Here is a 108,991-nt window from a genome sequence, read left to right on the forward strand (position 1 = left end):
TAGTAGTAGTGATGGTGATGGTAGTAGTAGTGATGGTGATAGTAGTAGTGATGGTGATAGTAGTAGTGATGGTAGTAGTAGTAGTGATGGTAGTAGTAGTTGTGATGGTGATAGTAGTAGTAGTAGTAGTAGTAGTAGTAGTAGTGATGGTGGTAGTAGTAGTGATGGTGATAGTAGTAGTGATGGTAGTAGTAGTAGTGATGGTGATAGTAGTCAGTTTCCTACTGTTTGTTGACGAATGAATAAAACCCTGGTGTTTGAAGAGAGCGACTGTAGCTCGTCTAGCTAGCAAGACTGTTGAAAGCCTTTGCTTCATGTGACCCATATTTTGTGAAATGTCTCTGAAAAAATTCCAGTCATATCTGGTGAAATGGCGGGAGTTGAAGGGGAGGGTTGGGTCATGGGTGGGTGGAAGGAGAGCTGAACTTGTGCATATTTAGGGTGTTGCCTAGTCGCTGTAGGGCAATAATGACTGTGGGCTGAAACACTATAACTTACTGTGTCATGTAGATAAAGAAGCGATTGTGAAGGAGGGACTCGGTGTATTTAAATGCCCGTCAATGGCTTACTAATGTGTTGACAACTGCTGTAGTTAGCTGTTAACTCACTGTGTTTGAGCTCAACATTCTTTTAGCTACTGTTAGTGTGTGTCTCACTCTGTTCTGTAGCTCTCTGTACTTGACTGTGTGTTGTTAGTATTTGGTGGTTGAGTGATTTTTTTTTCTTCTTCTTCCCCCCGTGGTATGTTAGCTGACACATAGGCCTTGTATTTTCACTCGTCAAACTGTTTGCAAAGCACTGACTCTCCATCCAAAACCTCACTACAAACACAAACTCACAGGCCTCAGCTGAGACTTTGCAAAGTTGCTGGGCAAAACTGAGGTAAAATGTTAAAGGAGGAGGTCCACAGAGCTGTCAACAACACACGGCTGCCATTTTAACCACCACACGTCATGTAATCATGTCTGTAGTTTCTGTATTTGACAACTACATTTAGACTAGATGTGAAAGTGTCACATTTTAATCCGTGAGGTCCAATGCAGCCATTTTTATCTTAATATCAAATTATTTCTGTGTAACAATTAAGTACCTTATTGTGATTATTTTCAATAAAAAAACTGTCAAAAATAAACAAAAAATAGCTTCTTAGCAAAGAGCCATTTCTCAAACAAGAATTTTGATAGGACTGTCTGGGAGTCGTCTGAGTGGAGAGGGGAAAAGTGAAAACTAGCTGTTATTGGCAGAGAGGTTTGGAACTCTCTTTCTTATTGGTCTATTAACTAATTTACCAAAAAGCAGGTTTTCTTTTCAAATAGCTCTTACACTAAAAGGGTATTATCATCATTTTCACAATATGACAGTATTATTCCAACCTCATAGTGTGGTAATATATATACACTGCGTGCACAATTATTAGCAAATTGTATTCCTCGGGATTAATTTTATTGTTGAATAACCACAATGCTCTCAGTCAATCCAAAATGTTATTGAACCTCAAACTGAATGTTTAACAAAGGAAAAGTGAGTTTTGTCTTTCTCAGGGAAATATATGTGTGCAGAATTATTAGGCAACTATTAGTGTGCAGAATTATTAGGCAACTAAATTACAAAAATAATTTCTCTCAACTCACTTGTTTATTCTCAATTTTCAGAGTAAGTGTAACAGATAAGTAACACAAAATGACAATTATATAACATTTTTGGCCTTTCAAAAATATTCCGTGACCAATATAGCCACCCTTATTTTCAATAACTGCCATGAGCCTTCCATCCATGGAGTCTGGCAGTTTCTTGATCTGTACACAATCAATTTTTGCTGAAGCAGCAACCACAGCCTCCCAAATGCTGTTCAAAAAGGTGTATTGTCTTCCATCACTGTAAATCTCACGTTTGAGAAGGGCCCCCAAGTTCTCAATAGGATTTAAGTCAGGTGAGGAAGGGGGCCAGGCATCTTTGAGGCCCTTGCTGGCTAGCCAAGCAGTGGAGTACTTGGATGCATGTGATGGAGCATTGTCCTGCATAAAGATCATGGCCTTCTAGAATGCTGAGAACTTCTTCCTGTACCACTGTTTGACGAAAGAATCTTCCAGAAACTGGCAGTAGGTTTGGGAGTTGAGTTTCAGTCCATCTTCAACCCGAAAAGGTCCAACTACCTCATCCTCAATGATAGCAGCCCATACCAGTACCCCTCCTTCACCTTGCTGGCACCTGACTCAAAGTGGTGCCCTGTGTCCATTACTGATCCAGCCACGGGCCCATCCATTTGGTCCATCAAGAGTCACTTTCATTTCATCTGTCCATAAAACCTTTGAAAAATCTGTCTTCAGGTATTTCTTTGCCCAATCTTGACGCTTCAACTTGTGAATCTTATTCAGTGGTGGTCTTGTTTCAGTCTTCTTGACCTTGGCCATGTCTCTGAGCTCTTGACACCTTGTACTTCTGAACACTACAGGTATGTTGCAGTTCTGGAATACGGTGGCACTGGAGGATAATGGGTTCCTGGTAGTTTGACGTTTAATTCTTCTCAAGTATTTTGCAGTTAATTTGCGCCTTTTCTTCCCCATGCGTTTTTTGCGCCCCAGTTGACTATTCGCAACAAAACGTTTGAATGTCCGGTGGTCACACCTCAATAGTTTAGCTATTTAAAGAGTGTCGCATCCGTCTGAAAGGCATTTTACATTTTTGGTTTTTCAGTGTCAGTTAAATTTCTTTTTTGGCCCATTTTACCTGAGGTAATGAGGCTGCCTAATAATTATGCACAGCTTGATATAAGGTGTTATTCACTTTCGCCACACCCTCCCTCATTACACAAAGACGTATCACCTGAAAATGATTAAATCCAATAAGCATTCAAGTTTGTATGGTTTGGAGTTGGAAAATGTGAATAGAAACAATGATAAGATCAGAATACTCACTTGCCTAATAATTGTGCACGCAGTGTATATGTATATATATATATAACACATCTCGTTTTTGACTGCACTGGGCCTTTAACAGTGTGGTAGTTGCCATCTTTCCTCAATTCCCCCTCTGGGCAGTGCCTCTTTATCCATTTCCTTCCTCTAGATCGGTCAAAAGGAGAAGTCATATCTTAATGCAGGTTGAACAATTTGGAAGGGAACAAACCAGTCCACAAAACAGACATTAGCCTATATAATTACTAATGTATTGTTACCATCAGTAGCACTGGTAGACTACAAATGTTTGCTTCACTACCAAGTTGCTGTAACTAAAACACAGTGATTGGTTGTCATGGTGAAGGTGACAGTAAATAGACTATGTAGTAGGTGGAGTTAGTGCTCCTAAAGTGAACGTGTGTGTGTGTGTGTGTGTGTGTGTGTGTGTGTGTGTGTGTGTGTGTGCTATAAGGATTAGGCAGGTTCTCTTGTGGTCTCCCTGCCGCCTGCTGTGTGCGGCTGCCACAGATGTCACTAACAGACGGATGGGACATGTGGTAGAGGACAGAGCGACAATGACACCTTTCTTCCCCGCGCCATGTTTCAGTCCATATCCACAAGCTGCTCACATTCTCCAGTCTCCTCTCAGGGCCCAAATTTATCAAAGCATCTCGGAGTAGGAGTGCTGATCTAGGATCAGTACAGTATGGTTTACTTAGGGCCAGGAGTTTTTCCTGACCCTTTGTAATGACAGGAAACCTCTGGACCTACAGCCTCCTATGTATCGTCTGCAGTATGGGAACACCGTAGCTGCTTTTCCAGAATCTGCCTTGTCAGTTTGTAGCATATCCATGTTTACAACATGGTGAGAAAAGAGAACCAGTGCAACAAAGACCATAGTTGAAAGTTAAAACTACAAATGAGTACTTAAGAAAACTACAAATGAGTAGCTACACCTCTGTGTATCTAGTTGTACTGTAATGACGTAACTGGGTAGTCGTACATAGGGTTTATTGCAGTGTGTGTGTGAGAGAGAGAACACAGCTGGGGGGGGTAAAACCCCTACCCTTTCTGTCTCCCTCCAGCAGTACCTGCGGTGCCCCCAGGGCAGGCGTCCCCCACCGCCACTGAACTCATTTTAGTGTGTGTTGGGGACGATGGAGCAAACCATTGCTGCAATATGGGGGTGTTGTGTGTGTGGGGGGGGGGATATGTTCTGAAGTCCCATTAACAGCGTCACTGGGCCCTCTAACATGGTAGGGTCCTATCTGTGAGAGGGGTATAAGACGAAGTGGGGAGAGATTGAGGAAATGGGAGAGGGATGAAGAGGGGTTGGGGGAAGGTGTTTATGTGCCTCCAAGCAGCAGTTAATAATTACATACAGCATGACCATCTGGATGAAATCCTATGCCTCGTTGGCTAGTTCAGTCAGGGGTGTGAGAGTTTTCTTTTGAGGTGGTGTGTGTTAGTGAGAGGCGTCGTGCAGTTTGGAGACAATGGTGCACTGTACAGGTCTGGTTGTGATGAATAAATGTGTTGTCAAATTGGACATGTGTGTGTGTCCATAACCGAGTGTGTGTCCATAACCAAGTGTGTGTTTGTCCATAACCGTGTGTGTGTGTGTGTGTCCATAACCGAGTGTGTCACGACTTCTGCCGAAGTCAATGCCTCTCCTTGTTCGGGCGGTGTTCGGCGGTCGACATCGCCAGTCTTCTAGCCATCGCTGATCCATTTTCCATTTGTTTTGTCTTGTTTTCCCACACACCTGGTTCTCATTTCCCTCATTATGTGTTGTGTATTTAACCCTCTGTTCCCCCCATGTCTTTGTGTGGTATTGTTTATTGTAATGTGAACATATGTTTGACTGGTGCGCGTCGGGTTATTGTACCCATATTTCGTATTTTCTTATGCCGTTGGTTTTTACTATTAAACTGCTCCGGCTATTTACCAAGTTCTGCTCTCCTGCATCTGACTTCCCTGCCACCAGTTACGCACCCCTTACAGAGTGTGTGTGTGTGTGTCCATAACCATGTGTGTGTCCATACCCGAGTGTGTGTCCATAACCATGACTGGAACGAACTGCAAAAATCGCTGAAGCTGGAGACTTATATATTTCCCTCACTAACTTTAAACATCAGCTATCTGAGCAGCTAACTGATCGCTGCAGCTGTACATAGCCCATCTGTAAATAGCCCACCCAATCTACCTACCTCATCCCCATATTGTTTTTGTTTACTTTTTGCTCTTTTGCACACCAGTATTTCTACTGGCACATCATCTGCACATCTATCACTACAGTGTTCATTTGTTAAATTGTAATTACTTCGCTACTATGGCCTATTTATTGCCTACCTCCTCACGCCATTTGCACACACTGTGTATACTTTCATTTTTTTTCTCTAATGTGTTATTGACTGTACGCTTGTTTATTCCATGTGTAACTCTGTGTTGTTTTTTGTGTCGCACTGCCTTGCTTTATCTTGGCCAGGTCGCAGTTGTAAATGAATGATGAATCGCAGTGAGAACTAAATGAGAACTTGTTCTCAACTAGCCTACCTGGTTAAATAAAGGTGAAATAAAAAAAATTACAAATAACCGAATGTGTGTGGTAGCAGTGGACCTCCTAGTAGGTGTGTGTGTGTGTGTGTGTGTGTGTGTGTGTGTGTGTGTGTGTGTGTGTGTGTGTGTGTGTGTGTGTGTGTGTGTTTACTGGAAAAAGAAGAGGGCTAAAGAAGGAGTGAGGAGGAAGTGGGGGGGTTGGTGAGTGAGTCTAGGGATTTCCTGGCGTTTGGCGGGCAGTGCTCCCCCCCCCCCCACACACACACACACACTCCCCCCCTTAAGGCGTCAGCATGCATCAGTTCCGCTGGCGCCTAGACCAAGTGTGCTACCTACAGTGGGGGGAAAAAAGTATTTGATCCCCTGCTGATTTTGTACGTTTGCCCACTGACAAAGAAATGATCAGTCTATAATTTGAATGGTAGGTTTATTTGAACAGTGAGAGACAGAATAACAACCAAAAAAATCCAGAAAAACGCATGTCAAAAATGTTATAAAATGATTTGCATTTTAATGAGGGAAATAAGAATTTGACCCTTCTGCAAAACATGACTTAGTACTTGGTGGCAAAACCCTTGTTGGCAATCACAGAGGTCAGACGTTTCTTGTAGTTGGCCACCAGGTTTGCACACATCTCAGGAGGGATTTTGTCCCACTCCTCTTTGCAGATCTTCTCCAAGACATTAAGGTTTCGAGGCTGACGTTTGGCAACTCGAACCTTCAGCTCCCTCCACAGATTTTCTATGGTATTAAGGTCTGGAGACTGGCTAGGTCACTCCAGGACCTTAATGTGCTTCTTCTTGAGCCACTTCTTTGTTGCCTTGGTCGTGTGTTTTGGGTCATTGTCATGCTGGAATACCCATCCACGACCCATTTTCAATGCCCTGGCTGAGGGAAGGATGTTCTCACCCAAGATTTGACGGTACATGGCCCCGTCCATCGTCCCTTTGATGCGGTGAAGTTGTCCTGTCCCCTTAGCAGAAAAACACCCCCAAAGCATAATGTTTCCACCTCCATGTTTGACGGTGGGGATGGTGTTACTGGGGTCATAGGCAGCATTCCTCCTCCTCCAAACACGGCGAGTTGAGTTGATGCCAAAGAGCTCCATTTTGGTCTCATCTGACCACAACACTTTCACCCAGTTGTCCTCTGAATCATTCAGAGGTTCATTGGCAAACTTCAGATGGGCATGTATATGTGCTTTCTTGAGCAGGGGGACCTTGCGGGCGCTGCAGGATTTCAGTCCTTCACGGCGTAGTGTGTTTTCTTGGTGACTATGGTCCCAGCTGCCTTGAGATCATTTACAAGATCCGCCCGTGTAGTTCTGGGCTGATTCCTCACCGTTCTCATGATCATTGCAACTCCACGAGGTGAGATCTTGCATGGAGCCCCAGGCCGAGGGAGATTGACAGTTCTTTTGTGTTTCTTCCATTTGCGAATAATCACACCAACTGTTGTCACCTTCTCACCAAGCTGCTTGGCGATGGTCTTGTAGCCCATTTCAGCCTTGTGTAGGTCTACAATCTTGTCCCTAACATCCTTGGAGAGCTCTTTGGTCTTGGCCATGGTGGAGAGTTTGGAATCTGATTTATTGACTGCTTCTGTGGACAGGTGTCTTTTATACAGGTAACAAGCTGAGATTAGGAGCACCTAATCTCAGCTCGTTATCTGTATAAAAGACACCTGGGAACCAGAAATCCTTCTGATTGAGAGGGGGTCAAATACTTATTTCCCTCATTAAAATGCAAATCAATTTATACAATTTTTGACATGTGTTTTTCTGGATTTTTTTGTTATTTTGTCTCTCACTGTTCAAATAAACCTATCATTAAAATTATAGACTGATCATTTCTTTGTCAGTGGGCAAACGTACAAAATCAGCAGGGGATCAAATACTTTTTTCCCTCACTGTACTGTCTTAAAAGAACTTCGCTTGAAAAATGAGGGGGAAAAAGTAGCAATAGTACTTTTTGTACATTTTGAGACGCCGTAGCCAGTATACACTTCCTTAAAAAAGCTACTTCAAGAAATCTGTCATTAACTTTGACATTTTTGCAGAGGAGATCTTAGTCAGGTAATTTTGCATCTGACTAGGATGTTTGGTGCAGTATTTCTCAAGTGACAAAATGTGCATGAGGACGAGTCGTCTGTCATTGAATGACAACAGGCATTTACATCATTGAAAAATCCCTACTGTTGACCAATCTCAGACGAGGGGGCATAGACCTCGGCTGCCGACTTCGGTTTCCCTCTAGAAAATGTTTTGTTTGCCCGAACAGCCCCAAAACAAACGAAAAGTTGTCATAATATATGCACAAACTGTTCCGAACTGTTTTGGATGGGAAGCATGTGGACGCATTTAGAAGTCTGATAATGTGGACGCATTTAGAAGTCTGATAATGTGAGGGCATTTAGAAGTCTGATAATGTGAGGGCATTTAGAAGTCTGACAATGTGAGGGCATTTAGAAGTCTGATAGATAATGTGAGGGCATTTAGAAGTCTGACAATGTGAGGGCATTTAGAAGTCTGATAATGTGAGGGCATTTAGAAGCCTGATAATGTGAGGGCATTTAGAAGTCTGACAATGTGAGGGCATTTAGAAGTCTGATAATGTGAGGGCATTTAGAAGTCTTTGACAATGTGAGGGCATTTAAAAGTCTTTGACAATGTGAGGGCATTTAAAAGTCTTTGACAATGTGAGGGTCTTTAAAAGTCTTTGACAATGTGAGTGTCTTTAAAAGTCTTTGACAATGTGAGGGCATTTAAAAGTCTTTGACAATGTGAGGGTCTTTAAAAGTCTTTGACAATGTGAGGGTCTTTGTCCCTGCTCTTGTTCACTTTTCTTTGAAAGGAAATGATTGCTTTAAGAAAACTCTCTAGCCTATGCCTGCGTCATCCAAGGATTTGAAATGTGTGGGAAGTAGTGAACGAGTGTACACTGCAGGAGAAAGGAGATATTATTGGGACACATACTCTGTCTCAAGCTGTCTTTAACCCCTTTGTCCCTCTTCTTTATCCCCCCCATAGGCCAAGAGAAAGCTGGACCTGGAGGACCCCCTCTATCTCCCTGACTTCAGGACCCCTAAAGGAAAGGGGAGCACGGCCACAGCCAGTCATCCAAGTCCCAAAAGTGAGCATCTGCATCAATGAGAAAAAGCAATGCCCCCTTCTTTAACGTTTCTTCATAAGCACTGGCCCCTACTTTAACGTTTCTTCATAAGCACTGGCCCATACTTTAACGTTTCTTCATAAGCACTGGCCCCTACTTTAACGTTTCTTCATAAGCACTGGCCCCTACTTTAATGTTTCTTCATAAGCACTGCCCCCTACTTTAACGTTTCTTCATAAGCACTGGCCCCTACTTTAACGTTTCTTCATAAGCACTGCCCCCTAACTTAAGGTTTCTTCATTCTCAAATAAGGGATGGTTTGCATAAAGCAACACAACATCAATTCATCCATCCGCCCATCCATCCATCCATCCATCCATCCGCCCATCAATCCATCCATCCGCCCATCCATCCATCAATCCATCCATCCATCCATCCGCCCATCAATCCATCCATCCATCCGCCCATCCATCAATCCATCCATCCATCCATCCATCCATCAATCCATCCGCCCATCCATCCATCCGCCCATCAATCCATCCATCCATCAATCCATCCGCCCATCCATCCATCCATCCATCCATCCGCCCATCAATCCATCCGCCCATCAATCCATCCGCCCATCCATCCATCAATCCATCCATCCATCCGCCCATCCATCCATCAATCCATCCATCCATCCATCCGCCCATCCATCCATCCATCCATCAATCTTTCTCAGTCAACATCCCCATATACAGATATGATCGTACATGTATATATTACAGTACCAGTTTGGACACATCTACTCATTCCAGGGGTTTTCTTTATTTGTACTATTTTCTATATTGTAGAATAATAGTAAAGACATCAACACTATGAAATAACACATATGGAATCATGTAGTAACCAAAAACGTTACCGTCAAGGCAAAGGTTGGCTACTTTGAAGAATCTCAAATATAAAAGATATTTTGATTTGTTTAACACTTTTTTGGTTACTACATGATTCCATTTGTGTAATTTCATAGTTTTGATGTCTTCACTATTATTCTACAATGTGGAAAATAGTAAAACTAAAAAACTATTTGAATGAGTAGGTGTGTCCAAACGTTTGACTGATACTGTATCTAGATTTAAAATATAGGCATATCATAATTGCCCTGCTCCTGCATTCTCCAACACGTCTCACTTGTATGACCTATGATCCTCAGCGCCCAAGTCTCCTGGTGAGCGGACGCGCTACGACACCTCGCTTGGTTTGCTGACCAAGAAGTTTGTTGGCCTGCTGAGCGAGTCACCTGACGGCGTGCTGGACCTCAACTGGGCCACCGAGGTCCTCGAGGTGCAGAAGAGACGCATCTATGACATCACCAACGTGCTGGAGGGCGTACAGCTGATCCGCAAGAAGTCCAAGAACAACATACAGTGGTTGTGAGTAGCACACTAAGGAGAAGTGGACAAGTACACTTAGGAAAGTATCCCTAGACAAGTAGCTTCTCATCGCTGGGTCCAATTCCAAAATCACGCCCTACTCCTAGGCGTTTTTTTGGGTTATCAATATGGTAATAGGTTCAAACCATACCTGACCATAACCTGTACCATGACGTACAGGTCCTATTCAGCGTGTATTAAAGTCCATCAGTAGTTTGAGCAAAGCATGGCACAGAATCAATTTAGGCCATCTCAAACACGTACATTGTCTAGCAACTCCAGGTGGCTGATAGTGTAAAATATGTGTCCGTTGCCTCCCAGGGTGGGTGGTGTGTTCGAGGGCTCGGCCAGCAGCGGGGAGAAGTCACGTGCCCTGCGGCGGGAGCTGGGTGAGCTGGAGAGGGCTGAGAAGGCCTTGGATGACCTGATCACGTCCAGTAGTGCCCAGATCAAGGAGCTGACCGAACAGGGAGACAACCAGCGGCTAGGCTACGTTACCTACCAGGACATCAGGTCGATAGCCCGTCTGCAGGACCAGACGGTCATCGCCGTCAAGGCCCCGTCAGAAACCAAGCTGGAGGTCCCAGAGTCCTCAGGGGTGAGTGGTCAACGGTCATAGATACACGGAGCTGCTGTTAGCGTGTCGTTAACACCAGAGCGAATCGGCTAGCCTTTTTCTGCTTTCGTTTAATAAATAAAAAAAGACAAGTAAAGTATTACAAATCAGACTGATGTAGTTCCTGATACAGTATACTGGATTGATATATAGTTCCAGGTCGTTATTGTAAGAAGATCATTTGTTCTCAGTGATTTACTGGGTTAAATAAAGGCAGTATTGTTTAGGTCAGCGTTTCCCAGACTTGGTCCTCGGGACCCCAAGGGGTACATGTTTTGGTTTTTGCCCTGACAGTACACAGCTGATTCAAATCATCAAAGCTTGATGATGAGTTGGATATTTGAATCAGCTGTGTCATCCTGGGAGGGGGAGCCCTGGTGTAGGAGGACGTGTCTAACATTCTTACCAAACCGTTTCATGTGGTTTCCTCTCGTACAACTACTTACATTACGGCCCACGTCTTGAGGAAGGACCCGTTTTTGCAATTACTGCATTACTAAACTATTTATTGCACGTCTACAGCTGCATTTGTGAATTCAATCTGTGAATGTACTAGCCTTTGTGTAATGATGTTTTTATGATAACTTTAACAAAATGTATTTTCACACGTTGCATTGGCCTCACTGTATATAATGCAGTTGCAGGCAACACTTTACATTACGTTGCTTTTCTACTGTGATTAAATGAGTAACAACATTGTATTAACATGAGCTTCCCGTTGTCCCGTACCCTCAGGGTTCTCAACAGATCTACCTGAAGAGTAAGAACGGCCCCATCGAGGTGTACCTCTGTCCCGAGGAGGGCCTGGAGGATGCCAGCCCCGTCAAGAGCACCACCACCCCCAGGAAAGAGTACTCTCATCACCCCCTGGGTCACACTGCCACTATCTCCCCGGCCATGGCACCACCTCAGTACACCACCATCAAACAGGAGGTCAAGCAGGAGCCCATGGAGGGTAAGCTGAACTGGGGGGCTTGTGATTGATACAGCTGAGGTCCACATTATGTGGTTTACTGACCTAATCTCTGTCTCTGTCTCTTTCTCTCTCTCTTTTCCTCTCTCTGTTCCTCTCTCTCTCTCTGTTCCTCTCTCTGTTCCTCCCTCTCTATCTCCCTCTCTATCTCTCTCTCTCTCTCTGTTCCTCTCTCTCCCTCTCCTGTTCCTCTCTCTCTCTCTCTCTCTCTCTCTCTCTCTCTCTCTGTTCCTCTCTCTCCCTCTCCTGTTCCTCTCTCTCTCTCTCTCTCTCTCTCTCTCTCTCTCTCCTAGCTGAACTCTCCAGACCAACACCGGTGGTCCCCAACTCCTCCACCAGCAGCAGCACTACCCTCCTGGACGTAGAAGGTCTCCTGGGCCTTCCCCCCAGCATGCTCCAGATGACAGAGGACCAGCTCCCGGGACCCGGGTTCACCCCTGACCCCAACGCCCCCTTCGTCAGCTTCTCACCGCCCCTCGACCACGACGACTACCTCTGGGGGCTGGAGGACAGCGAGGGCGTGTCCGACTTCTTCGACACCTACGACCTGGGAGACCTGCTGCGAAGCTGAGAGACGTACATAGACTTTGAATCCTAAATCAAGCCCTACATTCTAATCACTTGAGTAGATCTGAGAGGGTTGGATAGGTGTAAAGTGGCACTGGCAACCCTGTCAGGGTGCTTATGGTTCAGGGTCTAGCAGTTGATTTGGGATTCAGGAAGAGAGGAGGGGGTAGACTATCTGCACGAATAGGGCCAGGAGTTCTTCCCACATCGCGTGACCTGGAGAAACTTGTACATCTAGTTATAGCTTAGTTGTGACCATACAAACAGAATCGCTAAATAGAATGAATACAAATAGTAATTGACCTGACCAGGAAAACCTCCAGGCCCCAGTTATAATAGGATATAAGTGGTCAGGGAAAACTCCAGGCCCTATTCATGAAGGAGTAGTGTCCTCTAGGGGTATGGGGTCGGGAGGAAATGTTACACTATGATACCATCAACTCTTTGCTTTAGCCATGTCTATTCCACGTTAATGATTTATCAGAAAAAATGGGTCCTTTTGTGTCATTTGTACATATATTTTTATACCTTTGTGGTTTGGAATTCAGAGTAGGGCCTGACACTGGTGTTTGTGTGTGTCCAGCTTATAAAGCTCTCAACGTTTTTGTTTTGTGTATTTGTATAGCGGACAGTTCGTATCTGTCACATTTCAATTGTAATGTGTAAAAATATAGACACAGCACATTTTGTATGCATATCTGATGAGAAAAACCCACCCGCAAAAAAACAACTTGGGCATTTTGGGTAGGGGGTGTTATATTAACTCTCAGGAATGTTGTCTTTTCCAGTCAAAATGTTTATAGTACCACTCTTTGGCCATTAGAGGGCAACATTGTATTATGTCAGCTTAAACTCGCCAGCTTTACAGGGTTGAATCATTGTATGTGAAGCTAAACCAGGGTCATGTTCATAAGGAAGAAAATGTATAGAACTCGGAGTAAAACAGGGAGGCACTACCTGAATGTGTCCAATAAGAACATAGATTTTCTTTGTCCGTTGTAAAACGTTTCAACACATTGTGCCGTGTTGAACACGACCCAGGTACCAAACATGGAGTCTCTGGTGCTAACATAATATGACGTTTCATCAAGGTGTAGGAGTATGGGTAATGTAGTTGTTGGGTATACCCAAGACATCTGTTTATATTGGGGACCTGGTCACTGCCTCTAGCCTCAAGCTTTATGGACGGTCAGGTAGTGTAATCTTCTCTGTCCCGTGACAGGATGTGTCCACATCACATAGTAGAGGTTAGTTAGAAGCTGTTCTGGAACCATAGCCAAACACACAGGGGTCGCGTCCCAAATGGTTTTGACCAGAGGCCATAGGGAATAAGATGCTATTTGGGATGCTTTCTGGGTCTTTTTAGTGACAGATATTATCTACCCAATCCCTATTCTATATGTCCCTATTCTATTCTATATGTGACCGACTACAGTATCGTGCTTTGCTTGCGAATCGGCAGCTAGGTTTCACATCTTGAAGCTTCTCTATCAAGATGCATTTGATAGTGTTTTTAAAAAATAAAAATAAATTTTAAGAGACTTTGTAGTATTGAATGACTATATATTTCAAAGGAAATTATCCAGTAAGGTTAATAATATACGACAACATCTGGCTTTTAATGTGTGTTTTGATTTAGTCAGTCATTAAGATTAAATAGAGGGCAATCGTCATATCCCCCCTTCTTCTGAAACTAGATGAAGTCTTTGATTCAATGGTGGTTTGTGTGTTGTCAAACCCACTCTAGGGAACAAAGAGGACATTATATCTTTTCTCTGTTTTCTTTAGTTAATGAAGGCTTAGCCCCACGTGTGTGGTAGTTTAAACCTCGGAGAATAGAGACAGAATGGTACCCCAAGGTCAAAGTTGGGTCTCTTTAGACTGAGTTATGTTCATTAGGCACCAAACGGAACAAAACGTACTGAAACGCAGAGGAACTATCACTGATTGTTGTTTCCCATTGCAAAGTGTTTTAAAACGTTTTCCATTGTGTGCTCTAATGAAGAACTAGTCTAGGAGCTTAAAGGATTTGGACACATCTGAGGACTCTTTTTTTTTGTGAATTTTATTTTGGTGCATTTTCTGCCTCTTCCCACAATGTGGGTTTAAGTCAATTGTCCTGTCCTAACAAACTTGAAAATGTTGTGTGTGTGTGTGTTTTCTGTGTGTTTGTGTGTGGGAAAGGTGTAGATTTTTAGACAATTTGAATACAACAATCTAGTTTTTTAAAAATGGAGTATTATTTTTTGTAACTGTACAGAATTGATTTTGTATTTATAATCTTTTTCCTGAAGTCATTTGGAAAGTTTAATACTGACCATTGTTAAAGAGCGACTGTCCCTGAATGACATGCGGCACTTAATATTTTGTAATATTGGGGTCTGTTTGAATAAATAAAGTATTGAAGCCATGGTGTAAACTTTCCGATTCTGTCCATTTCCTATGACATCATTCATCGATTTGCTATGGCAGGCCGCGCCAGTAGTCTTGGCAGACATCACATGTAGGTCAATGATAGATATCTCATTGTTCTTTTCTGTCTTCAAAGCAGTAAACTCCCTTCCGTAGGGGGGTTTGCCTAGTTCAATACTAAACCAGTTTGATCAGAGAATCTTAAAGAACTAATAACTAATCCTGTTTAGACTTGTTTCAAATGATTCCTCAAAGCAGAGAATTCTGGTTAATATGTCATGGTAACAGATTCAAACACAAACCTCAGTATCATCATAGACTTGAATACAAATGTAGTTCCATGACCCAGCAGCATCTCCAGTGTGGGTGTCTTAGCTCCACAACACCGACACCAATTGATTTTGAGCTAACATGCCACTACTTGGAAAGCACTTGCCTATCTCTCTGTGTTTGAATTTTGCACAAGGACTGAGGACTTTCAGGGTAACATAACATTGATGAAATGAATTGTGACATTCCCACACGCTGACTGAATAGGGAAACATGAGCAGTAGTAACAACACTGACACAGCTATTAACTTACTCTGACAGGTGGACAAAAAAAAACAACATTAAAAAGCCACAGTCATTCTTTGGACTTTGAAAGTTGCCAGGGGAAACCTGCAAACAATAGATAGCGGATGAAGCTAAGGTCAAGGGGTTAGGGGTTACGATGGAACTGGACTCAATGGAATTTCCCCCCCATGGTAGCCAAGTAACCTCGGGCCAAGTAACCTTTCTTTTACAGCTAAGACAGCTCTAAAACTAAATGTGTATTGGATTGGTGTTGATCTGTGTGTTTCTGTGTTGGGCAGAGACCTAACTGCTGTCATTCTCTCTCCAAAGACAATGAAAAAACATCCGAGCTTTAAAGGTCCAATGCAGACGTTTTCATCTCAATATCAAATCATTTCTGGTTTTAACAATGATGTACCTTACCTGTGATAGTTTTCAATTAAAATGGTCAAAAATAAACAAAAATGGCTTCTTAGCAAAGAGACATTTCTCAAGCAATAATTTTGATAGGACTGTCTGGGAAGAGGAAACTGAAAACTAGCTGTTGGCAGAGATGTTTGGAACTCTCTTATTGGTTTATTAACTAATTTACTGTCTGGTGTGTCACCAGGCAGGCCAAAAGTCCATCCCACCACAAAGGGCTGAAATGTACACTAAAAGGGCATTGTCATAATTTTCACAATTTCACAGTATTATTCCAACCTCATATTGTGTAAATACAGTGGTGGAAAAAGTAACCAACTGTCCTAAGTAAAAGTAAAAGTAAAGATACCTTAATGGAAAATGACTCAAGTAAAAGTGAAAGTCACCCAGTAAAATTCTACTTGAGTAAAAGTCTAAAAGTATTTGGTTTAAAATATATCAAAAGTAAAAGTATCATTTACAATTCCTTATATTAAGCAAACCAAAAGGCACCATTTTCTAGTTTTTTTTATTTACGGAGAGTCAGGGGCACACTGCAACTCTCAGGCATCATTTACAAACAAAGCATATCGGTTTAGTGAGTCCCCCAGAACAGAGGCAGTAATGATGACCAGGGATGTTCGGTTGATATGCGCATGAATTTAACTATTATCCTGTCCTGCTAAGCATTCAAAATGTAACGGGGTACTTTTGGGTGTCAAGGAAAATGTATGGAGTAAAAAGTACAATATTTTCTAAAGGAATGTGGTGAAGTAAAAGTAAAAGTAGTCAAAAATATAAATAGTAAAGTACAGATACCCCAAAAAACTCCTTAAGTAGTACTTCAAAGTATTTTTACTTACGTACTTTACACCACTGTGTAAATATACACTGAGTTTACAAAACATTAGGAACACCTTCCTAATATTGAGTTGCACCCCCTTTTGCCCTCAGAACAGCCTTAATTCATCATGGGGAATGGACTCAACAAGGTGTCTAAAGCATTCCACAGCGATGCCGGCCCATGTTGACTCTAATGCTTCCCACAGTTGTGTCAAGTTGGCTGGATGTCCTTCGGGTGGTGGACCATTCTTGATACACACAGGAATCTGTTGAGCGTGGAAAATCCAGCTGCATTGCAGTTGTTGACACAATCAAACCGGTGTGCCTGGCACCTACTACCATACCCTGTTCAAAGGACCTTAAATCTTTTGTCTTGCTCATTCACCTACTGAATGGCACACATACACACAATCCATGTCTCAATTGTCTCACGGCTTAAAAATCCTTCCTTAACTGGTCTCCTCCCCTTCGTCTAAACTGGTTGAAATGGATTTAACAAGTGACATCAATAAGGGATCATAGCTTTCACCTGGTCAGCCTATGTCATGGAAAGAGCAGGTGTTCCTAATGTTTTGTACACTCCGTGTATATAAAACACAAGAAAATCACATTTCTGACTGCACTGGGCCTTTAATACTTTGTTTATCTTGTGTTTCTAATGTAAGTGAAGGACAATCTAGCCTGAGCCACCTGCCTATCTTTAAATGGCTGACATGCAGTCAATCTCCAAGTCCTGGTGTGTTCCTCTCATTAGTGTGTTGCCAGGGGAAACCTGCGGACAATAGATAGCAGATTAAGCTAATGTCAAGGGGTTAGGGGTTAGGGGTCAGGATGGAACTGGCCACAATTGAATTTTCCCGCCATGGTAGCCAAGCAACCTCGGGCCAAGTAACCTTTCTTTTACTGCTAAGAAAGCGCTAAAACGAAATGTGTATTTGATTGGTGTTGATCCCTGTGTTTCCCTGTGTTTCTGTGTTGGGCAGAGACCTAACTGCTGTCATTCTCTCTCCAAAGACAATGAAAAAACATGTGTTTCTAATGTAAGTGAAGAACAATCTAGCCTGGGCCACCTGGCTATCTTTAAATGGCTGACATGGAGTCAATCTGCAAGTCCTGGTGTGTTCTTCTTTTATTTTATTTCACCTTTATTTAACCAGGTAGGCCAGTTGAGAACAAGTTCTCATTTACAACTGCGACCTGGCCAAGATAAAGCAAAGCAGAGGAGAGGATGAAGGAGAAATAAATATGAAGAAAAACCACGGAAATAAACTGCCATTCTGGAAAAGGGAATGCATTCTGGTGGTTTCATTCACCAGTCACGTGTCTTTTAGGCTTTTGTATGAGAGACTTACAGGACAGGCTAGAAGGCTGGAGTATGAGAGACTTACAGGACAGGCTAGAAGGCTGGAGTATGAGAGACTTACAGGACAGGCTAGAAGGCTGGAGTATGAGAGACTTACAGGACAGGCTAGAAGGCTGGAGTATGAGAGACTTACAGGACAGGCTAGAAGGCTGGAGTATGAGAGACTTACAGGACAGGCTAGAAGGCTGGAGTATGAGAGACTTACTGGACAGGCTAGAAGGCTGGAGTATGAGTCCACACAACTATTGAAAGGGCCTATCAAGTGCGTGTAGATTTCATTTAGGATTTGGCTCTATTTTGAAAATAGCAAGTATCCGAGTAACCGAGTTTAATCTGGAAGAATGGAATATCACACATTTTCCCATAAGCATATCATTAATAGTTGAATCCTATCCAAACTGTTATTCGCCCCCGGCCTACGTGTCCATTAGGTTGTGTGGCTGGTGAATGCTGAACGCAACTCTTTACGTGTTTATGACAAGCAGTCATAAACAGTTTCAGACACCTCACCCAGCCAGCATAGTCTGAAATTCAGCTCGCCTCTATGCTCCCTAATGCCCCCTGGCAACCTCTAGCATCCTGCTTTATAAACTGTCAACATAACAATCAATCAAATGTATTGCTTAAAGCTCTTTTCACATCAACAGTTGTCACAAAGTGCTTTACAGATGTCTAACCTAAAGCCCCAGACTCAACCAGACCTGTCATAGGTCACACCTTAAAGGCGGAGTCTGATATTTATAGTCGTAAACTAAGGAATGGGTCTTTCATTTTGTTACATGCTCTGAAAGACTGTGGTCTCCACACTTTTCCAAACTTTGTAGAATTATGACCATAATGAAAGCGTTGAATTTTCATGTACTCACCAAGTAAACAAAACCATGCTTCTAGTTACAAGCCAGACTTCAGCCGCAACCCAAAAGGAACTGGCTTCAGACCGTTTCTATGGAACATCTAGATGTAAATTCCTTTGTAAACATGAACAACTTAAAATTGTTATCCATATAGTAAAAGTTACAATATTATGGATAAACTATTTTCTTTTGACTATATTACTATTTTGTAATGAAACGGTGATGCTCTACTAAAGCACAACACAGAGGAGACGTTTTAAAAACCATTGGCAGCCACAGCTGAACATGTCAGGTGGGTGTCAGGATGGAGAGAGGGACTCAGGTTCCGTCTTCATTCCCTAGAGGTGTAGACTGACAGTAAACGCTCCGATGGCAAAGGCAATTTAATGGAACATTTTACAGACACACATTTCTATTTATTTGACTTTATTAGCACCTTCATTCATAATAAACAAGTTGAACTCCCAAGCACCATTCATAACACGAAGGTGTTGCCATGACGACATCAGCGACAGATGAGTCATTAAACGTCCTGTTTGTCACTGAGATCTATTCTTGTGTTCCAAAAGTAGTGCACTATATAGGCAATAGGGTTCCATTTGGGATGTAACCCTACAGTATAGGGGAGTGGAGAGACCAAAAGAATCAAGACTGACACTGCCACCTGAGAGCAATACAGCACAATGAGTCATACTCATACATGCTTAACGTGTTTTAGCCAAAACAGTGGTAGAAGCTGTCTTCAATAACATTATGACTTCACCTAGGGGCTTTAAAAAAATGTATTCCTTTCAAAAAATAGTCCATATGAACTCACTCACTCTCTCTCTGTGTCTCTCTCTCTGTCTCTGTCTCTCTCTCCTCTCCTCTCCTCACTCTCTCTCTCTCTCTCTCTCTGTGTGTCTCTCTGTCTCTCTCTCCTCTCTCTCACTCTCCCCCTCCCTCCCTCTGAGAAAATAAAGAAGAAGAGGGGTTTAACAGTAAACCTGACTCCCCCTGTAAATTGATAGGCCGTCTCATGTGCAGGGGAGGATGGGCGCACTGCGCTACCTCTGCTGGGAATTGGGGGAAGTCTGTCCTGGAGGTAACCTTTCCTGGAAGCCATGGCTAAGACCTCCAGGCTCCAGCCTCATACGAGAGCTGAAACATGAGACACTCTGCCACTCTGCAGAAGGAAGGATTCTGATTGGACAGAGGGAGGAGAGGAGAAATTGAGAAAGAGAAAGTGTGCTTTTGAGAGAGAAAAAAAGACAGCAAGAGAAGAGAGATTGTGAGAGGCAGAGTGTAATGGTGCAGGAGATTGAAAGAGTGTGTTGAGGATAATAAGGAAGAGAGGGAGGGAGGTAGAAAAGGAAAGGGCAGAGAGAGAGAGGGAGTGAGTCACTGCAAGTTTGGATATAAACACAAAAAGACAATGAACTTCTGTAAAAGTTTTCTAAATGGCCTCCTTTCTCCCTCCTCTTTTCTCTCTCTTCTTTTCTCCCTCCTTTCTCTCTCTCTCTGTCACACACACAATTTTCTCTCTCTCTCTTTCTTTCTCACCCTATCCTCCCCCTCTCTCTCTGTTTTCTCTTATATTCCTAATATCATATGAATAAAAGTTACATCAAAGTTTTGATATCAATAATGTAATTCTTCTCTAGTTAAGATTGGAATAATTCTGCCTGTATCAAACCATCGTTTTATGAGCACTGTTCTTAATCTTTGTGTGTCTGCGTGTGTGTGTGTGTCTGTCTGTCTGTGTGTACGTGTACACGTGTGTGTGTCAGTGTGTGTGGCTTGCGCCGTCTCAGTCTCACAATAGGAACCCAGAGAACGCAGCAGCCACAGAAAGGCCCTGCTTCATCTCCTCTGGTGGTAACTGCATGGTAACTGAAGCAGGCTGCTTCATCTCCTCTCCCTGCATGGTAACTGAAGCAGGGTACTTCATCCCCTCTCCCTGCATGGTAACTGAAGCAGGGTACTTCATCCCCTCTCCCTGCATGGTAACTGAAGCAGGCTGCTTCATCTCCTCTCCCTGCATGGTAACTGAAGCAGGGTACTTCATCCCCTCTCCCTGCATGGTAACTGAAGCAGGGTACTTCAACCCCTCTCCCTGCATGGTAACTGAAGCAGGGTACTTCATCCCCTCTCCCTGCAGGGTAACTGAAGCAGGCTGCTTCATCTCCTCTCCCTGCATGGTAACTGAAGCAGGGTACTTCATCCCCTCTCCCTGCATGGTAACTGAAGCAGGCTGCTTCATCTCCTCTCCCTGCATGGTAACTGAAGCAGGGTACTTCAACCCCTCTCCCTGCATGGTAACTGAAGCAGGGTGCTTCATCTCCTCTCCCTGCATGGTAACTGAAGCAGGGTACTTCAACCCCTCTCCCTGCATGGTAACTGAAGCAGGGTACTTCATCCCCTCTCCCTGCATGGTAACTGAAGCAGGGTGCTTCAACCCCTCTCCCTGCATGGTAACTGAAGCAGGGTACTTCAACCCCTCTCCCTGCATGGTAACTGAAGCAGGCTGCTTCATCTCCTCTCCCTGCAGGGTAACTGAAGCAGGCTGCTTCATCTCCTCTCCTTGCATGGTAACTGAAGCAGGCTGCTTCATCTCCTCTCCCTGCAGGGTAACTGAAGCAGGCTGCTTCATCTCCTCTCCTTGCATGGTAACTGCTTCGATTTTGTGAATTCGGAATAAGTGGGACACTTTTTGCATTTACGTTTTCTGTAGCCTCTTTCCAACAGGTCTTTCCAACACATCTCCAACACATGAAACAATTCTAAAATCGTCAATATGTTTCCTAATCACACAAAAAGGAAAAATGTTGATATCATATTCACAGGAGGCATGACAAACCGATGTATGTACGCAGAGCCAAAACCATATTTTCAGTTTGCATTTGTTCAACAGCGACAGCAGGTTAGATAAACTGGTACAGTCCTGATTGTACCCCAATGACAACTCAATTCCATTTTTTGCGTTTAGGAAACATTTGGGAATTTCAGAAAATGATCATGTGTTGGGCTAATATGTTGGATCGATGCTGAAAGAGGTTACAGAAGACGGAAATGTAAAAAGTGTCCCACTTTTTCTGAATTCCCCCTACTATAGTTCTGCTTTGTGCAAGATATAAGTACTACAAGAACCAGAACTAATCTAATTACAGGGTCCCTAATGTAAACGGGATCTCTTTCCTACATTGGAAAAGACTTTATGACTGTCCAACTTTAGCTACTCCATGCTGTCTTACTTTAACTAGCTATGGTTGCAGGACAACAACAAAAATTGACTGAATTACAAAATGTACTAGTACATATTATGCACATTTACATCCCAATTTTGCACAGTTCATCATTATTTATGACCGTTTTATAACCTTTATATCAAAACAGAAAACAAATCTATGTCACTGATCTTACAGCAAGCTTCCTGTTAGAAGCCCCTTCTATGACGTCACACCAATGAAGTGACGTGATTTTGATCATGTGGTTTCTCTGCAAGGGATGAGCAACAATAGTTTTGATTTTCAATTGTCAGACCAAGAAATAAACAAGGTCAGGATTAAGCTGTCCCAGTTTATATGATGTCACACTTTTTCTGAATTCACCCTACATGAAAGAGTTATCACGTGTTAGGCTCCCGAGTGGCGTAGAAGTCGAAGGCACTGCAACTCAGTGCTAGAGGCGTCACTACAGACCCTGGCTCGATTCTGGGCTGTATCCCAACCGGCCGTGATTGGGAGTCCCATTGGGTGGCGCACAATTGGCCCAGTGTCGTCCCGGTGAGGGTTTGGCCGGGGTAGGCCGTCATTGTAAATAAAAATTAGTTCTTAACTGACTTGCCTAGTTAAATAAATGTTAAATATTTGTTTTTACAAAAATAAAGTAAGGGTTGGAGTTAGAAATCGAGGCTGCTATTACAATAACACAGCACTACTACTGCAAAACGTCTGGCAGTGAATGTGCTATTCCTTCAGGACTGTTCAGGAAATAACCTTGAGTTTGTTTGAGTTTACTGTCACAATGACGCATGTAAAAGTTTCCCAAGTTGACCCTTTGCTAAGTCCCGCCCCCCTTGGTTACTGTTGCAACTTCTGAAGCCCATTTCCTTATATATACACCACTGGCAAAATTCCCCTCAAAATGACCTCAAACTGTGTTTTTTAATACACAATGAAATTGAACACAGACTACCCCTTGCTAATCAGGAGACCCTTCAGTATGTTGTGGTGGACTGTCATTACAATTGCTTCACGGGAACCTGGTAAAATGAAGGCTGTAGTGCGACTAGCCACGATGGCTCTGAATGTTCTGTCAGCATGCAGCCATAGTTACTAACCATTTTCTGGAGCTAACTAGTGCTCTCAAATCGTGTCCTTATGTCGACAGTAGATGATAGTTGTATTCATAACATGGCTAACTTAGCTTGCTAACATTTTGAAGAAAAAAAACACAATTTATATTAACTGGCTAACTAGCGTTAGCAACGTTGGGTGGTCAATAAGACTGAGCTCTAGCTAACCAGCTGAGCTAGAAAACTATGATATCTAAAGTATAATTTCAGATTCGAAAAAAAATACGCCATCAACAGGCTTTGCATCTGAGGAATCATAGTAACAAGTGCCCCTGGTGCACTGTACAATGATTTAGGCATTGAAAAATGTGTTTTTGGATGAAAACTCAAGTTTTTTTCTGTGCCCTCAATGGCTTCCATGCGTTTAATACGTGAACATGTCCAAGGTGTTGGACGAATGGGGCCAGGTTTCAACTGCTCCTCCAATTTTGCTTCGGTACCGCAGTTTAACTGACGCCCGGCCCAGAAAGACAATTCCCATATACGGCCACCCAAAGAAGTCAGATTCGAATATTCCTATTATTATTTAGTCATCACCTTCATGCACAAAACATTTATTATTCAAATAATTCTCTCTGAGGCCGATTTGTTTTCCATTACTCACAACCAAAGCAATGAATATTTTATATTTATCCAATGTCTCCCATATTTTTGGATGATGTGATGGCGTTGTCGCTGCTCCCTGTGCGCTCTGAGTGCTAGTGAGCATTTAATGTTGATCAACATCAACTGGATGCACCCCAGATATATCGGAGTATGTGAACGTGAGTAGATTACCTTGAGAACAACCGGCGGACATCTTGGATGCAGTCTCCAGTTCTTATTACACATCAGTATGTCAGACTTGACAACAGTTGTTATGCATTGGAACACTGCCATAGGTTGCACCAAATTCTGTGCTGAAGGGAAGGGTCAATTGGTTATATCCTTTCAACAGGTAAATATGTGGTTTGGTGGTCATATCAAGTAGTCCCACCCCATACTCAATATGGTTGCAGTGGGCTTGGAAAACACAGTCAAACCTGGACTACATTGCACCCAAAGCTTTTGAAGTCTAAAACTTAACTTCCCTCAGGCAAAGTACTTTGATATCCTTCCTTTCATGTGTTGGCAGATTGTATAGTAGCAGGAATGAGGAGTCGGGTATCTCAAGTACACCTGTAAGGTGAAAGCGTAATGTCAAGGGCAGGTTTGTTACCTGCACTGGGGCCCAACTGAGTCATACTATATTTACCCTGCAGGGTATTAGAGGCTGGAATAAAGGTTTTTCAAGTGTAGAGGTGAGGTTTGCCATAAAATGACAGCTATATAATTTGGCTAAACTGGTGAAATGCGCCAATGGAAGGCATTGAAAGTAGAATGTTTTGGTTTAGTTTAGCCTTGATTAAAATGTAGAATATTGCAGTGCTTTCACATGGTGGCTCCTGCTCCATTTCCTCATAGTACCCTGAACCTTTTAATTTCTTTCTAAAGGGACTTTATGGTGTGTGACACCCTATTCATCTGTGTAGTAGTCCACTGTTTTCACTACACGCTAGGGTTTGCATGGAGGGGAAATGAGACGGCAAAAGACTGCGGGTCCATTCTTCACGCGCCCAATTCAGAATGCCAGAAAGCAGAAACATTCCACGTGATGATGGAATTACTCCCTCCCTAACCGCACGCACAGAGCCAGCATTGGCTCTGTAGCGCTCGCAGTGGTGCTCACTCATGAACCGCACCGCACTGAGACATTTTACCTTTTGCTGTAGCCTTTTCCACAACGGAGAACAAGTGCATTTTCCATGGAAACATGCGTTTTTGACACTTTTACAAACTTTTGTATATCTTCAGTTGGACCCCTTTACTTTGAGAGAAATATGCCGGAGCGTATCAACATTTCGGAGTTTGTTGCTCTGACAAACGAGGACTTGGCTTCACCGGCTACCTCGAGTTTTCAGTCCAAAATGAGTGAATGTCGGAACACGGTTTCGGCAGTCGAAGAGGTAAGTCAGGCTCGTGCAGCGCAGCGAGAGAGAGGTGAACGCGCAGTGCGTACTAATATTGTATACCTGTCTGCATTAGGTAGCCTAACTTGTTATTGACAGTTGTGGGAGGTGAACCGATAGGTAAACTCCTAAAAGAAGTTGGCCAAGTTCATGTTGATGTAATTTATAAACGTAGGCTATTTAGAAATATTTCCATGATATTTCACAAGTGTTTTATGTCGTCGTGGGACAGTGGATAGTGCAATGCAGAGGGTTGGGGCTGTTGATAGATAGGTGAGGTGTTTATTTAAATAAGATTTACAAATAAGCATGTCCAAATATGTAATTTTCCTGTATGAGGGTTAAGCTAAATGACTGTGACACTGAATACTTTCCAGGATGACCTTAGCTACAGTACAGTTATGACCTTTGTCTTGCAGTAACTTGCTATAGCCAAGTTTCACCTGAATACCGTTTCTCCCATAACAGAGAAAGTGCCCATGGGTTCACTCAACATGAACTGCACTGACACACATGACTGATGATTGGTTCAAAGAAATTGACAGTAAGAAGACTGTGGGAGCTGTACTGTTATATTTCAGTGCAGCCTTTGATATTATTGACCATAACCTGTTGTTGAGAACTTATGTGTTATGGCTTTTCAACCTCTGCCATATCGTGGTTTCAGAGCTGTCTATCTAATTTAACTCAGGGGGTATTTTTTGATGGAAGCTTCTCTTATGTCAATGTGTGGTGTACCGCAGGGCAGTTCTCTAGGTCCTCTACTTTTTTCTATTTTTACCAATAACATGCCACTGGCATTAAACAAAGCCTGTGTGTCCATGTATGCTGATGATTCAACCATATACGTATGTATCAGCAACCACAGCTAATGAAGTCACTGAAACCCCAAAAAACAAGGAGTTGCAGTCAGTTTTGGAATGGGTGGCCAGTAATTGGGGCGGCAGGGTAGCCTAGTGGTTAGAGTGTTGGGCTAGTAACAGAAAGGTTGCAAGTTCGGATCCCTGAGCTGACAAGGTACAAATCTGTCGTTCTGCCCCTGAACAAGGCAGTTAACCCACTGTAGGCCGTCATTGAAAATAAGAATTTCTTCTTAACTGACTTGCCTAGTTAAATAAAGGTAAATAAAAAATGATGAACTGGTCCTGAACATTTCTAAAACTAAGAGCATTGTATTTGGTACAAATCATTCCCTAAGCAAAAGACCTCGGCTAAATCTGGTCATGAATGGTGTTGAACAAGTTGAGGAGACAAAATGTTACCTTAGATTGTAAAATATTCAAAATGTAAAAGAGTTGAGGACTGACTGCATCACTTCTTTTTCTAAGAAACAATGTGTTGATAATTCCAAATTGTTTGCATAGGCAACTTACGCACAGCTCTGACACACACACTTACACCACCAGACATGCCACCACAGTCACCAATATTGCATGGAACTCCCTTCCATCTCATATAGCAGAAGTGAACTGCAAACCTAGTTTAAAAAAACAGATAAAGCAACACCTCACCCCTATTTGACCTAGATATTTTGTGTGTATCTATTGATATGTAGGCTAAGTGTGCCATTTTTAAATTGATGTAGTTCTGTTCTTGTCTATTAATATTCTGTATTATGTCATGTTTCATGATCTGCGTGGACCCCAGGAAGAGTAGCTGCTGCTTCAGAAACAGCTAATGGGGATCCTAATAAAATACCAAATACCATACCCACTGAGACATTGACTGCTGAGGAATAGTCTCTCATGGTCTCTGTTGTGAACTGTTTGAGAGACCATTGTGCAACAGATGTTCAGATGGGCAATAATCATCTGAGCCTTCGTCAAAATCTTGAGCTATGAATGGCCACAGCTTTGATCTCTATTGGTGGGTCTTGATGAACGCATTTTACTGAACTTCGATGTCAACGGGAGATTAGGAGTAAGTAGAATCTCCTCAAGGTAGTTGTTAGAGCGATCTTATCTCTTATAAGAGAAGGGAGTGATTATGATGGTGAAGATCAGCTAGCAATGCATGGAACTGTAAAAAATGACACAGGTAAACAGTGTTGACTCGCTATTGGAGAAAGCTGTAGCGCAGAGCACCACGCAGCTCCTTGATTTGTTGTTATCGTCGTTGTTGTTGTTATCGGGAACTTGTCAGCTAGAAGAGTCGATGACCTCTAATTGTTGAGACTGAACTGAAGGCTGGGAGGATGAAATAAAATGTCTGTTCCTAATCAGAGGCCTTCATTTGTTCTACCAACACACTTAAGTATTTCCTACCTCTTTTTACACAACATAAATGCTGAGGCTGGATAAAATGCCTGGCAATAGAAGCACGGTGCAATCCTGGCTGGAACACATTTGACTAATGCTCTTCAGACTTGGCATGGCAGACCTGCCAGACTGAGTGAATCCAAAAGCCCAACATTACCACAACTTTCTCGTAACCTTCTCCAAACGTTGACTCCCATGCCTTGATTTTGTCACAGCAAGGCTAGGAGAATTATGTTTTCCATAAACTGAATCCCAACCCCAAATCAACCTTTCCACAGCCTTCCTCAAATGTTGACTCAGCATAATCCCATGTCTGGTTTCCTCACAGCAGGGCTAGGCTAAAAGAGCCAATCAGCCCCACTAGAAGCCCATGGCTGCACAGCACATCTCTGGCAGAGCTTCCTGAAGGGATTATGGCAGAGCCTCTTTAATTAGCTCAGTTCCTGAGGGCTGTGACTGGGGCTCTATGGGGTTCTGGGTTGGGATGACCTGGCTGAGCTAGTAGCAGGACCACCGGAAACAAACACAGCAGGCCAGCCAGACGGCACTCGTTTGGAGTGTGGACGGCTAGGAAGGATTAGTTTGTGTTGGGGTTGGGTTGGGGGGGGGGGGGGTGAAGGACAGTGGGTTTGGTGGGCGGAACTCCAGCCTCAAGGCCTGTTGGGGATTATGTATGTGTTAATGTTTGTTTGAATCCATTTATCATCGGACTGTGTTTTCAAGGCTTCTCAACATTGTAGGTGAATCAGAGAGAGAAGCTGGCTTCTGACTGTGACATCACACACACACACACTAAGCTTTATTCATGAATATATAGCTGTATGATCCAAGTCAACCTCAGTGGTCCAAAGAAAGAAGACATAGTAAAAAAAAACACTTTACCCAACTAAATATATAGCCTTACACAAAGTTCAGTTGTGTAATAATGATATGACACAATTTAAATTACCAATCTGCAGTTTAAACTGTAACAATGCAGTCACCCTGTCTCTTTTTCATAAAAAAAAAGCTTAGGGAAGGGCCTGGGGAAATGTAACCAGTCTCAAATTCATAGTGAGAGCTATGGATGCCAGGACTGACCATCCATGATATCAACATTATAGTTTTAACCATGTTTTGAGGTATACATTGTTTACAAACATTGTAGTAAAACAATCTTATATTTTGGGTTCTGATGGTGTACATGAGGCATTAAGTAAAATTCTTCAAGAATCTATGGGTATATTATTCAGATTGCTCCTTTAAGAGGATTTGATACATCACTGGGTTCCTGGCCAGCTCTCCTAACTGAACAGTACCGCTGGATGCTAGAGTCTGTTTGTGTATCTCTGTCAGTATGTTTAGGTGAAGGTTTTGGATGGGCATACACGCACACTGTGTATGGCATTTCTCCTGATAACCATCACAAAAGAGAGGTAAGCAACAGAGATACTCTGGGGTTGGACGTGCCAGTCCAACAGAGATACCCTGATGTGCCAGTCCAACCATTTCTCTATATGACTAATATAACTATTTATAGTTACGACAGTCTGGAAACATAGCTGGGATAGTTCCTGCTGGGGAGAGGCCATTTTGGAATCTGATTCCCAGACCTGGGTTTAAATACTATTTGAAATCATTTCAAATACTTTAGCTGAGCTTGATTGAGCTTGCCTGGTGCAATGGAACCAATAGGAAAATCCCAAAAGTGCCTGCCACTCTATGCAGGCTAAAGCCAATTAATATTAGGATTTGAACCCAGATATGCAGGGCAGCTATGGAGAGAATCCATTTTAATGCAATGTGATCAGGGCCATTTCCAAATGCTGGCTGGGTATCAGAGTGATCAGAGGGCAGAGTGATCCCATTACTAGGTGGTGATGTTGTGGGGGGAGGCTGTGTGTTATGGCTATAGTGGTTGTGTTGGGCTGGCTGTGGCCTCCTACTGCTGTTTGTTACTCTTGATTGTAGTTGAGTGCTGATAAGGTTATTTGAATGGAGAGAGAGAGATTAAAGGAGAGAGAGCAAGGGAAAGCCAGATTCCAAGGGCTAGTCGTTCTTGTGGTTATTCAACAAATCTGTCCTCTTGCCAGCAGCAGGTTCATAGGATCAGATATCCCTGAAGCCAGGAATTCCTGTTGCGCTGCCTGACCATGGGTTGACAGTGACACACACACACACACACACACACACACACACACACACACACACACACACACACACACACACACAACCAGGGACACATGCATACCAAAATTCCCTATACCCTTGAGAGAAGAGCAAAACAGTTACACCCATAAATACATGTGTTACCATTGAGACAGACTGGGTGTTTTCTCCACAGACAATGCAATCTTCCCTCTATTCTACTGTCTGTTTCAAACCTTGGACACTGCTCTATTATTACAGCAGCTCTGTGTATGTGTAAGCCAGAGTATCAGCAGATGCTGCAGACAGGACACAGGACCTTAGGTTTTATGCTAAATGCATGCTGGGGGGTTTTAAAGTCTCTGTTAGGAAGCGTAACATACCTTTTGATTTGCCGTAACAGGGTGTGTTGTAACTGTTCTACCATCTACTGCACCATTGTGGTGTGGCCTGTACTTGGATTCTGTGTACAAGGAGAGGTTTTAAAAAGCTTATCTCTTTGTTAAATGGCGACATTACCTAATTTGTTCATAGGGAACATCATATTGGACACATCACCGTCACCCGGACTGTCTCATAGACTTAAGTAAACACATTTATAACATTGAAGCGTAACAGTTTCAGACATGACATTTTCACTTTGACCGCTATGTCTTGACTGTACGTGACCTTGCTCAGCAGTTGACTGTGAAAGTGGAAAATAAGGCAGAAGTGAGTCTTTCCATATATTTCTATACAGTTTAAAGTCCCATGCTCTTTTGAATTTGACAAATAAGACATGTGGAAGTCCCCCACAATGGCAAGGGCTGTTATGTCACATGAACACTAACCACTACTGGTCGAGTTACTGTAACTTTAATTATCCTTGTAAAAACTGTAACTAGCAAATCAGGACCTCGAATCCAGTTCCACTGCTTGTTTTTTTATCTCTTCTCATTCTTCCCTGTAATCAGGGACTGATTTAGACCTGGCACACCAGGTGGTTGCAATTAATGATCAGGTAGAAGAGAAAACCAGCAGACCTCGCGGCTAAGATTTGAATACCACTGTTCTAATGCAAACAGTGCAGAGGGAAGTTTCAACATGTCAAATGCACGGTGAACCTGAAAGAGTCGGTGAACCTGAAAAAAAAACATCAGGCGAGGTCAGTGGTTAGTGCATGAGTGACATCAGCCCAATGTTGGCAAATGTGACGTTGCTAGACGGACTAAGTGCTGATTCACCTGTTCACTTAACATTAGTCATGGCGTGGGAACTTTACAGTCGTCATGAACGCTGCTAGAAAGTCAAAGAAAGTGTGTTTTCCCTAGAGACAGTTTGGACAGGTTAAATGTTTTTCACCATGGCTGGTTCTCATTACTACTGGGTGAAATCCTAACTTGGAGTCTGTGGTGTAATATACATTTTTTGGTTCATGTCTCCAATTGACATCATCAATACATGATTTACGTCAAAGTCAGAGTTGCATGGACTGACCGATCTGAAGTTAGGATTTACCTCAGGGAAAGATTTGCCTTCCTGAAACCCTATACTGCTCAATACATGTCAAGTATATGTTTCCTTAAGTTTCTTCTCCTCTCTTTATGTGTTGCAGTCCTTAGAGATGGACCAGAGCACCTTACAGAGGATGAAGAAGATGATCAAGGCCATCCACAGCTCGGGACTAAGTAAATGCCCACACACACACACACACACACACACACACACACACACACACACACACACACACACACACACACACACACACACACACACACACACACGGCATTATAAACCTTATTATAATACATTATAAAGGCTCATACATGTGTTCAACAAGTTATAAAGCATTATACCGACAGGCTTTAGGTGGGGCTTCCGAGTGGCACAACGGCCAAAGGCACTGCATCTCAGTGCTAGAGGCGTCACTACAGACCCTGGTTCGATTCCAGGCTGTATCACAACCTGCCTTGTTTGGGAGTCCCATGCGGCGGCGCACAATTGGCCCAGCGTTGTCCAGGTTAGGGTTTGGCTGGTGTAGGCCATCATTGTAAATACAAATTTGTTCTTAACTGACTTGCTTACCGTAATTTCCGGACTATTAAGCGCACCTGAATATAAGCCGCACCCACTGAATTTAAAAATATATATTATTTTGAACATAAATAAGCCGCACATGTCTATAAGCCGTAGCTGCCTACCGGTACATTGAAACAAATTAACTTTACACAGGCTTTAACGAAACACGGCTTGTAACAAAAATAAATAGGCTTTAACGAAACACGGCTTGTAACAAAAATAAATAGGCTTTAACGAAACACGGCTTGTAACAAAAAATAAAACATTTGCAGTAAGCTTTAGTTGTCTTTTTGCACTGAGTCAATTCCTCACGCTGCTGTTTCCAACATCTTATCATCGACTCATTAAGACCAAGCTCCCGTGCAGCAGCTCTATTTCCTTTTCCAACAGCCAGATCAATCGCCATCAACTTGAAAGCTGCATCATATGCATTTCTCTGTGTCTTTGCCATGATGAGGGTGACAAAATGACTACCGTAATCAGAATGATGGGAAGTTTGAGAGCGCTCGATTTAATCTAAACAGTAAACAAAAAAGTTGTTTGACCTTAACCCGTTCGGCAATTTCATTGGTCTAATGAAAGCTTCATGCCGCCAAAAAACTGAGCACGTCACAGAATGTGTTTTTTTGGAGAAAAAAAATTGAAAGCGGGAAAAATCCATATATTAGCCGCGTCATTGTTTAAGCCGCGAGGTTCAAAGCTGGGAAAAAAGTTGCGGTTATAGTCCGGAATTTACGGTAGTTAAATTATAAAAAAAATTCAAAAAGTGTTGATCAGCAGCATTTTCAAAATGGCTGCCAATTCCCTTATAAATGACATCAAGTGGCTTGTTGTGTGGGCATTGTTTGTTAGGCTTCTTTGTTAGTGACGTGATTAGGGTGTGGGATGAGGGATAATGTGTGTTTTGTGGATGGTGTCGTTGTATGGGTTCTATATGACGCGTTGGCTAAGCCACTCCACCCTGTCTGTCTGTTAGGGGTGTAACAGTTCATCAAACCCACGGTTCGGTATGTATTGCGGTTTTGGGTTCACGTTTCGGTAGAGTAGGAAAATACATTGCCAACAGTTACTGTAGTTAATTTTAGTGTATTTAAGAAAATCCAGTGTTGGTATTCCTAATTTTCTTAAATGAAAACCCACGATTACTCAACAACAACGCAACAGCACCTCTTCAACCTCAGGAGGCTGAAGAAATTTGCCTTAGCCACTAAGATCCTCAGAACATTTTACAGATGCACAATTGAGAGCATCCTGTCGGGCTGTATCACTGCCTGGTACGGCAACTGCACCGCCCACAACCACAGGGCTCTCCAAAGGCTGGTACGGTCTGCCAAACGCATCACTGGGGGCACACTGCCTGCCCTCCAGGACACCTACAGCACCCAATATCACAGGAAGGCCAAAAAGATAATCAAAGACACAGCCTGTTCACCCCGCTATCATCCAGAAAGCGAGGTCAGTACAGGTGCATCAAAGCTGGGACCGAGAGACTGGAAAAACAGCTTCTATCTCAGGGCCATCAGACTGTTAAATAGCCATCACTAGCCTGCTACCACCCAGTTACTCAACCCTGCACCTTAGAGGCTGCTGCTCCATATACATAGACATGGAATCACAGGTCACTTAAATAATGGAACACTAGTCATTTTAATAATGTTTACATACTGCTTTACTCAGTTCATATGTATATACTGTATTCTATTCTACTGTATTTTAGTCAATGCCACTCCGACATTGATCGTCCTAATATTTATATATTTATAAAAAAAATATTTGAACCTTTATTTAACTAGGCAAGCCAGGTAAGAACAAATGTTTATTTACAATGACGGTCTACCCCGGCCAAACTCTAACCCGGACGACACTGGGCCAATTGTGCCCCGCCCTATGGGACTCCCAATCACGGCCGGTTGTAATACAGCCTATAATCGAACCAGGGTCTGTAGACCCCTGCGCCACTTGGGAGCCATTCTTTTACTTTTAGATTTGTGTGTATTGTTGTGTATTGTTAGATATTACTGCTCTGTTGGAGCTAGGAACGCAAGCATTTCGCAACACCCGCAATAACATCTGCTAAATATGTGTATGTGACCAATAAATTGGATTCGATTTTTGAACAACACAAAAATAAAGTGCAATATACATGTGAAATCAATATGTAAACATGGGTCAGACACTATAGAGGTCTATGCTATAATGTTTTCCTACAGAGTGACTCTCATAAAGGGGGCGTGTCTGTAGCACGGTACTTTTCATTTCCCGCTCCGGGGTAACGTGATGGCTGTCACTCTTAATAAAGCTGTCTGTAGCCCTAGAGGTCCATCCATCTGTAGTAAGCCCAACACATTGGCCAATTCATTGACAACTTCGACTTTAGCTTGCTTATATAGTACTACCTGTTTGCTGAAATGGGCGCCGGTGAACAAAGTTCGTAACGTGGCTCGAACATTTTCACGAGGTGCTGAATACTGGGGTGATGTCGACGTAAACGTGTCAACATGTTTGAGGTGTTGGCAGCTGCATAAGCTATTCTGGTTGTGCAGTGGAGACATATACTCTCTCTGTCCATCCCCATTGTAATCTACTGGGAAGCCAAAATGTTCCCAAAGTGGAGATTTAAACGATGGAGAATCTTCCTGGTTTGTCGACCCCACCACTCGCCATAGTACAGAACTAGTTCCCGGCTGCGCCTCACAAAATGACCGTTTGAAATGCACCAATTAAAGAGTTGAATTTTGATAACAAAGTTGTTTGTTTTTACAACTATTTGTTTTAATGGGAATAGCCTGAACTGTGTTTTGTTTTCAGTTCAGTTTTACTCGAGGCATAGCGTCGACATAACCTATAGGTGTAGTGTTTTTATTCGATAGAATACATTTAAAATATATATATATATATATTTCGGGTTCACAGTGCTGACGGAACCGAGGTCCCCATATTAACCTGAGAGTGGTTCCATTTGTCCAGGCCCATCGCCCAGTTTTGTTTTTAACCCAAAACGGGGGGCAGGGTGCCGTTTTGTTATTGTTTCATCTGTGGATTTGCCCTTTAAACAGCTGCATATTATCAAGATGTCAGTGTCACCAACTAAAAGGCAAACAATAGGCCTATAGCAAATGCAGCTTATGGCATTCATTTTTCACATGTACATAGCACTTTTCAGTAGTGCACAAAGCACGCCATTTCATGAGCGCCGCATTTATTTTTCAACTTGAATCAATGAGCCCAATCGGTCCTCCATTATAACAAAATCATAAACAACAGAGTAGGGCTGGCTAATAAGTCCTTCGTTTTGGGGTTATGCTCAGGTAAAACAATTAGGCAAATCTATACCATATACCTTCCATATTTCCAAGTCCTATTCTTGAAAATCAAGGCGTATAACATTTATTGGAATGACTGGAATTCTGATAGACTTTGGTTTTTAATGTAAAGATATAACGTAATCGTATTATTATATGTAGTAGAAAGCGATGGGTTAGAAGAAGCCTACATAACCAACCCATAAAGTAAAATGTAACATCCACATATGGCCAGCTATGTAAACTTTAACGTTGATTTATCCTGCAATAGACATTTTTGTCTTCTTCTAATGCCTCTTAAGGGGAAAGTAATCAAAAAAGTAACTGAATGTAATCAGATTACGTTACTGAGTTTGGGTAATCCAAAAGTTATGTTACTGATTTACAATTTTGGATGGCTAACTTGTAATTGTAATGGATTACATTTATAAAGTAACCTACCCAACCCTGACAACTACTATTCACTATTTCATACTGATGTGACGAAGCAACTACTCACCAGGTTCATAATGCTAACAACATACAGGAAAAATGGATGAACACATTAAAAAAACAAGTTGTTTTTCTTCTTACTGAACTGTGAAATAGTCTGTTTCCTATTTGGGGGGGTTTAACTGTCAGATGTAAGTCAGAGAGAGACAGAGTTAGGAAATTATGTTTGGTCAGTCAGTACAGAGAGACTCCACTTCTATCCACACATCCACCATCCCCCCTTTAAACCCCTACTTTCTTTCTCCCTCTTAACTGGAATCATATGGGGCCGTTCCATTCCAGTAAGGCTAAGGGGGGCCCCTCTTTTCCTGTTTGTTGCTAGTGGCTGGCTGATTCAGAACCCCTCAATCAGCCATGAGTGATACAGTATGTGGTTGGTTGGTTGACTCACCATCCCCCTCTTCTCTCTCTCTCTCTCTCTCTCCTTCTCTCTCTCTCTCTCTCTCTCTACCTCTCTCTCTCTACCTACCTCTCTCTCTACCTCTCTCTCTCTACCTCTCTCTCTCTACCTCTCTCTCTCTCTCTCTCTCTCCTTCTCTCTCTCTCTCTCTCTCTCTACCTCTCTCTCTCTACCTACCTCTCTCTCTCTACCTACCTCTCTCTCTTTACCTCTCTCTCTCTACCTCTCTCTCTCTCTCTACCTCTCTCTCTCTACCCCTCTCTCTCTACCCTCTCTCTCTCTCTCTCTCTCTCTCTCCTCTCTCTCTACCCCCTCTCTCTCTCTCTCTCTCTCTCTACCTCTCTCTCTCTCTCTCTCTCTCTCTCTCTACCTCTCTCTCTTTCTCTCTCTCTCTCTCTCTCTACCCCTCTCTCTCTCTCTCTCTCTCTCTACCTCTCTCTCTCTCTCTCTCTCTCTACCTCTCTCTCTCTCTCTCTCTCTACCTCTCTCTCTGTCTCTCTCTCTCGCTACCTCTACAGGGGGCCATTATTGATCTTCCTCAATATGTTAGTCAATGCTGTGCTGCTCGTCAGATTTTTGTTGTCAACAAACCCGCAGTTAGCATGCAGCCGCAGACCTTGGCTCTGACACACAAACAAGCATGCACACACAACATTAAAGACTGAAAGAGACCATTTTGAACGTAAGCAGACTGTTATCTGAGGTAAGCCATCAGGATGGCATAGATGTACATTTTGTAATAGTTACTGGAAAAACTGTAGCCTGGGTGCCAGGCTGTTACTGCTCCCACTGTCATTGCCATGCCAGACCTTTGACAAAGGACCTGGCTAAAGCACAAACAGATTGGAATCCACATACTGGCACCCATGCTAGAAAACTGGAGATGGTTACTCAAAAAAGACTTGTTTACATGACCAATTTCACACTATTGTGCAAACGACAGTATGCTGGCTCTGATCCAGCTGGGCTCCAGCAACTATTACATCTAGTACAGCGGCACCGCTGGGTTAGACACTACACTGGGAGAGGGAGAGAGGGAGCGAGGGGAAGAGAGAGGGGAGGGAGCGAGGGGGATAGGGGGAGAAAGAGGGGAGAGAGAGTGTGGGGGGGAGGGCGGGAGAGAGAGAGAGAGAGAGGGAGAAACAACAATGAAGTGTGTTTGTGGTTCTAGGTCATGCGGAGAACAAGGAGCAGTACATCGAGGTGCTGGAGAACCTGGGGAACAGTCACCTGACCCAGGACAACAACGAGGTGTCCACAGGATTCCTCAACATGGCCGTCTTCACCAGGGAGGTCACCTCTCTCTTCAAGAACCTGGTGAGAGGAGGGGGAGACTTTGGAGGGGGAGGAGGTTGGGAGTCGGGTGAAGAAGAGAGAGGAGAGGTAATAGAGAAAAGAGGGAAGGTCCGCACAATATTTATTCCATTTTACAGGACAAGCGTTTCACTCCTCTGGGCTTCATCAATGTCATAGGGGTAGGAGAGGTAAGACACATTTGGAGGGGGAGGGAGGGATGACTTTCAGGGGTTGTGGGAAGGGGGTAAGACTTCGTAGGGATGGGTGGAGGAAGAGCTTTGGGAAGTGAGGGAGAGGACAAGAGGCAATGGGTGCAAGACTTGGGGGAAGATTTGTGAGTGAGAGGTGTTGAGATGGTGTTTATGTACTGTAGTGACTGTGATGATGGTGTTGATGTACTGTAGTGACGGTGATGATGGTGTTGATGTACTGTAGTGACTGATGATGGTGTTGATGTACTGTAGTGACTGATGATGGTGTTGATGTACTGCAGTGACGGTGATGATGGTGTTGATGTACTGTAGTGACTGATGATGGTGTTGATGTACTGCAGTGACGGTGATGATGGTGTTGATGTACTGCAGTGACGGTGATGATGGTGTTGATGTACTGTAGTGACGGTGATGATGGTGTTGATGTACTGCAGTGACAGTGATGAGGAGGGTTGATGTACTGCAGTGATGGTGATGAGGAGTGTTGATGTACTGCAGTGACTGTGATGATGGTGTTGATGTACTGCCGTGATAATGGTGTTGATGTACTGCAGTGACGGTGAGGAGTGTTGATGTACTGCAGTGACGGTGATGATGGTGTTGATGTACTGCAGTGACGGTGATGATGGTGTTGATGTACTGCAGTGACGGTGAGGAGTGTTGATGTACTGCAGTGACGGTGAGGAGTGTTGATGTACTGCAGTGACGGTGATGATGGTGTTGATGTACTGCAGTGACTGTGATGATGGTGTTGATGTACTGCAGTGACGGTGATGGGTGTTGATGTACTGCAGTGACGGTGATGATGAGTGTTGATGTACTGCAGTGACGGTGATGATGGTGTTGATGTACTGCAGTGACGGTGATGATGGTGTTGATGTACTGTAGTGACTGATGATGGTGTTGATGTACTGCAGTGACGGTGATGATGGTGTTGATGTACTGCAGTGACGGTGATGATGGTGTTGATGTACTGCAGTGACGCTGATGAGAGGTTTTGATGTACTGCAGTGACGGTGATGATGGTGTTGATGTACTGCAGTGACGGTGATGGGTGTTGATGTACTGCAGTGACGGTGATGATGGTGTTGATGTACTGCAGTGACGGTGATGATGGTGTTGATGTACTGCAGTGACGCTGATGAGAGGTTTTGATGTACTGCAGTGACGGTGATGATGGTGTTGATGTACTGCAGTGACGGTGATGATGGTGTTGATGTACTGCAGTGACGGTGATGATGGTGTTGATGTACTGCAGTGACGGTGATGATGGTGTTGATGTACTGTAGTGACGGTGATGATGGTGTTGATGTACTGCAGTGACGGTGAGGAGTGTTGATGTACTGCAGTGACGGTGAGGAGTGTTGATGTACTGCAGTGACGGTGATGATGGTGTTGATGTACTGCAGTGACGGTGATGATGGTGTTGATGTACTGCAGTGACGGTGATGATGGTGTTGATGTACTGCAGTGACGGTGATGATGGTGTTGATGTACTGCAGTGACGGTGATGATGGTGTTGATGTACTGCAGTGACGGTGATGAGAGGTGTTGATGTACTGTAGTGACGGTGATGATGGTGTTGATGTACTGCAGTGACGGTGATGATGGTGTTGATGTACTGCAGTGACGGTGATGATGGTGTTGATGTACTGCAGTGACGAGGAAGAGGAAAGGGTACGGTTCAGAGGGAAACGTGATCTGATTGTTATTGTGTTGGTGGTGACAGAACAGAATGCTGGCTGGTGTGACTAATAGGGGAGCTGGTAGATAATCAAATCAAATCAAATGGTATTGGTCACATGCTTCATAAACAACAGGTGTAGACTATCAATGAAATGCTTACTTACGAACCCTTCCCAACAATGCAGAGAGAAATATTTTAAAAATAATAACACATTAAATAAATACACAATTTTTTATTTTATTTCACCTTTATTTAACCAGGTAGGCAAGTTGAGAACAAGTTCTCATTTACAATTGCGACCTGGCCAAGATAAAGCAAAGCAGTTCGACAACATACAACAACACAGAATTACACATGGAGTAAACAACATACAGTCAATAATACAGTAGAAAAAAATAAGACTATATACAATGTGAGCAAATGATGTGAGATAAGGGAGGTAAAGGCAAAAAAATGCCATGGTGGCAAAGTAAATAAAGTATAGCAAGAAAAACACTGGAATGGTAGATTTGTAGTTTGAAGAAAGTTCAAAGTTCAAATCTAAATAATATGGTGCAAAGGAGCAAAATAAATAAAATAAATAAATACAGTAGGGGAAGAGGTAGTAGTTTGGGCTAAATTATAGATGGGCTATGTACAGGTGCAGTGATCTGTGAGCTGCTCTGACAGCTGGTGCTTAAAGCTAGTGAGGGAGATAAGTGTTTCCAGTTTCAGAGATTTTTGTAGTTCGTTCCAGTCATTGGCAGCAGAGAACTGGAAGGAGAGACGACCAAAGGAGGAGTTGGCTTTAGGGGTGACCAGAGAGATATACCTGCTGGAGCGCGTACTACAGGTGGGTGCTGCTATGGTGACCAGTGAGCGGAGATAAGGGGGGACTTTACCTAGCAGGGTCTTGTAGACGACCTGGAGCCAATGTGTTTGGCGACGATTATGAAGTGAAGACCAGCCAACGAGAGCACACAGGTCGCAGTGGTGGGTTGTATATGGGGCTTTGGTGACAAAACGGATGGCACTGTGATAGACTGCATCCAGCTTGTTGAGTAGGGTAATGGAGGCTATTTTGTAAATGACATCGCCGAAGTCGAGGATTGGTAGGATGGTCAGTTTTACGAGGGTATGTTTGGCAGCATGAGTGAAGGATGCTTTGTTGCGAAATAGGAAGCCAATTCTAGATTTCACTTTGGATTGTAGATGATTGATGTGAGTCTGGAAGGAGAGTTTACAGTCTAACCAGACACCTAGGTATTTGTAGTTGTCCACAAATTCTAAGTTTGAACCGTCCAGAGAAGTTATGCTGGATGGGCGGGCAGGTGCAGGCAGCGATCGGTTGAAGAGCATGCATTTAGTTTTACTTGTGTTTAGGAGCAGTTGGAGACCACGGAAGGAGAGTTGAATGGCATTGAAGCTCGTCTGGAGGGTTGTTAACACAGTGTTCAAAGAAGGGCCAGAAGTATACAGAATGGTGTCGTCTGCGTAGAGGTGGATCAGAGATTCACCAGCAGCAAGAGCGACATCATTTATGTATACAGAGAAAAGAGTTGGCCCAAGAATTGAACCCTGTGGTACCCCCATAGAGACTGCCAGAGGTCCAGACAGTAGGCCCTCCGATTTGACACACTGAACTCTGTCAGAGAAGTAGTTGGTGAACCAGGCGACGCAATCGTTTGAGAAACCAAGGCTACTAAGTCTGCCGATGAGGATGTGGTGATTAACAGAGTCAAAAGCTTTGGCCAGGTCAATGAATACGGCAGCACAGTATTGTTTCTTATCGATGGCGGTTAGGATGTCGTTTAGGACCTTGAGCGTGGCTGAGGTGCACCCATGACCAGCTCTGAAACCAGATTGCATAGCGGAGAGGGTGCGGTGGGATTCTAAATAGTCGGTAATCTGTTTGTTGACTTGGCTTTTGAAGACCTTAGAAAGGCAGGGTAGGATGGATATAGGTCTGTAGCAATTTGGGTCAAGAGTGTCACCTCCTTTGAAGAGGGGGATGACAGCAGCTGCTTTCCAATCTATGGGAATCTCAGACAACACGAAAGAGAGGTTGAACAGGCTAGTAATAGGGGTTGCAATAATTTCGGCAGATAATTTTAGAAAGAAAGGGTCCAGATTGTCAAGCCCAGCTGATTTGTAGGGGTCCAGATTTTGCAGCTCTTTCAGAACATCAGCTGAATGGATTTTGGAGAAGGAGAAATGGGGGAGGCTTGGGCGAGTAGCTGTGGGGGGTGCAGTGCTGTTGAATGCAGTAGGGGTAGTTAGGTGGAAAGCATGGCCAGCCGTAGAAAAATGCTTATTGAAATTCTCAATTATAGTGGGCTTATCGGTGGTGACAGAGTTTCCTATCCTCAGTGCAGTGGGCAGTTGGGAGGAGGTGTTCTTATTCTCCATGGACTTTACAATGTCCCAGAACTTTTTAGAGTTGGAGTTGCACGAAGCAAATTTCTGTTTGAAAAAGCTAGCCTTGGCGTTTCTAACTGCCTGTGTGTATTGGTTTCTAACTTCCCTAAAAAGTTGCATATCGCGGGGGCAGTTCGATGCTAATGCAGAACGCCACAGGATATTTTTGTGTTGGTTAAGGGCAGTCAGGTCTGGGGAGAACCAAGGGCTATATCTGTTCCTGGTTCTAAATTTCTTGAAAGGGGCATGCTTATTTAAGATGGAGAGGAAGGCATTTTAAAAAAATAACCAGGCATCCTCTACTGACGGGATGAGGTCAATATCCTTCCAGGATACCAGGGCCAGGTCGATTAGAAAGGCTTGCTCGTTGAAATGTTTCAGGGAGCGTTTGACAGTGATGAGTGGAGGTCGTTTGACCGCTGACCCATTACGGGTGCAGGCAATGAGGCAGTGATCGCTGAGATCTTGGTTGAAAACAGCAGAGGTGTAATTAGAGGGCACATTGGTTAGGATGATATCTATGAGGGTGCCAGTGTTTGCGGCTTTGGGGTTGTACCTGGTGGGTTCATTAATAATTTGTGTGAGATTGAGGGCATCAAGCTTGGATTGTAGAATGGCTGGGGTGTTAAGCATGTCCCAGTTTAGGTCGCCTAGTAGCACGAGCTCTGAAGATAGATGGGGGGCAATCAGTTCACATATGGTGTCCAGAGCACAGCTAGGGGCCGAGGGGGGTCTATAGCAGGCGGCAACGGTGAGAGACTTGTTTTTGGAGAGGTGGATTTTTAAAAGTAGAAGTTCAAATTGTTTGGGTACAGACCTGGATAGCAGGACAGAACACTGCAGGCTATCTCTGCAGTAGATTGCAACACCGCCCCCTTTGGTCGTTCTATCTTGTCTGAAAACGTTGTAGTTAGGGATGAAGATTTCACAGTTTTTGGTGGACTTCCTAAGCCAAGATTCAGACACAGCTAGGACATCCGGGTTGGCAGAGTGTGCTAAAGCAGTGAATAAAACAAACTTAGGGAGGAGGCTTCTAATGTTAACATGCATGAAACCAAGGCTATTACGGTTACAGAAGTCATCAAAAGAGAGCGCCTGGGGAGTAGGAGTGGAGCCAGGCACTGCAGGGCCTGGATTCACCTCTACATCCCCAGAGGAGCAGAGAAGAATAAGTATGAGGGTACGGCTAAAAGCTATAAGAATTGGTCGTCTGTGACGTCCAGAATAGAGAGAAAAAGGAGCAGGTTTCTGGGGGCGATAAAATAGCTTCAAGGTATAATGTACAGACAAAGGTATGGTGGGATGTGAGTACAGAGGAGGTAAACCTAGGCATTTAGTGATTATGAGAGAGATATTGTCTCTAGAAACATCATTGAAACCAGAAGATGTCATAGCATGTGTGGGTGGAGGAACTGAGAGGTTGGATAAGGTATAATAAGCAGGGCTAGAGGCTCTACAGTGAAATATGCCAATAAACACTAACCAGAACAGCAATGGACAAGGCATATTGACATTAAGGAGAGGCATGCTTAGCCGAGTGATCAGAGGGTCCAGTGAGATTCAGACAGCTAGCCGGGCCATAGGTAGCAAGCTGGTGGAAGATGGGAGGGAGGTCTGTTTTTAGCCACCTCGTGCGTTTCCGTCTGTGGGTTAGTGGGGTTCCGTGTGGAAGGGGGGACCTGTCCAAGTTGGCAAAATAGTTAGTTATAGTGGCCCAAGAAAAGTGTCCGATAGACCTATTCAGATCGCAGCCGAAAAGACAGCTAACGATTAGCCGGCCGCAGATGGGCGATCAGGTTACGTCGCGACGGAGGGGCCAGTTGGACAACTCCCTCGGGCAGATAACGTCGGTGGTCCAGTCGTGAAGACCCGATGGGGCTCCGCATCGGCAGTAAAACGGGTCAGGATAGGTGAGTTGTAGCCCAGGAGACACTTCAGCTGGCTAGCTCAGGAATAGCCCACGAGTGGCTGACGGAACTCTTCAGCTGGCTAGCTGGTTAGCTCCGTAATAATGTGTGTTAATTCCGTGACCGACGTTGCCAATAGTCACTCAGGTAGCAGCTAGTTAGCTGCAAGATCCAGGTGTAAATGTCCAGAGCCTGCGGTAGAAATCGGGGAAAGGAGAGAGAATAGGTCCGATATGCTCTGGTCTGAGTCGCGCTGTACAAAAACTGGCGATAGCTTTTCGAGCTAATGGACAGCTGAGGACGGCTAACCGTGGCTAGCTGAACTTCAACGTTAGCCACTGAATTCCACCTTCTGTTGTGGAATTCAGATGAGGTAAATAATACTTTCTTTTTTAAATTGGTGAGGCGGGTTGCAGGAGAGGCTTTGAGGTTGAGTATTTGAATAAAAAAATGTAAAAAGATAAGTGAAGAAAAAATATGTGAATATATATATACACGGGACACGACAGGACGTCTGAACTGCTACGCCATCTTGGAATGGAAGATGACGTTACAATGAGTAACGATAACTTGAACGATAACTTGAACGATAACTTAAACGGAGTACCAGAACCTAGTCGATGTGCAGGTGTACGATGTCATTGAGATAGATATGCACATATAGATTGGGTAATGGACAGTTTGAAATTTACTGGGGGGTGGGGGAAGTTTTTAGTTTTCTTTTGCTTTGGGGATGGTAGTGTCTTTTCTCCCTGGTTTAAATTGGCTCTTTTGCAGGTTTGACTATATAATGTCTTCCATCAGAGCCACGTCCTCATCTGCTTGCATGCGCCTCCTCGATTTCAAGGTGTTTTAGTACTTCCCTTATGCATTACAGTTTTACTATACCACAAGTCAATATAGTATACCACTCTGTCTGTCCTGCCCTCTATCCACCATTCATAGTGACAATAGTGGTAGGTGGATCGTTTTTCCAGATCTGCAATAGGCTAACTAGCGATCATACCACACATAAAAGCATTCAAAATAGTAAAAATATAGTAAAAATAAAGAAAAACCCTTGATTGAGTAGGTGTGTCCAAACTTTTTACCGGTAGTGTATATACAGTACAAGTCAAAAGTTTGGATACACCTACTCATTCAAGGTTTTTTATTTGTACTTTTGTCTACATTTTGTCCTGTGGTCACTGTTTCAGTCAATTTCTTCTATTTGTAGCCTAATTTGTAGCCTTATAATCCATAAACCTGTGGAGTTGAGCTCCATCAATGAAATTATTATCTGGTTATGTTACATGATTAAAGTATGGTCCTAGAAGCATTACTCAACTCTCTCCACAACGTCAACGTTAAGATGCAAGTTAACCAAAGCCATGATCTCAATAACCCCATGTGTGTGTGTGTGCTGTCAGAGGGGTTATTTATGAATGAGTTGCAGTTTGGTCACAACTCGAGGGTCAAAGGGCCCCAGTTTTTAGGGAGGGGAAGGGTGAGGGGAGACCCCAAACTTGTCTCAGGTATGTGTGTGTGCATATATGCATGCAGGAGTGCGTGTGTGTATTTGTGTTGGGGGGATACAACAGCTGCAGGAGAGCAATTAGAGCCATTCAGAAAACTGGAGCAAGCCGAAACCCTCCCACTTATAGTCTCCATGGCAATGATAATTCCTCTCAGACCTCTGTGTGTTGTGAGTGGACACGGTCCCTCCCCCCTTCTCCCCCCATCTGTCAATCAAAGTTTCCCACGCAGGCTCTAGAGGAAGTGTTTGAGGGAACTGTGGAAACCAATCCAACTCACTACCGCTGTTTGATTTAGGGGCTTTTAAGTAAACTGTGTGTGTGGTTTCACTGTTAGACCTACACAAGGCCTTTTTCCATTCGCTAAGTTATTGGAAGCCAATCAAAACAAACAAAGCTTTGGATCAATTTCTCAAGGTTAACTTGTGTATGAACTCAGAAGAGGGAAGTGGTTGACTTGTATTTACCTACAAAGCTGCTTCAGTACAGGACATGTTTTTGCACTGAACAGTCAGTCAGTGTATTGTTAATCAATTGGATCTACATAAGACCTTCAGATATTTTCCCAGTGAGCACAAGCTCTTGAAAATAGTTATTTTCGATGTTGTTTGCTCATAGGTTTGATTATCTAAGAATTATATTTGAGAATGGTTGTTTCCATTGAGTGATATCACTTCATCCATCATATGAGGTAAATGAAACTGTGGGCAGAACAAGGAGATTTGTATTTGTTTCACATCCAACATATATTTTATTGATGTATGTATAGTTGAAATTGGAAGTGTACATACACTTAGGTTGGAGTCATTAACTCGCTTTTCAACCACTCCACAAATTTCTTGTTAACAAACTATAGTTTTGGCAAGTCGGTAAGGACATCTACTTTGACCATGACACAAGTAATTTTTCCAACAATTGTTTACAGACAGATTATTTCACTTATAATTCACTGTATCACAATTCCAGTGGGTCAGAAGTTTACATACACTAAGTTGACTATGCCTTTAAACAGCTTGGAAAATTCCAGAAAATGATGTTGTGGCTTTAGAAGCCTCTGATAGGCTAATTCACATCATTTGAGTCAATTGGAGGTGTACCTGTGGATGTTTTTCAAGGCCTACCTTCAAGCTCAGTGCCTCTTTGCTTGACATCATGGGAAAATCAAAAGAAATCAGCCAAAACCTCAGAAAAACAATTGTAGACCTCCACAAGTCTGGTTCATACTTGGGAGCAATTTCCAAACGCCTGAAGGTACCACGTTCATCTGTACAAGCAATAGTATGCAAGTATAAACACCATGGAACCATGCAGCCGTCATACCGCTCGGAAAGGAGATGCGTTCTGTCTCCTAGAGATGAACGTACTTTGGTGCGAAAACTGCAAATCAATCCCAGAACAACAGCAAAGGACCTTGTGAAGATGCTGGAGGAAACAGGTACAAAAGTATCTATATCCACAGTAAAACGAGTCCTATATCGACATAACCTGAAAGGCTGCTCAGCAAGGAAGAAGCCACTGCTCCAAAACCGCCATAAAAAAGCCAGACTACGGTTTGCAACTGCACATAGGGACAGAGATCGTACTTTTTGGAGAAATGTCCTCTGGCCTGATGAAAGAAAAATATAACTGTTTGGCCATAATGACCATCGTTATGTTTGGAGGAAAAAGGGGGAGGCTTGCAAGCCGAAGAACACCATCCCAACTGTGAAGCACGGGGTGGCAGCATCATCATCAGCGTCATCTATAAGTCGTTGCTAGGTAAAGCCCCGCCTTAGTTCACTGGTCACCATTGCAGCACCCACCCGCAGCACGCGATCCAGCAGGTATATCTCACTGGTCACCCCCAAAGCCTATTCCTCCTTCGGCCGCCTTCCAGTTCTCTGCTGCCAATGACTGGAACAAACTGCAAAAATCACTGAAGCTGGAGACTCTTATCTCCCTCACTAGCTTTAAGCATCAGCTGTCAGACCAGCTCACAGATCATTGCACCTGTACATAGCCAATCTGTAAATAGCCCATCCAACTACCTCATCACCATATTGTTATTTATTTAATTTATTTTGCTCTTTTGCACCCCAGTACCGCTACTTGCACACTCATCTTCTGCACATCTGTCACCCCAACGTTTAATTTGCCATACTGTAATAATTTTCTCACCATGGCCTATTTATTGCCTCACCTCCCTTATCCTACCTCATTTGCACACACTGTATATAGACTTTCTCTATTGTATTATTGACTGTATGTTTATTTATTCCATGTGTAACTCTGTGTTGTTGTTTATGTCGCACTGCTTTGCTTTATCTTGGCCAGGTCGCAGTTGTAAATGAGAACTTGTTCTCAACTAGCCTACCTGGTTAAATAAAGGTGAAATAAAAATAAATAAAAATCATGTTGTGGGGGTGCTTTGCTGCAGGAGGGACTGGTGCACTTCGCAAAATAGATGGCATCATGAGGGAGGAAAATTATGTGGATATATTGAAGCAACATCTCAAGACATCAGTCAGGAAGTTAAAGCTTGGTCGCAAATGGGACTTCCAAATGGACAATGACCCCAAGCATACTTCCAAAGTTTTGGCAAAATGGCTTAAGGACAACAAGGTCAAGGTATTGGAGTGGCCATCACAAAGCCCTGACCTCAATCCTATAGAAACTTTGTGGCCAGAACTGAAAATGCGTGTGCGAGCAAGGAGGCCTACAAACCTGACTCAGTTACACCAGCTCCGTCAGGAGGAATGGGCCAAAATTCACCCAACTTATTGTGGGAAGCTTGTGGAAGCCTACACAAAACGTTTGACCCAAGTTAAACAATTTAAAGGCAATGCTACCAAATACTATTTGAGGGTATGTAAACTTCTGACCCACTGGTTATGTGATGAAAGAAATAAAAGCTGAAATAAATCACTCTGTACTATTATTCTGACATTTCACATTCTTAAAATAAAGTGGTGATCCTAACTGACCTAAGACAGGGAATTTTTACTAGGATTAAATGTTAGGAATTGTGAAAAACTGAGTTTAAATGTAGTTGGCTAAGGTGTATGTAAACTTCCGACTTCAACTGTATATGTGAACGACCGCCTCGATTCGGTCTCATGTAGCAAAATGTGTTTTTTTACATGTTTTGGTACACCTACTGGAGAGCTCTTCTTTGTCTACACCCATTCAGCATCATTCACACCCTCTGAAGCATTAGCCCCACCCATATCTTTAAGGTTTCACATGTGAGGCCATGTGGTAAACACACCATATATCAAATAAAATCAAAGTTTATTTGTCACGTGCAGAGGATACAGAAGGTGTAAATGGTACAGTGAAGTGGTTACTTGCATAGCAGCAATATAAAACAGGAAGTGTCTAGATAAATATTTCATAATTGTTAGATGACTCTTACCCAGATACACTTGTTTAAATTGATGGGTCATGTGAAGGAAATGCTATAACCAACCCCAGATACATCCAGATAAGTGGATGGGCCACTGCTGTCTAGACATGTACACATGTTCATGAAATACTATAGATGGCTGTAACCACCCCCAGACACACCTGGTTATTTATTATTCTGTCTAGACATGTACACATGTTCATGAAATACTATAGATGGTCGTAACCACCCCCAGACACACCTGGTTATTTATTATTCTGTCTAGACATGTACACATGTTCATGAAATACTATAGATGGTCGTAATCACCCCCAGACACACCTGGTTATTTATTATTCTGTCTAGACATGTACACATGTTCATGAAATACTATAGATGGTCGTAATCACCCCCAGACACACCTGGTTATTTGATGGGCCACTGCTGTCTAGACATGTACACATGTTCATGAAATACAATAGATGGTCGTAACCACCCCCAGACACACCTGGTTATTTGATGGGCCACTGCTGTCTAGACATGTACACATGTTCATGAAATACTATAGATGGTCGTAATCACCCCCAGACACACCTGGTTATTTGATGGGTCACTACTGTCTAGACATGTACACATGTTCATGAAATACAATAGATGGTCGTAACCACCCCCAGACACACCTGGTTATTTGATGGGTCACTACTGTCTAGACATGTACACATGTTCATGAAATACAATAGATGGTCGTAACCACCCCCAGACACACCTGGTTATTTGATGGGCCACTACTGTCTAGACATGTACACATGTTCATGAAATACTATAGATGGTCGTAACCACCCCCAGACACACCTGGTTATTTGATGGGCCACTACTGTCTAGACATGTACACATGTTCATGAAATACTATAGATGGTCGTAACCACCCCCAGACACACCTGGTTATTTGATGGGCCACTACTGTCTAGACATGTACACATGTTCATGAAATACAATAGATGGCTGTAACCACCCCCAGACACACCTGGTTATTTGATGGGTCACTACTGTCTAGACATGTACACATGTTCATGAAATACAATAGATGGTCGTAACCACCCCCAGACACACCTGGTTATTTGATGGGCCACTACTGTCTAGACATGTACACATGTTCATGAAATACTATAGATGGTCGTAACCACCCCCAGACACACCTGGTTATTTGATGGGTCACTACTGTCTAGACATGTACACATGTTCATGAAATACAATAGATGGTCGTAACCACCCCCAGACACACCTGGTTATTTGATGGGTCACTACTGTCTAGACATGTACACATGTTCATGAAATACTATAGATGGTCGTAACCACCCCCAGACACACCTGGTTATTTGATGGGTCACTACTGTCTAGACATGTACACATGTTCATGAAATACTATAGATGGTCGTAACCACCCCCAGACACACCTGGCTAATTCGATGGGTCATGTAATAATCTGGGCGAAGTGTAGTCTTCTGTTTAGACATGTGACAAGCTACCTAAACAATGAACTGGAATAATCCCAACTCATACTACTACCAATACAAACATTGTCTTAGCTGTAGTATGAATCTGCATGTAGCTAAAGCTAACAAACTAGGTTTAATGTTAGCTAGCTAACATTAGGCTATAACTAGCAATGCAAATGGGTTTCTGATTTGAATAACATTACTACACAGATCACACACGTAACGTTAGCTAGCGAACCAGCAAGCTAATGTTTGCTAGCTAACTAACAGTACGCTTTAACTTGCAATAAAAACGACTTTCTGACAAAATTAGAAACGTATTTCTAAAAATGTAGCTTGACTGTTACCCGTGAATACTTCACGGCTGACTGGAACCGTTTTAACTCTGTTTTGTTTGTAGCTACATCTTGTTTGGCCAGCGTTGTGTCAAGTCACTCCGGTTCACACTGACCGTGGCGTGTGCAGAACGTAGCCCATCACTTTTTTCAACTGATCTGCCGATAGCGCCTGCTAAATTCAGGGCATCAACGTTGTTGAGAAAAGCAGCAAAACTTTTGTAGTTCTCGGTGGCTAATGTTATATCTTTCACAAACGATGCGGTAGAAAGGACTGTCAACACATACTGAACAGCTCACGTTATAGACAGACGCATGCTACATGGCAGACCAATCTAAACTCATGACCCGGCATGTCCAGCCCATCTTTATCTTAGCCAATCATGGCTAGCGGGAAGGTTCCTGTCTTTTTCCATGGTTAAACCAACTATGCTCGTAATTTAACAATTTTATTTGTATTTATGGATGGAATACAAGTTTGTTTTTAAGGCACATAAAAGTTTACATGTTCCAGAAGGCATTTCTGCCAAAAAACACATTTTGGTAAATAAATGTTTCAGTTCAAATGGCTCTCCTGTGAGGTAGTGACGTGCGACATACGCCTAGTTTCCTGAAACGAGTCACATATTCACGCCTGTCTACATAATTTCCCCTTGTGGGATAAATTAAGTATTCTGAATTGAATTCAAAGAACAGGCTTAAACCAATGTAGATTATCCCCATGTGACATGCTGTTATCCAAAACAGAGGAAAATGGCAGACATCAATCAGTCAAATGTATTTATAAAGCACTTTTTACATCAGCCGATGTTACAAAGGGCTATACAGAAGCCCAGCCTAAAACCCCAACATGTTGACGTACTGTATATGAATGAGAATAAACCTACATAGACACTACCCAACACGTGGAGCTAATCATTCAGTAGTTCCCCTCCCTGCCTTGAGATAAGAGAGAGGGAGGAGATGGCAGGTTGCCATGTTCTTGGGTGGTAGGGTTTATATGATGCACTAGCCTTGTAAGAGCAGAACTGGAGGAGGACTTAACTGCACCAAGCTTTCATGTGTATGGTGTATATTGTCCTTTTTGTATGGTGTATACATGTCCTTTTTCACTGGGTGGTAGGGTTTATATGATCTATTAGCCCTGTAAGATCTGAGGTGGAGGAGGACTTGACTGACTTTACTGCTCCAAGCTTTCATTTTAATGGACATGTCTTGTGGATGTCCTAAAATGGGCACCGTACATCTGTAGTCCAACTGACTGCATAACAGGATGTATCTCAGCATGAGTAACTAGAATACAGTCATTCCATCTGAATTGCATTTTGATTTGGTAATGCACACATTCTGAGCCCACAAATAAAGTCATACAAATTGTGGTGCACTGGGACGTATGGATTGAATCACAAGTCGATCATAGCCATCCCATGGAATGTGACTCACTGGGAAACTGGAACAACATTATAGGGTCCCTAGGAACCAATACAGGTTTTTGTTGTTTCATCATTTTAAATCGTGAGTCATGTGACTCATTGCCTCCCTCCCTCCCTCCCTCTCTCCCTCTTCCTCTTTCTCCCTCTCTCCCTTCCTGTCTTCCAGGTCCAGAATCTGAACAATATAATCTCCTTTCCCTTGGATAATGTCTTGAAGAGTGAGCTTAGAGACAGCAGACTGGTGAGTAACCCTACTGTAGTGTACACTACATAGTGGAACACTTCTGTCTCCTCTACTGTGTCTGTAAAGTCATCTAGACAGTAAGAGATACATCTAGGGCCTCCCGAGGGGCACAGCAGTCTAAGGCACTACATCGCAGTGTTGCGGCGCCACTACAGCCTGGGGTTTGATTCCAGGCTGTGTCACAACTGGCTGTGACTGGGAGTTCCATAGGGCGGCGCACAATTGGCCCAGTGTCGTCCGGGTTAGGGGAGGGTTTGGCCAGGGGAGGCTTTACTTGGCTCATCGCGCTCTAGCAACTCCTTGTCGCGGGCCAGGCACCTCCAGGTTGACTTCGGTCGTCAGTTGAACGGTGTTTCCTCCGACACATTGGTGCAGCTGGCTTCCGGGTTAAGCGAGCGGGTGTTCTGAAGCGCAGCTTGGCGGGTCATGCCTCTCCCGAGCCAAAGGCTACAGGTACTAGGGCCTGGAGTTTTACCAGGCCAGGCTTCCTTATCTTACTTAATGAGAGGTCATTCACCAGCAATAGGTTTTGTTATTGTACAGTAAACCCCATTGTTGAAGTGTCATATAAGGTGTATGAAGGGGCCAGAGCTTACTATTCACAGTCAAATGTAATCTAAGTTTGGGGCCCCTGTGCAGTGTGCTGTGACTGTGCAGTGTCCTGTGACTGTCCACACTTCAGATTTACATTTTACATTTTAGTCATTTAGCAGACGCTCTTATCCAGAGCGACTTACAGTAGTGAATGCATACATTTCATACATTTTTTTTTTTTTTTCTGTGCTGGCCCCCCGTGGGAATCGAACCCACAACCCTGGTGTTGCAAACACCATGCTCTTCCAACTGAGCTACAGGGAAGACAATAAAGACCCGGTGTTTATTTTGACTTGTTCGGAGCGCAGCCCAACTGAACTGATCTATTGTTCTTCCGTCTCCTCTTCTTTAGGAGTTGAAGAAACAGTTGGAGAAGAGCTGGAAGGACTATGACATCAAAGTGTGAGTTGATGTCGTTCTACCAAAGTGATTATGAGGGAAGTAGTCTTCCCTATGGTTTGTCTCTCAGAAAGATGGAAAGAGAGTGTTACTGTACACCAGCATCCAGTCATGTTCTGGTTTTAAGTCAATGTAATATAAGAATGGGGTTTCACTCTTCCACTCTCCCTTATCCTTTCTCCTGCTTCCTCAGGTGAAATAGTTGGAAGGAGGGAGTGTGTTACAGGAATAGGATGTTTAAAAGGGCCAAGATTAGGACAGTAAATACCTGTAAATCAACCCGTATCTCTTTCTATCATTTACACACAGACATGCACACACTCACACCTCATCCCAAGACAATTCTACAGATATCTAATGCACTGTCCTTTCACTCTTCAGCATCTGTGTCCACAAATGTTGACGTTTAGTTCGTCTCCATTGAACAATGCTCTTTTCTTTCATTGAACGCTATCAATAAAGATGCTTTACAGTCTAAAGTCCTCTACCTCTCTCTCCTCTCTCTCTCCCTGTCTCTCTCTCTCTCTGTCTCTCTCTCTCTCTACCGTTCTCTCTGTCTCTCTATACCTGTCTCTCTACCCCTCTCTCTCTACCTCTCTTTCTCTCTACCTCTCTCTCTCTCTACCTCTCTTTCTCTCTCTCTCTCTCTCTCTCTACCTCTCTCTCTCTCTCTCTACCTCTCTCTCTCTACCTCTCTCTCTCTCTACCTCTCTCTCTCTCTCTCTACCTCTCTCTACCTCTCTCTCTCTCTACCTCTCTCTCTCTATCTCAGTGGGAAGCTGGAGAAGGAGAGGAGGGAGAAGAGCCGTCAGCCGGGCCTGATCAGGATGGAGGGATACGACATGACGGAGGACATGGAGCGAGAGAGGAGGACCTTCCAGCTGCAGATGTGTGAGGTGAGGACACAGAGCTAGGATGGACACACACGTAGTAGGATAAAGTTGCCCATAGACACTGATCTAAAGTCTTGGTAACCCTAACCCTAACCACTACTACTAACACAGCTAATACCACTACTAACACTACTAACACAACACCACTACTACCACTAACACTGCTAATGCCGCTAACACCACTGCTACCGCTAACACCACTGCTACCGCTAACACCACTGCTACCCTTAACACCACTGCTACCCTTAACACCACTGCTACCGCTAACACCACTGCTACCGCTAACACCACTGCTACCCTTAACACCACTGCTACCCTTAACACCACTGCTACCGCTAACACCACTGCTACCGCTAACACCACTGCTACCGCTAACACCACTGCTACCGCTAATGCAGCTAACATCACTACTACCGCTAACGCCGCTAACACCACTACCACCGCTGCTAACACCACTACTACCGCTGCTAACACCAGTACCGGTAATGCCGCTAACACCACTACTACTGCTAACGCCGCTACTGCCGCTTACACTGTTAAGAAGCGCAGCTTGGCGGGTCATGCCTCTCCCGAGCCAAAGGCTAACACTGCTAACACCACTACTGCCACTAACACTGCTAATACCGCTAACGCTGCTAACACCACTTCTACCACTAACTCTGCTAATGCTGCTAACACCACTTCTAACACTGCTAATACCGCTAGCGCCGCTAATGTAACAGTATAGCTTCCGTCCCTCTCCTCGCCTCAACCTGGGCTTGAACGAGGGACCCTCTGCACACATCAACAACTGACACCCACGAAGCATCGTTACCTATCACGTCACAAAAGCCGCGGCCCTTGCAGAGCAAAGGGAACAACTACTTCAGGTCTCAGAGCGAGTGACATCACCCGTTTGAAATGCTATTAGCGCGCACCACCGCTAACTAACTAGCCATTTCACATCGGTTACACTAACACCACTACTAACACAACTACCACTAACACTGCTAACACCACTAACACTGCTAACACCACTAATGCCGCTAACACCACTACTACTACCGCAAACGGCGCTAATGCCACTTATTCCACTAATGACACTAATACTTCCGGGTAGGTTTGGGGGATGGGAATCTGATCCTAGATCAGTGCATATGTACAATTTCTCCCCTGAACGGCACAGATCGTGTCAAGGTGGGGGAGGAAGCCAGATCCAGACTAGACTGTGAAATGTAAAATGTGCAGCACAGATTGGAAATGGCACTGAAACCAATGCTAAGCTCAGTTAAAGTCCACAGTTACACTTTACGAGCGTAGGGGAATTTACTCTTTAGTTGGACTCTCTCTGTGAGGCCAGCTGCTGAGATGGGTGGAGGAGTAGAGGAGGAGAATTCCCCCCATTCTCCAAGGCCCTTGTCTTGATCATGTTCGTTATGGCACACAACAGAAAACATCTCCAAGGCCCTTGTCAGGTTGTACATCCCTTACACTGGGCACAAACGTTTGTTCAACGTCTAGTTTTGATTTACATTTTGGTTGAGTTGTCAACTCATGTGAATTCAATGTGAAATCAACAAAAAAATTCACCATGTCATTGGATTTAGCTTAAAAGTTGAGTAAAAAACATACAAAATGTCTGTACGTTGATTACTTTTTGCAAGTCCAATCTGTTTTCAATGTTGATTCAACATCATCACACTGATTTTGTTTTGGTTGAAATGATGTGGAAACAACGTTGATTCTACCAGTTTTTGCCCAGTGGGCTGTTTCAGTCCATTTTGCCCCATTTGGTGCATAATAAACATGACCCAGCACTGCCGCAGACAGCTTTAAACAAGGCTTTATGGAGCAGAGACACAGCAGACTGCAGTCATTCCTTCCAAAAGCAGCAGAGAGCTCCTACAGCTGGCTCGCACAAAGGCATTTTCCTTTTAAAGCAACGTTTAAAACAGTTCAAACAGTTCAAAAATGGATCAGGGGAAAAAACACACCCTGAAACTGTTCTATGCTATGTCATGTTTAGGCTATGTCCTGAGAAGCATATTGTCTGTGGCAGAAGAGACTTGTTCATATGAAAGTCCAGCATTTTTCCTGCCCATGTGTCCTGCCCAGGAAAAACTCTGGGCCCAAGTTACAGGCTACAACTAAGACCAGGAGTTTTTCCTGAACAGACAGTACATTTCTCCTACCATGATTTAATGAGTGGACTGGTTGAATCAGTAAAATGATACCCAACGGTTTATAACCAGTGTAACCGTTTCTGAACCTGAAACCAGCTCTGTAACCATGGTTACTAATCCAGTACTACGTCCTCTGGTTTGTCCAGTATCTACTGAAGATCCAGGAGCTGAGGGTACGTCAGGGTCCTGACCTGCTCCAGAGTCTCATCAAGTATTTCCAGGCCCAGCTCAAGTAAGTTCTCCTTCTATGCTTTAATGCCCCATTTTCACGCTACTGAGCCAAGCCGAGCTGTACAACAGTGGCCTGGTTATAGTCTAAAAGAAAACATTTTAAGAAAATGTAATATCCAAGACAGTACGGTTCTGGTTGGTCCTATAGTGTGAATCGTCTACTACTCATAGTAACAGCACCAAGATCTTACCTCAGGAATGTTACTGTGGTTTCTGGTGTCAAATGTTGTGGCTGTTTGGTTTTGGCTTCCTTTTACTAGGTATTGCCACGCTACTTAACAATTTTGTTGTGTTCTACGTGTGTTTGTGGTGCTTGTGTGTGTGTGTGTGTGTGTGTGTGTGTGTGTGTGTGTGTGTGTGTGTGTGTGTGTGTGTGTGTGTGTGTGTGTGTGTGTGTGTGTGTGTGTGTGTGTGTGTGTGTGTGTGTGTGTGTGTGTGTGTGTTTGGGCTTGTGTACCTGAGTGTTATGGCCGACATCCACCAATGACTCAGTGTTGTTGTATCATCTCAGTTTTTTCCAGGACGGCTTGAAAGCTGCCGAGAACCTTAGTCCCTTTGTGGAGAAGCTGGCTACATCGGTGCACATGGTAGTAACAACCGATTTGTTTTGTTTTGTCTGTCTACCTACCTACCTGTCTGTCTGTCTGTCTGTCTGACACACATACACATACACACATACACATACACACACACACACACACACACACACACACACACACACACACACACACACACACACACACTAACTACCAACTACAACTGGCCCTTAGTCATCAGATCCTACTGAAGTCCTGTACGGACACTAACAGATTATGCATCGCAGCAGACAAACCTCCTAAACCTCAACCTCATCTCTCCTCCCAGACTTTCCCAACCCACGGTCTGTCCACTATTTCATGCAATTCCTATAACTGCTCCTTCATTCCCGAAAGTGAAATTATTCCCCAATTTCACTGGAAGTACGGGCCCTTACGCTATAATCACCTAGACAGGTTTTCCAAACCAGTGAAAGCTTACATTTTCCTTCCCATATCCCCCAACTGCCAAACCAGGAGGCTATCCCTCGGTACTGGTTATGGTTGTCAAGGTTACATGGCAGTGGTGTGGAAGTATTTAATGGCATGGTATGGTGGTTAAATTGAGCCTGGTCCACCTTAAATGGCATGGTGTGGTGGTTATACTGAGCCTGGTCCACCTTAAATGACATGGTGTGGTGGTTATGCTGAGCCTTTTCCACCTTAAATGGCATGGTGTGGTGGTTATGCTGAGCCTGGTCCACCTTAAATGGCATGGTGTGGTGGTTATGCTGAGCCTGGTCCACCTTAAATTACATGGTGTGGTGGTTATGCTGAGCCTTTTCCACCTTAAATGGCATGGTGTGGTGGTTATGCTGAGCCTGGTCCACCTTAAATGGCATGGTGTGGTGGTTATGCTGAGCCTGGTCCACCTTAAATGGCATGGTGTGGTGGTTATGCTGAGCCTTTTCCACCTAGTGGTTTACTGACCTAGTGTCGGGTTTCTCACTCACTCACTCACTCACTCACTCACTCACTCACTCACTCACTCTCACTCACACTATCAATTTCTCTCTCTCTGGCATCAAGCACAGTGTTAGTAACGGACACTTGAGTTTAATGAGAGTGTCGGTGGTTCTTGTTGTTCTACATGGTCGGAAAAAGGGCAAGCTCGGGCACGCTGTTTCTCAGGATCAAGGAAGAATTATGGAAAAGAAACCTGTTGGGACTTTTTCACGGTTCACCTAAACGTTTTTGTGTTGTTATCCTGTTTGATTTGGCAAGACAGCACAAATTGACATGGGACCAGGCTAAGATGGGGACCCAGAAACCAAAGACTGTTCTAGTATGCTCTGTTACACTTTATTATGCAACATTATGCAATGCTTGGTTTAATAGCTGTCCACACCCATTCATTGAGGACATATCAGCAAAGCTATCCATCCCAAATCCATTATTTTTGAGAGACAGTTGGTGTTGTCAAGAGCTAGTGCACACCACGTACACCAGCAACTCCCTCCAAATGCTCCCATTTTATTAGCCAAATCAGTGTCTGTTTATATATTAGCTATAGTAGATTGCATTCAGCTAGCAAGCTGATCTGTTGTGTATGTGTGTGTGTGTATACGGTAGGTGCGTCAGGACCAGGATGAAGAGGTGAGACAGCTCTCTCAGCTACGAGACTCCCTGAGACTGCTGCTACAGATGGAGGGAAAAGAGGTACTGTTCATTAGGCACCAAACGGAAGGAAACTGACCGAAACAGAGGGGGACTACCTGGGCTTGTCCAATAAGAAGTGTTCATTTTCCTTTAGAAAATGCTTTAAATGTTTTCCATTACTTGCCCTAATGAATACAACCCTGGTGGGTGGTAAAAGAAAAGAAAACAGGTATCTTTTCAAACTAATCATAGTCAATCTATATTGTAATAAAGTATTTTTCTCCCGTTTTGTCCCAGGAATACCTGACCAGAAAGAACTCTGGTAACGGCTACAGCATCCACCAGCCTCAAGGCAACAAGAAGTACGGTACGGAGAAATCAGGCTTCCTACAGAAGAGGAGTGACGGGTGAGTCTGTCTGGAGATTGTGGAAAATACTGATAAATATATTGACTGTGTACTGAAAACACACAAGGCTCCACTTCCAGCATTAACCCCAATAGGAGGATTCTGTTAGCCTGTGTAACGGAGATTAGAACGTGCTGTGAGCTCACTTTACAGCCAGCTTGAAATGTTGCCAATGGTGCTATCGAATTGGATCCTTTTCTATAGCTGAACTGGTTTTTCTGTTGTCAAGTGGGCGGTCACGTGTTGGTGAGGCAGTGGACTGTGGTTCAAGCCCAGTCAGAGGCAAGTTTAAGGGAGGCAACGCTATATGATAAGCTAGCACACATTGGATTTGGCAAGACGGCACAAACCGACCCGGAACTAGGCTAGGATTCCACAGGCTGTTTTATGGTTGTGACTAGTACAGGTACGGACGAGATTAACCATTGAACTACCACGGAAGTTTGGACTTGATGATGAGTCGGAGTCCGATATCTCAGAGTTCTCTAAGTAAAAATCAATAGTTTCACTGGCGATTTTTTTTATTTCTGATTTAAATATCTGTGTACTGTTGCTTGTATCCATAGACACTTCTTCACAATTCTAGCTAGCTAAATCGATATCTAGATAAACAAACGGTAGTGCACAATGTATTTAATCATATTTATCCTATCATGTAATCACTCGCGCATGCCAAATTCTGGTGGAGGTGGGAAATAAACATCAAAATTAATCTCCAGTGAACAGATACAATAGAACCAAGCCAATTTGTCCTGCTAAATGCCAATGCTGCCTAAATATGGTATGTTCAAATTAAAACTCTCTCCCTACTGACAACCAGTTCCAGTCCTACCGCTAGAGACTAGCTAGCTATCGCCTTAGCAACGAAAGTGCCCTCGCCGTCTCATCGACTGGCTTAAAAACTTCAAGTTCAGTGGTAAATCTTGTCTGTAGCTGTACTCCATCTAGTCACAACCCTGTTTTTCTGGCTATCATATTATCCACTTTATATGGCTCAAGTTCAGGGTTCCTGACCTATAGATTGTTCAGGCAATGATCCAGTGATGTATACATATGGTATATGATATTAAGATATCTATGGGGCTAACATGGGAGCAGACCCGAGCAGGGTTAGGGTTAAGGTTAGGCCTGAGCAGGGTTAGGGTTAAGGTTAGGCCCGAGCAGGTTTAGGGTTAAGGTTAGGCCTGAGCAGGGTTAGGGTTAAGGTTAGGCCCGAGCAGGGTTAGGGTTAAGGTTAGGCCTGAGCAGGGTTAGGGTTAAGGTTAGGCCTGAGCAAGGTTAAGGTTAGGCCTGAGCAGGGTTAGGGTTAAGGTTAGGCCTGAGCAGGGTTAGGGTTAAGGTTAGGCCCGAGCAGGGTTAGGGTTAAGGTTAGGCCCGAGCAGGGTTAGGGTTAGACCCGAGCAGGGTTAGGGTTAAGGTTAGGCCTGAGCAGGGTTAGGGTTAAGGTTAGGCCCGAGCAGGGTTAGGGTTAAGGTTAGGCCCGAGCAGGGTTAGGGTTAAGGTTAGGCCCGAGCAGGGTTAGGGTTAAGGTTAGGCCCGAGCAGTGTTAGGGTTAAGGTTAGGCCCGAGCAGGGTTAGGGTTAAGGTTAGGCCCGAGCAGGTTTAGGGTTAAGGTTAGGCCTGAGCAGGGTTAGGGTTAAGGTTAGGCCCGAGCAGGGTTAGGGTTAAGGTTAGGCCTGAGCAGGGTTAGGGTTAAGGTTAGGCCTGAGCAAGGTTAAGGTTAGGCCTGAGCAGGGTTAGGGTTAAGGTTAGGCCTGAGCAGGGTTAGGGTTAAGGTTAGGCCCGAGCAGGGTTAGGGTTAAGGTTAGGCCCGAGCAGGGTTAGGGTTAGACCCGAGCAGGGTTAGGGTTAAGGTTAGGCCTGAGCAGGGTTAGGGTTAAGGTTAGGCCCGAGCAGGGTTAGGGTTAAGGTTAGGCCCGAGCAGGGTTAGGGTTAAGGTTAGGCCCGAGCAGGGTTAGGGTTAAGGTTAGGCCCGAGCAGGGTTAGGGTTAAGGTTAGGCCCGAGCAGGGTTAGGGTTAAGGTTAGGCCCGAGCAGGGTTAAGGTTAAGGTTAGGCCCGAGCAGGGTTAGGGTTAAGGTTAGGCCCGAGCAGGGTTAGGGTTAAGGTTAGGCCCGAGCAGTGTTAGGGTTAAGGTTAGGCCCGAGCAGGGTTAGGGTTAAGGTTAGGCCCGAGCAGGGTTAGGGTTAAGGTTAGGCCCGAGCAGGGTTAGGGTTAAGGTTAGGCCCGAGCAGGGTTAGGGTTAAGGTTAGGCCCGAGCAGGGTTAAGGTTAGACCCGAGCAGGGTTAGGGTTAAGGTTAGGCCAGAGCAGGGTTAGGGTTAAGGTTAGACCCGAGCAGGGTTAGGGTTAAGGTTAGGCCCGAGCAGGGTTAGGGTTAAGGTTAGGCCCGAGCAGGGTTAGGGTTAAGGTTAGGCCCGAGCAGGGTTAGGGTTAAGGTTAGGCCCGAGCAGGGTTAGGGTTAAGGTTAGGCCCGAGCAGGGTTAGGGTTAAGGTTAGGCCCGAGCAGGGTTAGGGTTAAGGTTAGGCCCGAGCAGGGTTAGGGTTAAGGTTAGGCCCGAGCAGGGTTAGGGTTAAGGTTAGGCCTGAGCAGGGTTAGGGTTAGGCCCGAGCAGTGTTAGGGTTAAGGTTAGGCCTGAGCAGGGTTAAGGTTAGGCCTGAGCAGTGTTAGGGTTAAGGTTAGACCCGAGCAGGGTTAAGGTTAGGCCCGAGCAGGGTTAGGGTTAAGGTTAGGCCCGAGCAGTGTTAGGGTTAAGGTTAGGCCCGAGCAGGGTTAGGGTTAAGGTTAGGCCCGAGCAGGGTTAGGGTTAAGGTTAGGCCTGAGCAGGGTTAGGGTTAAGGTTAGACCCGAGCAGGGTTAAGGTTAGGCCCGAGCAGGGTTAGGGTTAAGGTTAGGCCCGAGCAGTGTTAGGGTTAAGGTTAGGCCCGAGCAGGGTTAGGGTTAAGGTTAGGCCCGAGCAGTGTTAGGGTTAAGGTTAGGCCCGAGCAGGGTTAGGGTTAAGGTTAGGCCCGAGCAGGGTTAGGGTTAAGGTTAGGCCCGAGCAGTGTTAGGGTTAAGGTTAGGCATGAGCAGGGTTAGGGTTAAGGTTAGGCCTGAGCAGGGTTAGGGTTAAGGTTAGGCCCGAGCAGGGTTAGGGTTAAGGTTAGGCCCGAGCAGGGTTAGGGTTAAGGTTAGGCCCGAGCAGGGTTAGGGTTAAGGTTAAGCCCGAGCAGGGTTAGGGTTAAGGTTAGGCCCGAGAAGGGTTAGGGTTAGGCCTCAGCAGGGTTAAGGTTAGTCCCCGAGCAGGCTTAAGGTTAGGCCCGAGCAGGGTTAGGGTTAGGCCTCAGCAGGGTTAGGGTCTGTAGCAGAGTGGAGCGTGACATTATGGAGAGGCTGGGTGGGAGGGAGGGGTGGGGGCACAGTGCTATGTCAGCCCCAGCTGGTCTTCATTATTCTGAGGTTTGGATCCTGGCGAAGAGGCCTGGCTGGATGAGTGGATCCAGCTACTCCAGCTAACCCATGATATGCAGAGAGAAAGAGAGGAGAGAGAGAAAGAAAAGGGAGAGGGATAGGAGAGAGAGAAAGGGAAAGAGAGTAAAGAGAGAGGAGAAAGAAGAGAGAAAGAGAGGGGTAGCCTGGAAGTCTACAACAGGCCTATGTCTCCATTCCAGCCCCTCTCTCCCCTGTTCTCTCCTCGTTCTCAGAGCGTTAGATTACAGTGTGATAACATAGGGGGGATGTGAGTAAGTTGGGGAAACGAAGTTGTATTCCTAGATATGATGAGTAAGCTTGATGGTACTGTAGATATACAGTAAGTTATACCTGACTTAGAATGTGGTCTGAGTCTCTTCTGCTCTCTCGCGCGCTCTGTCTCCTCCCTCCCTCCCTCCCTCCCTCCCTCCCTCCAGGATTAGGAAGGTGTGGCAGAAGAGGAAGTGTGGTGTCAAGTACGGCTGTCTGACCATCTCCCACAGCACGGTGAGACTCTTTTAGTTGACATCTCATTCACCTCTCATATCCTGTACCCAATACAGTATATAAACCATACAGTAAAGCTCAGTGCCAAAAGTAATCCTCAAACTAGTGTATACCTGACTACCTGTAAACTTTAAATCAGTCGCCAACAGGGCTGACCCCATTTAGTCGACGGGTCGATTGTTTGGTCGATAGGCTGTTAGTCAAATGAGATTTCTTTAGTCGAGCAGTAGCAAAAAATATGAAAAAAATAAATTAATGGTGTACAAGACTGATTGGTGCCTGTCTGAGTGGACTGATCCACTGAGTGGACTGATCCACTGAGTGGACTGATCCACTGAGTGGACTTGAGTGGACTGATCCACTGAGTGGACTGATCCACTGAGTGGACTGATCCACTGAGTGGACTGATCCACTGAGTGGACTGATCCGTGGGGATGGAACAGTCCATCACTCTAAGACATGTGCTACTAAAATTGTATATGGTTATAATATGTGCATATGTGGGAACTCCTTCAAGACTGTTGGAAAAGCATTCCAGGTGAAGCTGGTTGAGAGAATGTCAAGAGTGTGCAAAGCTGTCATCAAGGCAAAGGGTGGCTACTTAGAAGAATCTCAAATATAAAATATATTTTGATTTGTTTAACACTTTTTTGGTTACTACATAATTCCATACGTGTTATTTCATAGTTTTGATTTCTTCACTATTTTTCAACAATGTAGAAAATAGTAAAAATAAAGAAAAACACTTGAATGATTAGGTGTGTCCAAACTTTTGACTGGTACTGTATATCTACAGAAATAAGACAGATCCTGCTTCTGTTGCCTGCTTGACTGTTTGTGTAATAGCCTACTGATTCCATAAGCACCAAGCCTCACGCAACAATTTCACAAATGCGGTTGTTTTTAATCTTTGCTGTGCTGTAATAAAGGCTTGACACTTCTTTTCGTTAGACCAGCCTCTCTGGTATTATTTATCATTTATTTAGCGTTGTTTACATTGTTTCAAATTGTCTGTTTTTTAAATGTATTTATAATAATAATAACCCTCCTTTTTCCTTGATCTCCTTATTGCTATTTATTATTATGATCATCATTATAATAATAAGCAATGTCACTGTCATTAGTAGCCTTTGTATAGCAGCCTTGTATAACCACCATCAAGCTGTAGGCCTGAGAGCACTTCCTGTTTTGTGTTAATACTGTTACTTACTTAGGCCTATATTTCAATCAATCGATTGGTCGAAAGAACAGACGACTCTTGGTCGACCAAGGTTTTTGTTGTTGTTGGGGACAGCCTTAGTTGCCAGGTTGCTGATGCTCTTGAAATGTACTATAGTTAAGCCAAGCTGTACTGGGCTGGCCTAGTAATGCATACTCTGAAAGTATTCAGACCCCTTCACTAATTCCACATTTTGTTACGTTACAGCCTTGTTCTAAAATGTATTAAAAAAAAAAATTCTTTATCAATCTACACACTACCCCATAATGACGAAGCAAAAACAGATTTTTAGAAATTGTAGCAAATTTTATTTAAAAAAATACCTTATTTACATAAGTATTCAGACCCTTTGCTAGGAGACTCGAAATTGAGTTCAGGTGCATCCTGTTTCCATTGATCATCCTTGAGATGTTTCTACAACTTGTTTTGTCTGTAGAGCTCCGAGACAGGATTGTGTCTAGGCACAGATCTGGGGAAGGTTACCAAAACATTTCTGCAGGATTGTAGGTCCCCAAGAACACTGTGGCCTCCACAATTCTTAAACGGAAGAAATTTGGAACCACTAAGACTCTTCCCAGAGCTGGTCACCCGGCCAGCAATCGGGGGAGAAGCACGGTGACCAAGAACCCGATGGTCACTCTGACAGAGCTCCAGAGTACCTCTGTGGAGATGGGAGAAACTTCCAGAAGGACAACCATCTCTGCAGCACTCAACCAATCCAGCCTTTATGGGAGAGTGGCCAGACGGAAGCCACTCCTCAGTAAAAGGCACATGACAGCCCGCTTTGGAGTTTGCCAAAAGGCACCTAAAGGACTCTCAGACCATGAGAAACAAAATTCTCTGGTCTGATGAAACCAAGATTGAACTCTTTGGCCTGAATTTGGCCTGCATTTCTGGAGGAAACCAGGCACTGCTAATCACCTGGCCAATACCATCCCTACATTGAAGCATGGTGGTGGCAGCATCATGCTGTGGGTATGTTTTTCAGCGGCAGGAACTGGGAGACTAGTCAGGATCGAGGGAAAGATGAACGGAGAGATCCTTGATGAAATCCTGCTCCAGGTTCACCTTCCAACAGGACAATGACCCTAATCACAAAGAGAAGACAACGCAGGAGTGGCTTTGGGACAAGTCTCTGAATGTCCTTGAGTGGTCCAGCCAGAGCCCGGATTTGACCCCGATCTAACATCTCTGGAGAGACCTGAAAAGAGACCTGAGAATACCTCCAACCTGAGGAGCTTGAGAGGATCTGCGGAGAAGAATGGGAGAAACTCCCCAAATATTGGTGTGCCAAGCTTGTTGTGTTATACCCAAGAAGACTTGAGGCTGTGCTTTAACAAAGTAGTCAGTAAAGTGTCTGAATACTTATGTAAATGTGAAATTTCAGTTTTTATATTATTTTATACATTTGCAAAAATTTCTGAACCTGTTTTTGCTTTGTAATTATGGAATATTGTGTGTAGATTGATGAGGGAAAAAAGATATTTAATCAATTTTAGAATAAGGCTGTAACGTAACAAAATGTGGAAAAAGTGAAGGGGTCTGAACACTTTCTGAACGCACTGTATTCCATTGTTGTTGGGACCATTCTGGAAAAAACGATGTGAAAAGCTTGCATCTGAGCAAGCATAGTAAAGTTTGGGTCAGCCCTAGGGTGGGAATTGACCCCAGTGTCGTTGGTTCCACAGATCAACCGACCACCGGCGAAGCTCAACCTCCTGACCTGTCAGGTGCGCCCCAACCCCGAGGAGAGGAGGACCTTTGACCTGGTCACACGTAGGTTCACCCCTCCCTGACCTCTCACCCCTGACCTCTCTCCACATAACTATGGTCTGAGCTGTGTGCAAGTGCAAGTACATTTGCGTGTGTGTGTGTGTGTGTGTGTGTGTGTGTGTGTGTGTGTGTGTGTGTGTGTGTGTGTGTGTGTGTGTGTGTGTGTGTGTGTGTGTGTGTGTGTGTGTTTGTCTGAGCCTGTGTATGTAATGGAAAGAAGGTGCAGAGAGGCGAGTCTCCTCCAACCGATCCTCTCTCTGTGTCTGTGGATCAGGTTTTCCCCTTGTATGTATCCCTTGGAAAGTAGCCTACTGCACTCTCTCTGTCATCCTCCTCTCTCTCTCTTCTCCTGTCCCTCTAAATTCACACCTATCTTTCCTCTCTCCAGATAATCGGACGTACCATTTCCAAGCCGAGGACGAGCAGGAATGCATGATGTAAGCAGAGCACTGGAATCCTTCCTCGTTTATATACAAGCATTGTTCTAAATACACTGAAATCCCTCCTTGTTTCTATACAAGCATTGTCCTAAATACACTGGAATCCCTCCTTGTTTCTATACAAGCATCATTCTAAATACACTGGAAAACCTCCTTGTTTCTATACAAGCATTGTTCACATAGAAATGTAATGAATAGAACGGGCATCCCCATTCAAGTCAATGGTGGCATAATGGGTGGACTGGCTGCCATTGAGAGTGTACCCATAGGAGCAAAGCAGGAAGTAAAAGCAAGTGTACCCATCAATCTGTACGGCTCAACTGACTACACGAAAATACTTTCCATTGCATGAGCCACATCAATTAACATAATTTGGATGAACATTCTACATTACCATGGAAATTGTTGCATCACAATACCAGGCAGCTACTGCGAGTGTACCCATGAGTTTACCAGTGAAATTGCCAGGGTTAAAGGTTCCAAGCCCATTCTATTCCTTCAATTTCTATGATTATCCCAAATGCACTGACATCCCTCCTAGATTCTATACAAGCATTGTTCCAGATCCACTGAGGTGTAGATAAGGACAGTGACTGTGTCATTCAGAAAGAGATACAATATGTTTCTTTCAGAAAGAGAAATAGAAAAAGATACCGAGATAGAGATACGTAGAAAGAAAGCATACGAACAACACGTGTGCTGTTAAAATTGGCGCCGTGGGGTGAGACAGGGATGCAGTTTGAGCCCCACCCTCTTCAACATTTTTTAAATGTATTTATTTTTATTTCACCTTTATTTAACCAGGTAGGCTAGTTGAGAACAAGTTCTCATTTACAACTGCGACCTGGCCAAGATAAAGCACAACAGTTCGACACATACAACAACACACAGTTACACATGGAATAAACAAACATACAGTCAATAATACAGTAGAAAAAGAAAAGTATTTTTCTACTGTATTATAGTGCAATTGAGGTAAGATAAGGGAGGTAAGGCAATAAATAGGCCATAGTGGCGAAGTAATTACAATATAGCAATTAAACACTGGAATGGTAGATGTGCAGAAGATGAATGTGCAAGTAGAGATACTGGTGTGCAAAGGAGCAAGATAATAAATAAATAAATACAGTATGGGGATGAGGTAGTTGGATGGGCTGTTTACAGATGGGCTATGTACAGGTGCAGCCTTCCCTGTAGCTCAGTTGGTAGAGCATGGTGTTTGCAACACCAGGGTTGTGGGTTCGATTCCCATGGGGGGCCAGCACAGAAAAAAAAAAAAAAAAAATTGTATGAAATGTATGCATTCACTACTGTAAGTTGCTCTGGATAAGAGCGTCTGCTAAATGACGTAAATGAATGAAATGAATATGTGAGCTGTTCTGACAGCTGGTGCTTGAAGTTAGTGAGGGAGATATGAGTCTCCAGCTTCAGTAATTTTTGCAGTTCGTTCCAGGCATTGGCAGCAGAGAACATACAGTGCCTATAGAAAGTATACACCCCTGTGAAAAATGTTCTCCTTTTTTTGTCAAGGGGGGGGTGAAATACTGTATTAAAAATACTGTATTGAAACATCACAATGGGATAAGTCTCCACCCACCTAAGTTAATACTTGGTGGAAGCACCTTTGGCAGCAATTACAGCTGTTATTGCTGTTGGGATAGCTCTCTACCAACTTTGCGCACCTAGATTAGGAAATATTTGACCATTCTTCTTTACAAAACTGTACTTTCAAGTTCCTTGGACAGCAATCTTCAAATTGTGCCACACATTTTTGATTGGATTTAGGTCAGAGCTCTGACTGGGCCACTCAAGGACATTTACCTTTTTATTCCTTAGCCACTCCACTGTAGCTTTGGCTGTGTGCTTCAGGTTGTTGTCATGCTGAAAGGTGAACTTCTTTTCCAGTTTCAGCTTTCTTGCAGAGGGCAGTAGGTTTGCTTCAAGGACTTTTATATACATTTCTCCATTGATCTTCTCTTCTATCCTGATAAGTGCCCCAGTCCCTGACGATGAGAAACATCCCCATAACATGATGCTGCCACCACTCTGCTTCAGAGTAGGGATGTGTTCTTTGGGTGATGAGCCGTGTTGGGTTTGCACCAAACGTAATGATTTGCACTTAGGCCAAAAACTTACATTTTAGTTTAGTCAGACCATAAAACGTTTTGCCACATGGCTACAGAATCTCCAGAGTTTTTTTTTCGTACTTTGAACAGGATTCAAGGTGGGCTTTGTTGAGTAATGGCTTGCTTCTGGCCACTCTACAATACATGGCATATTTGTGGAGTGTTTGGGATATCGTTGTCTCATGCACACTTTGACCAGTCTTGTCCATAAAAGCCTGTATATTTTTTGTTCACTTCGAAGTTGTGGGGTAGGACATTTAGATCAATGGGGGGAAAACTATTTTAATGCATTTTAATATCAGGCTATTTTAACATTTTGAACGGGGGGTAAGACTTTTCTATAGGCACTGTATATATCAATGAATTGGTGAGGGCACTAGAACAGTCTGAGGCACCGGGCCTCACCCTACTGGACTCTGAAGTCACATGTTTACAGATGATCTGGTGCTTCTGTCCTCAACAAGGAGGGCCTACAGCAGCACCTATATCTTCTGAACAGATTGTCAGACTTGGGGCCTGACTAAATCTCAGTTAGACAAAAATAATGGTTGTCCAGTTGCCTGGACAACAAATACAAATTATATCTAGACACTGTTGCCCTAGAGCACAGAAGAACTATACCTATCTCGGCCTAAACATCAACACCACAGGTTATTTCCAGAAGTTACAACAATCCAGGAGACAATGCACGAAGGGCTTTCTATGCCATCAAAAGGAACATAAAACTTGATCTGGCAAAAAAACTAAAATCAGTTATAGAACCCAATGTTCTCTATGGTTGTGAAGTCTGGGGTCCACAGATTCCAACACAAAGCCCTCACCTACAGAGAGATGAACCTAGAGAAGAGTCCCCTCAGCCAGCTGGTTCTGGGGCTCTGTTCACAAACACCAACAGAGCCCCACGACAGCAACACAATTAGATCCAACCAAATTATGAGAAAACAATTTGACACACTGGAAAGAATCATCAACCAATAAAAAGAGCAAACTGGAATGTGATCTGGCCCTAAACAGAGAGTACACAGTAGCAGAATACCTGACCACTGTGAATGACCCAAAATTAAGGAAAGCTTTGACTTGCATAGCCTTGCTATTGAGAGAGGCCACCGTAGGCAGACCTGGCTCTCGAGGCTATGTGCTTACTGGCCACAAAATTAGGTGGAAACTCAGCTGCACAAGAGCGGGTAGCTAGTTTGGGTTGGGACCTCTCTCTGGAGCGTACAGAGCTGAGTAGGGGGTTTCTCTCCTCTTTGTATTTATTTGTATTTTATTTAACCAGGCAAGTCAGTTAAGAAAAAAAGTATTATTTACAATGACGGCGTACACCGGCCAAACCCTAACGACACTAGGCCAATTGTGCGCCGCCCTATGGGACTCCCAATCACGGCCGGTTGTGATACAGCCTGGAATCGAACCAGGGTCTGTACATTTACATTTTACATTTTAGTCATTTATCAGATGCTCTTATCCAGAGCGACTTACAGTAGTGAATGCATACATTTCATACATTACATTTCATTTCATGCATTTTTTCGAACCCACAACCCTGGCGTTGCACACACCATGCTGGCGTAGTGACGTCTCTAGCACTGAGATGCAGTGCCTTAGAACGCTGCGCCACTCGGGAGCCCCTCTTCCTCTTCTCTTCTCCTCTCTGTGTGGGCCTCCGGATCAAGCCTTCGGATGTCATCTGTGTCTGTGGGGAGGAGAAGAAGAAGGAGGGAGGGTCAGCTGAAACAAAAACAACAAAAAGAAAGAAAAATTGAGAAGGAGGGGGATGAGAAAGAGAAAGGAGGTTTACTGCAGTGTGAATGTGCCAAGCTCTCAGTGGTACAATTATATACTTGGGTTAAAGACACACAGCTGCACACAGGACTATCATGTGGGCTGTCCGTGCTTTTGAAGCGCAGAATGTAGACCACCATAGTAGTTTCATAAAAAAATAAAAAAATGTACCGGTTGTCGTAGATCCATAAAAAAATCAGGAAGACATTTCCAGAAAGAATGACTTGTACTACAATACATAACTGTATAAACACTATATTGCATTGTTTAATCTCTCTCTCCTCCCTCCAGTTGGGTGTCGGTGCTGCAGAACAGTAAGGAGGAAGCCCTGAACACCGTGTTGGGAGGGGACCAGCCGCAGTTCCAGGACTCCGGGCTGCAGGAGCTGGCCAGGGCAGTCATCACCGAGCTCAGACACATGCCCGGCAACGAGGCCTGCGCCGACTGTGGAGCCCACGGTGAGACTGGTGGACAGGAGATAGTCAGTGGGAGGAATCATCGAGAGACTTTAGGATGTGCTCTTGTCCTGTCTCCACACTTAAAGAGAAGGGTGGAGAATCAGGACACAGCCAGTGTGGTTCGGTGGTTCGAGCCCTGAATGCTGATTTGGCTGACAGCCGTGGTATATGTAAGCAATAAGGCATGAGGGGGTGTGGTATATGGCCAATATACAACGGCTAAGGGCTGTTCTTAAGCACGACACATCGCGAGTACCTGGACAAAGCCCTTAGCCGTGGTATATTGGCCATATATCACAAACCGCAGAGGTACCTTATTGCTATTATAAACTGGTTACCAACATAATTAGAGCAGTAAAAATACATGTTTTATCATACATGTGGTATACGGTCTAGTATACAATGGCTGTCAGCCAATCAGCATCCAGTTTATAATAGACCATATACCATGTGTATGACAAAACATTTATTTTCACTGCTCTAATTCCGTTGCGTCGTGCCTAAGAACAGCCGTTAGCCCAGGTGTATTGGCCATATACCAAACCCCCTCGGGCCTTATTGCTTCAGTGTAAATCCAGTGTTAACTGTACTCCTCATGTTCTGTCCCTGTGTTGTCAACAGACCCCACGTGGCTCTCCACTAACCTGGGCATCCTGACGTGTATAGAGTGTTCTGGGATCCACAGGGAGTTGGGAGTCCACTACTCCAGGATCCAGTCTCTCACGCTGGATGTCCTCAGCACCTCTGAACTACTAGTAATGTTGACCCCGTCTTAGTCCCAATACACACACACACACACACACACACCTCCATTTCTAAACAAGCGTTTGTTTTCTGAGCTCTGCTTTGGCTTTAGCTCAGCGTGCTAACTTGGTTTTTAGTTGTGATAATGCCATGGGTTAGATATGTGTTATCTGATGCATTGAGAGTTTAGTCCCTATACAGCTGTACTCACATATCTTGTATCCTAACGCCTCCACTCTCCGTCTGTCCACAGCTGGCAGTCAGTATAGGCAACACCCGCTTCAATGACATCATGGAGGCCAATCTTCCCAATGATTCCATCAAACCCCTCCCCCAGAGTGACATGTAAGTCCATTATACGCTTCATACTTCAATCATGTTCTCATTGGTGGGGCAATCTTGGTTTGAAACAACACATTTTGACAGAAGCCATATTGGCACCAAAAAATCCAAAACAATGACATTCAAGTGTTGAAATGAGAATGTTGTAACAGAATGTTTGGTATCAATCAGGGTTGGGGTCAATTCAGTTCTTGAATCAACTGAATTTAAATGACATTGAACACAACCCTGGTGCCAACATGGAGGATATAGTTAACCAGTTGATGGTGCCAACATGGAGGATATAGTTAACCAGTTGATGGTGCCAACATGGAGGATATAGTTAACCAGTTGATGGTGCCAACATGGAGGATATAGTTAACCAGTTGATGGTGCCAACATGGAGGATATAGTTAATCAGTTGATGGTGCCAACATGGAGGATATAGTTAACCAGTTGATGGTGCCAACATGGAGGATATAGTTAACCAGTTGATGGTGCCAACATGGAGGATATAGTTAACCAGTTGCTGGTGCCAACATGGAGGATATAGTTAACCAGTTGATGGTGCCAACATGGAGGATATAGTTAACCAGTTGCTGGTGCCAACATGGAGGATATAGTTAACCAGTTGCTGGTGCCAACATGGAGGATATAGTTAACCAGTTGATGGTGCCAACATGGAGGATATAGTTAACCAGTTGATGGTGCCAACATGGAGGATATAGTTAACCAGTTGATGGTGCCAACATGGAGGATATAGTTAACCAGTTGCTGCAAACCTATGGCTCTGTCCCGTTGTGCAACCAGGAATGCCAGGAAGGAGTATATCGTGGCCAAGTACGTGGAGCGGCGCTACGTGCTGCACAGGGACCGGGACAGGGAGGACGGTGAGCCGTGGCGTGTGTACGATGCCGTGAGGAGCCGGGACCTGACCGCTCTGCTGCAGCTGTACGCCCAGGGAGAGGACCTGGCCAAGCCGCTAGCACTGCCTGAGGGACAGGTACTAGACATAAGGTTGTGATGGTCATGGAAATTTGGATGACGGTTGTGGTCAGCCAAATGACCATGGTCACCGTTATAATCATTCGATTTTGTAAAGAGTCCATGTTACCGCAGAAACGGACTGAACCGCACAAATGCCCGGCTGTCCCGTCTTCAGTCAGCTGTTCGTTCCACAAAAAAATGAATTAAAATAAGACATTTGACAGTTATTTTATTTTCACGACGATCTTCATCCATAATCGTCGGTTACACGATTATACAGTAACTGTGCCAGCCCTAGTACTAGATAGCAGAGAGATATACACACACACACACTACTGGCCAACCCATTAGAATTGCCTGAGGGACAGGTACTGGATAGGACATGCACAAGTATACATACATACACACACACACACACACCCCAACACAAGCACACAGCATAAACATGAACATGGTCATATTACATGTAGGATTGCTTATGAAATCCCCAAGATAACTTCCCAGTGGAAGGTTTGAATTGTGTGCTCTGCAGGATATTGTTAGGATGCCTTTTTTAATGTAAAGAGCTGTGAAATTATTAAAACAAAAGGCAGCGGGTCGTCCCCATATGATTTAATTAGCTAGCTAATGGCGGAAGGCTCCATTAAAACTACATTCTGGGATTTGAAGAACAACAAAAAATGAAAATGATCATTGAACAGATTGCCAGATCTCAGACTGCGACTTTAACATGCCTCAATGGGCTTGATTCATCTGGCTGTGGCTGGCCTCTTCTTTCAGAAGACTACTGTGGGTTATTATCTCAAAATAGACCGCTACAATTCTTCTACATTGTAATGTTGTAAATGTCGCTGTTGTGTATGTGTTTGTGTGCGTCTGCAATGAAATGTGTGTGAGTGTGATTGTGTAGTAAGTTAGAAGTCCCAGAACTGTAGTTAGTAACCACACCCTTCTCTCTCTGTAATCACACTCAATATATCCCTCTCATTTTACTCCCTTCTCTCTCTGTAATCACACTCAATATATCCCTCTCATTTTACTCCCTTCTCTCTCTGTAATCACACTCAATATATCCCTCTCATTTTACTCCCTTCTCTCTCTGTAATCACACTCAATATATCCCTCTCATTTTCCTCCCTTCTCTCTCTGTAATCACACTCAATATATCCCTCTCATTTTACTCCCTTCTCTCTCTGTAATCACACTCAATATATCCCTCTCATTTTACTCCCTTCTCTCTCTGTAATCACACTCAATATATCCCTCTCATTTTACTCCCTTCTCTCTCTGTAATCACACTCAATATATCCCTCTCATTTTACTCCCTTCTCTCTCTGTAATCACACTCAATATATCCCTCTCATTTTACTCCCTTCTCTCTCTGTAATCACACTCAATATATCCCTCTCATTTTACTCCCTTCTCTCTCTGTAATCACACTCAATATATCCCTCTCATTTTACTCCCTTCTCTCTCTGTAATCACACTCAATATACCCCTCTCATTTTACTCCCTTCTCTCTCTGTAATCACACTCAATATATCCCTCTCATTTTACTCCCTTCTCTCTCTGTAATCACACTCAATATATCCCTCTCATTTTACTCCCTTCTCTCTCTGTAATGACACTCAATATATCCCTCTCATTTTACTCCCTTCTCTCTCTGTAATCACACTCAATATATCCCTCTCATTTTACTCCCTTCTTTCTCTGTAATCACACTCACTATATCCCTCTCATTTTACTCCCTTCTCTCTCTGTAATCACACTCAATATATCCCTCTAATTTTACACCCTTCTCTCTCCTCTCCTCTCTTGTTAAAAAGGTTATGTTTCCTCTCTCTCTCTCCTTCTCTTTTCATTTCTTTAATCAAATTCACCGTCTGTTGCTTCCTAAGGGTATGTAATGGTACTGTTTTGCACACATTTTGATCTGTGTGTGGTGTGTGGTGGGGTGTGTGTGGGGTGTGTGGTGGGGTGGGGTGTTGTGTGTGTGTGTGTATGTATGTATGATTGTATGTGTGTATTTGTGTGTGTGTGCGTGTGTGGTGCGTGTGCATTTGTGTGTATGTGGTGTATGTATGTATGTATGTATGTGTGTGTGTGTATGTGTGTGTGTGTGTGTGTGTGTGTGTGTGTGTGTGTGTATGTGTGTGTGTGTGTGTGTGTGTGTTGGCAGGGTATGGTTTATTATTTCAGCTTGTTGGGTCAGAGCTCATGTCTCCAGAGAGCTAAGGGGAACACTTCATAGTCGTACTCATTCATCTCACACACACACACACACACACACACACACACACACACACACACACACACACACACACACACATATACACCACATACACACAAATGCACACGCACCACACACGCACACACACACAAATACACACATACAATCATACATACATACACACACACAAATACACATGCACACGCACACACACACTCAGTGGGTGTACCTAATTAGTTTCTTCTGTCTTCTAGCATCTGAGAGAGACAGCTCTTCACTTGGCTGTGAGACTGGAGGAGAGGAGCTCTCTATCCCTGGTGGACTTCCTCATACAGAACAGGTGTGAGCGCCCCCTAACGTCTGACCTCTCAATACCACCAGACCTCTCAATACCACCAGACCCCTCAATACCATCAGACCCCTCAATACCATCAGACCCCTCAATACCATCAGACCCCTCAATACCACCACCAGACCCCTCAATACCACCACCAGACCCCTCAATACCACCACCAGACCCCTCAATACCACCAGACCCCTCAATACCACCACCAGACCCCTCAATACCACCACCAGACCCCTCAATACCACCACCAGACCCCTCAATACCACCACCAGACCCCTCAATACCACCAGACCCCTCAATACCACCACCAGACCCCTCAATACCACCACCAGACCCCTCAATACCACCACCAGATCTCTCAATACCACCAGATCTCTCAATACCACCAGATCTCTCAATACCACCAGACCCCTCAATACCACCAGACCCCTCAATACCACCAGACCCCTCAATACCACCACCAGACCCCTCAATACCACCACCAGACCCCTCAATACCACCAGACCCCTCAATACCACCAGACCTCTCAATACCACCAGACCCCTCAATACCACCAGACCCCTCAATACCACCAGACCCCTCAATACCACCAGACCCCTCAATACCACCAGACCCCTCAATAACACCAGACCCCTCAATACCACCACCAGACCCCTCAATACCACCAGACCTCTCAATACCACCAGACCCCTCAATACCACCAGACCCCTCAATAACACCAGACCCCTCAATACCACCAGACCCCTCAATACCACCAGACACCTCAATACCACCAGACCCCTCAATACCACCAAGGTGATAACATAAAGGCTGTATCAGAAAACGTTACTCACCGTATAATCCGTGCTTCCTCCGTTTTCTCGTCTTAGTGGGCCCTATGCAGACCTGAGATAAGTAGACTTAACATGTTGTTAAATCAACTTATCCCCAGTCTGAATCGGGCCCAAAGTGCATTGGAGGAGAGGATCCAAGGTCCCTCACTCCGACCTCCTCCAACCAATGGCTTTGAAAGGAGTTTAGGGAACAAGGAAAGGAGGAGGCAAGTATTTGACGGCTAGTAACATCTTCAGACACGGCCCAGGGGGTGTTCTCGGTGAGGCAAAAACGTTTAGAACGGTACAGATAGAAATACGTGATCACGTTTCACACTCCTGAACACACCCCAGCCTTCCCTACTCCTGAACACATCCCAGAACTCCTGCCTCTAGCCTTACACTGTCTGCGTCCCAAATGGCTCCCTATTCCCTATATAGTGTGCTACTCTTGACCAGGGCCTATAGTAGTGTACTATGTACAGTCGTGGCCAAAAGTTTTGAATGTCACAAATATTAATTTTCACAAAGTCTGCTGCCTCAGTTTGTATGATGGCAATTTGCATATACAGTCGTGGCCAAAAGTTTGAGAATGACACAAATATTAATTTCCACAAAGTTTTCTCCTTCAGTGTCTTTAGATATTTTTGTCAGATGTTACTATGGAATACTGAAGTATAATTACAAGCATTTCATAAGTGTCAAAGGCTTTTATTGACAATTACATGAAGTTGATGCAAAGAGTCAATATTTGCACTGTTGCCCCTTCTCTTTCAAGATCTCTGCAATCCGCCCTGGCATGCTGTCAATTAACTTCTGGGCCACATCCTGACTGATGGCAGCCCATTCTTGCATAATCAATGCTTGGAGTTTGTCAGAATTTGTGGGTTTTTGTTTCTCCACCCGCCTCTTGAGGATTGACCACAAGTTCTTAATGGGTTTAAGGTCTGGGGAGTTTCCTGGCCATGGACCCAAAATATCGATGTTTTGTTCCCCGAGCCACTTAGTTATCACTTTTGCCTTATAGCAAGGGCCTCCGTCATGCTGGAAAAGGCATTGTTCGTCACCAAACTGTTCCTGGATGGTTGGGAGAAGTTGCTCTCGGAGGATGTGTTGGTACCATTCTTTATTCATGGGTGTGTTCTTAGGCAAAATTGTGAGTGAGCCCACTCCCTTGGCTGAGAAGCAACCCCACACATGAATGGTCTCAGGATGCTTTACTGTTGGCATGACACAGGACTGATGGTAGCGCTCACCTTGTCTTCTCCGGACAAGCTTTTTTCCGGAAGCCCCAAACAATCGGATAGGGGATTCATCAGAGAAAATGACTTTACCCCAGTCCTCAGCAGTCCAATCCCTGTACCTTTTGCAGAATATCAGTCTGTCCCTGATGTTTTTCCTGGAGAGAAGTGGCTTCTTTGCTGCCCTTCTTGACACCAGGCAGCAGGCAGCTAAACTGAGGCAGCAGACTTTGTGAAAATTAATATTTGTGTCATTCTCAAAACTTTTGGCCACGACTGTACAACGTAGGGAATAGGGTGCCATTTTGGGACACATTCTCTGTCACCAGCATTGACCTTTAGTACTGTCTTAGCTACACCAGCCCCCAGAGACATACATGTACATCACATTGACTCTAACTGTCTGTCGCCACTTAACAGTGTCTGTCTGGAGAAGAGGACTCTAGAGGGGAACACTGCTCTACATTACAGCGCCCAGCACCACAAAACAGAGTGCCTCAAACTGCTGCTCAAAGGAAAGGCTGTCCTCCACACAGGTACATGGTACACACCTACACACACACCTACAATATATACACACCTACAGTATATACACCTACAGTATATACACACCTATACACACACACACCTACAGTATATACACACCTACAATATATACACCTACAGTATATACACACCTACAGTATATATACACACCTACAGTATATACACACCTACAGTATATATACACAGCTATACACACACACCTACAGTATATACACACCTACAGTATATACACACCTACAGTATATATACACACCTACAGTATATACACACCTACAGTATATACACACCTATATACACACACACCTACAGTATATACACACCTACAGTATATACACACACACACCTACAGTGTATACACATCTACAGTATATACACACACACCTACAGTATATATACACCTACAGTATATACACACCTATACACACACACCTACAGTATATACACACCTACACACACGCACCTACAGTATATACACACCTATACACACACACCTACAGTATATACACACCTATACACACACACCTACAGTATATACACACCTACAGTATATACACACCTCTACACACACACACACCTACAGTGTATACACACCTCTACACACACACACACCTACGGTATATATACACCTACAGTATATATACACACCTACACACACACCTACAGTATATATACACACCTACAGTATATACACACCTACAGTATATATACACACCTACAGTATATACACACCTACAGTATATATACACACCTATACACACACACCTACAGTTTATATACACACCTATACACACACACCTACAGCATATACACACCTACAGTATATACACCTACAGTATATACACACCTACAGTATATATACACACCTATAGTATATACACACCTACAGTATATATATACACAGCTATACACACACACCTACAGTATATACACACCTACAGTATATACACACCTACAGTATATATACACACCTACAGTATATACACACCTACAGTATATACACACCTATATACACACACACCTACAGTATATACACACCTACAGTATATACACACACACACCTACAGTATATACACATCTACAGTATATACACACACACCTACAGTATATATACACCTACAGTATATACACACCTATACACACACACCTACAGTATATACACACCTACACACACACACCTACAGTATATACACACCTATACACACACACCTACAGTATATACACAACTATACACACACCTACAGTATATACACACCTACAGTATATACACACCTCTACACACACACCTACAGTGTATACACACCTCTACACACACACACACCTACGGTATATATACACCTACAGTATATATACACACCTACACACACACCTACAGTATATATACACACCTACAGTATATATACACACCTACACACACACCTACAGTATATACACACCTACAGTATATATACACACCTACAGTATATACACACCTATACACACACACCTACGGTATATATACACCTACAGTATATATAAACCTACAGTATGTTCACACCTACAGTATATGCGGTATGTACACACCTACAGTATATATACACCTACAGTATATATACACCTACAGTATATATACACACCTACAGTATATATTCACCTACAGTGTATATACACACCTACAGTATATACACACCTACAGTATGTACACACCTACAGTATATACACACACCTACAGTATATATACACCTACAGTATATATACAGTATATACACACCTACAGTATATACACACCTACAGTATATATACAGTATGTACACACCTACAGTATATATACAGTATGTACACACCTACAGTATATATGCAGTATGTACACACCTACAGTATATATACACCTACAGTATGTACACACCTACAGTATATATACAGTATGTACACACCTACAGTATATACACACCTACAGTATATATGCAGTATGTACACACCTACAGTATATGTATATATGCAGTATGTACACACCTACAGTATATATACAGTATGTACACACCTACAGTATATATACAGTATGTACACCTACAGTATATATATACACCTACAGTATATATATATACACCTACAGTATATGTACACACCTACAGTATATATACACACCTACAGTGTATATATACAGTATATATACACACCTACAGTATATACACACCTACAGTATATGTACACACCTACAGTATATGTACACACCTACAGTATATATACACCTACAGTATATATACAGTATGTACACACCTACAGTATATACACACCTACAGTATATATACAGTATGTACACACCTACAGTATATATGCAGTATGTACACACCTACAGTATATGTATATATGCAGTATGTACACACCTACAGTATATATGCAGTATGTACACACCTACAGTATATGTATATATGCAGTATGTACACACCTACAGTATATATACAGTATGTACACCTACAGTATATATATACCTACAGTATATATACACCTACAGTGTATATATATATATACACCTACAGTATATATATACACCTACAGTATATGTACACACCTACAGTATATGTACACACCTACAGTATATATACACACCTACAGTATATATACAGTATGTACACACCTACAGTATATATACACACCTACAGTATATACACACCTACAGTATATATACACCTACAGTATGTAGACACCTACAGTATATATACACACCTACAGTATATATACACCTACAGTATGTACACACCTACAGTATTTATACAGTATGTACACACCTACAGTATATACACACCTACAGTATATACACACCTACAGTATATATACACACCTACAGTATATATACACACCTACAGTGTATATACACACCTGCAGTATATATACACACCTACAGTATATATACACACCTACAGTATATATACACACCTACAGTGTATATATACACACCTACAGTGTATATATACACACCTACAGTATATATACACACCTACAGTATATATACACACCTGCAGTATATATACACACCTACAGTATATATATACACACCTACAGTAGATATACACACCTACAGTATATACACACCTACAGTATATATACACACCTACAGAATATATACACACCTACAGTATGTGCCTTTAGTGCTTGTAAGCTGGGTTCAATAGGGATACCACAGTTAGAGACTTAACTGGTCTCTCTATCTCGTCATCCAGTGAACTCATCCGGAGAGACAGCTCTGGACATCGCCAGGAGACTGCAGCACTCCCAGTGTGTGGACCTGGTAAGATATGACTGACTGGGTTTCGGTTTATTTGAACATCTTGGTACTTAAGCAGAAACGAGCACTAAATGCGATATCATACAATATAAAACACAACGAAGAAGATATGATTAGCCTAATTTATATGGACAGTTCATCATCGTCATAAACAACAAATTGGCGAAACACTAAATCAATAAATATGCGTATCAATGTCTTTACTGATAGTCATTTGCGTAGTTTGAGAGCTCTTGCCAAGAAAGGGACTGGCTGACCCTGACTTTACTCTCAGTACAAATACAGCCTTTATTTTCCTTCTGGCTCCCTGTTTTCCCCTGCTGAACCTGCTTTGACCCCGTTCAATTTCCTGTCTTCCTATCCTTTATGGAAGAATAGATAACATGCTCACTGTCTCTGATTATGGTTAGGTGCTGAATTGTCATAGTAAAGTCCATAATAAAAGTGTTAATTTCCTGTCCTTGTTGTGTTATACTGGAAAACCATATCCATTATTTCCCGTTAAAACAGTGATAAGTCAAGTAACCTAAGTTGTTGTTTCAATACTGTTTCGTGACAGACTGTTAAAGGGCAACTCCGCCACTTTTCAACCTCATATTCACCATCTCCAGCACCATACCAGTGTCTACATATGTGAAAACAGCGTGTTTCTATGATCTGTGGTAAAAAAAAATAAAAGTTTAATAAATAAATGCTTCTGTGACATCACAGGGTAAGATTTAAAGTAAGAAAAACAGTGCTTTCAAAACCTGCAGTGAGTTTCTAGACAGAGGGGTATTTTCTTGTTTGAAAACAAACATCGTTTTAAAAAATGTTTTAACTTTAGATGATGTCATCGGGTAGACCTTTACTTTATATATTTTTTCTACAAAACGTAGAAAAGTGCCGTTTTCACATAGGTAGACACTGGCATTGTGCTGGAGATAATGACAATGAGGTTGAAAAGTGGTGGAATTGCACTTTAACATAAATGTTAGCATAATTAAGTCACTGGCCAGCACATGTAAGATTTAGTTCTGGTTTCTAGCACTAAAGTTTCAGTGGTTTTAACAGTTGTCCCAAGGCTTGAAATACTATTTTATTTTCTGGGTGATATTTGCGTATTTAAAGGTACTGATAGGAGCAGTGACTTGACTAGCTATGCTATGTTTGTAATCTGAGCAAAATATGGATTTGTAGCTGACCTGTGTGTGTAACTGACCTGTGTGTGTTTTTGTTTCTGTGTGTGTGTGTGTGTGTGTGTGTTTTTGTTTCTGTGTGTGTGTGTGTGTGTGTGTTTTTGTTCCTGTGTGTGTGTGTTTGTTCCTGTGTGTGTGTTTTTGTTCCTGTGTGTGTGTGCGTGTGTGTGTTTGTGTTTGTTTGTTTGTTCGTGTGTGCGTGTTTTTGTTCCTGTGTGTGTTTGTGTGTGCGTGCGCATGTTTTTGTTCCTGTGTGCGCGCGTGTGTGTGTGTGTGTGTATGTGTGTGTGTGTTTTTTAGCTAGAGCTGGCCCAGAGTGGGAAGTTCAACAGTCAGATCCATGTGGAGTACATGTGGGAGACACAGAGCCAGGACCTGTACGACAGCGAAGATGACCTGGATGAGAGGGTACACACACACAGGAACAAACACACACACACATAGACACACCGAATACGACCTGGATGAGAGGGTACACACACTAACCACTGTACAACCAGCACACCAGTCCTCCAGGACCCCAACAGAACATTTATATTGTATCCCTGTACAAACTCACCTGATTAAATTCACCAACTAATCAAGCCCTCATTGAGTTGAACCAGGTGTCTGGGGTTACAAAAGAAATGTGTACTGTTGGGGTTACAAGTTGAACCAGGTGTACTGTTGGGGTTACAAGTTGAACCAGGTGTACTGTTGGGGTTACAAGTTGAACCAGGTGTACTGTAGGGGTTACACGTTGAACCAGGTGTACTGTAGGGGTTACACGTTGAACCAGGTGTACTGTTGGGGTTACAAGTTGAACCAGGTGTACTGTTGGGGTTACAAGTTGAACCAGGTGTACTGTTGGGGTTACAAGTTGAACCAGGTGTACTGTAGGGGTTACACGTTGAACCAGGTGTACTGTTGGGGTTACAAGTTGAACCAGGTGTACTGTTGGGGTTACACGTTGAACCAGGTGTACTGTTGGGGTTACAAGTTGAACCAGGTGTACTGTTGGGGTTACAAGTTGAACCAGGTGTACTGTTGGGGTTACAAGTTGAACCAGGTGTACTGTTGGGGTTACAAGTTGAACCAGGTGTACTGTTGGGGTTACAAGTTGAACCAGGTGTACTGTAGGGGTTACACGTTGAACCAGGTGTACTGTTGGGGTTACAAGTTGAACCAGGTGTACTGTTGGGGTTACACGTTGAACCAGGTGTACTGTTGGGGTTACAAGTTGAACCAGGTGTACTGTTGGGGTTACAAGTTGAACCAGGTGTACTGTTGGGGTTACAAGTTGAAGCAGGTGTACTGTTGGGGTTACAAGTTGAACCAGGTGTACTGTTGGGGTTACAAGTTGAACCAGGTGTACTGTTGGGGTTACAAGTTGAACCAGGTGTACTGTTGGGGTTACAAGTTGAACCAGGTGTACTGTTGGGGTTACAAGTTGAACCAGGTGTACTGTTGGGGTTACAAGTTGAACCAGGTGTACTGTAGGGGTTACACGTTGAACCAGGTGTACTGTTGGGGTTACAAGTTGAACCAGGTGTACTGTAGGGGTTACACGTTGAACCAGGTGTACTGTTGGGGTTACAAGTTGAACTAGGTGTACTGTTGGGGTTACAAGTTGAACCAGGTGTACTGTTGGGGTTACAAGTTGAACCAGGTGTACTGTTGGGGTTACATAAGAAATGTGTGCTGTACTGGTTACTGGAGGACTGGATTTGGGAAACACTGAACTGGAGTTTTATTCAGTGTTTACCTCGGTGCAACCACACTGTACCTGTCACTGTTCATATCCCTCACTATCACACGACTTAGACTTAGTCATGGGGAGGATGTTAGAATTGGGGGGGTGTAAGAATGGGGGTGTTTGAATGGGGATAAAAAATGAGGGGGGGTGTTAGAATGGGGGTGGGGTGTTAGAATGGGAGAATGTTAGAATGGGGGTGGGGATGTTCGAATGGGGGATGGGGGTGTAAGGATGGGGATGTTAGAATGGGGGATGGGGATGTTAGGATGGGGATGTTAGAATGGGGGATGGGGATGTTAGAATGGGGGATGGGGGTGTTAGGATGGGGATGTTAGAATGGGGGATGGGGGTGTTAGAATGGGGATGTTAGAATGGGGGATGGGGGTGTTAGGATGGGGATGTTAGAATGGGGGATGGGGGTGTTAGGATGGGGATGTTAGAATGGGGGATGGGGGTGTTAGAATGGGGATGTTAGAATGGGGGATGGGGATGTTAGAATGGGGATGTTAGAATGGGGGATGGGGATGTTAGAATGGGGGATGGGGGTGTTAGGATGGGGATGTTAGAATGGGGGATGGGGGTGTTAGAATGGGGATGTTAGAATGGGGGATGGGGGTGTTAGGATGGGGATGTTAGAATGGGGGATGGGGGTGTTAGGATGGGGATGTTAGAATGGGGGATGGGGGTGTTAGAATGGGGATGTTAGAATGGGGGATGGGGATGTTAGAATGGGGATGTTAGAATGGGGGATGGGGGTGTTAGAATGGGGGATGGGGATGTTAGAATGGGGGATGGGGATGTTAGAATGGGGGATGGGGGTGTTAGAATGGGGATGTTAGAATGGGGGATGGGGATGTTAGAATGGGGATGTTAGAATGGGGGATGGGGGTGTTAGAATGGGGATGGGGATGTTAGAATGGGGGATGGGGTGTTAGAATGGGGGTGGGGATGTTAGAATGGGGGATGGGGGTGTTAGGATGGGGGATGGGGGTGTTAGGATGGGGGTGTTAGAATGGGGGATGGGGTGTTAGATGGGGATGTTAGAATGGGGATGGGGATGTTAGAATGGGGGATGGGGTGTTAGAATGGGGATGGGGATGTTAGAATGGGGGATGTTGGAATGAGAGCGATGTTATAATGGGGGATGGATGTAAACTAGATAGAATTTTCACCATATCATTTACACTTATCCAATTATTTCAGAACACAAGGGCCTAGGGTGTAGGGGTTAGGGGTAGGGGTTGTGTGTTGCATCATATACTGACCATCTCCCCCTTCCTCTCTACTCTTCAGGTGAACCCCTTACACAGGAACCTACGCTCCCCTCTGCCCTCCAAAGCCTCGCCCTCTCGCTGGAGCTTCGCCAACGCCCCCGTGGCGTGTAAGACCTATGAAAATGTGGACTTCCTTTACCGTAACCCCCCCAATAGTGCTCCATCTGGCGTCCTCATGCTCCCGCCCCCTCTGCCCGCTAAAGCTATCATGAGAGGTGAACACACGCATTGACATGAACATTATAGCCCAGGTAGTCCCCCTCTGTTTCAGTCAGGTTTCTTCCCTTTGGTGCTTAAATGCATTGACATGAACATTATAGCCCAGGTAGTCCCCCTCTGTTTCAGTCAGGTTTCTTCCCTTTGGTGCTTAAATGCATTGACATGAACATTATAGCCCAGGTAGTCCCCCTCTGTTTCAGTCAGGTTTCTTCCCTTTGGTGCTTAAATGAACAAGACCCTGGAAAGCGGTCTAGTATAGTTTATAGTGGGTGTTTGAGTCTCGTAGCTGAGAGAGCTGTCTCACCTCTTCATCCTGGTCCTGACACACCTACAGTAAATACACACATCTGATCTGTTTCCATTAGATCTGCAAACACTGAAATAGGGTCTCGATCTCAAATTATTTTTCTGTGATTCCTCTCATTTCATCTCCTCCCATCTCCTCCCGTCTCATCTCCTCTCCTTCCATCTCCTCCCATCCCCTCCCATCTCCTCTCCTCCCATCCCCTCCAATCTCCTTTCATCTCATCTCCTCTCCTCTCTTCCCATCTCCTCTCCGCTCATCCCATTTTCTTCTTAACTGTATTTGAGGACCTTCCCTCGCATCTTCCTCACCTTTTGAGGAGGCAAGGATGTGAGGAATCAAGGAAGGACAAATTTGTATGGCTGTCTTTGTCTCTCACTCACTCACCTGATCCTGTCTCCCTCTCTCTGCACCCCCAGGTCGCTCGGACCCCCAGATCTCCTTGTCCACCCAGGAGGGGGTAAGCAACAGGTGCAGCTGCTCCAACCCAGCCCCCCAGTCCAGCCCCCCCTCCCCCATGCTGGAGGGTCAGGGGGGACGACCAGCCAAATCACCCCACGGCCAGGGCATCCTGGTGAGGGGACAGAGACAGACCGCAGCCTGGGAGGGTCAGGCCAATACTGGGTCAGGGTCCTCAGACAGAGACAGCACCAAGTCTAACAGTAGTTCCAGCTCCCCTCAGAACCACATAGGACCTGTCAGGTAATCCTAAAATACTTTCATAACTGACAGAGAAAGTAGGAGATCAGTGTGGTTTTGCAATGTTATGACGGATAGACTCCCTCTATTCCTGCTAGTTCAAATGTTAGACTCCTTCCTGGTCTTCACAGTAAAATGTTTGTATTCATGATTTGATTTCCCGTACTGTTAGAAATGAATAGTCAAACATATATATATATATATATATATATATATATATATATATATATATAGATATACACTGCTCAAAAAAATAAAGGGAACACTTAAACAACACAATGTAACTCCAAGTCAATCACACTTCTGTGAAATCAAACTGTCCACTTAGGAAGCAACACTGATTGACAATACATTTCACATGCTGTTGTGCAAATGGAATAGACAACAGGTGGAAATTATAGGCAATTAGCAAGACACCCCCAATAAAGGAGTGGTTCTGCAGGTGGGGACCACAGACCACTTCTCAGTTCCTATGCTTCCTGGCTGATGTTTTGGTCACTTTTGAATGCTGGCGGGGCTTTCACTCTAGTGGTAGCATGAGACGGAGTCTACAACCCACACAAGTGGCTCAGGTAGTGCAGCTCATCCAGGATGGCACATCAATGCGAGCTGTGGCAAGAAGGTTTGCTGTGTCTGTCAGCGTAGTGTCCAGAGCATGGAGGCGCTACCAGGAGAGAGGCCAGTACATCAGGAGACGTGGAGGAGGCCGTAAGAGGGCAACAACCCAGCAGCAGGACCGCTACCTCCGCCTTTGTGCAAGGAGGAGCAGGAGGAGCACTGCCAGAGCCCTGCAAAATGACCTCCAGCAGGCCACAAATGTGCATGTGTCTGCTCAAACGGTCAGAAACAGACTCCATGAGGGTGGTATGAGGGCCCGACGTCCACAGGTGGGGGTTGTGCTTACAGCCCAACACCGTGCAAGACGTTTGGCATTTGCCAGAGAACACCAAGATTGGCAAATTCGCCACTGGCGCCCTGTGCTCTTCACAGATGAAAGCAGGTTCACACTGAGCACATGTGACAGACGTGACAGAGTCTGGAGACGCCGTGGAGAACGTTCTGCTCCCTGCAACATCCTCCAGCATGACCGGTTTGGTGGGGGGTCAGTCATGGTGTGGGGTGGCATTTCTTTGGGGGGCCGCACAGCCCTCCATGTGCTCGCCAGAGGTAGCCTGACTGCCATTAGGTACCGAGATGAGATCCTCAGACCCCTTGTGAGACCATATGCTGGTGCGGTTGGCCCTGGGTTCCTCCTAATGCAAGACAATGCTAGACCTCATGTGGCTGGAGTGTGTCAGCAGTTCCTGCAAGAGGAAGGCATTGATGCTATGGACTGGCCTGCCCGTTCCCCAGACCTGAATCCAGTTGAGCACATCTGGGACATCATGTCTCGCTCCATCCACCAACGCCACGTTGCACCACAGACTGTCCAGGAGTTGGCGGATGCTTTAGTCCAGGTCTGGGAGGAGATCCCTCATGAGACCATCCGCCACCTCATCAGGAGCATGCCCAGGCGTTGTAGGGAGGTCATACAGGCACGTGGAGGCCACACACACTACTGAGCCTCATTTTGACTTGTTTTAAGGACATTACATCAAAGTTGGATCAGCCTGTAGTGTGGTTTTCCACTTTAATTTTGAGTGTGACTCCAAATCCAGACCTCCATGGGTTGATAAATTGGATTTCCATTGATTATTTTTGTGTGATTTTGTTGTCAGCACATTCAACTATGTAAAGAAAAAAGTATTTAATAAGGTTATTTATTTCATTCAGATCTAGGAAGTGTTGTTTAAGTGTTCCCTTTATTTTTTTGAGCAGTATATATATATATATATATATATTTAAATATATATTTAAATACATATATATATTTAAATGGAACAACCCTAGAGTTAAGAGAGAGAATTCATCAGCCTTTGGGCAGCAGTTTACTGCCAGGTAAAATGACCTCACAGCGTCCGCTGTTGAAGCCTAACAATTCTCTACGAGCTGAGCACATAGCGCATTCCAACAGTAACGAACACCTACTTTGTCACTGTCCCCCCAAAAAAACTCCTATTGAGCAAAATAATGTGTTTGATAATGAATTATATAAAAAAATCATTGTTACAAAACTTTGTAATTACATTACATGCATACTGGATTCCATTACATGCATACTGGATTCCATTACATGCATACTGGATTCCATTACATGAAAAGGCATGATAACACTTTATTTGGACAGTCTACAGACTATCAGTAACATTTCAACTAACTATCCACTAACCTTAACTCTTATCTTAACCGTAACATTTTACATTACATTTTAGTCATTTAGCAGATGCTCTTATCCAGAGCGACTTACAGTTGTGAGTGCATACATTTTGTCCATCCTGGAAACATTAGCAAACAGTCTGGATTTTCCATCTGTAGATGCTATTAACAGACTATCTAAATCCAGTAGGACCCATGTAGGTACTGTATGTGTCCTATGTATCTGTGAGTAGGTCCTTGTGTTTTACCAACCTGTCCTCTCCTCCTCCCCAGCTCAGAGAAAACAACATCGTACAGGCGGACCAGCAGCGGAGGACAAGGGAAGTGTTCTGCAGCCGTGACCTCAGCTGTGACCTCAACCAGCTGTGTGGCACTGGGCAGCCAGGAGGAGCTGTACTGCAGCGTGGTAACTACTGGACCCGCTCCCAGCGCCACACCTGCAGCCTCCTCCTCCTCTCCTATCACTGTGCGCCCTCGCAGAAACGCTATGGTAGGACACGCAACATGACCTTACCACTAATACTGGAGCAGTATTTCAAACACTGCCAACTTCTGTGACAACAAAACCACTGCTATCTGAGTGAGAATGGCATCTATATATGGTAGGCTAGTTAGAGCATGGAATGAAATAAATAATGCTCACATACGGGATGCATTTTAAGACACGTGAAATATAAAGAATGTATATATTTTTGTTGGGTACTCTGATACATTTTCTTCAGCTGCTACATGTTTGTTGGGTACTCTGATACATTTTCTTCAGCTGCTACATTTGGTTGGCATTATTATCCTGCAACATCACTATTCAATGTCAGTTTAAGGCACAATAACGCTGTTATATTTAAAAAATGTTTTATCTTTAACCTTTATTTAACTGGGCAAGTCAGTTAAGAACAAATTCTTATTTACAATGACGGCCTACCCCCCGGCCAAACCCGGACGACCCTGGGCCAATTGTGCGCCGCCCTATGGGACTCCCAATCACGGCCGGATGACATACAGCCTGGATTCGAACCAGGGACTGTAGTGACGCCTCTTGCACTGAGATGCAGTGCCTTAGACCGCAGCGAGTGGCGCACATTGAATAGTGATGTTGCAGGATAGTGATGCCCAACCAACTGACAATGGGTTACACGTACAGATCAGTTGTCTGTAATACAGTAGCGGGACACTAGTATGTACAAGAGCCTGACTGAGCAGCGTGTATATCCGCCAGGTGTCTCAGAGGAGACCTACCCAGAAGAGGGTCAAGGCGCTGGTGGACTGCAGAGCCGTCAGCTCGGACCAGCTGGCCTTCTTCAAGGATGAGGTCATCGTAGTCACAGCCACCGAGGACCCCCACTGGTGGGTGAGTAGAACTACACCTCTATTTTTTATACCTCTGTAAATCCGTTGTTACTTTTAATAAGCACAGCTTTAAAACAGAAAGTTGAGCTATTTGCCTTTCTGTATTAATCCAACCATGTTTTAACCTATATATTATTACAGAAAAGGCAACTGGAGGGTTTTCCTTCGGCGCAAACACAAAATCCATAGGCATAGCCCTTTCATTAATGTCCCTCTATCTCAAATCTATTACCTCTGTATTTTCTATCTAGTCGGTCAGTGATCTTGATTGTTTCTGTACCTCCAGGTCGGCCACATCGAGGGCTATCCATCCAGAAGTGGGACATTCCCTGTGAACTATGTCCATAAACTGGGGACTGACTAGTCATACTCATGTGATAATCCTACACCGGACGCCCTATCCCCTACCCTAGCCCCTACCCTTACTACGTCACTTACCTGGGACACAAAAAGGCTGGAATGGACTCTCTTGAACGCAACTCATTCAAAGACAACAACAAAAATGCTTGCTCGCTTTCCTGGTCATTTCTTGTCATAGGATATTCTGAACCACTTTGATGTGTTGTGATCTGACGACTAGAGACTCCCATAAACTGTAATTGTATATACAGACAGTGCACTTAAGGAAGTCTCCATAAAGAAAGAAGGGATGAAAGAGATCATATTACAGGAAGGAATGCCACCCTCACAACCCGACAGAAGAGAGCAAAAACGCCTCCCTCCGCTTTTGACCTCTAATACCTGTATGCTTTACAACTGTTTTTACCACACCTTACCGCCCAGGGTATTAAAGGGATGTTTTTACCACCACCTTACTGCCCAGGGTATTAAAGGGATGTTTTTACCACACCTTACTGCCCAGGGTATTAAAGGGATGTTTTTACCACACCTTACCGCCCAGGGTATTAAAGGCATGTTTTTACCACACCTTACTTCCCAGGGTATTAAAGGGATGTTTTTACCACACCTTACCGCCCAGGGTATTAAAGGGGTGTTTTTACCACACCTTACTTCCCAGGGTATTAAAGGGATGTTTTTACCACACCTTACTTCCCAGGGTATTAAAGGGATGTTTTTACCACACCTTACCGCCCAGGGTATTAAAGGGATGTTTTTATTACACCTTACTTCCCAGGGTATTAAAGGGATGTTTTTACCACACTTTGCTGCCCAGGGAAAATTATAAGAGCAACAGCTCTAGCCACATAACTGCTGGAATACCTGTGATACAGACAGCAGTACTGGAGGAGCTAGAATGTATGTGCGTGCCTGCCTGCGCGTGTGTCTGAGATTATAACCATACCATTGGATTACCTGGCAATGACATACATACAACACTGGAGTCTGGAGGAGTGAAACCGTGTGCTGTGGGAGCCCTAGAAAAGAGGATGAATAGCCGGCATTGTCCACTGCCTTCCTGGAAACTAAGGAGACTTAAGAGATTCATGCCATGTCAGTCACGGTCGTCGGGACTCTGAGCCAGATGCAATGAATACCTGCTCAGTGACCGGTGGCGATTATGTCTGGGGCTGGAACGACCTGGAACTGAAAGTGCATTTGTGGCTGCCAGCCTGTCTCCTGGGGCTCCAGGGTTCTCTGGCTGCCGCTCTGAAATGGAACCCCAGTGTCTAAGCAGGTTTTGGGCCAGACTCCAGCTCTGACTGGGGGGGCCTGGCTGGAGCCTGGGTGATTTGGTTTTCTCCGTCTCCAGAGGAGTCTGTCTTCCTACAGTCGGCAGGGGAAAGGAAGAGACTGTCACCGCAGTGAAATACACAAAGCTGGGTTCTATTCAGTTGGCACCAAATGGACTGAAACAGGAAAAGACTACCTGAACTTTTCCAATAAGAAATGCCTATTTTTCATTTTAGTTTGCCCTAATGAACATGACCCAAGCCTAGTGCCTTTTTCCATACAGTAGCTCTCGGTTCTGGGTCTATACTCGGCCTCATACAAAAGATATGGACAGTTGGACACTTCCATATTGTAAAGAGAAGGTTGTAGAGAATTGTAAATAGATATTATTACACCCATGAATTGTGATGGAAGGATTCCATATCTCTAACCATAAGCTAGTATTGAGACATTAGCTGTTTTCCTAGTCTCTTGAGCACCATAACTCTACAGTGTTATTACATTTTACTAGTACATACTCACGTCTGACCACTCCCATTCATATTAATTCATATTTTTCATGTTCTGAATCTGCAGTAAAGTTACATTAATACATTGCATTTCATGTTACTGCATTCTATTAATATTCTAGTAATCCTAGAACTAATTTCTAGTGTTACTTAATGCACCAGGATTCTGGCAGAATACTGTCTCCTAATATGGTTTCAAAGTGCTTTAAATGCCACTAATAGCGAATGAGGGGAAGTGTAAGTCAGTATTGGATCTCAGGCTGTTAAGCGTCTTATACAACTGGTTTATCCACAAGTGAAGCTACGCCTCCAGTGGGTGTGGAGGGCTCTCTACAGCACGGCAGACAACAATAAAAAACCTTTTAGAGGATAACTGTCAGTTGCTTTTCAGCCATGTAAGTGTTTTCATGTCTGTTTGCATTCCTGTACTTACTGTAGACAGGGGATATTGAGGGTTTGTTTAGCTTTCTCTAGATCCAGTCACTGTTGAACAATACCTAGACAAGTAGGTAGAGAAGTGCATGATTGTCAGTGGAACCAGAACCAGACTGAAAAGTGAGGGCAGACCATTGAGTATATGTTGTGCTCTGTTCTACAAAGGTAAAACATGTTGGAAACGTTAATATCACCCAGTGTTGAAGAATGACTGAGTATCAGAATGAATGCATTGTTATGTTCACATACTGTCATGTTAATGCTACTTGTGAACATCACTTCGGTTCTGTAGACTCGTATGTGTCAGTAGGGCAATATGGCATGGGGGCTGGACTAGCGGGGCCCCAAAGGGCCCAGTCAGTATGGACTAGAGGAGCCCAGTCAGTATGGACTAGAGGAGCCCAGTCAGTATGGACTAGAGGAGCCCCAAATGGCCCAGTCAGTATGGACTAGAGGAGCCCAGTCAGTATGGACTAGAGGAGCCCCAAATGGCCCAGTCAGTATGGACTAGAGGGGCCCAGTCAGTATGGACTAGAGGAGCCCCAAAGGGCCCAGTCAGTATGGACTAGAGGAGCCCAGTCAGTATGGACTAGAGGAGCCCAGTCAGTATGGCCTAGAGGGGCCCAGTCAGTATGGACTAGAGGAGCCCCAAAGGGCCCAGTCAGTATGGACTAGAGGGGCCCAGTCAGTATGGACTAGAGGAGCCCCAAAGGGCCCAGTCAGTATGGACTAGAGGAGTCCAGTCAGTATGGACTAGAGGAGCCCAGTCAGTATGGCCTAGAGGAGCCCCAAAGGGCCCAGTCAGTATGGACTAGAGGAGCCCAGTCAGTATGGACTAGAGGAGTCCAGTCAGTATGGACTAGAGGGGCCCAGTCAGTATGGACTAGAGGAGTCCAGTCAGTATGGACTAGAGGAGCCCAGTCAGTATGGACTAGAGGAGTCCAGTCAGTATGGACTAGAGGAGTCCAGTCAGTATGGACTAGAGGAGCCCCGAAGGGCCCAGTCAGTATGGACTAGAGGGGCCCAGTCAGTATGGACTAGAGGAGTCCAGTCAGTATGGACTAGAGGAGCCCCAAAGGGCCCAGTCAGTATGGACTAGAGGAGCCCAGTCAGTATGGACTAGAGGAGCCCCAAAGGGCCCAGTCAGTATGGACTAGAGGAGCCCAGTCAGTATGGAATAGAGGAGCCCAGTCAGTATGGACTAGAGGAGCCCAGTCAGTATGGACTAGAGGGGCCCAGTCAGTATGGACTAGAGGAGCCCCGAAGGGCCCAGTCAGTATGGACTAGAGGGGCCCAGTCAGTATGGACTAGAGGAGTCCAGTCAGTATGGACTAGAGGAGCCCCAAAGGGCCCAGTCAGTATGGACTAGAGGAGCCCCAAAGGGCCCAGTCAGTATGGACTAGAGGAGCCCAGTCAGTATGGAATAGAGGAGCCCAGTCAGTATGGACTAGAGGAGCCCAGTCAGTATGGACTAGAGGGGCCCAGTCAGTATGGACTAGAGGAGCCCCAAAGGGCCCAGTCAGTATGGACTAGAGGAGCCCAGTCAGTATGGACTAGAGGAGCCCAGTCAGTATGGACTAGAGGGGCCCAGTCAGTATGGACTAGAGGAGCCCAGTCAGTATGGACTAGAGGAGCCCAGTCAGTATGGACTAGAGGAGCCCAGTCAGTATGGACTAGAGGGGCCCAGTCAGTATGGACTAGAGGGGCCCAGTCAGTATGGACTAGAGGGGCCTAGTCAGTATGGACTAGAGGAGCCCAGTCAGTATGGACTAGAGGAGCCCCAAAGGGCCCAGTCAGTATGGACTAGAGGAGCCCAGTCAGTATGGACTAGAGGAGCCCAGTCAGTATGGACTAGAGGAGCCCAGTCAGTATGGACTAGAGGGGCCCAGTCAGTATGGACTAGAGGAGTCCAGTCAGTATGGACTAGAGGAGCCCCGAAGGGCCCAGTCAGTATGGACTAGAGGAGCCCAGTCAGTATGGACTAGAGGGGCCCAGTCAGTATGGACTAGAGGGGCCCAGTCAGTATGGACTAGAGGAGCCCAGTCAGTATGGACTAGAGGAGCCCAGTCAGTATGGACTAGAGGGGCCCAGTCAGTATGGACTAGAGGAGTCCAGTCAGTATGGACTAGAGGAGCCCCGAAGGGCCCAGTCAGTATGGACTAGAGGAGCCCAGTCAGTATGGACTAGAGGGGCCCAGTCAGTATGGACTAGAGGAGTCCAGTCAGTATGGACTAGAGGAGCCCCAAAGGGCCCAGTCAGTATGGACTAGAGGAGCCCAGTCAGTATGGACTAGAGGGGCCCAGTCAGTATGGACTAGAGGAGCCCAGTCAGTATGGACTAGAGGAGCCCCAAAGGGCCCAGTCAGAGGATCCCTTTCAATAATTGAGTGTGGAAGGAGCTATAACCCCCAGTTTCCTACTAATGACTACAATAAAACTAACTGAGACATAGGAATGAGAGGTGTGCTGGAGCCCCCCGCGACCCTATACACTTGACGTTGGAGTGTGAGCTTGAATAGGGCTGTGTCCTACACTTAACTTGGACTGAAATAGGTTCTGGTACTCATTTTGGGTTCTGGTACTGTTTATATTAAGGAGCAGGAGCTCAAACAGTAGAACATTTGAGATGCCTGTACTCAACTTCGATGACCTCCTGCCCAAGTCAAGCACAGGCTGCGTCCCAATACTCTTTTAATCGGTTTCTTCCTGGGTGCTATCCGATCAGTGGATGTGAAGGAAGGATACTATATGATACTATTGGAACACAGCATAGGAGTTTATGGAGAGTAAAGTGAAGGCACTTACTGTTGTTCTTCCATGTCTTTATCATTTTTAATCCTTATATAGATAACTGCCTCTATGGTTGAGACTTTGTGTCACATGGTTTCTGTGCTGACAATGTAAGATAGAACATCAATATAATGGAGTATTTCTGTCATTTCATTATTACCAAGTATTTGTAATATAGTACATGTGTTTTGCACTCTGTCCTTTCCATGTTACGAGATTATTAAATACTGTTTTAACATCTGTGTGGTTTTTACACTATATTCAATATTTGTGTTATGAAAAGTAACTTTCAGAATGGATTTAATTATTTACATGTTTTGATGCATTAAACTTTTGTTCTCATACATCATGCATGAGAGAGAACAATGTAAAATATTAATGGGATTTGGTGTCTAAAGAGATAAGAGAGTGTAGAACACATGCAATCCACCTCAGTCATTCTGATTAGATACTGCAACTAAAAAGATCAGAAATGTCATCATCTGATGCAGGCTCATATTGATGCACTACACCTGCTCGTCCAACTTCTCATCCCAAAATCATGGGCATTAATATGGAGTTAAACACCCATTTGCTGTTATAACAGCCTCCACTATTCTGGGAAAGCTTTCCACTCAATGTTGGAACATTACTGTGGGGGACTTGCTTCTATTCAGCCACAAGAGCATTAGTGAGGTCGGGCACTGACGTTGGGCGATTAGGCCTGGCTCGCAGTCGGCGTTCCAATTCATGCCAAAGGTGTTTGATGGGGTTGAAGTCAGGGCTCTGTGCATGCCAGTCAAGTTCTTCCACAACAATCTTGACAAACCATTTATGTATGGACCTCGCTTTGTACACGGGGACATTGTCATTCTGAAACAGGAAAGGGCCTTCCCAAAACTTGAAACAAAGTTGGAAGAACAGAATTGTCTATGATGTCTTTGTATGCTGTAGCATTAAGATTTCCCTTCCAGAACTAAGGGGCCTAGCCCAAACCATGAAAAACAACCCTAGACCATTATTCCTCCTCCACCAAACTTTACAGTTGGCAGGATGCATTCGGGCAGGTAAAGTTCTCCTGGCATCCGCCAAACCCAGATTCGTCCGTCGGACTGCCAGATGGCAACCAAGAAGTAGGACATTCAATTGAATATCATTTTTGGAACATCCCTCAACCTACCTGAAACCAAATGCCACATGCCCTCCAACCCTGCTTTACCTTCCAACCCCTCATCCAAATCCCCTAGGATTAACACAGTACAACCCACGTCACCTAGCACAGGGATTACCATTATACAGTAAGATCACTCTCAGGATCACAGCCTTTTACTGAATGCTCTTACTGTGTGTTTATGTACATACACGAAAGAGAGCAGGCGTATATGGGACAGTCTGGTCCTCAGAGTAGGCAGCAGTAGAGGGGTTTGGATCGTCAGGTAGCTGGTTGGATCGTTATCCCGGGATAGAGTCAGCTGGCTGGTTGGATCGTTATCCTGGGCTAGCGTCAGCCAGGTGGCTGGTTGGATCGTTATCCCGGGCTAGCGCCAGCCAGGTGGCTGGTTGGATCGTTATCATGGGATAGAGTCAGCTGGCTGGTTGGATCGTTATCCCGGGATAGCGTCAGCCAGGTGGCTGGTTGGATCGTTATCCCGGGCTAGCGTCAGCCAGGTGGCTGGTTGGATCGTTATCCCGGGCTAGCGTCAGCCAGGTGGCTGGTTGGATCGTTATCCCGGGCTAGCGTCAGCCAGGTGGCTGGTTGGATCGTTATCCCGGGCTAGCGTCAGCCAGGTGGCTGGTTGGATCGTTATCCCGGGCTAGCGTCAGCCAGGTGGCTGGTTGGATCGTTATCCCGGGCTAGCGTCAGCCAGGTGGCTGGTTGGATCGTTATCCCGGGCTAGCGTCAGCCAGGTGGCTGGTTGGATCGTTATCCCCGGATAGCGTCAGGTGGCTGGTTGGAACATTATCCCGGGCTAGCGTCATCCGCCGGGCTAGCGTCATCCACCGGGCTAGCGTCATCCACCGGGCTAGCGTCATCCACCGGGCTAGCGTCATCCACCGGGCTAGCGTCATCCACCGGGCTAGCGTCATCCACCGGGCTAGCGTCAGCCAGGTGGATGTGTAAGTGACAGATATTACATCACTCTTTTCTCAGAGGACAGAGGGTCAGGGTGGTGCTGAGGCTGCCAGGAAGTAGACCAGTATTTATCAGAGGACAGAGGGTCAGGGTGGTGCTGAGGCAGCCAGGAAGTAGACCAGTATTTATCAGAGGACAGAGGGTCAGGGTGGTGCTGAGGCTGCCAGGAAGTAGACCAGTATTTCTCAGAGGACGGAGGGTCAGGGTGGTGCTGAGGCATCCAGGAAGTAGGCCCGTATTGTGCTGATCTAGGATCAGGTCCCTCCCTGTCCACGTAATCTTATTATGATCAAAAAGGCAAACCTAGATCAGCAATGTGTGGCTCTCGCTTTAACTGGTGAACCACACAAGACCCACAACAGCAACAGTCGTCAGCCACGTGGCTTAGCCATGGAGAGGATGTACAGTGTTAAGAGATACAGTATATCATGTTAGCAGCTTAGCTGTCATGCTGTATGTAATACTGTACATTCATAAATGGTGTCCTATCACCAATTATCCTGACTATCATATAGCACATTAAACATTATGTAATATATATAGTACCAGTCAAAAGTTTGGATACACCTCATTCCAGGATTTTTCTTAATTTTTACTATTTTCTACATTGTAGAATAATAGTGAAGACATCAAAACTATGAAATAACACATGGAATCATGTAGTAACCAAAAAAGTTTAAACATCAAAATATATTTTAGATTCTAAGTAGCCACCCTTTGCCTTGACGACAGCTTTGCACACTCTTGACATTCTCTCAACCAGTCCATATTATGGCAAGAACAGCTCAAATAAGTAAAGAGAAACATCACTCCATAATTAGTTTAAGACATGAAGGTCAGTCAATGCAGAAAATGTCAAGAACTTTGAAAGTTTCTTCAAGTGCAGTTGCAAAAACCATCAAGCGCTATGATGAAACTGGCTCTCATGAGGACTGCCACAGGAAAGGAAGACCCAGAGTTACCTCTGCTGCAGAGGATAAGTTCATTAGAGTTACCATCCTCAGAAATTGCAGCCCAAATAAATGCTTCATAGAGTTCAAGTAACAGACATCTCAACATCAACTGTTCATAGGAGACTGCATGAATCAGGCCTTCATGGTCAAATTGCTGCTAAGAAACCACTACTAAAAGACACCTGTAAGAAGAAGAGACTTGCTTGGGCCAAGAAACACAAACAATGGTCATTAGACCGGTGGAAATTTGTCCTTTGTCTGATGAGTCAAAATTAGACATAGTAGTAGGTGAACGGATGATCTACGCATGTGTGGTTCCTACCGTGAAGCATGGAGGTGGTGGTGTGATGGTGCTTTGGTGGTAACACTGTCTGTGATTTATTTACAATTCAAGGCACACTTAAATCAAATCAAAGTTTATTTGTCACGTTCGCTGAATACAACAGGTATCACCTTACAGTGAAATGCTTACTTACAGGCTCTAACCAATAGTGCAACAAATGTATTAGGTGAACAATAGGTAGGTAAAGAAATAAAACAGTAAAAAGACAGGCTATATACAGTAGCGAGGCTACATACAGACACCGGTTAGTCAGGCTGATTGAGGTAGTATGTACATGTAGATATGGTTAAAGTGACTATGCATATATGATGAGCAGAGAGTAACAGTAGCGTAAAAGAGGGATTGGCGGGTGGTGGGTGGGACACAATGCAGATAGCCCGGTTAGCCAATGTGCGGGAGCACTGGTTGGTCGGATGGCAGGCAGCTTAGCCCCAGTGATGTACTGGGCCGTACTCACTACCCTCTGTAGTGCCTTGCAGTCAGAGGCCGAGCAATTGCCGTACCAGGCAGTGATGCAACCAGTCAGGATGCTCTCGATGTTGCAGCTGTAGAACCTTTTGAGGATCATGCCAAATCTTTTTAGTTTCCTGAGGGGCAATAGGCGTTGTCGTGCCCTCTTCACGACTGTCTTGGTGTGTTTGGACCATTCTAGTTGGTTGTTGATGTGGACACCAAGGAACTTGAAGCTCTCAACCTGCTCCACTACAGCCCCGTCGATGAGAATGGGGGCGTGCTCGGTCCTCCTTTTCCTGTAGTCCACAATCATCTCCTTAGTCTTGGTTACGTTGAGGGATAGGTTGTTATTCTGGCATCACCCGGCCAGGTCTCTGACTTCCTCCCTATAGGCTGTCTCGTCGTTGTCGGTGATCAGGCCTACCACTGTTGTGTCGTCTGCAAACTTAATGATGGTGTTGGAGTCGTGGGTGAACAGGGAGTACAGGAGGGGACTGAGCACGCACCTCTGGGAAGCTCCAGTGTTGAGGATCAGCGTGGCAGATGTGTTGCTGCCTACCCTCACCACGTGGGGTGGCCCACCAGGAAGTCCAGGATCCAGTTGTAGAGAGAGGTGTTTAGTCCCAGGATCCTTAGCTTAGTGATGAGCTTTAAGGGTACTATGGTGTTGAACGCTGACCTGTAGTCAATGAATAGCATTCTCACATTTGTTCCTTTTGTCCAGGTGGGAAAGGGCAGTGTGGAGTGCAATAGAGATTGCATCATTTGTGGATCTGTTTGGGCAGTATGCAATTTGGAGTGGGTCTAGGGTTTCAGGGATAATGGTGTTGATGTGAGCCATTACCAACCTTTCAAAGCACTTCATGGCTACGGACGTGAGTGCTAAGGGTCTGTAGTCATTTAGGCAGGTTGCCTTTGTGTTCTTGGGCACAGGGACTATGGTGGTCTGCTTGCAACATGTTGGTATTACAGACTTAATCAGGGACATGTTGAAAATGTCAGTGAAGACACCTGCCAGTTGGTCAGCACATGCCCGGAGCACACGTCCTGGTAATCCGTCTGGCCCCGCAGCCTTGTGTATGTTGACCTGTTTAAAGGTCTTACTCGTGTTGGCTACGGAGAGCGTGATCACACAGTCGTCCGGAACAGCTGATGCTCTCATGCATGTTTCAGTGTTACTTGCCTCGAAGCGAGCATAGAAGTGATTTAGCTCGTCTAGTAGGCTCGTGTCACTGGGCAGCTCGCGACTGTGCTTCCCTTTGTAGTCTGTAATAGTTTGCAAGCCCTGCCACGTAAGACGAGCGTCGGAGCCGGTGTAGTATGATTCAATCTTAGCCCTGTATTGACGCTTTGCCTGTTTGATGGTTCGTCGCAGGGCATAGCAGGATTTCTTGTAAGCTTCCGGGTTAGAGTCCCGCACCTTGAAAGCGGCAGCTCTACCCATTAGCTCAGTGCGAATGTTGCCTGTAATCCATGGCTTCTGGTTGTGGTATGTACATACAGTCACTGTGGGGACAACGTCCTTGATGCACTTATTGATAAAGCCAATGACTGATGTGGTGTACTCCTCAATGCCATCGGAAGAATCCTTGAACATGTTCTAGTCTGTGATAGCAAAACAGTCCTGTAGTTTAGCATCTGCTTCATCTGACTACTTTTTTATAGACCGAGACAATGGTGCTTCCTGCTTTAATTTTTGCTTGTAAGCAGGAATCAGGAGGATAGAGTTGTGGTCGGATTTGCCAAATGGAGGGCGAGGGAGAGATTTGTACGCGTCTCTGTGTGTGGAGTACAAGTGATCTAGAATTAACCAGCATGGCTACCACAGCATTCTGCAGTGATACGCCATCCCATCTGGTTTGCGCTTAGTGGGACTATAATTAGTTTTTCAACAGGACAATGACCCAGCACACCTCCAGGCTGTGTAAGGGCTATTTGACCAAGGAGGAGAGTGATGGAGCGCTGCATCAGATGACCTCCACGATCACCCGACCTCAGCAACCCATTATTCTTTCTTTATATACAGTATTTTGTATTTTTTCCTCAGTAGAGCTTTGAGAACTCTGTAATGAAAAGCTCTATACAAATTAAATGTATTATTTTATTACTATTATTCTTTAGCATCTAAATGGAGATGAATAATGATTTTATACTGAAATTTCATCAAATCATATTGCCAACGTGGACACTGCAGTCAGATAGCTACCTTGTAGTCTCATAGCTTTGATATACCATGTGAATGACACAACGATATTACAGATAATGCTTTTTGATTCTCTTGACTGGAGATACACAACATCATGGAGAAACCAGGCATGGTACACTGGGACAAACATGACTAGAATTCTAAACTAACAGGTATTAGGCCTAAAGTGTTTCTCTATGAGCAAAATAGGTTGAAAATGTGTTTCTGGTTGAATATGCATATTTTCAACATCTTGTGCTCACTGGGCTGTCATTGGTGGGCAATGAGGGGCCAACACAGTGATGATGTCATTTCCTGTCAATGTTTATTATACAGTACATCCAGACCAATTGGAGAAGGTACGGCTCCCTCATCCAGATCATGACCAATATATACATTCTTCAGAGTGGACATTACAGGCAAAGTGAGGTGCACCAAATAACTAAAGCCTTCAGGACAGATTACCAATCAGGACAAAATCCTGAACATCAGACATTCCAAGGAGAAGCCAATCTTTTGGACGCATGAGGGAAGATCTTGCATCCTATTGGTCAATGGGGTCTCTCGACACACATGGTACTGGTCACGTTCAGCACCGTCACATCTTATAACTCAAGTTTAATATGGGTATTAATATGATTTTTATTATTTGACCATGCTGGTCATTTATGAACATTTGAACATCTTGGCCATGTGCTGTTATAATCTCCACCCGGCACAGCCAGAAGAGGACTGGCCACCCCTCATAGCCTGGTTCCTCTCTAGGTTTCTTCCTAGGTTTTGGCCTTTCTAGGGAGTTTTTCCTAGCCACCGTGCTTCTACACCTGCATTGCTTGCTGTTTGGGGTTTTAGGCTGGGTTTCTGTACAGCACTTTGAGATATCAGCTGATGTAAGAAGGGCTATATAAATACATTTGATTTGATTTGTTTTGATTGTAACAAGCTCAACTTAAAACCCAGGATGTTCTTCATTCAGAATGGAATACACACGTCACATCTGGCATTTGTCTGCTGATGCTCCCAGCAGTGTTAGGGTGTTTTGTTACCAGGTCCCTTGGCTTCCTCTCTGCAGGATGCATGCATCTTCTCATTATGTCATTACATCATGAGCCATTTCAGTTATGCTGAGCAGGCTCTGTTTTTCTGCTCTGGTGCTCCAAGGTGACAGACTACTACCTCTGTACGAGTCGTGACAGGCCAAATGCGTCACTTCAACGGAGAGAGAGAGAGAGAGGGAGGAGAGAAGGAGAGAAGGAGAGAAGGAGAGAGAGCGAGGAGAGAAAGAGAGAGGAGAGAGCGAGAGGAGAGAGAAGCGAGACATTTGCCCAACAGATGTAAGAGCTGACTTAAATGTCAAAATGTGCATGGGTAAGCAATAAGCATTCTCACACACTCTCCGGGAAAATAGACCACATTCCACCACATTTCAGAATGCCTTAATTCATTTTCTCTCCCCCAACTAGCAGTATACTACCAGTCCCTCTCTGACAGAACCGAGAACAAATTGTCCTGAACAATGTAAAAAAGCCTATTTTTCTTGTCTTTATAGAACATTGTACATTTGTTTAAACTCTGCACTAAAGCCTATGATTAAATGATGTATTACAAGCAATTTGTCACTTGAGCAAAACATTCTATAATGCAAAAGCCTTATTCAAAGCAATGAGCATCTTTTCAAATTGATCTAAGTTAAGGAGAACACATTTTAACAGTAGAGCTTCAAATACATCTAAACATATTTAAGGTCAACATGGCAATTTAATAATGAAGGACGTTATATAATTTAAAATAAACTGATTAAATATATTTTAGGACTATTAGGCTGCGTTTACACAGGCAGCCAATTTCTGATATTTTGCTGAATTATGGGCAAAAGATCTGATCTGATTGTTCAAAAGCCCAACTGTCGGAAAAGATCAGAATTGGGCTGCCTGTGTAAACGCAGCCTTATGTTAAAATTAACAGAACGAAACACTTTCACATCACAAATGAACTATTTAACACAATAGAAGATAAGTACATTCTTATACAGAATAGTAAAGTAATATTGTCATAAAACTTGTTTTGGACCTGTGGTTGATGCAGAACGCTTGATTTTGTTTTAGGCTATCTTTAAACCAGTTCTGATTGCCAGTTTTGGCTTAGCTGTATGCCTTTAATAGCCTGGTCCCATATCGGTTTAAGCTGTCTGACATTGACTATAAGAAAAGGTAAGACACCACAAACAGATATGGGACTAGACCAGGCTATGCCTATCTAGCCTCGTTCTACCATTTATTTTGTTTGATGTTAAACAAAACGAGAGCACAGCAGCAGTCAGGACTGTGGATCAGGCTATCATGTCTATCATGGAAGCCTCTGAAAATGTGGCTAACCAAGATACTGTTTTTGACTTTGCCGAACTGTCCTTCAATCAGTCATATATTCAAGGGGAAATGTGTCCCTGCAACTCAATTGTGCAGAGAGGAGGGAAATGATTCGGTTAACCTTGAAGTAAGGAGGATACATTTAATTAATTATACACATTTTAAGACACGGTTTGTTGAGAAGATATCCAGACAGAGAAGAGTATTTTCAACCACAGGCCCTTAACAAGTTAAGGGAACAATATTTATTGAGGAACAGATTTAAACATTACATTCATTCTGCATGTGGGCCCAGAGCTCTTTAGGAAACTTAGTATTTCATAGCAAAATGCAACAAAAACAAGTACAGCGCTGAAAATAGTGCAAGAGTTTCAAAGTATTCCAACATGGACATTGGTGTTCTGGTTGTCATCATCAGATCAATGGTCATGAATTCATTATTTTACATTTAAGTCATTAAGCAGATGCTCTTATCCAGAGTGACTTACAGTAGTGAATACATACATTGAAATACTTTTTTCATACTGGTCCCATGTGGGAATCAAACCCACAACCCTGGTGCTGCAAGCGTAATGCTCTACCAACTGAGCTACACAGGACTCCATCCTCACACTAGTATATACACATACATTGTATAAGGCATTTAATGAAGAACCATAGTAGCCTGTAGGCTTCCAGTATAATTTAATAATATATGTACATAAAAAATACAAGGTGTTTGAGTCTGAAGCATACAATAGGAATTATTCTTGTCTCTGTCTAGCTTACAAATAGCAGGCAGTAACTGACCCTAATCAATATGTAAGCCTATGCAGTGGACTATGATTTAGGAACTAACCAGAAATGTCCAATGCTTACCCTTTGAAAAAGTAGAGCATCTATTAAGACTGCCCATTGTCTGTTACCGGGGGGCAAACTACCTGCCCTACACCACCCGATGTCACACGAAGGCCAAAACAATCATCAAGGACAACAACCACCCCAGAGGCACTGCCTGTTCACCCCGCTATCATCCAGAAGGCGAGGGCAGTACAGGTGCATCAAAGCTGGGACCGAGAGACTGAAAAACAGCTTCTATTTCAAGGCCATCAGACTGTTAAACAGCATCACTAACATTGAGTGGCTGCTGCCTACATACAGACTTGAAATCATTGGCCACTTTAATAAATGGAACACTAGTCACTTTAATAATGTTTACATATCTTGAATTACTCATCTCATATGTATATACTGTATTCTATACTATTCTACTGTATCTTAGTCTATGCTGTTCTGACATTGTTCATCCATATATTTATATATTCTTAATTACATGTGTGTATTAGGTATTTGTTGTGAAATTGTTAGATATTACTTGTTAGATATTGCTGCACTGTCAGAACTAGAAGCACAAGCATTTTGCTACACTCACAATAACATCTGCTAACCATGTGTATGTGACCAATCAAATTGTATTTTATGCAATAACGTCAATAACATTAAATGTCTGTTTGCGGTTTTATCGCCTTTTTAACCCCTCCCTCTCACGTGACTGACTGTTATCCTTTTGCACAAAACATCCACCCTCCGTCTCTCAGCTAGCCTATCATCTTGTTATACAGTATATACCCTACCTATACCCTCCGTCTCTCAGCTAGCCTATCATCTTGTTATACAGTATATACCCTACCTGTGCTTGTCTCGCTGGCCATTGCATGGCTAACGCAATCCTCAAACATTTCAGAAAGAAAAGGTAGTTGTTCTTGAACCTCTTGTTTTCCAAGGGACACAATGTTTGTCGGATACATTCTGGAAGGTGAGTTAGGCCTGGGTTGCCAGGCGACAAAGAATAGGCCACAGGTGGAAGCGTCCCAGAAGGACCTGGTTTGTTTCTCACGCCCTGAGAGAGCAGACTACTATTCCACTGGGGGTTTGACCTTTGAAGCTCAGAAGATGAGTTGGCTGGGAGATATAGTGAGTGTGCTGGGGAATGCCAAGGCACATTGCCCTTCGACACCCTGCGGTCCCCTAAGGCCCTCTACCAACCATTCTTTCTGACTCCCCCTTTCTCAGTTTTCCCCCCCCGGTTTTCCGAAAACAATGCAGCAGCAACAAAAAGAAAAGTGTGAAACCTCAACTGCACTCTGCTCCTCTTTTCTCACTCCAGTGGGTTGAAAAAGGCAGATTGTTCAACGTTGTCCCCCATCCCGTAAGCCCGGCTTTGTTATGTAACCCTCACTTCTCTCTTTGCATAACTTAAGAGGTACAGAGAAAAGGAAATGTTTCCATGTTACCTCACGCTCCAATACCTGCACGTGACTCTTCTGTCACTCCCACTTATTTCAACACAAAGCAAATAAGAAAGAATCGACAAACCACATCAAAGCGATTACATTTTTTGCTGTTGCGTTTGTACAAGTACGGTTTGTATGGTTTCATACAACAACTTGTAGTTTTACAGATGCACCTTGTGAGTCCCAAACCATCCCAGACATACAATATACACTCTTTAGTCCACAGAGGGCCGGCTTCCTGGAATCAATAAGAGCTCGGGGGGGGGGGGGGGGGGGGGGGGGGGGGGGGGGGGGGGGGGGGTTGAGCCTCAAGGAGGGGTAACAGTCTGGGAATGGTGTCAGTCTGTAGTCTAAGGGTCATTTGAGCTTGACGGGCCAGGGCAGACACGTACGGAGTCCCAGCATGGAGGAGAAGACAATGGTGGGCCGGTGCTTCCTGAAGCGCAGCCCCTTCTTGAGCCGCTCGCTGTTCTCGGCCGCATATATCTCCCCCTGCTGGGCGCCACAGGCGATGCGGGTCAACACCTCGCCATGTTCCACCGCCTCCTGCTCCGAGCGCACGAACACCTCCCGGAGCTCCTCCAGGCGTCGCTCCATCTCCCGGATGACCCGCTGGCGCTCCTCCATCTCTAGCAGGCGCCGACGGGCCGCTTCGAACTCCATGCTAGAGCTGGGGGTCACCATCTTGGAGGAGGGGGCTGTGGTAGCTGTCGAGGAGGGCTCCGAGCCGTACAGGGCCGTGGTCACCCGCCTAAAGTCGCCCATAGAGATGGAGCGTCGGGTGGCGGGCGATGGGAGTGGGAAGGCCAGGGTGCCGGAGGCTGAGAAAGGGAGGGTGAGAGGGGGTGCCAAGGCCTCAGGGGGATGGTGGGGATCCATGTCGTCTGTGGAGTCTGCAGCATGTGCTTGTCTGTGGCGTTTCTTCATGGCTGGGTGCGGGCATCCGTCTATGCTGCTGTTGTTGATTCTAGTGCTCTGTGGGAGAGCAGTATGCTGCCTCAGAGCCTCTCCATTCATTTATAAGGGATCGGAGCTCAGCACAGCGCTGTATGGGGAGGAGTCCACTCGCCCCTCATTGGTTGCTTGCTTCCCGTTGAATGCCGATTGGCTGCTTGCCCCTCTCCCCTCTCGATCTCCAGTGCTCTTAGTCTGCTTCAACAGGAAAAGACGGATAACATATATTCTATCCCTTTTCCTCTCCTCTCTGTGGTTGGATAAGTGTGTGGGTGTGTGTTGTGTGAGCCACTCTCCTCTCCGCCCTCCCTCCCTCCCACCAGCTAGGATCAATCCATCCTCCTCTCTCCCACTCTGCTCGTTGCCCATAGCAACGCCGTCTCGACATCAGATGGCAAGTGGGGGAGGGAGGGAGGGAGGGAGGGGTGGTGTTCAGATTGTCTCCCTCTCTCGTTTATCCCTCTTTCCAACTATTCCCCCTCCCCCTCCTATCATTCACTGTCTGGCCCTGAAATGTAATTTCTTTATTGTTTGAACCAGCTCCATGACAAACTTCCCCTAGTAGATTCAGGGTCTCAGACCCCTTATGCAGTAGTCATCCCCCCCCACACACAACCACCTGAGGAATGATCAGACGCCCTTGCACCATCTGTTTGGTCCATGCCCCTGCTAGGTGATCAAGCCGGCTGCTCTAACTATTTATTCATTTTGATATAACGAATAAGGAAAAGCCTTACTGTTGCTAACAAACACATGAAGCTAGTGGCATATAGAGCATGTACAGCACCCAACCATGTGAATACGAGACAAGAAGTGAACGGCGAGGCTGAATGGTTTCCTCACTAATAGAAGACACGTCACACCTCTAGATTCCTGTGATCTTGTGGTGAGGAGGGATATGGAGATGTGTTTGTGAGATGTAATTACTTTCGTCCACATCCAGGCTGTCAGTGGAGGAAGGGTCGTACCGTAGAATATGTAACAACCAGTGCGCCTTTATCAATACATCTGTCAACTCAGAGTACCTAAGGGGCGTATCCACAAAGCGTCTGAGTAGGAAAGCGGATCTACATAATCGTATTCATTATGATCTAAAAAGGCAAAACTGATCCTAGATCAGCACTCTGAGACGCTTTGTTATTAATAATGGGCCCAGTTGTAGAACATCGTTCAGAGACCGACATCCTGTTAGCTGCTGTTGTACCTTAAAACACACTACTACATAAGCTACTCAGACCTGGGATCAAATACTAAATCAGCTATTTCAATTACTTTTCAAAACATTTCAAACAAGTATTTTCAGGCTACTGTTGTGTACATGAGAAAGATTAAGCGGTAGCCATGGTTATTTTGACCTTAGGTATCTAATGGAGGCTTTCTGTTGTTGGTTCCATTTGCTGACATCATAGCTGTCTAGCCAATTATTGACCAGATGCTTTCAGTCATGCCAGGCTAGGTGGAAAAGAACACACAGTATTGGTTCATAGTGGTAGTGAGGGTGGGAGCGAGAGTGTTACTTTAAATAGCCGCTTTTAAAAGCTACTACCTTGGATGAGTAACATTAGTGGCAATTAAGTGAGCATGATTGGGTGGGTGGAAATGGGAGATGGTGCTCACTCAGCCACGGTTTTTATCTCCGGATCTGCATGACATCAGAAACAATCTATCAACTGCTGCTACCGCTACTGCTCTTACTTTAACGAGAGCGAGAGAGCGAGGTAGAGAAACAGAGGGAAAGAAAGAGAAAGGGAGAGAGAGAAAGAGAGAGGGAGAGAGGGAATAGAGGGTTAGAGGCTAAAGGAGGGCTTGTGTGGCTTTGGGAGTGAGTGAGTGATATTGGGATTAACTGGTGTTTGTTGGAGGGTTTTGGGAGTGAGTGATATTAGGATTAACTGGGGTTGGTTGGTGGGTTTTGGGAGTGAGTGATATTAGGATTAACTGGGGTTGGTTGGTGGGTTTTGGGAGTGAGTGATATCAGGATTAACTGGAGTTGGTTCGTGGGTTTTGGGAGTGAGTGATATTAGCAGGGGCGGAAATCCCGGGGGGGGGGACGGGGGGGACACGACCCCCCCATCCTGGGAAAAATATGATTTGTCCCCCCCAATATATCACTGAAACATAACTATGTAATTTAAATAATATTAATAATACGCAATGAAAGCAATTGTGCTGATTATAGACACTTAATAGCTCGTTTTTAAGTTTCAAAAGATTGCGACCTCCACCCTTTGCCTCACAATGGTTTGATCCACTGCCAGTTCCTTAGCTTGCGAGGTAACATAGAGGTCGTATCTACTGTCTGAAAGGCACTCCATGCACGTAACTGACGTGAGGTTAATCCAGTCAATCGCGCACACACACTAGCTGAATATGCAGAGCTAGCATGCAAATATTAACTATTAAGCTAGCTAGTACCTATTCCATTTATGTGGCGTCGTCAAAGATGGAATCTTTGCTATAGTC

At 44.3% G+C, this 108,991-nt stretch overlaps 2 protein-coding genes across 3 annotated transcripts in view; both read left to right on the forward strand.

Moving 5' to 3' along the window:
• Positions 1–14,553, forward strand: part of LOC115172886 (transcription factor E2F2-like) — a 25,281-nt gene extending 10,728 nt beyond the window's left edge. The window contains exons 2-6 of the mRNA XM_029730718.1: positions 8,485–8,587; positions 9,759–9,978; positions 10,300–10,576; positions 11,330–11,549; positions 11,861–14,553. Of these exons, the coding sequence (XP_029586578.1) occupies positions 8,485–8,587; positions 9,759–9,978; positions 10,300–10,576; positions 11,330–11,549; positions 11,861–12,138 (1,098 nt within the window). The 3' untranslated portion in view covers positions 12,139–14,553. The remainder of the gene's footprint in view (positions 1–8,484; positions 8,588–9,758; positions 9,979–10,299; positions 10,577–11,329; positions 11,550–11,860) is intronic.
• A 10,019-nt stretch (positions 14,554–24,572) lies between these two features.
• LOC115172887 (arf-GAP with SH3 domain, ANK repeat and PH domain-containing protein 3) lies at positions 24,573–90,166 on the forward strand. 2 transcript variants are annotated; one of them, XM_029730719.1, is made up of 26 exons: positions 24,573–24,884; positions 30,867–30,939; positions 36,696–36,841; positions 51,332–51,406; positions 52,356–52,405; positions 53,175–53,298; positions 55,604–55,689; positions 56,200–56,275; positions 57,836–57,922; positions 58,160–58,269; positions 62,155–62,224; positions 65,132–65,219; positions 65,605–65,653; positions 69,859–70,025; positions 70,647–70,780; positions 71,023–71,114; positions 71,901–72,093; positions 74,562–74,647; positions 77,127–77,242; positions 80,447–80,514; positions 81,990–82,097; positions 84,718–84,913; positions 85,641–85,923; positions 88,450–88,666; positions 89,393–89,524; positions 89,810–90,166. In XM_029730719.1, exons 1-26 carry the CDS (start codon positions 24,684–24,686, stop codon positions 89,885–89,887), a joined length of 3,105 nt encoding a protein of 1,034 aa, XP_029586579.1. In that variant the 5' UTR covers positions 24,573–24,683; the 3' UTR covers positions 89,888–90,166. The 2 variants fall into 2 exon arrangements, with proteins under 2 accessions (XP_029586579.1, XP_029586580.1); XM_029730720.1 differs by lacking the exon at positions 24,573–24,884 and adding an exon at positions 30,290–30,416.
• Positions 90,167–108,991: the final 18,825 nt, after the last annotated feature.

This window comes from Salmo trutta, chromosome 33 (assembly GCF_901001165.1).
Source record: "Salmo trutta chromosome 33, fSalTru1.1, whole genome shotgun sequence".
Taxonomy (NCBI): domain Eukaryota; kingdom Metazoa; phylum Chordata; class Actinopteri; order Salmoniformes; family Salmonidae; genus Salmo; species Salmo trutta.

Excerpts from the sequence above, each read along its gene's own strand:
- LOC115172887 (XM_029730719.1), top strand. The coding sequence starts at position 24,684 with ATGGAAACATGCGTTTTTGACACTTTTACAAACTTTTGTATATCTTCA. Across the intron at positions 24,885-30,866 it reads CGGTTTCGGCAGTCGAAGAG|TCCTTAGAGATGGACCAGAG; the intron begins GTAAGTCAGGCT and ends TATGTGTTGCAG. Across the intron at positions 36,842-51,331 it reads CCTCTCTCTTCAAGAACCTG|GTCCAGAATCTGAACAATAT; the intron begins GTGAGAGGAGGG and ends CCTGTCTTCCAG.